The following is a 130,726-nucleotide window of genomic DNA, read 5'->3' as shown; positions in this document are numbered from 1 at the left end:
ATCTATCCAGGTAATTTGTTTTGATATTAGTCCACCTATCTTTTGTAAACTGCTTAAAATTGTATTAAGCAGTTTACAAAAATTAAAAAACTGTCTTAAATATATCAAATAGATTAATCACTCAAAATAAAGAACAGTTAATTAAAGGTGCTAAGAAATTATATTCTTGGTTTAATCCTTTATCCAAGTGTAAGCAAAGTTTGCCCATGAAGTATCTTCACAATTGGGCTATTTGTATATAGAGGCTAATGACTGACTTCACATCAATTGCCTTAGTATCACATAATGCAAAGCACACATCCTTTCCAAGTGAAAAACTTTCAAGAACAGTTAATATTTATTAAAGTAACAAATTTAATTAGTGCTTGCACAAATTAAATTTGTTGTTATATTATTAGGTAGCGATATTTTTCATATTTTGGACCCTTTTTGTAACAAGTACCATATATAAATGACTGTCAGCATATGATAAAATCCTTGGCTGCTACTTAAGCTTGGAAATTGATATAGAAGTTGATATAGATGTCATTTTGCAAAATAATCATTTTTGCAAAATGATTATTTTGCAAAATAAAATGGGCAAAAGAAAATGGATGTCAGTTCAATGTGGAAAAGTGTAAAGTCATGCATTTTGGGATTAAAAGATTACCAGCTGTGTACTACATCGATGGAAAGGTACTCCAAGAGATTGATGAGGCTAGGGACTTAGGGGTATTGGTAGATAGGGAGATGAAGTTCAGAGGACACATTGCTAAGGTGTCCAAGATTGCACATAGGATTACTTGGTTGTTGAGGAACACACTGACATCCAGAGATAGAGGTTATTATTCCCCTTTATAAAGCATTGATACTTCCACATTTGGATTACTGTGCTCAGGTCTGGTCACCTGGATTCCTTGGAGATGAGGAGGCTGTGGAGAGGGTTCAGAGAAGAGTGACCAAGTTGGTGAGTGATATAAAAAATGCTCCCTACATTGATAGATTGAGAGCTTGTGGATTGCAGAGATTGGTTGATAGGCGAAGAAGAGGGGATATGATAGAAACATTCAAATTACTAAAAGGTTTTTATAGGATTGATGCAGGGGAAATGTTTCAGCTGTGTGATAGTAATGGAAGAACAAGATGCCATCTCTGGAAATTAAAGAAGAGTGTGGTTAACAAAGGTGTCAGAACAAGGTTTTTTGCCTGGAGAGTGGTGAATGAGTGGAATTCATTGCCTGACTTAGTTGTGAGCTCTTTGTCTGTAAATGAATTCAAGAAGAGATATGACAGATATTGTTTTGCTAGTTTGGGTCTCCCGCGATGAGTCTACTGACTCCATGGAGATACCCGTAATAATAATAATATTAGTACAAAAGAATCCTTTCTTGCAGTTTCTGTACAATTTGTCAATGAAATTCAGCCAAAGCGTGTAAATTATCAAGCTTCCCAAAAATGAACTGTGCTGGTTTAGACAAAAATTTATGGGATTCTTTTGTGGCTTTTTTTGGATTAAACCATGGGAAATTTTTGAATTTCATTCTCAAATTTGAACTGAAACAGAATAAAAAAATTAGTTGCAACTAACTTCTTCAAAAACAGTTTTGTTTTTGAAGAAGTTAGTTGCTGTTATTGTATGTTTAAGTTATTGTAAAACATACATTTCATATTATGACCTGTTTCATTGCTGATTATTTGGAAGTTAATAATGCTCATCATAATATATAAATACAGGTATCCCTCGATTAATGCGGTTAATTAATCCCTCGATGTTAACTCGTATATCAAAATCGCATTAATCAAATCCAATAATCAATGGTAAAAAGTACAATTCGTCTCTAATCGATTACTGTACTGATAGTTCATTTTATATGGTACTCTTTTAGGAAAGATAAAAAAATGAATGTTTAATAAATACTTGTACCTACATTAGTTACTGCAATTTTTTTTAATCAAAAGAAGTTATAAAGAGTTGTTCGAACAGTTTTAGTTTTTTTTCTTATCGGCATAAATTCTACGATAACAAGCAAAATGACTCTCCAGACCTCGGCAAAGAAGCATTCTTCGATTAACATCTGGATCCACATCAATTACTTGCTGCTTAAGCGATTCTAAACTGCAAAATATTCCATCGAGTTCTTTGACTGTTATTTCCTTTGGAACCTCATCTTCACATTCCATTTGTCCATTGTCTTCGTATGTGCGTTGTGCAATTTCAAGAAGATCGTTGTCACTGAAATCTTTTGAATTTGAATCCAATAATTCTTTAACATCTTCTGCATCAACGCCATCAAAACCGAGGTCTTCACCAATTGACGATTTCTTTGACCACGTTCACAGGATTTTGAAAACAACCTAAGTCATTAACACATTCTGGCAGAAGGTTTTTCCAAACAGCTTTCATGCAACTAGAAGACACTTGTTGCCATGAGTCACGAATGTTCTCAATTGCGTGTTTAATGTTAAATTTTTTCTAAAATTCGTGGAGCATAATCGCATTTTCTCTCGTTGTTGTTTCTACTGCCTTTGAGAATGTGTTTTTAAGAAAATAGGCTTTGAAAGTTGCAATGACTCCCATGTCCATAGGTTGTAACAATGATGTTGTATTTGGTGGGAAAAATAAAACTTTCACATTCTCACACAGATCATTAAGAGAATTTGGATGACTACGAGGCTAGCAGCCTCGTGGCGTCAGCATGATTTTGCATGGTAAATTTAAATGCTCATTAATCAAAACTCTTCCCGCGTATGTCAAGGGATTGCTGCAATTAATTTTGCCGTGATAATCAAATTGGCTTTAAGGAAGGGATACCTGTATACAGATTCCTACTGTATTTTTCTCTCTAAAGACTTGAAGTTGACAAGTTAAAAGGCATGAAAATGAGATGAGGTAATAATTGAAATGCATGGCTAAAATAGGTTTTCAAACTTTTTTGTTTTCACTTACCAATATATAAAAACTAGATATGATTCAGATTTATTTCATCATCATCAAATTCCTGAAATGCATCCTCAAGGGATGCATTTCAGGAACTTTCAATATGCTTTCTTCTTTTCCTTCACTGCCTCTTTAACTTCATGTGTCCACCATGGAGAGTTCTGATTTTTCTATCCTTGTAGACAACCTCACCACATGCTTCTCAGGCTGAATCAATCAATCTTTTATTCAGGGCTTGCTACTGAATCTCCAAGGTTTGGTTCCTGTTCACAAACTCTTTCATTTTTTTCTTGGATAATGCCTGTGTATTTTAGTCTACAGTTTACATCTGAGAGCTGTCCAACTTTTATTCACTTTAAAACTTTGTTACATGTTCTTCTTTTCAGTATGAAATTCAATTTTATTCTGCTCAAGACTAAATGGTGATCACTTCCAATTTCAAATCCTCTGTACACTCTAGTGTCCTGCATCAAGGAGAAAACATCAATAACATAGTCCATGAGACTTTTCTTATTCCTTGTCTTTTCTCTCCATGGAAATTTGTGCACATTTTTATGTTGGAACATTGTGCTAGTAATAACCAGTCCATGTCCTGAGAAGAAATCCAACAGGTATTTGCCATTATTATTAGCTTTGCTCTTTTCTCCAAAACCTTATGTCTGACAATCATTTCCTACTCTGCTATTTAGATCCCTAACAAGGACCAGCTTTTCATTGTGTCAGTTGCTTTCTCTAAAGCCTTAAAAAATTCCTCCACTTCTACCTTAGTAGAACGTTCTGTGGGACTATAGGCACAAATAAGCCTTATTGTCCAGTTCCCCATTCTCATATTTGCCCATATCACTCTACTTGATATTGCTTGCCATTCAAGAAGATTAGTTTCATATTTAGTGTTGACTATTATTGCTTCTCCTTTTCCCTGATTGTTATTGCCTAAATATAACATTTCGTATTTATTGCTCAGAAAGATCTCACCAGTTTTTGTCTTTTTTGTTTCAGTCACCTCTATTATGTCAATCTGGTACTTATCTAATTCCTCAGCTAACTCCATTTCTTTGCCATTCAAACTTCTTATGTTGATAGTACCGATATTGAACTCTGCTGTCGAGTTGGGGTATGTTTTAGTATTTGTTCCAGTAGATGACTTTTTGCTGTTTGTCCTGGTTCCCTGGCTTAAAGATTTTTAAGTGAATCCCATCCATTAAAATGCTGTTAGCCTATAGTATGTTAGTTATTAGTACTGCAGGCATGGTAAGGAATTTTTTCTATAAGATTTTAATGAGTCTCTTTCTTTAACTAGATTTGAATATGTCAACAACAAATTAAATCTATTGCTTCAAGCCTTTATTCAGCTAACAGTTAGTTTACGTATGAAAAAGCCAATAAGCTAAAATATAAGTTTAATAAACAGATATATATTTACATGAGAGAGAATTAAAAGCATATACAGTAACTAGCATTCTTCAAAATTAAGGCAATGCAAAATGCACTTTTTTTCTTCACCTGCATCTTAAGTTAAACCAACTTTCATCAGCATTTTAATAAAACAAAGTCCATACATTTGTTACATGTAAAGAAAAAATGAGATTGTTCATGAGGCAGCTGAAGTTATAAAATGCCATTCAGAACGAAACCTGTATATTATATTCACTGGATGAGTAAAGCAGTTAATAAATAAATATGGGTATCCTATTGACCAACAAGCTGCAGATTCAAATCCTGCCATAGATGTTTATGATTGTCTTCAGGTGATAAATGAATTTCATTTCCTGGTGTGAGACTGCTGCCCTGCTTATTAGCAGTTTTAAGTGACTCAAAAAAAATTCCATATTTGGTCTTTATAGTATGGGTTCTGGAACTGTAAAAAAAAAATATATATATATATATAAAAAATATGTATCCTACTTATAGTACTGTTTACTATAAGGAATGATTAGTAACCTTTTCATGATTAGCCACATAAAAAAAAAGATGTATATATATCATCATCATCAAATTCCTGACATGTACCCTCAAGGGGTGTACAGGATATGATAGTACTACATGAAAAATTTACATCATTACTAACTTCTTATCTATAATTTTCCTCCAAATCAGTCTGTTACTTGTCAAGACTCCAACATTAACAGATCTTATATTTCTATCGTCTAAGGCCCTTTGTACTGTATCAATCCACCTATACCTTGGTCTTCCTCTGGGTTGTTTTCCTGCCAACCTGGCAGAGAAAACTTGTTTTGCAAATCTTTCCTAGCCCATTCTGTTTAAGTGACCATACCACCTGAGATTAGCTCTGCTAACACATTCCTGGATGCTGACAATGTCAAGTTCTTTTTTACTATCCTCATTTTTAATATGGTATTGCCATTGATGCCATCTGTTCATGCCTCTAATTTTTTTCTCAGTACTCTCATATCTGTGGTCTCTAGTCTTTGGTCATGTGTTTTACTTCTGACCCAGCTCTCAGATCCATAAGTTAAAACTGGTTTGAACACCACCATCTTGTATACAGTTAATTTAGTGTTCCAACTAATTTCTCTCTTATTCCACATGAATTTATTCAGTTGACTTCCTACCATAACAGCTTATTGATTCTGTTGTCTATTTCCATACTTAATTTACCATCTTCACTAAAAATCGTGCCTAAGTAGCTGAAATGTTTTACTTGTTGCACAGGTTCTGCATTCAAAACACAGTTGACATTTTCAGCGATTCTACTTATTTTCATTGTCTTTGTCTATTATAACAGTTATTCAATTTAGTCAGGGAATCTTGCAAACTTGTAGCAGATTTATTTAAAAGTATAACATCATCCGTATAAAGCAAAGAGCTGACATTAACATCTCCAATTCTATATAATGTTTAATACCACTTTCCTTCATAATGTGATCCATATAGTTAATGAATAACAGAGGGGATAATGTACATCTTTGTCTCACACCAGATTTAACATTAAACCATCTTCCTGTAGTTTCTTCAATTCTAACAGCTGACTTGGAACTCAAATAAAGATTAAGTATTGCTTGATATAATGCCCCATTGACACTATATAACTGTAGCGTATTGAATAGCTTCTCTCTTGGCACCTTGTCATATGCCTTTTCCAGATCAACAAAACTTAAATACAGATCTTTGCTATATTCCCATGCTTTCTCAACTATTTGTCGTAAAGTGAAGATCTGATCCTGACAGTCTCTATTTGGCTTGAATCCAGCTTGTTCTTCACCAAGCTTTTCTTCCACAATTCTTCTCAACTGTTTCTCAAGTATACTGGCATAAATCTTGCCTGGAACACTCAGTAGGGATATATCTCTCTAATTCTCACATTCAGTTTTATTTCCTTTCTTATATATGGATACTATTAGAGCTCTGCTCCAATCATCAGGAATTCATTCCTCTGTCCAGGCCTTCTGAACTATGCAGTGCAGACACTGTAAGACTTATACCACAGCATTTCTGGTTCAGTATCATCTACTCCTGCTGCCTTTCCAATTTCAAGCCTCTGATGGCTTTTTCTACTTCAAGTATGAATATGTATTCCTGATTATATGCCTGAATGTTTTTTACCACTGTGCTATCACTGCTTGTTTCATTTGGCAATTTTTCGAAGTAATTATTCCATACTTCAAGGATATCTTTTTTTCCTGTTTTTCATGTCACCTTTATCATTTCTAACTCCTTTTACAAGACACTTTCCTCCATTTTAAGCTTCTGCAACAACCTCCAGAATATCTTGCCACCTTCTTGATATTTATTTTCTATGTTCTTGCCAAGTTTTCCCATGACATTTGTTTAGCTAGTTTTACACACTGTTTAGCTTTCTTAAATTTTTCTCTGTATTCTCCAAGAGCACAAGCTGACTTATTTGCCAAGTACTTTTGATATGCTTTCTTAATTTTCCTTCACTGCCACTTTATCTTCCTGTGTCCAACACAGAGTTCTGATTTTTCTATCCTTGCAGACAACTTGACCACATGCCTCTGACTGAATCGATCAGGGTTTTCTTCAAGGTTTGCCACTGAATCTCCAAGGTTTGGTTCTTGTTCACAAACTCTCATTTTTTCTTCAATAATCTTTGTGTATTTTAGTCTACAGTTCACATTTGAGGGCTTCTCAACTTTTATGCGCTTTAAAACTTTCATACATATCATTCTTTTCAATATGAAATTCATTTTTATTCTGCTCAAGACTACATAGTGATCATTTCCAATTTCTAATCCTCTGTACACTCTGGTGTCCTGCACCAGGGAGAAAACATGGCTATCAACAATAATATAGTCAATGAGACTTTTCTTATTCCTTGCCTCTTCTCTCCATGTGAATTTGTTCACATTTTTATGTTGGAACATGGGTTAGTAATAACCAGTCCATGTCCTGAGCAGAAATCCAACAGGTATTTGCCATTATTATTAGCTTTGCTCTTTTCTCCAAATTTTTCCAAAACATTTTTGTATGTCTGACAATCACTTCCTACTCTGCTATTTAGATCCCCAAAAGGACCAACTTTTTCTTTTTCATTGTGTCAGTAGCTTTCTCTAGAGTCTAAAAAAATTCTCCACTTCTATCTTAGTAGATTCTTCTGTGGGACCATAGGCACAAATAAGTCTCATTGTCTAGTTCCCCATTCTGATATTTGCCCACATAACTCTACTTGAGACTGTCTGCCATTCAAGAAGATTAACCTCATATTTAATGTTGAATCCTATGGCTACTCCTTCTTTTCCTTGATTGTCATTGCCTGAATATAACATTTTGTATTTATTGCTCAGGAAGATCTCTTCAGTTTTTGCCTTTTTTGTTTCAGTCACCCCTATTATGTCAATCTGATGCTTATCTAATTCCTCAGTTAGCTCCATTTCTTTGCCATTCAGGCTTCTTATGTTGAGTAGCAATCTTTAACTCTGGTGATGTTGAGTTAGGGTGTGCTTTCATAAATACAATATAAAAACAAAGAAAAAATAAAAGCTGGCAGAGCTCCTTTAACTATTTGTTTTGAAGGTTGGTAAGTAACCAGTCTCCATCTTTTGGTTATCACTGATAGCTTTATGCTATCAGTGAATCAAGGTTTTCATGGTGAGCAACTACAGCCAACCGGTGCCACCATCACTTGGTCCTAAATCCTAACAAGTATATGTTATGTCTGAAATAGTGAGTTCTGCTATAGATTTTTTGAAACTGTTGGGATAAAAACCAGAATGTTCTAGGAGGGGAAACCTACTCATTTGTGCCAGTGATTGGCTAACTTGGGAACTAGCTAAAGGAAGACCTAGAAAACATTCTAGTTGGTGACTATATAGTGTAGTCTTTCTTTAGGTCATCTAGTGCTATGGAAGCAAATGTCAGAAGTTACAAAGGCAAGCTATTGTTCTCCTGCTTGGTTAAAACACAGCTGCCATCCAACTACCAACCAGTTGCTATCTCCTCAATCCAAAAATAATGGATAAAATTATCAATGTTCAACTTTTTTGCTATTTAGAATCTCATCAGTTAATCAGCAGCCATCAGCGTGGATTCCACTAATCCAGATCTATGGCTGATATCATTGCCTACATCACTCACAGCCAGATACTTGTCATGTAACGGTTTGGAGAAATGTGTGCTGTCACCCTTGACATTTCCAAAGCTTTTGATCATGTTTGGCATCAAGGCCTGCTTTGCAAACTGCCTACCTGCCACCCTCTGTAACTGGATAGCCGCTTTCTCTCTGGTCATTCACTGCATTTTATGAATGGCACCCTCTCTTTGAGTTTGCCCCAATGCAGGAGTTCTTAAGGGCTCTGTTTTCTCACCTACCCTCCTTCTCTTATACATAAATGACCTACTCTCTCAATTGCTGCAAATCTTATCCATAGCTTTGTTGATGATGGCATTCTCAGTTCATTCTACTCCTTTGACAAACTGTGTAATTCCCAGACATTGCTTACATCGAAGTCATCTGTAACCATGCCTAAAACACTGATCTCCATACCATCCTTTAGTGATAACCTTAAGTCACCTTCAGTGCTGTCAAAATGCAGTACTGCCTTTTCTCTTTTAAAAGGGATCTGCTCACCTTCCCTCATCCTCAGTAATACACACACACACACTCAGACAAGCCTCTCTCTCTCTCCTTGAATTGATATTTACCTCCAAGAATGTCTAAAAAACTAGCCATTCTTTTCTGCTCAAGATGGTGCTCATTCTAACCCTTTTATACCTTGATCCCTAACGGCACCTTCTTTAATTTCTTTTCTCCGTCCCTTACTTGATTCGACTTCACCGACCAATTAGGGTGGCGTTTTTCTGCCAAACATCCTTTAGTCGGCGAGCCCGTGACTCACACGTGATGATGTCTCAATTCAGGAATTGACCCTGAGCGATAGTCTGTTTTTCTTTTGCTAGCCTCTAATTTAATCCCTCTTCCAAAATTTTTCTATGAATTTACTTAATATTTTAATCTCTAGCCTCTCACATACAATTTCTTATGACTAATCCTTTTTCTGTCTTAGCTAAAATTTTTTTTTTATATCATATCACAACACTAATATATTCCTTCTTTTATTAGTTAGTTCAACAAACACTTTTTTTTTGTTATATATTTTACTTGGATGCAAGAATATTTTTCTTTCTTTTAAATAATTCATCTATTAGCTTTTATACAAGGGTTTTATTTTATTTTCTCTTCATGTTACACCATGATAACTGGGAATTCTTAAGGTATCAGGGGGTAACAATTGATCTGTAGTTGTGTTACAACTACAGAAAATATTTCAGGTGCAAACTAAGTTTCTTACACTTGGATAAAGGATTATACTAAAACTCTAAGTATCAATGCATTATCTGTTTTGTGGGAAGAAAACTGTTACCTCCATCTAAGATAGCCCCTGACTGAAGCATTCCAGAAAATGAATGTACTATGTGATAGAACTGAGGCGCCCTGCATTAGTGGCAAAACTTGAAGAGAGGTAGCCATCCACAAGGATATAGTGAATGAAAGAAAGCTGTATGCAATGAAAATGCCTAACTTGGATCTGCTGGTGTGTCTCCCCACTTCCCACAAAAAAAAAAAAAAAAAAAAAGAGAAACAACTCTTTACATATTCATTTATTTTAAAAAAATACAAGTCTAATCATGTGTAGTGTTATGCATTATATATTGAAATGTCAAATAATTACAAAAATGAAATACAAGTGCAACAAACTCAGACACATGTAAAATAATAATGAAAAATCAGTGATTTACAATAGAGAAACGATATGCACACTGATAATTGGGCTTAAAATAGTGCATTAGAAATTACCCTACTTTTAATAGTAATTTTGAATTGAAACTGGAAAAAAAAATGGAACACATTGCATTTGATTAGATTAACATCAATTAATGACTTTTTTGTTGCTAAGTCTTAATAGATAAATCTGAAATTGAAGGTAGGTACTTTGTGCACTTCAAGCCCAAGCAGGCAGCACTAACTTCATCTGTCAATCGGTTTCTTTTGTCTGTTTAATGTTATTTAAGGCCGAGAATAAGGTCTCGCAAGAGTATATGTAGAGGGAAAAATTATGAGTAAAGCAATTGATAGATTTTTAAGGTTGCTAAGTGGCACTCTTCATTTGAGACCCTCAGGCGATAAACACTTGAGTCCAGATGCTGAACTGGAACTCTGCTAATTGCTGTAATCCTTCAATTTGTAACCATTGGAAATCATTTAATTCCATAGTAGTGTTATACTGCTACATCCAGATATTTAATTATTTCAATTGTCTGTTCTAAATTGATTAAATCATCTGTCAAACTGATCATTTATTGAGTTTAAAATGTGTTGGTACTTTATATGCAAGAGCTCCATTTCATTTTACACATCCGAGCTGACCTTGAAATGTTTGTTTAGTTGAGGAAACTACTTATGAGTTTTAGTCCCCACATCTTGTTTGAAAATTTGAAGTTTAGTTTCAAAGGCTTTTATATGTATCCAAACACAATATGAATTCTTTTGCCAAAACCTTGTAACTTTAATTTCAGTTCATTCATATGAACCAAGAAGTCTGTTAAAAAAAACAAAAAAAAAAACAGTGTGCTAGCCCATGTACAATGAAACAACACAATAGCTTCCATAGTTTCACAAATTTGACCTTATTTTCCCACTATACTGAATGCCTCATCAGTCATCACAGACACAACTTTAGAATTAGAACACATTTTTAGAACAATATTTCATTCCCTGATGTACTTATTGGCACTGTTTCTAGCTTTGCCAGCTCTTCTCTCATTTCTGACCATTGAAAAATCTAGCAATGATGGCCAACCAAGTCGATGAGGTGACATTAGTAGTTTCATCAAGACAAATCAAAAAATAATTATAATTAAGTCACCTTTTAACTGATGTATGTCGGAGATCATTGTCATCACTGTCTTTAGTGATATTTCTGTTCACTAGTAAATCAAAAATATGCTTAATAATAGCATCTTTATTTTGCATGTCTTGAAACAAAAAAGGTGCACATTTCAGAAGCGTTTCTTTAATAAATTTTCCTTCACTCAGGGCCTTTTCATGCTGAGCAATGGAGTGGGTGATGCTGATATTAAATTCCTTTGGCATCTTAAGAATTTAAGGAAGTTATTGATCGACACTCTTTGCAGTGTAACTGCTGAAAACGAATTCCTTTCTTTCTTCCTTCCTCACTTTTTTTTCCAAAAGCCACTGATGATTTGTTTTTTGAAATGTCATTTTACATTCCACGTTCGTTCTGCTCACTATTTTATGGCACCATGATATGCCGTTTCTCTCAATAATGCTGTACTTCTCAGTCGATGCATCTTGAAAGCTTCGACCATTTCCTATATCACTCAGTTGGGATTTTTTAATTCGAAGTTCCTCCATAACAGGACTAGAATATTAAAGCAATAAAAACTTTGTATTACAAATGACGAATTTCACAAAAAAATGAGAAATATTTTAAGTAATAATTACACAACATCAAGTGAATATTTGATTATTATTTATTGTATTAACCAATTGCTTATTGATAACTGTTTTCTTACTTCTGCAGCAGTGTTGTTGAACTGGCACAAAATAATTCAACACACTTCTTGTTCACACAAATGCAAAAGCTAAACTTGAACTCAAACAGGGAGAATAGTTGTTGGTCAGGTGTTGGTGAATGCTGTTGTGTTACCCAAAACATCATAGCGTGTCACTTTTGACAATCATGTCATAGGCTTGCCATCACTGAGACAGACTGAAAGATTGCAATTTGCTTTTCAGGCCTCAGTGGCAAGTACAGAATAATAATAAATTCATAAGCCTAAGAAAAGAAAAAAAATCTGGCAGCTGGAGATTTTAATATTATGAGTAGTCATATCGAAGGGGTATTTATCATTGCAAGAAATAAGACTGCTAGTACCATTGAAGTTCACCAGGTTGTCCTTTCCCTATCAAAGAATAGCATGATCAAAGTTTTTGATTGATTTTTTTCATTGATTATTGAAGCTTGAGATCATTTGTGAACATTTAAAAAATTTGTTAAATAAAAGTGGAATGGCGCATGCCATCATCAGCAAAGCAATACACAGGAGCTATTGGCAGCACACTTGGTAAAAAGCACTGCTTATTTACTGAAAAGGCTGTAAGTTAAAATCCCTAATAATGCATGGCCATTGAAAGCTTGCACTGTACAAATCTCTTTATAAAGACAGTCCTGAGATATTCTGACACTGGTAGGGAAAGCTGAAGATGCCATTCTACTATGATGAAGTCATAGTAGAATGGCATCAGTATAATATTATGGTCTGACCATAAATGGTAGTTTGGTGAGATGGCATCTAACAGATCCAATCAAATGCCCTATAAATGTCAGAAGCACCCAAGAGTTTCTCCAATACACTTTGATGGCTTGTGTCCAAAGGTAGGTAGTGACTGCAGTGAGGAATGAATGTTAAATCCATATTGATCACTAGTTCATTGGTAGTACTCCAGGTAGGTGAAAAAAATCAGCTGTCAGTAAACTTCTCCTTAGGATACTGGTTCGATGGCTGACTTTATCCCTTTTTAGAGCCTCCAAGCTCAGTCAGTATAGACAAAGTCCTTTGGTTGGAAAGACCTGGGTTCAATTCCTGTCCATCACATGAGAAACCTTTATCTGGTGTCTTTTGACTAAAGGTGAGTTAGCTGGTCTGATATGGAGATAGATGGTTTTTCATCCCTCAAAACAGGCAAACCGGCCAGGAGAACACACACAACTGACAGACAGAAAATACATTATAACTAATATCCATATGGACTCACAGCCACTGTATCATCATACGATAATTAATTATCACTTGTTTTTGGACAAAATTGAACATAAGCTTGCTTCCATGAGGTAACAGATGCTACATGATAATCTAAAGACTTGTTTTATCCATGAAATTCAGTTCTAATTTCTTTCTCATGAAAGACCAGAGCAAGCTGTTCTTGATGGCAATGAAGGTAATTTGTTGCAGCCATCTATGCAGAATTGGGAAAATTATGGCAGGAGATCAGATTTAATGGAAAGCAACTTGCTAATCTTTTATCAAACTAAGAATTTGAAACAAAAATTTGATGTAGTTAATAATGACTTAGAAATGTAAGAGTTACATTTGAGAGTTATATGTAAGAGTTATATCTGAGATCTCATGAATAACCTCTATAAGAAAACTGATAAGAAATGGTGTAATCTTAATTGTGTTGATTTATCATAATATATACTGTATCCCTATTCAGTTTATGTATGTAACAAGGAAATGAATATTTATTTTTGTAGTTACACATCAATAAAAAGTTGTTAGTACTTCCATTAAAAATTAAACTATATACTTAAAAGGTACACATACTGGCCACTGAATTAAAAACCTTTATGCAAACATACATAAACATCACTTACACAGTGTATGTGTGTGTATGCAAAATACTTGGTCACATGTGTCACCACATGCTCTAGGCAACTATTTAAGAATGCTGCTGGTCAGTAATTGTTAGTGTTGATCACAATGGGATAAAGGATCTTTTAGTAGTTTGATAAAGAGCTTATTTGTGGGTGCCTATCTGGCTGGGGCCATTATTTTGAAAATAGCAGAGCTGACTGTTTTCTCAAAAGGTGAGATATCCTGGGTGTTGAACACAGAACTCCCTGTGTGTGCAGCAACTGACTGAAGCATTTAATGAAGGCTGTTCTTGACCCACATCTCATCTCACCTACCTATGCACAGGGAATTGAAGATCAGTATTGGCAGTTGAATGTCAATACAGAAACCACTGATTTCTGCAAAGAACCAGAAAGTTAGTCTACAGTGGTGTTAGGAATACTGGAAAAAAAGTCATGGTCTGACAAGTCACTGTACAACTAGTCCTAAACTGTGATGAACCACCCCACACCATGAGATGAGATGTTGTCATGATGTGAGGCATGTTCTGTTGGTACAGAATGTATCACCTGCTATTGCTGGAAGGTTGGATGTCCTCCAAGGAATATCTGAACATTTTGCCAATCAAGTCATCCTGCAAGAATTGGTCAGCAGTGGTTCAGTGAGCATGACAGTGACTTTCACCATTTTCCCTGGTAACCACAAAGCCTCATATCTGAACTACATTGAGAATGTATGGGAATTGTTAGCGAAACAGATCCAGGAATAAAGTCCTCTTTCATCAAATCTGAGCTGGTTAGAGGACTGTCTGGTATGTTGTAGATGCAATCCAGCACCTTGTGGAATCTATGCCAAATGTCATATATGTTGTAATTCAGGCTAAGGGAGGTCCAACACAGTATTAAATAAGTTTCCAATTCAGTGACTAATATGTATAGAGTAATTGTAAAATTTGTTTTAATGAATATGGCAAGCTTAATTAATCAGCCTGACACTGACAGACTAGCAGCTTTTACACAATGTTAGCTACTCATATAGATTAATTTTTTAGGTCTTTATTTAACCACTCTACCGGCCGAGACATCTATAGACGTCAAGGTTATCATGGATGTGAAGTGCATATTAAAATTGTAATATCATTGATATTACATTGAAATATATGTTGGGTATGGAGCATATAAGGCTGCATATTTGATCCATAATGGCTGGTAAGGGTGGTTAATACTGCACATCTGTTAGTTTTGTTGTGATGATGTCATTTATAAGCAGGACTTTGTGACAAGTATGTCACCCTTGGTGAGCAGCTGTAGACTGAACAAAATATATTTTTTTAATTAATTAATCTCTTAGAAAACACATAAGAATATGCACAATATAAAGGGCCATTCTACTAGCAAAAAAATAATGTTGATTTACTGTTCTTATTTATTGACTTCTCCTTCTTGGAATGGAATTGCTCTCCAAACAATGATATGGAACTCCCTATTGACTAATTAGGATATATCATTAAAAAAATAGTGTGTGTGAGAGGGGGGGGGGATTTCTGATTCTTTGAATACTCTTGAGAAAAAAGTAATTTATGTGGAGCATTTTTGCTTGTTGCAATAATACTTGATGTTTTGTTTCAGTCGTATGTACTACAAGTTCTGATTTGTCTTCTTTTGTTTTCTTGAAATGTTATGATCAGCATACCTGTCAATTGATCTTATAGGCATCTGGTTTTTAACTGGCAGATGTGGGTTTCAGGTAATTAGAGATCTTGTTCATTGGGTAGAAGGCGACCTTGCTATTTTTGTCTGTGACTGATTTGTGTGTGTGTGTATATATATGTATATATATATATATAACCACTTTAGAGAAGAGTGAGAGAATTAGGATGGTGAGTATTTTACTGCAGTATGACAGTGAAGTGTTTAGAAGGAGGGCCATAATTACCAATGATGTTATGTGTGGGTTATGCATGGAGAGTGGTGTGGAATTTGTGGATGTGTGGAATGAGTTCGATGGGCGAAAGGACTTATATAAGATGGATGGGTTACATTTGAATGGAGTTGGTGTACGGAGACTTGAAAAAGTGTTGATGAATGATGTGGAAGTGGATGCAGACTCAGGGAAACTAGATTTATTAAGGGGGGGGGAGTAGATATGCAGACTTTAGGGAGGCAGTTGAGTGTATGAATGAGTATATTATGCCCGAGCGAGTACGAAGGACAACAAATCAGAATGGGATAGTTAGTATAAGGCATCAAAGTAGGGATGGGACAAATGGGCTTCTGCAATTCATGTACACTAATGCCAGGAGTATTAGGAACAAGAAGGAAGAGTTTTTGGCCTTGGTTGGCACTTCCAGGCCACAGGTTGTTAGTATTAGTGAAACATGGCTGACAGAAGATGATAAAGCTAGTGGGATTGAATGCGACGGGTATAGCATGTTCAGGAGTGACAGGGTGAATAAAAAGGGGGAGAAGTGTTATTGATGATAGCTGATGAGTTGCAGCCAAGGAGTATAGAAGTTGAACTGCAGGATAGAGAAAAGAGCACATTTGAGGCTGTTTGGTGTGAGATAGAATCTAGCAGAACAAAATATACAATTGGGTGCTGCTATAGACCAGGTGATGGAATAGAATGTGGGGATAGCATGCATAGGCAAATAGAAGAAATCAGTGGAAGGAGGGTAATTATTATGGGTGATTTCAATTATGGTAACATTGACTGGAAAGAGGAGAGGGCACATGGGAGGAAGAAATTGGATTTTATGCGGTTATTAAGGGACAGCTATCTGCTGCAGCACTACATGCTGCCGCAGATAGTTGTCCCTTAATAACCTAGTAATTGCAACTGAGAATGTGGCTGTAACAAACATGACCATGTTGCCACCAATTGGTGAGAGTGACCATAAGGTCATGACTTGGGAGGTGGCTAAAGGAGTGGAATTTACAATTAAGACAGGGTACGTGTGGAATTACCGGGCTGGTAAGTATGACAAGCTTAGGTGTGTGCTTGGCTCAGTGCCATGGCATGTAAAACTGCAAGGGCTGGATGTTGATAGTGCATGGGAGGTGGTTAAGAAGTGTTTGCAGCAGGCAATGGTTGACTGTATACCAAGAGTCCGAATAATAAATCAAGTAGGGGTTAAATGGATGAATAACACTTAAGCTTGAGCTGCAAAAAAAGAAACAATTGTGGAGGGAATTTAAGGAGAAAGGTGACCAGCAGGCACAGGAACAGTATAAAGCTCAGGCCAGGATGGTAACAAGGGTGGTAAGAAAAGCAAAAGCGGATTACAAAAGAAAATTGGCCATGCAGGCTAAAGAGAATCCCAAACAGTTTTTCAATATATTGCAAGTAAAAGGAAAAATGTTCATAGCAGAATGATCTTAAAAAATGCTGAGGGTAGGGAGGTAACCGAATCAGTCGATATAGTGGAATTACTGAGCGAGCACTTTGCAAGAGTATATCATCCAGGTGGTGACATTGCAGGAATGGAAGAACCAACAGCTTATACTTCAATTGTGATGAATGAAGTAGAGGTAACTAGTCTAGTACAGAACCTCAATGTCAATACATCTGTTGGATTGGATGGTATACCAGCTCGTGTTGTGTGTGAAGTGGCTAAAGAATTGTCAGTGCCCTTGACTATCTTGTTTAATTTGAGCCTCGGGTCTGGGTCAGTCCCAAGGGGGTGGAAAGAGGGGAAAATAGTTCCGCTGCATAAAGGTGATTCCAAGGCTGCTGTTGAAAATTACCGGCCAATCAGCATAACAGGAATCATTATCAAGGTCTTGGAGAAAATAGGCAAGAGGAAAATACAAGATTGGATAGAAGAAAATGGATACTGTATCGGAGACAGCATGGTTTTGTGAAGGGTAAGTCATGCCTCAGTAACTTGCTCACGTATTATAACAGTGACGGCTGAACTGGATAAGGGTAATGGGTTTACAGTGATTCTACTGGACCTTGCTAAGGCCTTTGACAGGATACCACATGGAATTCTAATCAGTAAATTGCAGCATATGGGGATGGATATAGGGTTGGTGAGATGGATAGGAGGGTGGTTGACGGAGAGATATCAGAGAGTGGTTTATTCAGGAGTAGAGTCCACAAGATGGCCTGTAACTAGTGGTGTGCCATAAGGATCTGTTCTTGGACCACTGCTGTTTAATTTGTTCATTAATGATATAGGAAAGGATCTGAGAGGAACAGTTCATTTGTTTGCGGATGATGCAAAGTTGGGTAGGGCAATAGTGAATGCAGATGACGTCAAAATTTTGCAAGATGATTTGGATAGATTGGAGGTCTGGGCTAAGGTGAATGAATGTCAATTTAATGTGGCAAAATGTAAGGTTATACATTTTGGGGTGAAAAGATTAGCAGCAGTTTACTACATTGGTGGGACTGTACTCCAGGAAATTGATGAGGCACGAGATTTAGGAGTGTTGGTGGATAAGGAGTTGACGTTTAGGGAGCACATTGCAAAAGTGGCCAAATCAGCTCATCAAATCATTTGGTTGCTGAAGAATACCTTGACAAGCAGGTTATTGTTCCTCTGTATCGAGCCTTGATAAGACCCCATCTCGATTACTGTGTCCAGATTTGGTCACCTAGGTTTTTTTCTTGATGGGGAGGAGGTGTAGAGGATCCAGAGGCGAGTGACCAAGATGATAGCAGGTCTGTGGAACGAACCTTATGAGAAGAGGTTGAGAATTTGTAGGTTGCAAAAATTGGTTGATAGGCGGAGGAGGGGAGATATGATTGAGACATTCAAATTACTGAAGGGGTTTCTATAAAATTAATTCAGAAGATATTTTTGAGAACAGGGCTGGTTGTGGGAGGACTAGGGGACATATATGGAAACTGGGCAAAAGTGTGGTTAGTAAAGGTGTTAGAGCTTGGTTCTTTACTTTTAGAGTGGTGAATGAGTGGAATGCGCTCCCAGGGTCTGTGGTGGATGCTGTGACAGTGAATGAGTTTAAGGCGAGGTATGATAGATACTATGAATGTCGAATAATTGTGATGAATATGATTTGGGGCCTCCCTCGATGAGTCTAATAACTCCCTGGAGTCGCCCGTAATAATAATAATATATATATATATATGTAATAATAAATTTTTTAACTTGGGGATATTGTATATTAGGATAACCAAGTTATTTTATAAACTTGGTTATTTTATAAGGTGCAAACTTAATTGTTTGCATACTTGGGATTAGGAGTTAAAATAACCAAGTTTATAAAATAACTTGGTTATCCTAATATACACACACACACAAATGTATTATAAATGTATACATTCCAAATAAATCCTAATTTCAATAATATATATATATATATATATATATATATATATATAGGAGAATCACTGCTTCTCTCAAATCTTGGTTTTCTAGTTCATCTGGTTGTTTTGAAAGTGGAAGTAGAATATTTTTGATTAATGTTCATTTGTATCCATTTTTTGGTAGGATAAAACTTGTGAATTAAAAGAGGTATTATCTTTTTAATCATTCCTATCTCAGAAATGAAGGGCATTAGACAAATAAACTGCATATTGTTGGTATGCAGCTTTATAACAGTTTGGTTGTGTGGTTGCTACATTACATAGACCAGTGGTTCCCAAACTTTTTCGATTCTCAGCGCCCTTTTTGCTGAATCCAGTTTTCCCAAAGCACCCTATGCCAAATTCTAACAAGTACACTTTGCGAAATAGCAAATAATTTGTTTTAATTAAAGGGTTAGGTACAAATAAATAAAACACGTATTTAAGATCACTAAAAAAAAGTAATTGAGCAAATTCAACTAATTATCATTAGTGGGATGGATGGGCCTGTTGATCACTGCACATTTTCTCAAATCTTGGAATCAAACTGGACAATCAAACTCATTTCCTTCTCCACATTGATTTTCGCGCAATACTTAGTTTTTATCACAGCGACAGCAGAAAATCCAGCTTCGCATAAATAAGAAGTCGAAAATGGAATTAAAATTCTCTGAGATTTTTCACTCAGAAGGGGATATTCATCTTTTACCAATATCCAAAACTCAGTTAATTCCATGCTGCTAAATTTTCTTTTCAACGTATTGTCGCAAGACAACTCAATAAGATTCTCTTCTGCAGCAGTAAATTCAAATGGAGCACTGGCATTAAATGGATCTTGAATCCATGCAAATTTATCGATATTATCATTTTGAAAATATTTCTCAAACCAGGTGATAAGCTGTGATAAGTGTTCTTCAAAAATGGGTTTCATACCTTGAGAAATCAACTCCACTGAAGGTCAAAAACTGTTGCTACAAGGGGGAAACATTCTTTGCCTCCATCTTCGTTCATTTTTCTTTTCCATGGTTTTAGGTTTTTTATAAAAGCTGAAATTTTCTCAATCGACTTTAAAAGGTGCATGTTGCATCCTTGCAGGGAGAGATTCAGAGCATTCATCTTTTCAAAAATATCACATAAATATGCTAGTTTTACCAAAAAATCTTCATTCACAAAATTTTCGGTATACTTGTGGTCTTCCTCTTTAAGAAAAATATAAATTTCCTGTCGCAGTTCAAACATACGAGACAAAACATTACCACAAGAGAGCCATCGCGAAGTGCTGTAGTACAACAAAGACGTGTGCTCGGATCCCATATCCTCGCATAGTTTTTTGAAAAACCTTGTCGTCAACGGCCGAGTTTTTATAGTTTACTACATTCACTACATATTCTAAGACCTGGTTCAATGTAGGACTCAGATATTTTGACACAAGTGCTTCCCTGTGAATAACGCAATGGGTCCACAGTGCATCAGGGGCTTTGCTTCGAATAAGTGCCTGCAATCCTCCATAACAGCCGGACATAGAATGAGCACCATCAATTACCATCTATAAACCGTACATAGCAAATCAAGTGAGCATCATTATTATTATCTGTGGCCTCATCCAGCTGCAACCCAAATTCCTTCCCTTTAATTTTTTCACTTAATTGATCATTGAGGTCCTCTGCTATGTGCTGTATTCTGCGAATGATGGTGTTATTGGACAAAGGCACTTTTGAAAGCAGCTTCCCAGCAGACTCACCGATAATGTTCACCATATCTACAGCAGCCGGTAGAATGAGTTCTTCTGCGATGGTATGAGGCTTATATTTTGCGATTTTATGTGCCACCTTGTAAGATGCTAGCAAAGCATTGCTTAGCATTGATGCCTGCTTATAAAAACTACCTTTTTGTTGATTTAACTCTTTTAACTTTTTAGTAAAGTAGTCACGAGATGTACTAACCATGCTGGGATGATTGGTTTTTAAATGGTGTTTCAACTTACTTGGTAGCATGCACTCTGGTGGCAAAACTGTCATACACACTGCGGCCACCCTTCACTTCTGTTGACGTAAAACCAAAATCCAAGTAACTGTCATCATATTTTTGCGAAAATATGTGCTGTATTCTGCGAATGATGGTGTTATTGGACAAAGTGCCTTTGTCCAATATTTATGCTTCTTCACACTCTTGTTGATATTTACGCTTCTTCACACTCTTGTTGATATTTACGCTTCTTCACACTCTTGTTGATATTTACGCTTCTTCACACTCTTGCTACTATTTGACGGTGTTCCCTCTTTATTTTCTCTCTCACAATGCTTTTTACTGTTTAGTAAAAACCGATCCATTTTTAAAAATACATATGAGAAGAAATACTTCAAAAACTTCACTTGACTAAATCACAATTGATATAATCTCCGAAAACTAATTCAACACTAAGACCGCGCAAAACTGACAGCTATTTATATATGAATACAAAGTAACGAGAAAATTTGAGAAACTACTAAAACAATCGAGAAACTTAATTATTGTAGAGCGCCATCTAGTAACCATTTATAGAGGCTTCTGCAAACAGTTATTACTAAGTGAGTTACTTGTTTGCACCAGGTCTGCTAGTTATTGCGTCTTATCACATTGAATTGAAAATGGGAATAAAATTATGAAAATTTTGTAATCACGGCGCCTCTGAGAAAGCCGCGTTTCCTCAGGGTGCTGCAGCGCACACTTTGGGAACCACTGACTATCTGTAAAACAAAACATTTCCTCTTGAATACGAGTGAGCATCATGGCTACAGTGACAGCAATCTGTGCTTGATGTTTCATGAGAATTTGTGGTACAGTTCTCAATGTAAACCTAGAAGAAAGAAAAAATATAGGAGAGGGCAGAGAAGGCTGAGGAGATCAGATGAATCATTAAACACACACAGCATATTCACTTCCTGTGAAGCTAGCTAATGTTCTGCACAAATGTCATTGCAATATGCACAGCTAATAGAAGAACTTGTCTCAAAAACATCTATTACTTGCCCAAGAACAACAATTTATTTTGCATATCCACCTCTGTTCATTTCAGAAATATGAGTGTTTAGAATAGCCCTAGAACTTAAATCATATAACCTTATAATAAGATAACTTATTCGCTATAAGGATCACAAAAAAAGGAGTGGTGATTGCATTTGATAATAAACAGGAACATAAATTTCTTGAATGGGGAGGGAACAGTTTTAGGTAGAGTTGTGGTCAAATTTCAAAATAGTGTTTATTTTGCCACAGGCATAAATCATAATGTTCTAGAGGTAAAACTGTTCTGCTGGAAGTTTGGTGTAATTAATTTGAAAAATTGTTTAAATGAAATATCCAATTAAGGAGGAATATGAGTATTTAGCACTGGAGGAAGAAACATCATTAAAAACTTGAAAGAGAAGTCATGTGGAGGTATAAAAGTTTTATAGTGGCTACACTGAGCTAAGAAAGATTTATTGCATGCATGCTGGAAAAAAAAAAATTATTAAGAAAACTTAGTTATTTTTGCTTTATGAAAAATAATCAAGAAAATGTTGAAACGTGACAGGAATCTTCCGTTAAGTTTTGTTGATATCAAAAAAATGGTACTAAATTGCAATATACAAAGTTTTACATTGATAACATTCCTTATAATGAAGTTGTACCCTGACAGAAGTAAGGGATGCACATAAAAATTATAAATAATGCATACAGCAGGGTTGAGAGTACTACTGCTCATGAGTAATATTCAAGTTTTTTTTTATTTGTGAGGATAACATATCTGCAAAACTTGAAAGAGAAGTCATGTGAATGTATAAAAGTTTTATATTGGCTACACTGAGCCAAGAAAGATTTATTGCATGCATGCTGGAAAAAAAAAAAATTATTAAGAAAACTTAGTTATTTTTGCTTTATGAAAAATAATCAAGAAAATGTTGAAACATGACAGGAATCTTCTGTTAAGTTTTGTTGATATTAAAAAAAAAGAACACATGGTACTAATATACAAATATATATATACAAAGTCTTACATTGAGAGCCTATCATTGTTCTACTGGACACTTTCTAACACCACAACTTATGCAGCAGAGGATGATAAAATCAAGGGCACTTCACCAGTGGTAAGTGAACAACAAACGCAGAGATATCCTCTGCACAGATGAGAAGATTTTCACCACCAAAACGATTAGGTATATGCCCCAGATAGTCATACAGCACTCAGAGATGTCATCACCCTGTGTCAATGATGGTTTGGTGTGTGTGTGTGGGGGGAGATGTATCATGGTATCAAAGTTGCATTTCTGTGTGAAAGGGGTCAAAACCTCCTCCAAAGTGTATCAAAACACCATGTTGGAAACTGTGGTATGGTCCCCTGAACAACACGTTGTTTCATGGTAGGCAGTGGACCTTACAACAGGATTCAGCCCCTGTACATAAGGTGAGGACCAAACAACAGTGGTTGGAGGCAGATGTGCCCGACCACATATCACCATCTGGAAGACTCGATCTGAATTCATTGGACTTCAAATGGTGGTCGGAGCTTGAGAGGCCTGCAAGAAACAACACTTCACCAGCCTGAATGTAGATTTGGAGTGAGCAGTGGCAGTGTGTCTGTTGGATGTTGTGCATACTGCCATTGATATCTGGCCTCACAGACTTCAGGCATGTGTGAACAACAGAGGGACATTTTAAATATTGAATACTACCATATGCACATTATGCATGTGGGTGTGCTGAAAAGCTCTAAATGATTTACTGATAGACTAAAGGTTTGTGCTGTTCGAGTTATAACAATATTTATGGCTAGATTAGGTTTATGTTAATCTTATAAAAAAAAAAAAGTCACAAAACAAAACTCTTAGTTTGGTGGGTAGGCTAAGAACTAAATAATCCAGCAATTCAATTCTATAGACCAAAACATGAAACTCTTTTAAGCCATTTCTTGACTCCAGTAAGTATAATGGAAGTCTTTTAGAAAATGGAGACACTATCCATTTGGCAAACCACCTGGCAATCAATCAGAGGCCTGACAAAGAACAGGCTTATTAAAAAAAAATGTTGGTAGAAAACTGATAATGAAATAGTACTCATGTTGAACTTTGGTATGTGGGCACATATAAGAAAATTATAGCAACAAGTGTAGTTATATTATCTTTAGCTTACTTCCAACAGTGTTCTGGAAATAATCTCAAAAGTAAAACCAAAATTTCATCCAATTTTTTAAACACAGAGAACAGATGTAAGTTTGGAGAGTTCGTGTTATGACTATTCAGGGATGAGGAAACACCTGCTGTACTTTTTTTTAACACTGGTTTTATTAGCTCACTCCAATCCACATTCAAGCTGGTGAAGTGTTGTCACAATATTGAATTAAGATATGTAGAAAAAATATGTTGAATCAGTTATTGTCTTTAAAAACTGAATCTCACTTCTGAATATCAATTATACACGTACTGCTAAATAAATATTTGTCTTGAAAGTTTCAGAGAGGAAGGGAGATTTGCAATGCAGATCGATTTCCTTCTAACATATAGCAATTCCAGCTTAAGTTCTGTGCACTGTATTCCAAAATACTTTCTTTTAGTGTTGCACGGTGATCAGCAATCGTTTTAGAAATTATGGACTTTACAACCGTGTTATAAATAACTCTTTTAATTTCCTGATGTTTCGATCCTCATATTAAGATCATCATCTGGGGTATATACAAGTATAAGCTGAGTTACATTACTCATAGTAAGCTAAAGAAACAATGATTTGATCACTGGTTATTCTACTGACCTGACCTCTGGTGAAAAAAAAAATTATTACAAATTAATTATTTAGAAACTACATCAAAGCTAAATTCTATTTAAGATAACATGAGAAAAACATTCTTTCTTATAGTCTTCTTTCAGTAACAATGATGTCCTATTTTTAACATTACAATTGTTACTTTTGACTTAGGATTCTGATTCTACAGTCCAGTTTATAGTTAACTCTTAGAGAGAAAGGTTCCGTGGGTAGAATATGTGCCTTCCATATGCTTGGGATTTTTAGACCATCGTTATTTTTCTGATTGGGGTGGTTGATAAGAATCTCACAGGCTTCCTTAAATTTGCATTCATACGATGTTAGTGTTAAGTTCTGAATGAAACTAAAATTGGATTAATTTACATTTCCTTCAGACTTATCGTGGGGTTACATTTTGAATCAATTATTGATATATCAGAATATACTAAACTCTTGTAAATTACTAAAATATTACTAAACTGAGGATCTTTCATTTATTTTGTTATAATGTAAAGTATTATGAATTGCTAAATTGCTTAAATCTTACTGCTTAAGTGCAAGTACTTATAAATTGCTGGGAGAAAGAGATAATCCGATGAAATAAAATGTGGCTGGAATCGAAAACCCGTGCAACAAAGAATACAGCAGGTGCACCCTTTTCGTAAGCAAGTAGCCCCCTCCCCGCTCATGCATTCCGAGAATCACGCTAAGGATTCTGTGTGTGGCGCTCAGTACTAGGTGACGCTGAAAAATGGGAGGAGAAATCAATGACGTAGCGTTAAGGTGTGGTGCGCAATTTAAAAAGTCATGCATCGCCAGAAAAAATCTTCTTACTCTTAGGGTTGTGCTCTCTTACGCTCTGGGTCTTGCTGTGGTGTGTGGAGCCTCCCTCGTGGCATCCCCTCGTTCCCCACGGACTCGAGATAATAACTGAGGAACTTTGCAGTGGATTTCCCGAAAATTTACCAATCGGCGACCATCCCAGCAGAAGATATTCACCGATGCTTACGGAGATTTCATTATGATATCGAGCCAATTTACCAAAGAATAACGTCTACTTATTTTCGAAGGCAGAAATATGTGCAGATCGAACCCTTGAAGAATGCCTCGGCAAAAGCAGAAGGAACGTGGAGTCGAAAGTATTTGTCCTGACGAGATATGCGAGGTGGCCAAATAGTTTCCCCAGCAATTGGTAATGTACAGTCTAGTTTTTTTTATGTAAATGTGTACTAAAAGGATATCTGTAAATTTTAGGAAGGACTCAAGAGATTGTTTCTTTTAATGATAGAGTATATTATGAGTATTTAGTGAAAGAAATTGTACGAGAGCACATGGAGCCTAGGAATTGTGTCTTTTAATGATTGAATAAGTTGTGAGAGAAATTGTATGAGAGCACGTGGAGCTACATTAGTAATTCAGTTAACAAATGTCTTTAATATTGATGAATAAGTGTGATCTTTCAAATATAAGTCGTAAATCATAAATGAAGTTCTTTGTCATACATGCTAAGATAGATATAGAGAATCTGTGAAATTAGTGCTCATTCATTAGCAATTGCAGATTACTTAATCAGATTGTATTCATAATGTGTAATATGTATCAATTGAATTAAATGTTTTGTTCTTTTTGTTTAACTGATCACTTGCCTGATTTTCTTCCCTGTTGCACTTTGCTCATAAAATACGGACCACAGCAGGAGATTAATTTATGGTGAGGCTACGACTGCAAACGTAACCTATGGTAATATAAGATTGTAAGCTAGCTAAACTGTTTCTGGTTCCTTGATTCTACATTCTTTGTTAATCTAGGATTCAGAGTGGCGCAGTAAGAAAATAAATTTTCCCTGAATCCGAAAAAGGAATTAGAACCAGTGTAGAGACAAGGGAGTTGGCATTGACCATTTATATTCCCTTTGCCCCCCAAACCACCAGCATCATTCTTATATGTAAAGATCAGCCAAGAGAAATATAGAAGTTAAGAGAATAAAGTCTTACTAGAGAAGGATTTTACTAAGGGCACAAATACAAGTGCAATTACGATTTAAAGAGAACTATATGTAAGATAAATAAAGGAGAAATTAAATTTTACAATGGCGACATAGAAAAAGGATAAGACAATAGAAATAGACACAAAAGGAAATTAAAATTTGACATTATGGTGTGATGTAAACAACTGGTGATTTTCGAGTCAATTCTATGTAAAGTGTTCAAGGCATGATCAGAAAGGCCTGCTTCACCATAGTTATTATATTTAATGTGTCGTTTATGTTCCTTTTGTCTGACAGGAATTGTGCATCCTGTTTCCACTACATATGGTACATTGCAGGTGCAATAAATACAGTATACTCCAGGGTGGGCCAGTGGGTCTTTGGATGAGTTGAGTAAGCTTTTTAATTTTGCAGGAGGTTTAAAGGTGGCTTTGGTTGTATTTTTGTGGTATTCTGTTTATTTTATATGATGTCCCTTTAATATAAGCAATGGTTATAGTTTTATTGTAGTCTGGTTTATCTTTGTTTTTTTATTCAGGTCTTGTAGAGAATTTTGTTAATAGTGTTTTGGCTGTAACCATTTTTTAGAAAAGTATTGCTGATAACTTTAAATTCGTCTTTCAGCGCATGTTCAATGGAGCAGATCTTCAAAGCCCTTTTTTTTAGAGTATTAATGACACCTATTTTTTGTGTTGGGTGGTGGTAGGAGTTTATGTGTGTATACATATATATATATATATGCCAGTATGTGTTGGTTTCCAGTAAACGGTGAAGGAATGACTGCCAGAAGGAAGACATGTGACAAGTGTATCTAGAAATGGAAGTGTGTTCTGTTTTTCAATCTCAATTGCGAACTGCATATGCTTGTGTTATTTGTTTAGGTGGCTAAGGAAAGTGTCTAGTGTCTCGCGGCCATGTGACCAGATCACGAAAACATCGTCAACGTATCTACGCCAGACTTTGGGTTTTAAAGGAGAGGAGTCTATATAAAATTTAGCAATAGAGGGGTTTTCTTATTATTTATATTTAAAATGTTGGCAGTTTCTAAACGTATTTTGTCTGCTATGTTATTTGGGATGAATCTTAAGCCTCTTTCAATATTACATCAATCATACATCAATAATACATTATTCAATATTACAAAAGAGGCTTAAGATTCATCCCAAATAACATAGAAGACAAAGTACATTTAGAAACCGCCAACATTTTAAATATAAATAATAAGAAAACAATACCAAGCAACTTAACGAAACACGATTAACAGCGGTGAAATCATTAAAATCAAATCTGAACATCGTAATAACTAGAACTGATAAAGGAAGTGCCACCGTTATCCTAAACCAAACCACTTATTTAGAAAAATGAATCTGCTTGTCTCAGACTACATACCAACGTGTTAACTACGACCCAACCAACAGAATAAAAAAGAAAACAGAAAAACTACTTAAATCGATTACTACATGGCCTGAAGAGACAGTCAAAAAAATACTTCCGCACTACACTCGTTCCCCGAGAATTTACGGTCTACCAAAGATATACAAACAAAACACACCACTCCGGTAGATAGTCGAAGGTACAGATAGCCTGAATTATCACCTAGCCAAGAAATTAGCGGCAACACTCAAGGAGTTGGTAGGTTATTTCCCCCTCCTATATCAGAAATACAACACTTCATAAACATAATCAAAGACATTACATTAGAAAACGATGCAGGGGCGGCTTGTACATAGGTACTGCGGAACAGCAGCACCACCAATTTTTCTCGATATATATATAAATATATTAATTAATTTATATTTGCTTGTAATATTTAATTTTATCATCAAAAATCCTATACAATTCTTATTTTGTATAAAAAAATAATAAAAATCCACCTTGTAGCACTTAGGAGGGCGAAAGAAGCTAGCAGCACTGTGTTTACCTACCACAGTGTCATACTGCTACGCGTGCAAGCATATGCATGTCATAGTGAGATGCGAGCTATTAGCGTAATGCAGCAGTGTCCGTCACACAATTCCACTGTTGTTCATATGCAGCGCCAGTAGTAGAGTGTTCGTAGTGCTTATCGTGTTTACTCCGTCTCTTTAAATATTTGGACCTTACATTTAAAGACATAACATTTGTTATAGTTTTTATTTTGGAGCATTATTGGGGTTATGATAATGGATTTTATTTTTAAGTAATTTTGAATTATACTAAACTGTATAATTTTATCGATAATAAACAATATTTTTTTTTTCATGTTTAATTTTTACCATAATTTTGATATTTTATCCAAACACGTATACACTGTACTTACAGTGTGTATGTATATTTTGAAAGTTGCAGCACCTCCACGATTTCAAGCCACGAGCAAAAGATGATTTATTAGTCAGTTTGACATCTCTGTCCTCTTTGCGCATGTATTACGTTCTGCTTATTCTGTAAGGCAAAACGCTTTCTACCTACAAAAAGAAGGTACAGCCATGGGCTCGCCATTATCACCCCCCCCCACTCCATTGCTAACTTTTGTATGGAATATTTTGAGCAACATGCTCTAGATTCCTCTCCTTTAAAACTCAACGTCTGGCGTAGATACGTTGACAAACGTACACAGTTCACAACTGAGATTGAAAAACAGAACAGACTTCCATTTCTAGATACATTTGTCATACGTCTTCCTTCTGGCAGGCTTTCCTTCACCGGAAACCGACACATACTGGCCAATATATACACATAAACTCCTACCAACACAAAAACTAGGTGTCATTAATACTCTGAAACAGGGTTTCTCAAACTGTGTTCCACGGAAGGTGAATAGGTGTTCCGCGAGAAGCTCTGGAATTTGTCATTTTTAAATTAATTTGTCAGCACAAATTAATTTAATGATGATTTAATTTATTAATAAAAATCGGCTAAATTGTCAATTATTAATTAATAAATTATAAAATAACCAAGGTGTTACGTGAAAATTTCAGGATTTGTGAAGTGTTCCGTCGTAGAAAAAGTTTGAGAAACCCTGCTCTAAAAAACTGGGCTTTGAAGATCTGTTCCAATGAGCATGTGCTGAAAGACGAATTTAAAGCCCAGTTTTTTAGAGCAGGGTTTCTCAAACTTTTTCTACGATGGAACACTTCACAAATCCTGAAATTTTCATGAAATTCTAAAATTTAGAATTTCACTGAAATTCTAAAAATGGTTGCAGCCAAAACACTATTAACAAAATTCTCTACAAGACCTAATTAAAAAACAAAGATAAACCAGACTACAAAAAAACTATAATCATTCCTTACATTAAAGGGACGTCAGATAAAATAAACAGAATATTACAAAAATACAACCTCAAAGTCACCTTTAAACCTCCTGCAAAATTAAAAAGCTTACTCAACTAATCCAAAGACCTACTCTCTCCGCTGGCCAACCCTGGAGTTTCCATATTTATTGCACCTATAATGTACCATATATAGGAGAAACAGGATGCACAATTCCTATCAGACAAAGGAACATAAATGACACATTAAATATAATAACTATGGTGAAGCTAGCCTTTCTGATCATGCCCTGAAAACTTTACATAGAATTGACTGGAAAAGCACCAGTTGTTTACATCACACCAAAACATGGTATGAACGCAAATTTAAGGAAGCCTGCGAGATTCTTATCAACCACCCCAATCTGAAAAATAATGATGGTCTAAAAATCCCAAGCATATGGAAGGCACATATTCTACCCACGGAACCTTTCTCTGTAAGAGTTAACCATAAACAGGACTCTAGATAATCCAGAATCCCAAATCAAAAATAACAATTGTAATGTTAAAAATAGGACATCATTATTACTGAAAGAAGACTATCTATAAGAAAGAATGTTTTTCTCATGTTATCTTAGATAGAATTCAGCTTTGATGTATTTTCTAAATAATTAATTTGTAATAATTTTTTTTTTCACTAGAGGTCATGCCAGTAGAATAACCAGTGATCAAGTAGTTTCTAAATAATTAATTTGGAATAATTTTTTTTTTCACTAGAGGTCATGCCAGTAGAATAACAGTGATCAGCTTACTGTGTATAATGTAACTCAGATTGTCCTTGTATATTTGTATATAATCCAGATGAAGATCGAAATGTCGGGAAATTAAAAGAGTTATTTATAACACGGTTGTAAAGTCCATAATTTCTAAAATGTATTCCAAAATAATCTCCATTCTGCATTATCGCTACTTTTCAATCTTTAGAGTAATGAAGTAAGCCACAGAGTGGCTCTTTCAACCTAGAGAAGAGACAAATCTGGAGAGCTCGTATCATGACTATATGACTGTACAGGGATGAAGAAATTATGGAAAAGTATACCTGTGTTATTTTCCATAAGGTCAAATATTTCATGTGAAATGTGGCATGGTATGTGACTAAATTTGTATTCTTCCTCCATTTTGAAGTCTTACTGTGGAATAAGAATACCAAAAAAAAATGAACACATGATAAGTTTAGTTTAATCCTTTATCCAAGTGTGAGCAAACAAAGTTTGCAACTGAAAATATCTTATGAACACATGTTTTTAATTAGTCAGGCTAGCAACTAACATGAAGGAGACTACTGAATGTGCAACATGGAATACTTTCAAAATGATTAGTATCCCTCACCTACTTTTTCCATGTCTAATATTTCACATAACTCTGCACATTCATGTGTGTACTTACATTTTTAGCAATGAAAATCTTTGCCAAAACTAATGTCCTTAAGCTTTATTCTCATTGCCAGAAAACTAATACAGTTGATGATATTAGTTTGTGTGAACCAAACCAACACTCAAAAATGAACTACAATTTATAGACCCTAATGCTTAAGTATACAGGCAAAATAAATTATCTCACTGAAACATGAGGTAAGATTAAGTAATGAATAAATATTCTGGTCTGGGATTAAGCATTTAGAGTACTTTCCACATTTCCATTAGCATAAATGTATCTGGTTAGTGAAACATGCAATAACTGAGTTGGGAAAGATACATATTTATCTCTAGTTAAAAATTATGTTAACTGGATAACAATGTATAACATAACAGACCAGAATTAGTTTCTATATGTCAAATTTCAAATATTTTGAATTATGTAAACATGAAATTATCTCAGATAATTACTGCTGAAATCTCAATATCGCTCTCTATGAAAGAAAGTGACTCAAAAGTGAAGTTTTACTATATTTCAAATATCCTGAAAGGTAAAGTGGCTCCATTTTTTCATAAGGACTTAGTTTTTTGCCTTTGAATAACTCCCAGTTAAGGGAGTTATTCAAAGTCAGTTGTTAAGTTTGTTTATTTTCAATATCAGAATGGTGAAAATGTCTCAATAAAAGGTTTATTTGGTTAATTACTAAGTATTTCAGCCGTTCTGAATCATTTCTCCAGGTAATAATTCAATCTGTAAAGCTCTTTAATAATCTAGAAGAAATAAATAGCATTTGCAATATGCAAAATAGTGCTATTCAAAAGCTTTCCTCTGAGTTGTATAAATCTTATACAATCACATCTAAGTACATAACAAAAGTATTTGAACGATCACAGATGTTCCAATTTCCTTTGAAAAAAAAAATTGTGCTTAACAGCATCTGAAAATGCATAGTATAAGAAAATAACATTTACTTTATTTAGCACTAACAGCATAAATATATTAATGTACATGAAAACAATGCACAATAAATTACAAAGAGCATAAACTAATATTCATATTAGCATAGATTAATTTTACAGAAAACAGTGTGCTTTAGTTTTGCAAATAGTTTAACTTTTCATCAACATTTTCTATTTATATAAATGAAAAATTCTAACTAATATAACAAAAGTTTACTATGGGTAGCACTCATAAATAATAGCAACAAGAAGCCCCTTAAGTCATCTAGTTATTTTTTCTCTCTGTACAAAAACATGTCAAATAAATGATAAATTACGCCAAGACAACTTTCTAAAAAACAATCAGCAGCTTATAGCTGCTTGGCTGTGTTTTCTGAAAGGGGAAAAAAATTCAATAGTCTGGTGATTTCTATCACTTTAAAGGGATTAGATTAAGCAACCTGATTGGTGAAATGTGTTTCATGTCAGCTTAATGTAACCTGTTTTTATGTTAGTTTTTTAACTATGAACATAAATTCACCTTAGCAACTTTGTGACCATAGAAGAGAAACTCTGGGCTAATCATATTAGCTCAGTGTTTTTTATCATGCATTGGTATAACATTTTAGAAGTTTTCATATTTACAATAAAATCTGATATTATTTAATCAATGACTAAAGGAAGGAAAATTAATGGCAATAAGTTATGACTCATAACTTTATATCATCTACAATATTTCTCAGACTTTCTACTCAAAAATTATTCACCTATGAATGAGTAGATGAGATCACAGCAAATGAATCACATCAAAGTGCTTTCTACCAGACATCAGCAACTTCTAAAACATATTTTATATACATGCTAATTACTTTATAAGTATTACACATCTGTTATGAAACAAGCATTATCATACGCTTTAGAAATATCATTTCGAAAGGCATTTATAATGGGATTTTCTCTAATTCCATCAGGCACTGATGGTGTTGGATATGATGGTGGTTGGATATCATGAGTGGATGGTAGAGATGAAAATCTATCTGAAACATCTACTTGTGGCTGTAACTCACTGTGTGCGCTACTGGAAACAATGAGGGACTCTGAAACAGTAAAATGAACATCTACTGCTGTCTGCTGATCTCCAGCACAAGGAGTCTGAAGCGATAAGTTAGAAGCTTCGGTCACTGTATCTAATCCTGCAGTATACTGAGAAGTTGCAGATGGCATATTTCTTGCTTCACAATATTGTGGAGGTGGTGTACCAAAAAACTATGAAAAAATTAGTTTTAATTAATAAAAATTTTAACATGCTTAATTTTTAATACAAGTATAAAATTGCTCCATCCCCTTCCAATTTTTGCCATACTAATTGCATTTCATATAAATACAAATTTAATTACACTCCAAAATCTTTTGCTTATAATATAATGTTGATCAGTAACTTTTTTAATTAAGAATCAGAAGGAAGACAAGCACAGTAAAGTTTCTATTTGTCTGAGTACTGTTGTTCCATACATGAAACATCCTAATGAAGTCATTTGTATTCATTGTAGTTAATGTATTTAAGAAGGAAAAACATGTTTTATAAGATTCGTTCATATGAAGAGAGTGGATGTTTATTTCCAGAATGTAAAAAACATGGCTTTCGACAGTTTGATGCATCTTTAAGAACTCATGTAGATCGTATTTTAGTCCCAGCATTTTTCATGAATCGATTAACAGCAGTGCAAAACCTTGCAAGTCCAGATTATAAGGTTTCAGCTTTTTTTTTTTGCTTCAGATCTCTCTTGCAAGATCATTCAACTTTGCCTGAGTTATCAAATAAGTTACTCATATATAACTGGCATCTGGAATCTGGATCTAGTTCACGAGAACATGATACCTCACTTTCAGGTCTTTGTCTTAAGTGGTTCAAAAACCAGCAAACTACTGTCCAAGGGCGGCTGGTGTATAGGCACTGCGGAACTGCAGCACCACCAATTTTTCTCAATATATATAAATATATTTATTAATTTATTTATATTTGCTTGTAATATTTAATTTTATCATCAACAATCCTATACAATTCTCTTATTTTGTATAAAAAATAATAAAAATCCATCTTGTAGCACTTAGGAGGGCAAAGGACGCTAGCAGCACTGTGTTTACCACGGTGTCATATTGCTACACGCACAAGCATATGCATGTATTAGTGAGATGCGAGATATTAACGTAATGCAGCACTGTCCATCACGCAGTTCCACTGTTGTTTATATGCAGTTTGCACCAGTAGTAGGGTGTTCGTAGTGCTTATCATGTTTACTCTGTCTCTTTAAATATTTGGACATTACAATTAAAGGATTTAATTGTAATGTCCAAAAATTGTAAATCCATTCCTATAATTACAATTAAAGGAATGGATTTTATTTTTAAGTAATTTTGAATTATACTAAACTGTATAATTTTATCAATAAACAATATTTTTTCATGTTAATTTTTTTTAAATGTTTACATAATTTTAATATTTTATCCAAACACGTATACACTGTACTTACAGTGTGTATGTATATTTCGAAAGTTGCAGTCCCCCCCCGAGTTCAAGCCACTGCTCTCATCTAATGGCAAGTTTGAGTATTTTATTACATATGTCAACTTTTTTTATAAAAGTCAGATATTTCGTAACAAAGGAGCAATCATTTGCATAGTGTCCAGGCTCACTCCAGCCCACAGAATTATTTTTCAAATATCAATTCCACAAATAAGAGAAGAATCCTATAGCAGAATAGTCTCATGTGTATAGTGTAGGCAAGGGTTGGGTAAGAAAGACCACTTATTTGTACCCAAGATTCTAGGGAAAGTGGCAGAAATCAAAATGTATATGCATTTTAAATGCAGCAGAAGAAAGAGAAGGTTTAAAGAATTAATCCTTTATGATATTTAAACAATTCTTGGAAGGGAAAAAAGATTATTAAATCAACAATGAAAACAATGTAGAAATATGAATAGCAGAGTAGGAAATAAATCAGACTTATTGAAATGTTATGAGAAAATCTAATGGGGGACAAGAGGTAATAACAATAGATGGAAGGTTTGCTATAACAAACTTCCTTAGAAAAGCACTGGCACTATGGAGTTTTGATCTTGGTTATTTTATCTTGGTTCAGTATTTTATTATAGTTCACTATTTAATCATAACAAGTGAGTTCACTAAAATGATTTTTATTATAGTGAACTCACTTGTTATGATATAATTATGAAAGCCTGCCCAATTTATTCTCTCAACATAGAACTAGAATCTGCTGAGAGTCGTCATCTATATTGATCCAAAAGTGAAATCTAAACCTTATAAACTTTTTTTTTTTTTTTTTTCATAACAAATTCCTGTAAATACCACTCCTCACACTGGTGGTCCTATCCTAATTTACTCTCACGCGTAGACCTACATGTTTTACCATGTAGGTATTCGGAACCAAAATCCTACAGAATAGGTTAGTTACTCCTTATTCCTGGAGGTGTCCTATATCTGTAGAAGTGTGTGTTTACGGGGCTGGTTTGCCTGTTCTGGCAGATGAAAAACCTGAGTTGCTGGGTGAAAAAAAAAAAAAAAAAAAAAACCCTACTTCTGTATAAAACCAGCTGACTCACTTTTAGTCAAAAGAAACCAGATAAAGGTTCCTCCCGTCACTGATGGGAATCAAACCCAGGTCTTTCCCGGCTTTGTATATACTGACTGAGCTACGGAGGCACACTGGTGGTATATCATAAAACACCTGGATTTCTCATGATGCAGAGATAAAGAAAAAAAAAAGGATGTTTCATTTCAGAAGAATAAAAAAGGGTAAATCTATGTGAAATATATTTACAAAGTTTAAACTCCATTCAATTATCTACAATTATAAGGATATGCTTTTGTTGTAAAATAGTCAAATAACCAAGTAATTTCTTTATTCAAATCAATCAAGTCATGGTTGTCTGCATGGTAACGACAAAGTAGGCCAAATAATATACCTATTTAAATTAACAATAACAAATGTCATTCAAAACAGAAATAACAGCATTCTTGAGAAATAAAAACAGTTTAAGAAACTGGAATAAGATTTAAATATTGCCAACTCCATTTGGCAATAAGAGCTTCCCAACAAACTGCTATCTTATGGTCTACCTTCCACCCTTTGTAAACGGATTACCAGTTTTCTCTCAGATATTAACCGTGTGTTATGTTGGAGGAGATTCTCTCTTCAGATTTTTCTCTATTAATACAGATGGTTGGTTCTCAGGGCTCTGTTATGTTACCTATCCTATTCCTCATACACACAAACGGCCTTCTTTCAATGACCTCAAACCTTATTCACGACTTTTAATGGCAACAGCACTCTCCATTCCTCCTACTAATACCTTACATTACTCAAATATCTCAAACTTCAAGATCAGCTAAAAGAAGTGCACTAAGCATAGTACTCACAAGCATAGTACTTCACTTCTCTTTCTGTCTTGTGATTCTTTAGAGCATTTTTATGAAATCTACATCTGTAATTAGTTATAAAAAATGCAATTGTTTTTTTTATGTCACAAAAAACTTAGTTCTTTCCCTTTCCATCTTATGTTTGGTAATGCTCAACTTAACAGTAAAGAACGGATCTCACTTCTCAGACTGATACTTACTCCTGGCACAAACACATCACTTCTCTAGCATTCTCAGCCTTAAAAAAACTTATCTCACAATGATACTTTCATCCAGCTACTAAATCTCTACAAATCACAAACTTGTCTAATCTTGGGATACTGCTCTCTCAGAAGAGGACAGTTTTGCTGACAGCCCCCTCTCTCCAGTCACTGTTTTACAGACAGTTTCCACATCATATCTCTTCTACTAATATTTCCATGGCTGCTGTTCAGCAGAACTAGTATCCATAACACCCCCATTTCTTCTAAAGCCTACAATAATGTGAGCAATAGCTGCCTAACATTCTTTTACAGTTGAATTAGCAATTCACTGATCCTACTACTGCCATTCTTCTTTTATTTCATCCACCTATGTTCTATGGAACAGCCTTCCCATGAAATATTCCCCAAAGAATACAACTTTCAGCTCTTAAAAAAAAAAAAAAAAAAAATTATGTTGATCCTTGCTAGTATATTTGCTATAGGCTTTATGGCCTCTTGCTTGTGGGAGAAATATGAAAAAAAAAAAAAAAAAACACAACTATTCCTATTATCCCTGTAAATTACAGTATAATGAGAGCCAATGACCATTCATTTAAAAACCAAATACAAAGTTGCAATTATTATTGGTAATTTTAAAAATTATTAATTATAAAAAATATCAAGACTACTTTTCTCTTGATCTGTGCCTACACACACACACACACACACACACACACACACACACACACATACACACACACATTGATTTGCTATAGCTTTTGTGGCCTCTTGTGGGAGTGATATATAAAAAAACTATTCCTGCAATCTCTAGAGATTCAATGTAATGAGAGCCAACAATCAAACATTCATTTACAAACCAATTATAATCTCACAAGCATAGTACTTCACTTCTCTTTCTGTCTTGTGATTCTTTAGAGCATTTTTATGAAATCTACATCTCTAATTAGAAATCCTAAATTACATAAAAGTAATTTCAAACACACTTTAGGTCAATTCTCTACAAAGGGACCAAAGGAACGATATTGCATACTGTATAGTTTGCAACAGTGCATTTCATTTAATACAAAACAAACACTATGCAGCTTTATTTAGGACTTTTTTATTATAATAAAATAATTCACAATAGAGATTTGTTATTACAGTGAGAGTTGACTATATTTCTAATGGAAATATGTAGTTTTTGCTTACATTTCTTTCACTTCGAATGACATCTTCATATGATGGTGGCTTGTCTATTGCTCTCAGTGCTCCAAGTTCGTCTGATATTGTAAAAATATCATTTTCACGACTATGCCTGTTTCCCCGACTCGAATGATCATGTCTACAGAAGGACCTAAAGAATGCGAAATTATGATGTTCAAGTTTTCAATTTAATAAGAAAATATAAAAATAGTAATCTACAGCAAAGATGCATTCAGTTTTTTTTTATTGTTGTTTTGTTAATTCAAAGAAACATTTGAACAAACTATATTTTATTACCATTATATAATATGTACTATATCACTATTAGATTAATGTTTGACTCATTAGCTATCTTTCTAGACAGAATTTCTTAAAATGGGTTCTTCAAGCTCAGTTAGTTCTCCTTTGATATTATCGTTCCATGGATATGTGGGAATATATAAAAATGTTATATATATACTTAAATATAAAGAGCTAAAAAGCTCTTTATCTTTGAGTTTCTTATTCGGTTTTAAAACAATGTGGGATTTAATATCCCCTTAATTTAAATAATGTTATATATATATATTGAATCTATTCATGCTTAAAATAGACAATTAGTTGTAATCCTGTTGAATTATTTCACAAAAAATGTATACTATTAGGATTGCTACTCCATCTGCCTGTATGTACAGAAACAGTGGCATTAAAATCTAGTTATGCAATTTTGCATAACTAGATTTTAATGAATTTTGGTATTTGGAATATTCACTGAACTTAAGGAAATTCAATTTTAGTTTAAACTAAAAACGTTTAGCACCTAAATACAAAATGGCATAACCTGTTATTAGGTATCCACCTGGATACTAACCAAATAAGGGCTGACTGCAATTTGGGACTTAGCCAGCCAAACTGCATTGTTTAGCTTAAACCATACACATGATGAGCCACAATGAGCCTACTAACTCCATGAAGGTTATCAAATTAATATACATATATATATATATAATTTTAATAACAATATTTTCTTAAATTCCTATCCTATGTGTGCAATGCTTGCAGGGTTTTTTTTTTTGTTTTTTTTTAATAAAACAATCCTTATTAACTCAAGAGGCTATGCAGAACAAGCCATTACAGCTTCAAACCTACATCCTTTGCAAAAAATAACATTTATCAATTGAACTAATGACACTGGCATTTTATATTGGCAAACTTGGTTTAAACATTATTATTATTATTTATCATGACAACTAAAAATTCTTAGAAATTTTTCTTAAAGTTAAATTGATTATTGTACAGATTAACATGTCTCTATTTGAGATTTGGGATGACATTTTCAAAACCACAATAACAAATAATCATATTCAAGTCAGAACAGAAAGGGATTAAAAAAGGATTTTAAAGGATTATTTATATTTTGCTATGTTATTCATAAATTTCCCCCAAACATTCATAAAGTTATGAATGTTTGGGGGAAATTTATGAATTTATGAAGGTTATTCATAAAGTTTGTTATTCATAAATTTCCCCCAAACCTGTTATCTTTTCCTAATTTTGTGCATTTTGAAATCTATCACAACTCTAGTTCAGAAATTTCAAATTTGTAGCCATCAATAATTTTCGTATTCCCAATTACACTTTTTTGCTCTATTTGCTAAATGCCATCAACATGATGTGTGTGTACACTACCAAACAAATTAATCTGAATACTCACATTTTAAAGAAAAATTTTAATTTCACAAGAAAATAAGTACAAAAATTGAACCTAATAATATAAATCACCTAATATAAATTATTAGGAAAAGTTGGAGTCTAAGTGAATTAATAAGTTCATTAATTCGCTAAGACATGGACTCTACCAATGCAGACCACATTTTTCTTATTTCTGCATCTTGAAACCATTCTTTTATAATGGATTGTATTAAGTCATCTTTTATAACACAATTTAATTTTCCAAGTATCTCTTTCATTATGGCCCACACATTTTTTTATTGGGTCAGGAGAGTAACCCGGACACTGAAGCAATTGGATGCTGTGATTTTTGAGGAACTCTTTCACTTTTTTTCTGAAGTGTGGCATGGAGCAAGATCCTGTTCCAAGATGAGTTCTTTGTCTTTCTGGATCTGTGAGACCACTCTTTTCTCCAATATTATTATGTATTGGTCACTTTTCATCATACCATCAATAGGCACAAGTGATCCTGGACCATCACGTGTAAAACAACCCCAGAACATCTTTTTAGCAGGGTGTTTAGGACCTTGTTGAAGGTGGGCAGGAGGTCTTCTCTGCTGCAGATAGGGTACTAGCTCTCCTTGGACAAAGAAATGGCTCTCATCTGAGAATATGACATTCCACTTCTCAAGCAGTCCAAAGATTGGACTGTTGAGAAGTGGAGGGAGGCCACACTTTTGGCCACTACAACCTCGTTTTTTGTTCATAGTCTTCATCAACAGTTGTTTTTTCTTGGTCTGTGAGCAGTCCTCCCTGCTTCGAACAATGTTCAATGGACTGTCGCATCAGAAACATTAATCCCGCTAGCTGCAAAGTCTCTATTTAAGTCTACAGCAGACAATTCTTGGATTCATAACTAATAATTAATCTTGAGTAAATGTAACTTTCCTTGTTCGTCCACATTTTTCTTTTCTGTCAGGAGAAAAGGTACCTGTCTATCTAAACCTCTTTAAAATCACATTAACAGTACCCAAACCAACACCACATTCATTGGCAATTTGTTTTTGAGGCATGGACATGCGCTGAGAAAGAGTACATATTTTTGAACGTTTTCTTGGAGATGTATCCATTTTATAGCTACACAAAATGTGTAAAACACTATGAATGTCAACTTGTTTATACTATTAAAAATGCACAGCAATATTAATAAACATCGTAGAGACAGTTAAAACATGCAGCACTCAACCAAAATAGTGAACTAAAACCAAAATTGAAAATAGTAAACAAAAAAATACCAAAATTATTGTTAACTGAAACAAAAACCAAAAACTGAAATTTCTTCTCCCTTGGATTAATTTGTTTGCTATCGTAGATACCAAATTAGAAATATACATCGTGTATGTATGTATCTGAAAACACACCCCAACTCAACATCACCAGAGTTAAAGATCGGTACTATCAACATAAGAAGCCTGAATGGCGAAGAAATGGAGTTAGCTGAGGAATTAGATAAGTACCAGATCGACATGTTAGGGGTGACAGAAACAAAAAAGACAAAAACTGGTGGGATCTTTCTGAGCAATAAATACAAAATGTTATATTCAGGCAATGTCAATCAAGGAAAAAAGGGAGTGGCCATAGTATTCAACACAAAATATGAGGCTAATCTTCTTGAATGGCAGGCAATCTCAAGTAGAGTGATGCGGGCAAATATGAGAATGGGGAACTGGACAATGAGACATATTTATGCCTATGGTCCCACAGAATGTTCTACTAAAGTAGAAGTGCAGGAATTTTTTGAGGCTTTAGAAAAAGCAACTGACACAATGAAAAAGGAAAAGTTGGTCCTTGTTGGGGATCTAAATAGCAGAGTAGGAAATGACTGTCAGACATACAAAAATATTTTCGGAAAATTTGGAGAAAAGAGCAAAGCTAATAATAATGGCAAATACCTGTTCGATTTCTGCTCAGGACAAGGACTGGTTATTACTAACACCATGTTCCAATATGTGCTTAAGGGGTGCTTAAGGGTCAAAGCTGTATAACTGAGAGGAGACCTCCACATAGCCTTTAAAGGAATGCGGAGAACCGACCAGGGCTTTTGACCTAATGTCCAATCCTCACCTTCTCGTGGTGCACCCTGTTGGGTATCTACTTTGATACTGAACGAACGAGGATGGGCTGGCAATTTGGGATTTAGCCGACCAAATTGTATTCTTATTGGTTAAACCAAAATAAAAAATGATGGTACAACATGACAAAATTTCATGCCGGCTGGGGCGTCGCCCGGTTAAACAAGGCCCCCGTTGTTTTCGCCAGGGAACCACGGCGAACAGCGAAAAGTCAGCTACTGGAACAAATCTGAAAACAAATCCCAACTCAACATCACCAGAGTTAAAGATCGGTACTATCAACGTAAGAAGCCTGAATGGCAAAGAAATGGAGCTAGCTGAGGAATTAGATAAGTACCAGATCGACATAATAGGGGTGACTGAAACAAAAAAGACCAAAACTGGTGAGATCTTTCTGAGCAATAAATACAAAATGTTATATTCAGGCAATGACAATCAAGGAAAAGAAGGAGTAGCCATAGTATTCAACACAAAATACGAGGCTAATCTTCTTGAATGGCAGTCAGTCTCAAGTAGAGTAATGTGGGCAAATATGAGAATGGGGAACTGGACAATGAGACTTATTTGTGCCTATGGTCCCACAGAAGGTTCTACTAAGGTAGAAGTGGAGGAATTTTTTGAGGCTTTAGAAAAAGCAACTGACACAATGAAAAAGGAAAAGTTGGTCCTTGTTGGGGATCTAAATAGTAGAGTAGGAAATGATTGTGAGACATACAAAAATATTTTGGGAAAATTTGGAGAAAAGAGCAAAGCTAATAATAATGGCAAATATCTGTTGGATTTCTGCTCAGGACATGGGCTGGTTATTACTAACACCATGTTCCAACATAAAATTGTGCACAAATTCACATGGAGAGAAGAGGCTAGGAATAAGAAAAGTCTCATTGACTATGTTATTGTTGACAGTGATGTTTTCTCCCTGGTGCAGGACACCAGAGTGTACAGAGGATTTGAAATTGGAAGTGATCACTATTTAGTCTTGAGCAGGATAAAATTGAATTTCATATTGAAAAGAATAATATGTAAGAAAGTTTTAAAGCGAATAAAAGTTGAGCAGCTCTCAGATGTGAACTGTAGACTAAAATACAGAAATATTATTGAAAAGAAAATGAAAGAGTTTGAAACAGGAATCAAACCTTGGAGATTCAGTGGCAAACTCTGAAGGAAACATTGATTGATTCTGCCAGAGAGGCATGTGGTGAGGTTGTGTGCAAGGATAAAAAAATCAGAACTCCCTGGTGGACACAGGAAGTTAAAGAGGCAGTGAAGGAAAAGAAGAAAGCGTATCAAAAGTTCCTGGCAAATAAGTCAGCTTTTACTCTTACAGAATACAGAGACAAATGTAAGAAAGCTAAACAGTGTGTAAAACTAGCTAAACAAAAGTCATGGGAGGACTTTGGCAAGAATATAGAAAATAAATATCAAGAAGGTGGCAAAATATTCTGGAGGTTGTTGAAGAAGCTTAGGAATGGAGGAAAGAGTGCTGTAAAAGGAATTAGAGATGATAAAGGTGAAATGAAAACAGGAGAAAAAGATATCCTTGAAGTATGGAGTAATTACTTTGAAAAACTGCTAAATGAAACAAGCAGTGATGACAGCACAGTGATAAAAAACACTGACCAGGCATGCAGTCAGGAATACATATCCATACTTGAAGTAGAAAAAGCCATCAAAGGCTTGAAATGTGGAAAGGCAGCAGGAGTAGATGATATTCGACCAGAAATGCTGAAGTATGGTGGTATAAGAGTCTTACAGTGGCTGCACTGCATAGTTCAGAAAGCCTGGACAGAGGGACGAATTCCTGATGATTGGAGTAGAGCTCTCATAGTACCCATATATAAAAAGGGAAATAAAACTGAATGTGAGAATTACAGAGGTATTTCCCTACTGAGTGTTCCTGGCAAAATCTATGCAAGTATACTTGAGAAACGGTTGAGAAGAATTGTGGAAGAAAAGCTTGGTGAAGAACAAGCTGGATTCAGGCCAAATAGAGGCTGTCAGGATCAGATCTTCACTTTACGACAAATAGTCGAGAAAGCATGGGAATATAACAAAGATCTGTATTTAAGTTTTGTCGATTTGGAAAAGGCATATGACAAGGTGCTAAGAGAGAAGCTATTCATTATGCTAAGCAGTTATATGGTGTCAATGGGGCATTCATTGAATGCCCCATTGAATCAAGGAATAAGAAAAGTCTCATAGACTATGTTATTGTTGATAGTGATGTTTTCTCCCTGGTGCAGGACACAGGATTTGAAATTGGAAGTGATCATTATTTAGTCTTGAGCAGGATAAAATCGAATTTCATATTGAAAAGAATAACATGTAAGAAAGTTTTAAAGCGAATAAAAGTTGAGCAGCTCTCAGATGTGAACTGTAGACTAAAATACACAAAGATTATTGAAGAAAAAATGAGAGTTTGAGAACAGGAACCAAATCTTGGAGATTCAGTGGCAAGCCTTGAAGAAAACACTGCTTGATTCAGCGAGAGAGGCATGTGGTGAGGTTGCCTGCAAGGATAGAAAAATCAGAACTCCATGGTGGATACAGGAAGTTAAAGAAGCAGTGAAGGAAAAGAAGAAAGCATATCAAAAGTGCTTGGCAAATAAGTCAGCTTGTGCTCTTAGAGAATACAGAGACAAATGTAAGAAAGCTAAACACTGTGTAAAACTAGCTAAACAAAAGTCATGGGAGGACTTTGGCAAGAACATAGAAAATAAATATCAAGAAGGGGACAAAACATTCTGGAGGTTGTTGAAGAAGTTTAGGAATGGAGGAAAGAGTGCTGTAAAAGGAGTTAGAGATGATAAAGGTGACATGAAAATGGGAGAAAAATATATTCTTGAAGTATGGAGTAATTACTTCGAAAAATTGCTAATTGAAACAAGCAGTGAAAACACAGTGGTAAAAACAGGCATACAGTCAGGAATAAATATCCATGCTTGAAGTAGAAAAAGTCATCATAGGCGTGAAATGTGGAAAGCAGCAGGAGTAGATAATATTCAACCAGAAATGCTGAAGTATGGTGGTATAAAAGTCTTACAGTGGTTGCACTGCATAGTTCAGAATGCCTGGATAGAGGAACGAATTCCTGATGATTGGAGTAAAGCTCTCATAGTACCCATATATAAAAAGGGAAATAAAACGGAATGTGAGAATTAGAGGTATTTCCCTACTGAGTGTTCCTGGTAAGATTCATGCAAGTATACTTGAGAAATGTTTGAGAAGAATTGTGGAAGAAAAGCTCGGTGAAGAACAAGCTGGATTCAGGTCAAACAGAGGCTGTCAGGATCAGTTCTTCACTTTACGACAAATAGTGGAGAAATCATGGGAATTTAACAAAGATCTGTATTTAAGTTTTGTCGATTTGGAAAAGGCATATGACAAGGTGCCAAGAGAGAAGCTATTCATTATGCTAAGCAGTTATATGGTGTCAATGGGGCATTATATCAAGCAATACTTAGTCTTTATTTGAGTTGCAAGTCAGCAGTTAGAATTGAAGAAACTACAGGAAGATGGTTTAATGTTAAATATGGTGTGAGACAAAGATGTACATTATCCCCTCTGTTATTCATTATCTATATGGATCACATTATGAAGGAAAGTGGTATTAAACATGATATCAAAATTGGAGATGTTAATGTCAGCTCTTTGCTTTATACGGACGATGTTATACTTCTAAATAAATCTGCTACAAGTTTGCAAGATTCCCTGACTAAATTTAATAACTGTTGTAATAGATATTGGTATGAAGATTAGCAATAAAAAGACAAAGACAATGAAAATATTTAGAATCGCTTAAAATGTTAACTGCGTTTTGAACGGAGAACCTGTCTAACAAGTAAAACATTTCAGCTACTTAGGCACGATTTTTTAGTGATGATGGTATATTAAATATGGAAATAGACAAGAGAATCAACAAAGCAGGTATGGTAGGAAGTCAACTGAATAAATTTATATGGAATAAGAGAGAAATTAGCCAAAACCCTAAATTAGTTGTATACAAGACAGTATTCAAACCAATTGTAACTTATGGATGTGAGAGCTGGGTCAGAAGTAAAACATTTGACCAAAGACTAGAGACCGCAGATATGAGAGTCGTGAGAAAGATTATAGGCGTGAACAGATGGCATCAATGGCAATATCATATTAAAAATGAGGATATTAGGAAAGAACTTGATATTGTTAGCATCCAGGAATGCATTAACAGAGTTAATCTGAGGTGGTATGGTCCCTTAAACAGAATGAGCGAGGAAAGATTAGAAAACAAGTGTTCTCTGCCAGGTTGGCAGGAAAATGACCCAGAGGAAGACCAAGTTATAGGTGGATTAATACAATATAAAATGCTTTAGACGATAGAAAGATAAGATCTGATAATGTTGGAGTCCTGATAAGTAACAGACTGATTTGTAGGAAAATTGTAAATAGGAAGTTGGTAAAGATGTAAATTTTTCATGTAGTACTATCATATCCTGTACACCCCTTGAGGGTACATGGCAGGAATTTGACGACGATGATGATGTGTGTGTGTGTGTGTGTGTGTGGCCCCCTTGCTTTTAATGCATAGCATCATACATCTCCTCAAGGAGATGTGCTTTGCATTAAGGGTAAATATTAAGAATAGTGATTAGAGCTTATTCCACCTTTACCATGAGTTGCCTAAGACTTGCACTACTTGCAGGCACAAAATTGACTTTGTCTGTTTGCTTACTTGGGAAATGGATTAAAACAGCTTGGTATCTTCAACATATATATATATATATATATATATATATATATATATATATATATATATATATATATATATATGAAAAGCTTAGGTGCAGTACTTTATTACATTATTCATGGTGAATCAGTATTTCACAAGATCTGTAGCTTGTGCTGAAAAAAAAACAAAACAAGCAAATGCACAAAAATTCTTAGCAATGCCATATTTTCCTGATCATTGCTACATTATTCTGAGGAACAAGACCAGTTTCTGCCTCACACTGTAACAGGAGATGCAACTTATGTTTGGTATCATTCGCAACAGAAGACCAAACATGTGTCAATGAATGAAGCATACATATGCCGCAAGGTTCAGTGCTGGGACCATTGCTGTTTAATTTGTACATAAATGATATAGGAAATAACCTGGAAGAAAATACTCAGTTGTTTGCTGATGATGTGCAATTAGGAAGTTAAGCAGAGCAATAGTTAATCAAGGCGATGTGGAGAGCTTGAAGAACGATTTAAATAGGCTACCACAGTATGGGCAAAAGGTTAATGGGTGTCAGTTTAACATTGAGAAATGTAAAGTTAAGCATTTTGGGATAAATAGATTACAAAATGTATCACATTGTTGGTACTGTACTCCAGGAAATCTCTAATTTCATCTAAATCTCTAGATGAAACTAGAGATTTATAGGTGGTGGTGGTGGTAGACAGAAAGTTAAAGTTTAGAGGGCATATCACTAAGGTAGCCCATAAAATTACTTGGTTATTGAAGAACACATTAACAAGTAGAGATAAGGAAGTTGTTATTCCTCTTTATAAGGCCTTGATATGCCCACATCTGGATTACTGCACTCAAGTCTGGTCCCCTGGATTTCTTTGGAATGAAGAAGCAGTGAAGAAGATTCAGAGGTGAGTGGCCTGTGGAAATGTTCCCTATGAGGATAGATTGAAGGTGTGTGGATTGCAGAAATTGGTTGCTAGGAGAAAAAGAGGGGATATGATAGAAACATTTAAGTTGCTTAAAGAGTTTTATAGAATAGTTGCAGGAGAAATGTTTCAGCACCTGGATAGAGTGACCGAAACAAGTCTCCAGCAATGAGTCTTTAGACTCCATGGAGGTGCCTGTATAATAATAATATTAGCGTGTAAAACAAAGTTCAATACTTCTTCAGTATGTGAGCAATGGACACTGTTGTTCTGTATTGTAAATGTATTTTGCTTACTGATTTCATGGACATAAGGAACAAAACAATAATCAGTGCTAAGTAGTACATTCAAATATTGTTGAAAGTACATTCCAAGATTATGGATTTTAAAGCTGATAGGTTCTTTTGCACAATAAGTCATAACTAAACACAGCAGACTAAACATAGGACAGTGAAAATACAAACAGAAAATCCTCTGCATTATATTCAGTCCTGACTTAGTGCCCAATGAATTTTATATTTTTCCTGAATTGAATAATCAAACATGACATGACTAGACACAATCATAAGAAAAAAAGAAAAATAAAATAAATTTTAAAAAAGTTATTTCACAATATTTATTCTGAAATTGATTTAACAACATAGATTCCTTATCACAGCAACAGCATGTAAAGTCATTTTTCTCGTAGTTCAGTTGTAACATATATTTCATATTGGTTTGTCATTAAATGGTCGGATTTTAAAAAATTTTGATGGCTGAACAAATTTTAGTAAAGCTATTCAGGATCTTTACCAAAGATTCTGAATTTCATATTTCATTACATTCTATTCTGATAGAACAGTCAGGATTAATCTCTTGGCAAATTTTGCCTATTTCATATTTTTATTTTCTACGATTCAAAAAATTTGTGGCATGAGTTGGAATAAAATTCAGAGCATTTTTTTCTTTTATTTTTGCTAAGTTTAAGCAGAACATAAACTTTTTTTTGATTTTTTTATATTAACATTTCCCAAATTTGCAAATTAAAAACACTATTCAACAAAATCTAACCATTATGTTCAATGATATAATCTTGAACTACTAATGTCTGCAAGTAATTTGATCTCTATAATACAGCCCAGTTCTTGATAGCAAAAAAAAAAATTATACTTCCTAAACACCGACAAAGTGGTATCTGCACAGGAAGTCAGCCATCAACAAGAGTAAGTGTCATGAGATGATGCCAAGTTTGACCTATAGGTTGGGTGAAGGAGAAGTTCCATTTCCAGCTCCTTGATTTTTTTTTTCCCAAAAAATTTGAAATTGTATGAATAATCTAGAATTTTTTTAATAGAATGGGACACGCTTCTGACTGACCAGCGTGCAGAAGTACATACATGGACATGAACAGTATATTGTTGACTCTAGTTTTAGGGAACAAATATCAGAAGTAATGGTAACCATCCCAGAATCAAAGTGGGATGACTTTTTTAAACTCCAAACATACACCACAGCCTTACTTTTCAAACCAATCAGAACAAAAAAACATGATGCTTCATTCAGGATGATTTTTTTGTGTATTTTAGATGGTTGAAGTATACTTAAAGTATTGAAGTATACACTTTTCACTGTAGATAATTCATTAGAAGAAATGCTCAATCACAAGGACTGGTAAGAAATTCTCTACAGATATTGTCATGATGCTCAGCTTGCTCTGATGTTAATTTGTGCAAAACATTTCAACAGTTTTTGTTAACCTTCCCAAGCTGACAATAGTCTGCCCCCTCTCTCCCTATCTCCAGAGTGCTGTGATGGTCAACATGCTGTGGGTGCTTGTGGCACATACTGGCTTCAATGGTATAAAGCAATGTTTCGGGATCAACAGAGTCTGAATTTGAACATTTCGCATTAGTAAAATATGGTACTCTTTTTCATAGTCGCTGAGCCTTTCTGTTTTCAGATATTCTGGAATTTTCTGGATACTAAGTTCATCAAACTCAAAAGTTCTCAAACTGAATGATTTCAACTACTCATCCTAAATAATTAAAATATTCACTTAAGCATTGCTACAATGTGTCCGATGACAAAATCATAAATAAAAATTCTCATAGATGATTTTGGTCACTCAATTCTGCTCATAAGAGCAAGCTTCAAATTTGTATGCAGATGATGTTATAATAAACAGGTAACCCTCGTATAATGCGGATGTTAGGTTCCATAGAAATGCCGCATTATATAAATCACATTATGCGAGACACAGATCACATAGAAAAAGTAGGGTTAGGTTTCAAAATCGTTATTTTTTTTTAATTATATAAACAACAATGACATATCCAACAAAAATATATTTTTATTTAACTCAGGTAATTCATGTAAGTTAAGAAAACATATAAACCATGAAATAAATACATAGTATAAACTTATAAAAATTACAAATTGTATGTAAACTTCACTACATATAATGCATAAATGTTTTAGACAAAATAAAATAAAGTGCATATTTTAATCGTCATCACTGTCTTCACAACAGACATTTCGTAGGTGTTCTTTATTTACGATTGGCCAGGCATCGTCATCACTTGAAATCTCTTGGACATCATTTGCATAATTCTCATTGCCTACTTCAGCTGGTTCAAGAAGTCAGTAATAAGACCTTGCTTACCACTATGATGCAATTTTTTATTAAGTTCATAATATGGAACTAAACACATATCCAATTGTTTTGTCAATTTTCCGGAGCGTTCAATTGAGGAATTATTATCCATAAAATAACTTCCTAAATTTCTTGCCAAGTCAAATCCTTCTGATAATTTCTTTAAACTGAATTCTTTAACGGATTCATCACAATCAGAATCTTCGGCAGAACTTTCCCCACCATTTGGTTCGATGTCATCTATTAATTGTACCAGTTCTTCCTCATTTAAATCTTTCCCCATCAATTAATTCACTAATTTCATTTTCAACTATATTACAAAAGCCCTCTCCACCAAAAATGTGTGCGACGTTTATTATACGACTTAGCTCTTCATCCACTGGAGGTACGAAATTTTGTTCAGAATGACTTCAGGTCATCTTTTTTTCCAGCAAGCATTCAGTGTAGACGGTTGTAATCCCATAATGGACTGAGAAATAATTTTCACATACTTCAATATTGAAAACTCTTTCCACACTTGAGGCAGTGCCATGTTTGGATTAGATTCCATTTTTTCGAAATTAATTAGAATGTTCGACGAATATAATATGACTTAAATGTTGATATTATTCCTCCTTGGTTGAGTAGTTGAATACGTAAAGTAGTATTAGGCGGCAAAAACGTTATTTTAATATTCGGATGGCTTAAATTTGTTGGGTGGCCTGGTACGTTATCTAAAATTAGTACAATTTTGAAGTGGATATTCTTTTTCTTTGTGTAACTTTCTATACCAGGTACAAAACACTTGAAAAACCAATTTTCAAACATGCTAGCTGTAACCTGCTAAAGGGTATTTCCCCTAATATAAATTCGCTACTTATAACTACAATAAGTAGCAGTACTTATTGTAGTTATAAGTTATTTGTGTCTGCCCATATTGCGGGCAGACACAAATTTAAGAAGATAAAATTTGATTTTTAAGTCATGTGGTGAAAAATATATGAAAAGATAAAGGGTTACTACAATTTGTAGACTGTGTTATATTGAAAAATACCGTGTTGAACAAGGGTTATTACAATTTGTAGACTGCGTTATATCGAAGCTGCATTGTATAAGTACTGCGTTATATGAGGATTACCTGTATAACATAGATGTTATTTATTATAACACAATATAGGCAAATTCCAAATACTTTGAGGTTACCCTTGTAGTTCAGATAATTAAGGAAAGTGCTCAAACAGTTCCTTATATGATCGAGAAGGGAGGAAAAAAAAACACTAATTATAATCAATATGAATCACTAGTAAGGTAACACAATAAGAAAGATTTTTATGACAATAAAGTCACAAGTATACAAAACAATAACAGAATAAAATGGGCAGTAAAAAAAAAAAAGAGAGAGATGGGGGAAGGGATGCTAAGAAAAGACATGAAAATGAGAAGCAGCGATAGAAAGAGAGATCAATGAAAAGTAAAGAAAGGTTGTTTTAGATGGTACAACTTGAAATGAAAACAATCAGAGAAACTACAGAAATGAAGTAAAAGAAAAAATGCACTATGAGGAAGATTCCAATGATTAGGTACCAGTTCTGACAACAGATAGTGGAAAGTAATATTTTACTTACTTTCTTAAAATGCATGCCACAAAAATTCCTACAATAGCCACAATAAAACAAGCTGCTGCTACTAGTGCAGCTTTATATATTTCTTGTGCTTTAGCTTCACTTCCACCTGGAAAAAATTTTAAAAAATAAATAAATTATTACGATCCGTAATGCACTTATATCATAGTCAAAGTCCACTATAATAAGAATAAAAAGATAAATAAGTGAATCAGAATCAAACAGCGAATATGTTGATTTCATATCATTTCTACTGTAATCATTTCAGTTAATTGAATCATATTATTGACATTTTTTTCCCTTGTTTAAAGTGGTTTCCACTCATGAAATGTTGCAAATATATACTAGTACCATGGGTGATTTGCCCCCCCTTCCCCCATAATCTGAGAACCCTAGAGACCAAACATCACAAAGAACTATGTTAACTTTTTCAAGCAATTTCAGGGCTCCAATATGCAAGATGGTAACCTCACACTGGGAAATGAAATTCATGTCCCTCTTAAAGATATTCACAAAAATCCATGCACATGGGAGGAAAGAGAGGTGAGCGGAGAGCACACCTCTGGAAAGAGAGGTGTGCTCTCCGCTCAAACAAACAGGTCAGTAGCTAATCAGCTAATTCAGTAAAATGAAATTCATACTTTGAATGTGTCAATATGAACAAACATGCTGCATACACAATATGCAGTCAAAGGCTGAAAAATAAATAACAGCTTTTGTATATTATAGATTTACCTCTATCCCATTCAAGTACTCTTTTTTTAAAATCATTATTAAGCAACAAAAGTTGATTTTTTCAAAATACATCACATTCAGAAAGAATAGAAAATCAATCTAAGAAATTATTACTGGATATCAATTTGGTAACACAGGATTAATAAAAGCAACAAATTGAGTACAACTAAATTAAGAGCCGAAAAACAAACATGGTACTCATTTTGTCAGCTGAGCTAGCTGAGTGTATTAGCACCATTGCTCTCTGACAAACAGTAAGTTTGAATCTCATGGATGTAGACACAGATGTTTGTGATAAGCCATTTTCAATATTCACATGGAACTATGAATACAATTATAACAGTTATCCTATTTAATGAAGATGTGAAGTGTTACATTTATAAAGTACAGTAATCCCTCGATTGGTGCGCCTCTAAAATTCAATTAGTGCACCTATATACATCTTAAAAATAAATGTAACAGATTTTAAAAATTTTGTATCTATACATTTTAATGGCTGACTATTTTAAAAAATCACTCACCAGAATGAAATAATTTAGTTACCGATTTAAAAAATTTTATAAAGTTATTTTTAATGGCATACTACACTACTTCCATGTACACTATATTCCAAATTTTTACTGCCAAAATTTATGTCATCTGCTATAGTACGCTCACAGATTTGAGACCCTTCGACACCTCTGTGCATGTCACAAAAAGGAGAATCCATTCTGATAATAGGGTAATCAATCAGTCTTCTGGGATGAGTTTTTTATTATTACACATCGGAAAATTAACTTCTCTTTTATAATCATTGTAGTTTTTAAAGTGGTAACTATTTTGCTTGTATAACAATTGGAAAATTTTATCTATAAAGCACGTGATTTCGCATGTTGGCGACCAATGTGTACGTCCTTCATTGATTTCTCCTCTTCAATGATAACGTCCAAGAGTTAATTAAATCTCATTCTGAAGAATTGAGTGATTCCAACCTGCTAAATTTAGATGTGCAGCAGGAAGATCCCAAAGAATATGAAGCAAATTTAACCACTGATAGTCAGCCAAAAGAGATTTCACAGAAACAACTTGAAAATATTTTTGTACAATTGAAGTTTTTAAGGCAATAGGGCCATACTGTCAGTTGTCATATTATGAAAAAAAAGAAACAAAATGCCCGCTAAACTACGTTAGCTCAATTCTTTGTTAAGAAGTAGAATGATAAAATTTATATTCTGAATATGTTTTTATTGTCTTTCAGCTTCATGGTTTTCTTTTAACTAAGCTCTAAGATATACCTTAATTCTTTTATAAAAAAAAATTAAGGTTCAAAAAAGAAATTTGAGGAACAAATATAATTTTTTCCCATAAGTTATTATATTCGATTAGTGCGGTTTCGATTAATGCGCCTGTTTTAAAGAATGCATTAGGCTCACTAATCGAGGGATTGCTGTACCTTCAGAGGATGGGAAGCAGATTATCTAAAATAAACCAACTTTTGTAGATGGGAATTCACATTACAAAATAAGCTTAATATATGTGTGTGTGTAGACCTTGACAAATTATGTAGATATTATGTGTGTAGACTTCAACAAATTACGTAAAATCTTACTCACTATAAACAAAAAAAAAAAAAAAGTACTTCCCTAAGACTTTTTTTCCCAGTTTTTTTTAGTGATTGTGCCCACTAAGCCAACAGGAGTTCTATAAACGTATCAGCGGTATGCGAGCTTTTATAGACATGAATCTAGAATCTGAACTTTCTCATTCAAAGTGTCATTCCTTTCTTGGTCTTTTGCCCATCACTAGGTGCACTTTGTTTAGAAACTATGGGTATTCACATAAGCACAGTAATATTTTAAGCACAAAGTAGCCTAATGCAGACACACACAATACACAAAAATCACAAGTTACCCTATTCGGAGAATGCTCACTGTGAGACTGAAGATGCCATTTCATGAGCACCAACACGAAAACACAAATCCGTGAATACAGATCCTGCAAATATGCAGATCCGAATGCATGAATTTTTAGACTCCATGAAGATTCTTGAGTCCTTGGTATACAGCTTCTCCTTATGATAATTTAAAGCATCATAAGGGATAGTTCCCCCCTCCCCCCTTACATCTGTAGATCAAACTCTTACTATATACACACACACACACACACACACACACACACACACACACACACACACACACACACACACACACACACACACACACACTTGAAGACCTCAACCACTTAGTGAAATCTTCCATATTTCATCTAAATAATAACTCAAAACTAGTGTCAAGCATCCTCTGATCATGATATAAAACACCTTAATGTTAAAGGCTTGGACAGTTAATTTTGGCATCATTGAAAATTAGTGAAATTTGTCAAAACTTCACTAGTTTTTTTCCCTCTTTTTTTCTGGTGCTATTCATCAATCATAAACTGCAATCTGAGCAATTTCTTTTCAACCAGTCATTCAAGAATAAGTTTACTAAGCTTAATCCTCAATGGAATTAATAATAAGAATTGGATTATGCCTATTATATTAGAGATTATAGAAAGATTATATGCCTATTATAGAAAGTTTACTACAATAAATTTCCCTTAGAAGAGAACTGATGTTATCTGGCTTTGACTAGGACTTTTTTAGTGACTTGTTATAATAAGTGAATTCATTAAAATAGCATTTGGGTTTAAATAGACAGTTAATTAAATGATTAATAGCCAGTAGAATAGGAGGTGTGTGTGTGAATAAGAATTTAAACAAAGAATATTTGGTAGCAAATTTGAATTGAGAAAAATTATTATTATACCTCGAGGGAGTCAGGGACTCATTTAGGAAGGCCATACATCACCCACACCAGCTGTCATACTTTCTCTTAAACTCATTCACTACTTCAACAGGCAAACTGTTCCACTCACTAATGATTCTATGAGAGAAAAATATAGCTCTCATCCCTTTCTTAAATGCACACAGACTTAACTTCCACAGATCCCCCCCCCCTTGTCCTCTCCTCACCCTCCATATAACAAAAAAATATTAACAACCAATATCCTAAAATGTTCTCATAAACATTTACAGACCTCTATCACATCACTCCCTCTTCCTTCTGTCTACTGATGTCTGTAGTCCACATACTCTCAATTTATTCTTATAATCTACATTCCACAATCCCAATATCATCTTTGTAACTCTTCTTCGCAGCCTTTCCACAGCTTCTCTATCTCGGCGGAATCCAAGAGACCAAATCAGTGCACGGTAGTCCAGGTGGTTGTATGAATGCCTTACAAAAAGGCAAAATGCTTCCAAATACTTACATGTCAATATTCGTTTCCACATTGCAATTATCCTCCAAGTTGTATTTGCAATTTTTGTTATGTGACCTTTGATCTTTCTTTCTATCAACCATAACTTCCAAGATCTCTAGCTTCATTAGTTGTTCCAAGCATAATCTCATAAAATATCACATCACGACAAAGTGCATAACTTTACATTTACTAACAATTAATTGACAACCATTATCCTTTGCCCACACTTCAGGCTATTCAAATTACCCTGTGAATGATGTATATCAGTAGCATATCTGATTGTCCTGTCTATCTTTGCTGATGATGATGATGCAAAGATAGGCATTTTTTATTTTTAATGAAGAATTACAGAACCCCCTGACCCATCCCATACAAAAAAGTAAAAAAATAAAATCAACATTAATGTGTTTCTTTCATATCAATGCCATTCTTAAGGCAAGTCATCTAGTAAGATCAAACAATGAATGAAAATTATTACTTGCAAATTTTGAACTAGTTAGAGGATTCTGTACACTGCAATATCTATTCTCCCTATCATGAGAGAACAGTGTCTACAGTTGCCTGATGCTGCTGAGACAGTTCAGAACCTTTCATTTAGTACTAACTTCCTACTGACAATTTTCCTCAAAATTAATCTCCTATTTGTCAGAACTCCAATATTGTCAGATCGTATATTCTGTACTCTAAGACACCTTCTTACTGTATCAATCCACCTAAATTGATATAGTAAGTGGTTTACATAACCAAATTGCTGCAATCTGAACAAAAAGAACTTGTTTTGCTAACCTTTCTTTCCCCATTCTGATTGTACTTGAGATTAGCTCTGTTCACATATACCTGAATGCAAACAATGTTGAGTTCCTTCCTCATATCATCATTTTTAATTCTGCCACTGATGCCATCTAGTCACTTACTAATCTTTCTCAGAACTCTCATATCTGTGATCTCTAGTCTTTGATCAAGTGTTTCTAACCCAGCTCTCAGATCCATAAATTAAAATTGGTTTGAATATAGTCTTGTATACAGTTAGTTTAAGTGTTTTGACTAATTTCTCTTTTATTCCATATAAATTTATTTTGTTAACTTCCTACCATACCAGCTTTGCTCATTCCATTGTCTATTTCCATATTTAATTTGCCATCTTCACTAAAAATTGTGGTCCAAAAAACTGAAATCATCATCATTATCAAATTCCTGACATGTACCCTCAAGGGGTGTACAGGATATGATAGTACTACATGAAAAATTTACATAATTACTAACTTCCTATCTACAATTTTCCTCCAAATCAGTCTGTTACTTGTCAAGACTCCAATATTATCATTATCAGATCTTATATTTCTATCGTCTAAGGCACATTGTACTGTACCAATCTCATTGTCTTCCTCTGGGTCGTTTTCCTGCCAACCTAGCAGAGAACACTTGTTTTGCTAATCTTTCCTCGCCAATTCTGTTTAAGTGACCATACCACCTGAGATTAGCTCTGCTAACACACTCCTGGATGTAAACAATGTAGTTCTTTCCTAATATCCTCGTTTTTAATATGATATTGCCATTGATGCCATCTGCTCACGCCTCTAATCTTTCTCAGGACTATCATATCTGTGGTCTCCAGTCTGTGGTCAAGTGTTTTACTTCTGACCCTGCTCTCAGATCCATAAGTTAAAACTGGTTTGAATAGTCTTGTATAATTTAATTTAGTTACACTATAATTTAGTTTAGAACACTAAATTAGACAATTTAATTTAATTGTCTAATTTAGTGTTCCGACTAATTTCTCTTTTATTCCATATGAATTTATTCAATTGACTTCCTCACATACCAGCTTTGTTGATTCTGTTGTCTATTTCCATATTTAATTTACCATCTTCACTAAAAATTGTGCCTAAGTAGCTGAAATGTTTTACTTGTTCCACAGGTTCCCCGTTCACAACACAGTTGACATTTTCAACAATTGTACCTATTTTCATTGTCTTTGTCTTTTAATGCTGACCTTTATACCATATCTACTACAACAGTTATTCAATTTAGTCAGGGAATCTTGCAAACTTGTAGCAGATTTATTCAGAAGTATAACATCATCTGCATAAAGCAAAGAGCTGACATTAACATCTCCAATTCTGATATCATGTTTAATACCACTTTCCTTCATAATGTGATACATATAGATAATGAATAACAGAGGGGATAATGTACATCCTTATCTCACACCAGATTTAACATTAAACCATCTTCCTGTACATCCTTCAATTCTAACTGCCGACTTACAACTCAAATACAGACTAAGTATTGCTTGATATAATGCCCCATTGGCACCATATAACTGTAGGGTATTGAATAGCTTCTCTCTAGGCACCTTGTCATATGCTTTTTCCAGATCGACAAAACTTAAATACAGATCTTTGTTATATTCCCATGCTTTCTCGACTATTTGTCATAAAGTGAAGATCTGATCCTGACAGCCTCTATTTGGCCTGAATCAAGCTTGTTCTTCACCAAGCTTTTCTTCCACGATTCTTCTCAACCATTTCTCAAGCATACTAGTATAGATCTTGCCAGGCACACTCAGTAGGGAAATACCTCTGTAATTCTCAGTCAGTTATATTTCCCTTTTTATATATGTGCACTATTAGAGCTCTACTCCAATCATCGGGAATTCGCCTCTCTGTCCAGGCTTTCTGAACTATGCAGTGCAGCCACTGTAGGACTTTCATACCACCATACTTCAGCATTTCTGGTCGAATATCATCTACTCCTGCTGCCTTTCCACATTTCAAGCCTTTGATGGCTTTTTCTACTTCAAGGATCAATATGTATTCCTAACTGTATGCCTGTTGAGTGTTTTTTGCCACTGTGCTATCATTGCTTGTTTCATTTAGCAATTTTTCGAAGTAATTACTCCATACTTCAAGGATATCCTTTTCTCCTGTTTTCATGTCACCTTTATCATCTCTAATTACTTTTACAGCACTCTCTTTCCTCCATTTCTAAGCTTCTTCAACAACCTCCAGAATATCTTACCACCTTCTTGATATTTATTTTCTATGTTCTTGCCGAAGTCCTCCCATGACTGTTTGCCTAGTTTTACACAGTGTTTAGCTTTCTTACATTTGTCTCTGTATTCTCTGAGAGCAAAAGCCGACTTATTTGCCAGGAACTTTTGATATGATTTCTTCTTTTCCTTCACTGCCTCTTTAACTTCCTGTGTCCACCATGGAGTCCTGATTTTTTATCCTTGCAGGCAACCTCACCACATGCCTCTCTGGCTGAATCAAGCAGGGTGTTCTTCAAGGCTTGCCACTGAATCTCCAAGGTTTGGTTGATGTTCTCAAACTCTTTCAAATCCTCTGTACACTCTGGTGTCCTGCACCAGGGAGAAAACATCGCTATCAACAATAACAGTCAATGAGACTTTTCTTATTCCTTGCCTCTTCTCTCCATGTGAATTTGTGCACATTTTTATGTTGGAAAATGGTGTTAGTAATAACCAGTCCATGTCCTGAGCAGAAATCCAACAGGTATTTGCCATTATTATTGGCTTTGCTCTTTTCTCCAAATTTTTCCAATATATTTTTGTGTCTGACAATCATTTCCTACTCTGCTATTCAGATCCCCCAACAAGGACCAACTTTTCCTTTTTCATTGTGTCAGTTGCTTTTTCTAAAGTATCAAAAAATTCCTCCACTTCTACCTTAGTAGAACCTTCTATGGGACCATACGCACAAATAAGTCTCATTGTCCAGTTCCCCATTCTCATATTTGCCCACATCACTCTACTTGAGACTGCCTGCCATTCAAGAAGATTAGCCTCGCATTTTGTGTTGAATACTATGGCTGCTACTCCTTTTCCTTGATTGTCATTGCCTGAATATAATATTTTGCATTTATTGCTCAGAAAGATCTCACCAGTTTTTGTCTTTTTTGTTTCAGTCACCCCAATTATGTCGATCTGATACTTATCTAATTCCTCAGTTAGCTCCATTTCTTTGCCATTCAGGCTTCTTATGTTGATAGTACCGATCTTTAACTCTGTGATGTTGAGTTGGGGTGTGTTTTCAGATTTGTTCCAGTAACTGACTTTTCGCTGTTCGCCCTGGTTCCCTGGCGAAAACAACGGGGACCTTGTTTAACCGGGCGACGCCCCAGCCGACATTAAATTTTGTCATGTTGTACCATCATTTTTTATAACTGAGAGGAGACCTCCACATAGCCTTCAATGGAATGCGGAGAACCGACCAGTGCTTCTGACCTAATGTCCAATCCTCACCGTCTCATGGTGCACCCTGTTGGGCATCTACCTGGATACTGAACGAACGAGGATGGGCTGGCAATTTGGGATTTAGCCGACCAAATTGTATTCTTATTGGTTAAACCAAATTAAAGTGATAAATTTAAAAAAAATAAAATAAAATAAAAAAAAAACTGAAATCATATTTTCAAATATTCTAAGAATTATGTCAATCAGTACAATGAAAATAATTAATTTTTTTTATAATACTTATTGTATTTCTGATGGCATGTATTTCTAGAAGAAACTCTTATGATTACAGCATGTTAAGTGTCTTAAAACATAATGTGTACATAATTTCTTAACTTACTTCTTGAAATGCAGTCTTTGCCATTATAATAGTATCCCATTTTACATGAACAAATCCCAGCATTACAGTACGTATTCTGATTCATGCTATAGCACTGCTCCGAAACTAAGCACTGCTTGAAATAATCAGCTATGTATGAGAGAGAAAAAAAATCTTATAGAAACAAATATTTAACCATCAAATAAAATGATATGTTACATTTGATATACACTTGCATTTAATAGGATTTCTGCTTTAAATTCATTTATTCTTCACTGTTTTTATTTTCTCATTATTATTATGTGGTATTAATCCTAAGCAAGAAATTGTTTTCAATCTTAACCCAAGCATAAGCAAACAAAAGTTTGTGCATGATTTATCTTCACAACTAGGGGCTACTTGTATATGGGCTGTTGACTTGACATCAATTGACTTAATATCCCATAATGGACAGCATACTTCCTTTCGAATGTATATATTACTATGCATTATAGGAAGGGTTACTAGCCCAGAACACTTTTGACCTTTCTAACCAAGCAAAACATTTTTCTTCAATTACGTTATAATATAAAAATTATAACTAATATGGTATGATATAATTGCAACAAATTCTTTTGATAATGTTATGAAATGCAAGATACTTTCCCCTCTAGTAGGGGATATAAATTACAAACTAATTATAAAATGACATAATACTAATCTTATTAAGACCATATCCAATATGGTCAAATACCATCTTTTTTTCATATACCGTATCATATCAATTCTTTCTAACTGAATGGAGAAACCCACTGCCATCATCTTCTGAACTACCCAAAAACCTCTAAACTAATAAATGATCACCAGTACTAATTTTGTTACTGCTGTCAATCAACAAGTGATTTCCTTGCTATGTTAGTCACTTTTGGAAAAATATTACTGAAAAGGTTTGGAGAAACTCAATGATTACTCTTGATATCTCTAAGACATCCAGAGGCAAAAGGCTTATTATTATTGCATGGGCAATAATAATAATGAGGCCCAAACTATCAACACAATATCTATCATGGCTTTCCTTGACAACATTAACAGACAAACACTCAAACTCAGGCAACTCATTCCATTCATTCACCACTATCCAAGTAAAAAATCTAGTCCTTACAACCTTGCTAACCATGCTCTTAGTCAACTTCCAGGAATGACTTCTTGTTTTAACCCTCTACCCATGTGCTGAAACATTCCCCTGCATCAAGCTTATAAAATCCTTTAAGTAACTTAAACGTGTCTATCATATTGTCCCTTTTTTGCTTATCAACCAACCTGTGTAATCCACAAAGCCTCAATCTATCCTCGTAGGAAGCATTCCAAAGATTAAATTAATTACTGTATATGTGTTGGAAAATTGATAGTTGCTGCTGTCACGTTGCTTCTGTAGCATCCCATGTATCATATCCTAGGTCCATGGCAGTTAGATAGATTTTTAATGAAATCAGAGCAAACTTGGTGTAGGAGTAAGCCTTGTTTTTGTTATATTGTGTGGGGATCCACTGCATTTCAGAGGCATCCTTGAACTTTCTTATAAAAACAATTATGATTAATATAAGATATTTTTGTTTGTCACCAAACTGCTTGATGGCCTGTGATTGTATGGGATGCCAAAAATGATTTATGCTGTCTTCTTTTATTCAATGTCTCTTATGTGTTCAGACATGTAGATCTCCCTCAATCTTCTCATCTAACCTACATAGCAAATGCCACAAGAGCAATGCATCTCATAAATGCCTGGATTTTCATGGGATGATGCGAAGTAAGTCTAATAACTTATGAAACTTGTAGGATTATCTTTTATTAAACTCGTTATTTATCTTAAAACATGTGGTTTCAATACCAGAAGCTACAGAACTGCTAAACCACAGATACTTAGGTATTCATTAACTATTACTCTACCCAACTTTGCATCATCAGCAAACAATTGAATATTTCCCTTCAAACTATTTCCTGTATCATTTATGTACAAATTAAGCAGCAGTGTTCCAAGTTAGGGCTCTGTGACACGCCACTAATCACCTGCCTTCTTCTGGATTCAGCTCCATCACATACTACTGTTTGGCATTTGTCTATCACCCATCCTTTTATCCATATCACCAGTTCCATATCCAACCCAATTTGTTGGAGTTTGCATAAAAGAGTGGTATGGTATCCTGTCAAACACCTTTGCAAAATCTAGCAGTATAATCGCATAGCCATTCCCTTTATCCAACTCAATTGTCATTCTATTATAAAAAGTTAGAAGATTACTAAGGCATGACTGACCCCTCAGAGAGCATCATATTCTTATCCACTCATTCCCAAATTCTCTTTTTTACCAACTTTTCCAGTACCTTTACCACTATGCTTGAGAATATGCTTGAAAGCGCTAGAGGGTACAGAGTGGACGTTTGTTGATGAATTTGCTCCTGCGTTATACTTAAATGTAAGTAATTATATTGATATAATTACCTTTCAAATGTGCTCTAATGAATTATCTCAGTAATATGAAAAAGTAGAGTATCAGTAGAGAAACTGATAATTGGAAAATTGAATAAATTGAAGGAGAAGGAATTAACAAAAGACCCATCTTGGAAATATAATACAGTGAGAGTAAGGGAGTAAATATTTTTACAACAGCAACTGTACCAGATACCATTGTGAATACTGGAAAGTGTGAATGAATCTAAGATAGAATGACATTCAAGACCTTAGCAAGACCTATACACAGTGGGATTTCTTATGCAGTCCCACCATTATTTATTTTTACTATTAACAGATATTCTTCGAGCTCTTAATAGCAGTAATAATAATAATCAAATCATGGAACAAACACAGATTTTTCTTACTGAAATAATGATAGTTGTTCAAGTTTTCTCTGCATAAACACAGTGCGAGCCTCCATAGCTCAGTGGGTTTCAATGAAGCCACTTTGGTTGGAAAGCTCTGGGTGTGAATCAGGTCTATGACGTGAGGAATCTTTATCAGGACTTCTTAATTAGAGGTGAGTTAGCCAGTCTTATATGATGGTGGAGGGATTTTTTTCTTCCAGAACTTGGGTTTTCATCCCTCAAAACAGGCAAACCAGCCCCGTGAATTGAATTTATTCAATTTTCCAATTATCAGTTTCTCTACTGATACTCTACTTTTTCATATTACTGAGACAATTCATTAGAGCACATATCTACATACATAATTACTTACCCCTTAGAGGGATCTAGCAGAGGACTGGCAATCAGCTAAATTGCCTTAAACCTCAACTGTGTTTCCATCCATCCAATTCTCATCCCCACTCAAATAATAGCAAATAACACCTAATAATGAGCTTGTCGCTGTAAATGTCTCTGTGAATACAATATATTTATCATGTTTTGGTTATAAAGGAAAGTAATTTATTTTACTAGATTAAGATGAACTGGGTATGTATGTTCCTTCTATTACTTGTCATCTGAGGAGATAGGCTGAAAATTAGGTATTTTTCTCGAGTTTAGAGAGGTGTCTCCACTCATCAATCCATTAAATCTTTTGACTGTGTTCAACATACAGGAAGAATGGTTAATCTTTTGTGAGTGAGAATGATATCAGAAAATTAATTCTTGCTTAATACTCATTCAACTATTATGCATCAGATTCTTTTTCTACAGATATTTTTATATCTGCAGTGTTCAAAAGAAGTTAATTTTTCCACATGCTCTTCCTCTCTCAAATCTGTTAAAAAATAAATAAATAAATAAACAGCAACCATTAATTTTTCCTTCTCCATCATTATCTCTTTCAGTACAACTGCAGAGATTGTCATTTCCTAGAAATTACAATCTGCAGTTGTTTAAATCTGACTGCCAATGTATTTTTCCCATTCTGTTAAATAGACAGATAATCCCTGATTTATACAGATTTGTTATTATGTGTTTGTTTTTTTCCATCACTGTATACATATATGTGATGCCACTTTCTACACGTTACTACATGCATGTGCCCAGCACATCACCTCATATTCTAGTTCAAAATTTGTTGCTGATTTGAAGACAATTTGGTGCTACTGTTTTCACATGCACATAATTTGTTACAGGTTTCGTTTGCAGCCTGATTGAACATGTCAAATAAGATTGGTGAAGGAAAGTCACAACAATGAGGATATGCTGACACAAAAAGGGGTGCGCTGTTATCAATTTGGATACAAAGTTAAAAATCTTACATAAACTTGAATCTGGGCTTAAGATTGTTGATGTCACATGAATTTAAACTGCAAGTAAACAATAAGAATAATCTTTAAAGATAATGATGAAATTAAAGAAAAAGTGAAAGTGTTACTCCCTTTGCTGCAAAAATCAAAAGTTGATACCCATCAACACAAAAAAACGAATAAGACTCCCGGTATTAAAATAGTCAAAAAGATGGGGGAAAAAAGCTAGTACCTCCCATTTAATAAAAAAATTTGCTTCATGCAGATTTCTTGGAAAGTAACCCTTGTAAAATAGGGTTACCTGTATTATAGATTTTATAACTGGATGTACAATTCCTATTTGTTAAAAAGAACACAAATGACACATTAAATTTAATAAATTTGGTGAAGCAGGCCTCTCAGATCACAGGCTTAACAACCTACACCAAACTGATTGGAAAAGTATCTCTTCTTTACACATCATATAAAAACCTGGTATGAATGCAAATTTCAAGAAGCCTGTGAAATTTTTATCAACCATCCCAATCCTAACAATAATGGCTACATAAAAATCTCAAGAATTTGGATGGCACACATTCAACCTAATAAGTTCTTCAAGTTTTCCGTCATCCAAACTCTTACGTCAGCCAACCATCTAAATTGTTTTGTTCTAATCTATATGAGTAATTATATGAGAGCATGTTGCTCTCTAGTTTAATGATTTGTAACCAAATAAATAATAATAATAACAGGACTGTAGCTTTGATGTAGTAATTTTTTTTTTCCACCAGAGGTCAGGCCAGCAGTTTTAATGGTTGACCAAACTGCTGTCGCTTTGGCGTGCCATGTAGATTGTGATTTGGCTTGTTTCTTTGTACAGTGGAATCTCAGTTGTCGAATGCCTCGGTTCTCAAACATATTTTCCGAACAAATAACGACCCGGTTTCTGAACAGAATTTCGGTTCCCGAACAGACAAACGGCAACCACGTGCTGAGCTGTAAAGCGGGAAAACGTCAGTTACGCGGCAGCCTTCGTTCAGTGCAGATGCCTGCTCAAATTTGCAGTGAGTTTTCTTTCTGTTTTTTTTTTTTTTTTCATAAATTATTATTAATTAAGCCACCATGGGACTGCAGAAGAATAGGGATAGCAGCAAAGCAGAAAGAAAAGTTGTTAGAACCACGACAGAAATGAAAAAAGAAATCATATCCAAACATGAAAATGGCATTCATGTCTCGAATCTTGCTATGCAGTTTGCTATGGTGAAATCAACGATATGTACAATACTCAAAAATAAATAAAAAAATAAAAACTAAATAATGTTTTTATGGAAGGGGACTCCCCTTACTCACTTACGTCATCAACTTACGTCCTTCCACTTACGTCATCAACTCTCCTCCGTATGTATAGCTAAAGTGAAGTTAAATTTTCGTTTTTATTTTATCCATTTATTGTGTTTATTCTTTTTTCTTTTTGTGTAAGATTTTATGCATTTTCATTATGTTTGTATACGATCTTATGCATGAAGTACTGTTGTAAAGGTTTAAATAAACAATCGTCTGGGGTTTGGGAACGGATTAATCCATTTTACATTAATTGTTATGGGAAAATAGTTTCAATTTTTGAACAATTCAGTTTCTGAATAGCCTTCGGGAACGAATTGAGTTCGACAGCCGAGGTTCCATTGTATATGTATGTGTATACTCCAGATGATGACCCTCTGGGTCATCATCTACGAGGGTCAAAACACTGAGTGATTGTTTTGGTTTATATTAAACTATAGCACCTCCATAGCGCAATTAAAAAAATGACAGTATGTTGTGCCCTTCGATTAGAAAAGGTCTAAGTTTGATTCTCATCATGACAGGTGGAATCTTTATATGAGCTTCTTTCAATTGAAGGTGAGTTAGCCGATCTCATAGGTAACAGGGTTTCCCCCCCCTGGAAACGCGGGTTTTTTTCATCCTGCATACAGACAAATCGGCCTTCAAGACACACACAATTTACAGACACAAAATATTAGTGGTAATGGTGGGCAGTAGATGCCGGTGGTGTAGATGATGGTGACAGATGGAAGTGTTGTAGAGTAGGTGCCCTCCCTCGACGAGTCTTTGGACTCCTTGGAGGTGTCATGAAATAATAATAAAATAATAATAATAACCTTCCATGCATTCAATATCTCAGAATCCCCCCCCCAAAAAAAGCAGCTCTTCCTTATAAGGATTTGAGCTACTCCTGTTGTACAGTTAGCCATTCACTTTTGATACATGCAAAAAAAATATCTTATGGCATAATATAAAACTCATTACATTTCAAAATTAAACTAAGTTTTTTATGGTGTTCATTGACATGATAGTTTTTTTTTGACAGATCTCTCTCTCTCTCTACAATTAGCACACAGCAAACAACTAGTTTAACCACCTTACCAGCCATTATGGATCAAATAAGCATTCTCATACACTTCGTATCCATCATATATTTCAATGTAATATCAATGGCATTACAATTTTAATATGCACTTTGCATCCATGATAACCTTGATGTCTACAGACATCTTGGCCAATAGCATGGTTAATGAATTTGTATATTAATCTAACTGAAAGCTATAACTTTTGGATTTTGAGCACTCTTAACTTAATATTTGAAACCAAAGGAATAGTTAGAAGTTCCCATTAGAGATATTAGAAAATATTTCACTCACAGTAAATAATTTATTCAAAAACGATTAACAATGCTTACCTTTTATATAACATGTATTTGGTTTTGTCCATGTTTTTTCTATATAAATATATCCAGCTTCACACTTGCATTTCCCATTATAACAATACATGTGATCTCCATCCCTACAATCTGAATTCTCATTGCATCCTTCCATCCATCCACCTGACAATAAAAAAACAGAAGAAAGGATTATGTATGTTCATAACAAAAATAAATATTACTTTAACCAATATCCTTTTACCTTCAAAATGTATGTTCAAAACGATTATAGTAATTTATAACTTGTTTTTCCTTCCTTATAAGTAGATCAGATAACTAAAGAAGTTAGATATAATAATTATTCACTTAAAAGTGAATAATCAGAGGTGGTGATCTCAGTATTAATGAATGTTCACCAAAACTTAAAACCACAGTCACTTGATTTTAAAAAAAAACAAAACAAATAAAAACATTTCAATGGGGACGCCTGATGTTATTGGATTTTTTTTTTAATAGTAAACATATCTATGAAGATTGTTTGCCATGTCTTGCTTATAAAGAATCATAATTTACTAGATTGATTAGGATAATATGATGTACATTCCTTCCATTGTTTTTAGAGATTGTCCAAAAAATAAATAAATAAACAAACTATTATAGTTGTGTTTAGAGAAAATAAAGATTTCTATGTTCCAATTACTACGTTTTGCACAGAGGTAACCCATTTCTATATGATCCAAGAACGATGCAAAAAAAAAGTATATTATTATTATCATTCAAGCATCTCACAGCTGTTGATAAAAATGAAGGTCGAAATTGACCATTATTCACATATATTGCCTAACATGCCTCAATTTCAATTCATTCAAATCAAATCACTCGTATAATCAACTCCTGACAATATATTCCACTAATTCATCCCTTTCTATGCAAAATATATATATATTATTTGTCAGCCAGACTGGCCAAGTGGATAGCATCTGTACTCTCCTAAAATTACGGCTGCAAGGCTTGAATCTGACTTTGAACATGTCTTTAAGGTGGTCGAGTATTTTTCACTTCCATATGAGACCACCTAACTTACCAATGGCATGGCTTGGGGGTGGAATGAAAAAGTGCCATGGTTGGCCTATAAAGCAAGAATTCTTGAATTATTTAATCTTTAGTCAACCCATAAATATGCTATGGGTTTACAACCTTTTGTAAGTGAGACCGACAACAAATCAACAAACTTCTCATTTCCTATCAACCCAATTTGGCAACCCACAAACCTAAAAAAAAAAAAAAAAAAACTATTATAGTTGTGTTTAGTGAAAATAAAGGTAATTAAGAATATTTTGCATGTATGAGAAAATTAAATCACGAAAACAGACATATTGTTTTATTAGCAGTCAGACATAAAATGTGCTACTGATCATAAAGCAAGTGAAGTATGTTTGTTAATTATGTATGTTCTCTGGCCAATTTGTATATTTTGCACTGAATCAAAGGTCGCCATACTGCCTTTATCTCTTTTATCCACCCTATCTCTTTCTCATCATGAAACCCAGACAACCAAATATAAGCATAGTAGTCTGGATGTGATTACATCACAGTCTTATAACATAGACTCAATTTCCGAGATCAATTTCTTTTTTTTGTGTGCAATCCCATCAATGCAGCCTTCTCAATTCAAAATGAATAACCACTTTTGAAACACTAAACTGGTAATCATGTTCATATAATATTGCTCCATTCAAATTCTCCTACAAACTCTGAGGTCTACAAATCACCTTTATTTCTATTATCTACCCCAGTTTAGCAATAGAGAAACTAGACATTCTTCCCAACATCAGTACTGTGTAAATTAACCAGCAAGGTTAACCATCCATGAGTATGGATGTACATGATCATGTTTAGATGACGGATGAATTTCATCACCTGGTGTGAGAAACTCCCCCCCCCCTCCTTCCCAACACACACACACACACTGGAGTTCTGAAGTGGCTTGAAAAAAAATCAATAAAAATACAAAAAAAAAATTAAATAATAAAAACACAAGGGAAAAAAAATACTTTTTTTTTTTTTTTTTAATGTCGAGCCCATACACAACAAGAGGTTGGTTGATCAACCTATAGTACATTAGTACCATGTATAGGTGATGGGTTGGGAAAGAAGATACTTCTTGTTCACATTTGATTTGAATGATTGTATATTGTATCCCTTGGGAACACAACAAGGGGAAGACTGTTCCATAGTACAGCAGTTGCAGGGATGGAGGAGGAGGAGAAACTTGTTCTGTGGGTTTCGAGGTGCACCGTGAAGGGATGTTGAGCAGCAGCTGCACGTGTTCCAACGAGCTTAGTACAAAGGGGGGGGGATTATTCATGCTATTTCAGATGAACATTTTCCATGGAAATATTTGTAGAATACAACATAGTGCAAAGACCAATCGTTTGTGTGAAAGTGTGGGGAGTGAACTGGTAAGATGTGGGTCATTAATAAGTCTGATTGCTCTCCTCTGTATTGAGGCAAGCATTATGAGGGAGCTTTAGGGGGGGGGCCCTACCCCATATGTGAGAGCAGTATTCGATGGTTGGGCAGATTTGTGATTTGTATAAGGTTAACAATTGTTCAGGGGTAAAGTAACATCTTAAGCAAAAGAGAAATTCTAGTTTTTTAGAAGATGAGGATGCAATGGTTGTTGTGTTTATGCCAGGAGGGGCTTGATGTCAGGGTAATTCCAAGAAGAGAAATCTCAAATTGTCTGGAAATTTGGGTGTTGTCAAAAATAATACTGGGAGAAAATGGTTCTTTTTTATGATAAATAAGACAGTACTGGGTTTTATTAGCATTGAAATTGACTAGGTTATCTGAACCCCATTGGAGGATGGCGTGGAAGTCTGAATTCAGGACAGTGGTGCTTGCTGTTCTTTATTTTGAAGTGGGTTGTGTGGAGTAAGGTTTATCAAAAGAAAGGGAGGAGTGCAATGTGCTATCGTCTGCAAAACTGTGTACTGGGTTGGAGGTAAGCTGAAGTAGGTCATTGATATATAGTAGGAAGAGGGTTGGTGAGAGGACAGAACCTTGAGGAACCCCCAGCATTAGTTGAAAGGTGAGAGGATAAGGAGCCATCCACCACCACACACACAATGTGCGTCCAGACAGAAAGCTGGCAATCCAACTACAGAGATCTTGAGATAGAACAAACTATGGCAGCTTGCTTAGTACGCCCTTGTGCCAGACCTGTCAAATGCCTTGGAGATATCAAGTCCAACTGCTTGAGATTCGCCAAACTTCTCCATGGTATTTGTCCAGAGATAGGTGACATATGTCAGCAGATCTCCTGTTGATCAACAGCAAAGGAATCCATACTGCCAGTCGTTTATTAGATGGGTAGCTTCAAGGTAGTGCAGGAGTTTGGAATTGATGATTTTTTCCATTACTTTAGACAGGACTGAGGGGCAGTAGTTGGATGGCAGTGACTTGTCTCCCTTCATGGGAATGGGTTGAATATAGACCAATTTCCAGGATGTGGGATAGATACGAGTAAGACCGTATATATAAGTGACACAGGACAGAAGATAGTTCTGATGTGCAAACCTTCAGGACAATTGGAGGAATGCCATCAGGGCCAGGAGACTTTTTTGTGTCTCCTGGCCCTGTTTTTTTTTGTCTCCTTTGCCAGAAGAGATCAGCAGTTTACTGATCTCTTTCTGGCAAAGATATAATGGGCATTGTATGTTGGACATCTGGAATGGTTGGGGGGACATTTGCCATTGTCAATTATGCATGCATGCATGCATTGGAAGCAAAGTGTAAGGCCAGGAGATTTGCCTGTAGGTGATGTTGCAATGGAGCCATCTGGGAATGATAGAGGTGAGAATAGCGTTGGGCAGAAGTTACAATCAATTGCTTTGGCGAGAGACCAAAAGGCTCGGCTGCCGTTTGGACAGGCTGCTAATTTCCTGCTTTTTGCTCTTTCGAACTCTGTTTTGGAAGTACTGATTGTTTCTTTGCATTTATTTCGGGCTTAGATATAAGCTCTAAAGGAGGATGGAGTTCTTGATTTGAGCCAGTAATGGTATGTTTAGTTTTTCATTTGTACAACCTTGATGCATCTTTTGGAAAACCAGAGTTTAGTTAGGGAATGGCAGGTCAGAGTACTGTGGGGAATGTATGTTTCCATGCCAGTGTATGTATGTTTCATACTTAGCCCAATCATAGTAGCGATGCACAAAACCAGTAACTATAGTGCATCGCTACTATGATTGTAGTAGTAGTAGCGATGCACTACAGTAACTATAGTGCATCACTACTACTACTACAATCATAGTAACGATGCACTATAGTTACTGGTTTCATAAGTTGAAAGTCACACTAACCCTGCGGAGATCACGGTCGAAAAAATTGCAGCGTAGGTTGCGTGTATCTCAGAGATACATTCATTACTATTACGTGCTAAAATGCGATAAAACTTAAAAACAAAACACTGCAAATATAATGCATGATGGTTTATTTATTTTCAGTTACAATCTAGAAATTACTGAATAAAGAAACAAAGAAAAAAACAATAACTAAACCAATACTATACTGACATCAGAGTTTGTGGTATCTCTCAGATACCACGAACTCCGAATTACTATCAAATATCATTTCACTTTCGCAGTCGACTCTATCATTCTCATCATTGGACTCGAGTAACAAAATCACTGAATCTCTTCAACATCTGATGGATTATCCAATTGATATATTTTTCCAGCCATTTTCAACAGTAAATAAAAAAAAAAAACTAAACCAATATTATACTGACATCGGAGGTCGTGGTATCTCTCAGATACAATTTACTATGAAATATCACACACCTTTACATAACACATGTTAAACCAAAACTGACGGCATAAATAGTGTGGAATATCACTCATAATATATACATGTGCAGCTACTTATGACCTCCAAGCTATACACTGGATATGTGTAAGAATATTTATATTAAACAATTTGTTTGCATCTGTCAGATCAGCCGCGACCTCTGCAGGGTTAAAAAAAAGTAATCCAAGCAGAGAGCCCTCAGATGCACATTTTGCTCCATCATATGTAGCTCAGTGGAAGTGGTGTTGGCGCTAAAACACCCGAAGGTAAACTTGGAGTTCAAGTCTAGTTGCTGACTAGAGGAACTTTTTTTTAAGCTGGCCTGGTTGGCTGAGTGGTTAGCATATCTGCTCTCCAGCCAAAAGGCTGTGGGTTTGAATCCTGCTGTGGGCATGGATGTTTGTGATTGTTTGTGAAAATATTAGTGGTGGTCGGCGGTAGATGCCGTTGGTGATGGAGACGGAGAGTCGTGGAGTACATGCCCTCCCTCAATGAGTCTTCGGACTCCCTGGAGGTGTCACGTAGTAATAATAATAATAATAACAACAACAATAATATATTACCTCTGATGTCTATTTATCAGCCATCCTCTTCTCCAAATAACCAATTTCACATCCATTACCACATGCTCCAATTTACATAATAGATCTCTCTGCATTAACTTGTAAAATGCCTTCAAAAAAAAAAAGTCCAGAAATATATGCTATAACCATCCCTTTTCCAATTTGTCATTTTATTACAGAAAGTGAGTAAGTAAATTGCTAAGACAAGACCCTCTCCCTTCACGAAGCTCCCCTCTCCCCCCATCAAGCATCATATTCTTACCAATTTCCTGAATTTGGCCTTAACCACCACTTCAGACACTGACTACCATGCTACCCTCTGCCTTGGAGCCTCCTTTGTATACAGGATCACTGTATTCTCACAAGTATACCATGAAACTTTATTGCTGTATTCACATCAAAATCCTGCAATATCCTGAGCACTTCCAATTCATTTACCTCTTCTCTCACACACACTTCTTTGCATCACGTCAGCCACTGTATTATCTCCACCAGGATGATGCATACTGAAACAAATAAATCACTCAATAGTAAGTTAACTATTTTTCTAATGACACCACCTTCTTGTCATCTGCATTGATTAAAGTTATCCTTCAATAATCTATTCTTTTTCCTTTTACTCATTACATAAAAAATCACCCATTTGGCCTATTTCCTCTATAATCTGACTTTATCTTCCTTCCTTACTGTGTTAGTCGCCCTTTCTTCTAATGAAATTGCTCTTCGCTTTACATGCCTCCCACAACACTCTCTTTCTCGACCATTTCCAATGCATTACTAATGTCTTTCTCTTGAAGTTTTTGACTGGTGGGGATATTTCAAATGTTTTCCAAGTCTGTTGTAATTACCTGCTCTGTAGTTCCATATACACCCATTAACCAACCCTCCATATCCTTAATCACCTCTTAAATTGACTGTATTGAGAATATAGTGAGTCTTCCAGCTAGAGCAAAATGACTACCTCGGTTATGAGACAGTGCTGGAAGCAGTGGTGTTATTAACAATTCAAGCACTGTCCATGGTCCCCCCCAAACTCCAATCCACGTGGTAGTTTAGAAAATTATCTCTCGGGAGCTACATAATTCCATTCTCTTTAAATCTAAGTCTCTATAGTTAAAGTCTTCCGTAATGGTAAGATGTGAACCTTTATGAAGGCTTTTAAACTGAAGGCGAGTTACTGGTCTCATATGGAGTTGGAAGCATTTTTTCCTCCAGAAAATTCAGGTTTTTCATTGCACAAAACAGACAAACTGGCCAGAAGAACATATGCAAAAGAGACATAACACACTGGAATCACTGCCTGAGCTGCTTCGGGCCATATCTCTTCACCCTATACTCAAAATTTGCCAAAGTATTCCATATGCATTCTCAGGCCTGTAACAACAGCTGACTATATGTATATTTTGTTTCATACCAGAGAGCCTCAAATGTGGTACTGTATTCCTGAGCTTTTACTCTCACTGGTTGTAATGCTATCATCAGCAATATCCTCCTCCATCAAACAATCTTACAAATGCCTATAATTCAAGACCATTACCAGAGTCTCTTCCCCATTATTACTAATACTTCTAACTTTAATATACTTACATTGCAACATCCCCTTAGACCCATAGGTAGCCTCACATGCTTTAACGATCATCCCATTCTGATACGTGACCTGGGATATATTCAGTACTGTTTATTCGTTTCTGTATGCCCACCTTATAAGGAAGTCTATATATACTTTACTGAACATCATCACATGATGAATGGTCATTCAGTTGCTTGGTGATGTGGCACACCAGTCCTCACCAAGTAATCCTGTTGCTTTTCTAGAGGCTTATGTTCTCTGAAGATTAGTCCCTCCAGATCCATCCATCCCTTCCTCTTTTTCCAGGAACTTTACCTTTTATTAGTTTTGAGAAATCTTCCTTCCATCCTTTCAATGTGTCCAAAGTATTTAAACTTTTTTCTGTCAATATCCTTAAGGAATCTTAAAGATCTGCCAATCCTTTCTAGCACCCATCAGTTTGTCCACCTTTCAGTATACGATATCCTCACCAGCCTTCTGTAACAGCACATCTCAAAAGTAGTTATTCTTTTCCTATCAGACTTCTTTAGTTTCAAAGTCTCACATCCATAAATCACTGTTGAAAAAACAGCTACATTCAGAATCCACAATTTTTTCACGAGAAGATCCATTCTTCCAGTTAGACAAGTCTCTGACTGTTGTTTTAGCCATTCCTAATCTTAGATAAAAAGCCAAACGGCTATTTTTTTCTGGAGAAGTTAATTAAATTAAGGGGATAAAAATCCCTTATTATTTTACACCCAGTATGCGAAACTCTGAGATCGAAAACTACGATCTAAGAGTTTCATGCCAAGGAACTATCGGCGAATCCAAGCGTAAGTGAACACCTAGTAGTACAACACCAAGGCAACTCGAAGCAAAGGTGGAGCAAGCTCCCTCACTATCCTTGATATTTTCTCATAATATAAAACAGCTCCTAGGAGATGTAATACTGCCTTACATTATGAGGAGAGGTCACTACCCAGACCAGTTTCAACCTTTTTTGAGGTCTCATCAGTGAGTAGGTAGACCTGGATGATATCAAAGTTTAAGTGAAAAGAACTTACATACCTTCACTATACGAATGCCAGAAAGGTGTGGCCATATATTATAACTAAGATAAAAAGCCAAACGGCTATTTTTTCTGGCAAAGTTAATTAAGGGGATAAAAATCCCTTATTATTTTACAGCCAGTATGCGAAACTCTGAGATTGAAAACCACGATCTAAGAGTTTCATGCCAAAGAACTATCGGCGAATCCAAGCGTAAGTGAACACCTGGTAGTACAACACCAAGGCAACTTGAAACCGGTCTGGGTAGTGACCTCTCCTCATAACGTAAGGCAGTATTACATTTTCCTAGGAGCTGCGTTTTACATTATGAGAAAATATCAAGGATAGTGAGGGAACTTGCTCCACCTTTGCTTCAAGTTGCCTTGGTGTTGTACTACCAGGTGTTCACTTGCGTTTGGATTCGCCGACAGTTCTCCGACATGAAACTCTTAGATTGTAGTTTTCGATCTCAGAGTTTCGCATACTGGCTGTAAAATAATAAGGAATTTTTATCTCCTTAATTCATTCCTAATCTTCTTCTGAACAGCAATTCTTCACATTTTTTAATGGCTCCCAGGTACTTGAACTTGCTGACTTCCTCAATTCTTTCTCCATTAAAGTACACGTTTTTTTAGGAGCTTCCCTGTCTGTATTTCCTTTGAGAACTATAATTTTGTCTTGCTAGGATTAAGCTGAAATCACCTGTTCTTACTGATCTCATTAACTTAGTCAGGGATTCATCCTAGTTCTTCCTTGTCATTACAAAGGAGTACTATATCATCAGCATACCTCAGGTTATTGATCAATCCGCCACCTATCCTATCCTATTACACGTACGATGTCCTCAGTATAGATAGTAAGCAGGTGAGAAAAGAGTATGCATTCTTGCCTAACTCCCTTTCCAATCTAAAGCCAATCAGTTAATCCAACACCTGTTCTTACTGTGGCTTCTTGCTCACTGTACAAGTTAGCAATCAACCTTATGTGTTGAGGAAAACCCATTACAGTCATACCTTGGTTAATGAAGCCGCGATAAAACAAAGTCAGCAATTTCAAGCCCATTTTATACAAAAATATTAAAATTTTAAGGTCAATGCCCAGCAATCATCCGATTGGCAAACGATGGCAACTCATCGTGTACTCCCAAGCTGTGGGTGTGTCTGTTTTAGCAGTTTCGAACGTCACCCGCATAATTTAGTCATTGCTTACACTTTGTAGGGTGTGTTCCAGTGTGGTGCAATGCAAAAAATGATATGTTCTCTGATAGCATTATTGTAGATTTTGTAAATATTAATATTTAGTTAAATTTTTAAAATCAAGGAAAAGAAAAGCAATTTCTTTAGCAACAAAAATTAAATATCGTACATATTGAAAAGGGCAAAAGAAAATCCGATGTGGCACATTCTTTAGGAGTAGCTTTGTCAACTTTAACAACCATACTTAATCAGAAAAAATAAAACAGTCTGCTCAGAATTGTACAGATGTTACAACAGCAAAATTAATTTGCTCAAGGAGTTCAATTTTAGAACAAATGGAGAAAATGTTAAGTTTGTGGATAGATGATATGTCATAACGTCATATGCCTTTAACTGAAATCATGATTCAAGAAAAAGCATTATTTTTGTTTAATCACCTGAAATCTAAACAAACTGGCTTCTCGTGGTTGGTTTGAGAAACTTAAAACGGGCCAGAATTCATAGTATAAAATTATCAGAAGCTGCAAGTGCAGGCGTTGAAGCTGCGAATAAGTTTCCAGAAAAACTACAGGAAATAATTGAACATCAAAATTTTTCACGTTCAACATTGAACATCAAATTTGGTGTTCAATGTTGACAAAAGCAGTTTGTTCTGGAAATGGCTACCATCAAAAAGCTTCATTTTTATTGAAGAAAAATCAGCAGCTGTGTTCAAAGCAGCCAAAGACTGTTTAACATTACTCTTTTGGTCCAAACGCCTCTGGCAATTTTAAATTAAAATTGTTATTAGTTTACCATTCAGAAAATCCGAGGGCGTTAAAAGGTAACATAAAAATGAATTTACCTGTAATATGGAAAGCTAATAGAAATGCATGGATTACCAAGGAGTTATTTACTGATTGGTTTGTTAACCATTTTTGTCCAGAAGTGAAACACCATTGCCAAAGAAATAATTTTGAAGAAAAAGCTCTTTTGTTGTTGGACAAAGGGAGTAATAACAACATTTAAAGCTTATTATCTGCATGGTACATTAAGCAATTTAAATGAACTAGAATATAAAGAGCAAATGTCAATTAAAACTTTTTGGAAAAACTACACCATTAAAGATGTAACTGAAAACATGAATAGCTCTTGGAAAGAAGTCACTCAGAAATGCTTAAATGGAGTTTGGCACAAATTATGGCCTGAAGAAGAAAATAACATTCAAGAGATTAGAAATGAAGTTATCTAGATACTCAATCAATAGGTTCCAAAAATGAAGAGGATGTAAGAAATTTATTAAATGCAGAAGATGATGGTTTTTCAGTGGAAGATTTAGAAAAACTTGTTAGCAATGAAGCCAAAGAAAATAAACACGAAATTAAAGAAGTTCCTGAAAAAGTGTTAGCAACCAAAGATTTAAAAAGGTGCTTGAATGACACTGAAAACGTTTTAAATTATTTCAATCAAAATGATCCTGATTTAAGAAGTGTTATTGTTAAGCGATCAGTATTAAATGCAATAAATCCGTATAGGCAATTGTTAAATGAAAGAGAAAAAAAGCATAAACAATCAACTTTAGATTCGTATTTTAAAATGTCATGATTTTATCTTTGTTAGGTATGCAATATTGACTTTTTATTTAATAAAGCTTTTCTTTTTTCAAAAAAAAAAAAGTCTTTCATTTTCTTTACTTATGAACATATCCCTATTATGGCCATAGTATTTTTACCTCTGAGAACGAAGTTTCGCTTAAAAAAGTAATTTCGTGGAATGTATCCTCTTCGTTAATCGAGGTATGACTGTATTTTCATTACTTCCCACAGTTTGTTTCACATGCTGAACAGTCAAAAGCTTTAGAGTAATCTATGAAACACATTACCATAGGCAGTCTAAATTTGTTATACTTTTTGATGATTTGTCTAAGGTAAAGGATCTGATTTCTGGTACCCCTCACATTTTCAAAAACCTGCTTGTTCCTCAGGCATCTCTGCTTCAATCCTATTTAGAATGATCTTTAATAAAATTTTGCTTGCATGAGAGATTAAACTAATTGTTCTATAGTTCATGCAATCCTTCATATTTCCCTTCTTGTGCAGTGATATAAAAGCTGACTTCTTCCAGTCTAAGCCATGATCCTGTCTCCCATATCCTTGTAATCAAGCTATGAAACACTCTTATCCCTCCATCCCATGGCCTTAACTCTGCAAGGATTTCATCTGCACGTGTCTTATTAACTGCTCTTTCAATCTCGTGCCTAAGTGGATGTTCCAAGCTGAAATTATCCTAGTGCAAGGGCTCCTCCCAATTTTCCTTATCCTCTCTGCTGTAAAGTTCCTCACAGTATTCTTTCCATCTGTTTTTGATTTCAGGTTCTTCTCTTAATACTGCTCTATTCCTATCTTTGATGACATTCAATTTGGGCTTAAACTTGTGCTTTAGGTCAAACACTAAATGAAACATCTTTTCATAATTGTGCCTCCTCAACTAGCCTCATCCTATCTCTTCACATTTATTTTAGCATAAAAATTTTCCTTGTCCTGCCTGATGGCTATTCTGACTTCTCTATGTAATCTCTTATATTCTTCCATCCCTGTGTCTCTTTGTTTCTCCAATGCCTTCTTTTGATTAGATCATGACGAATCTTTTATCCATGAGCCTAGTAGATGTTATTAATTGGGCCTAGATATGTCTTTTCTGTATCCTGTATTATAACTTTGACTCCTTCCCAGAGCATTTTAGGTGAGTTCTCTTCACTATTCTCCAAAAGATCATCCAACTAAGATGATGCTTCTTCAGTGAAGCTACAAGAGATTACTGATATCCAGTCCATCTTGTCATTCCTCTGTGCAGAGAATGACTACGGCATTGTTTTTTATTTTTTTATTTATTTATTTATTTATTACTTGACACCTCCAGGGAGTCCAAAGACTCATCGAGGGAGGACATCTACTCTCAACTCTATCTCCACCACCCACAATCCACCAACTACAATGACCATATCTACACCAATGCCATCTACCACCCACCACTAGTATTTTCACAGACAATCACAAACATCCAAGCCTATGGCAGGATTCGAACCTGCAGCCTTTTGGCTGGAGAGTGGATACGCTAACCACTCGGCCAACCAGGCCGGCTTTTATCTGGCAGAATGATCATTATTTTTACTTATTTATTTTTAAGCTTATGGAATCTGTCCATCCCACACTTTATCTACCACTGTATAATCTATCAAGTTCATACACTGCTTGGAAAGAAGTGAAACCTCCTTACATTGTCATAACTGCAGCAATCCTACTGGGCATACTTTCCACAAGAGTACTATAGCAATCAATGGTAATTTTGGACCATTCTTCCTGTAGGCATATAATGAGGTCCTGGACTGTTGAGGGGAGGACATCCCTTGACCTCACCCGATGATCCAGTTCATCCCACAGATGTTCAATAGAGTTGAGATCAGGGCTCGAAGACATTTGTGTGATTGCAGCTTATAGATGTTCATGTCTACAGCAGCAGCATTATGACAGGTGCATTGTCTTGCTGAAAGAGACAATGATCAGTTCCATATAAATGCCACAAAGTAGGAAGCATTGCATTATCCAGAATGTTCAGATACCTCTTGAGTTCAACATCCGTGGCACCACAAACAGAGATCTGAGGCCAAACCAGGAAAAACAGGACCATCACACTGCCTCCTTGGAATTTCATAGCTGGAGTTATGCATTCTAGTAAGAGATGTTCACTGGGAAACTGCCACAACTCGTCCATCTGCTTGATAGAAGGTGTAGCAGAATTTGTCACTCCATAACACAGTTTTCCAACACACCAGTCCTACCGTGGAAACCATGTTGTGAGCCTTGGTTCTGAATGTTTTTGTGCAGATTCGTGTTCCAGTCAATGTCTGGATCTCGACATTCAATGTATCAGCCAACAAATGGCATTTTTTGCATATTATCCTTCGCAACAGCAGCGCTACCACACTCACGTTCGGTGAGTGTGGTAGTCGTCCACTGAAGGTAGCACTTACAGTTGACGCCTTGCACTTCTATCACAGTATGATATCACTGATTGTTGACCTGGGATGCTCAATTTGTCAACAGTTTGCCAAACAAATAGGCCAGCAACATGGCATCCTACACAATGCCTCGTTCGAACTCCATAATTTCCCTTCTGGAAACCATTTCACCCAAATGCAGTTGCAATGACTTGGGAGCACCATATTCCTCCAATTTATACTGGCTATACATACATGACTTGTTACATAGCTTAATGTGCCTTGCCTATGATTATGTCGCTTGACTTCTTTCCAAGCAGTATATCTAATTTGTTCATTTCTTATGAGTTTTGTCTATTGTGTTTTATTTTCCAGAGACCTTTCAAAGGACAGCAATTGTCTTTCAGCATCTTTTTTAATTGTGCAAGTCTCAGCTACATAAAGATTAATGGCACTAATTCATTACCACCATACAGAATTAATAATATATGAAATAGTTAAACATAAATACAATACATTTTAAGTGACTAGTTATCATAGTTTTATGCTGTCATGAGAAAGCCCTTCCTCTGAAAAGATGAACATAAGTTTTATTGGCTGTTTATTAGCAGTTTTTTTTTTTTTAATCTATCAGCTTTTTTAAACTTAATAATACATTTCAAATGTCATCATCATCATCATCAAATTCCTGCCATGTACCCTCAAGGGGTGTACAGGATATGATAGTACTACATGAAAAAAAAAATTACATCATTATTAATTTCCTATCTACAATTTTCCTCCAAATCAGCCTGTTACTTGTCATCACTCCAACATTATCAGATCTTATATTTCTATCGTCTAAGGCACTTTGTACCGTATCAATCCACCTATATCTTGGTCTTCCTCTGGGTCGTTTTGCTGCCAACCTGGCAGAGAAAACTTGTTTTGCTAATCTTTCCTCCCCCATTCTGTTTAAGTGACCATATCACCTGAGATTAGCTCTGCTAACGCATTCCTGGATGCTGACAATGCCAAGTTCTTTCCTAATATCCTCGTTTTTAATATGATACTGCCATTGATGCCATCTGTTCACGCCTATAATCTTTCTCAGGACTCTCATATCTGTGGTCTCTAGTCTTTGGTCAAGTGTTTTACTTCTGACCCAGCTCTCGGATCCATAAGTTAAAACTGGTTTGAACACTGTCTTGTATACAGCTAATTTAGTGTTCCGACTAATTTCTCTCTTATTCCATATGAATTTATTCAATTGACTTCCCACCATACCAGCTTTGCTGATTCTGTTGTCTATTTCTATATTTAATTTACCATCTTCACTAAAAATCGTGCCTAAATAGCTGAAATGTTTTACTTGTTCCACAGGTTCTCCATTCACAACACAGTTGACATTTTCAATGATTCTGCCTATTTTCATTGTCTTTGTCTTTTTATTGCTGACCTTCATACCATATCTATTACAACAGCTGTTCAATTTAGTCAGAGAATCTTGCAGACTTGTAGCGGATTTATTTAGAAGTATAACATCATCTGCATAAAGCAAAGAGCTGACATTAACATCTCCAATTTTGATATCATGTTTAATACCACTTTCCTTCATAATGTGATCCATATAGATAATGAATAACAGAGGGGATAATGTACATCCTTGTCTCACACCAGATTTAACATTAAAACATCTTCCTGTACTTCCGTCAATTCTAACTGCTGACTTACAACTCAAATAAAGACTAAGTATTGCTTGATATAATGCCCCATTGAAACCATATAACTGCAGCGTATTGAATAGCTTCTCTCTTGGCACCTTGTCATATGCCTTTTCCAGATCGACAAAACTTAAATACAGATCTTTGTTATATTCCCATGCTTTCTCGACTATTTGTCGTAAAGTGAAGATCTGGTCCTGACAGCCCCAATTTGGCCTGAATCCAGCTTGTTCTTCCACAATTCTTCTCACCCGTTTCTCAAGTATACTTGCATAGATCTTGCCAGGAACACTCAGTAGGGAAATACCTCTGTAATTCTCACATTCAGTTTTATTTCCCTTTTTATATATGGGTACTATGAGAGCTCTACTCCAATCATCGGGAATTCGTCCCTCTGTCCAGGCTTTCTGAACTATGCAGTGCAGCCACTGTAAGACTCTTATACCACCATACTTCAGCATTTCTGGTCGAATATCATCTACTCCTGCTGCCTTTCCACATTTCAAGCCTTTGATGGCTTTTTCTACTTCAAGTATGGATATGTATTCCTGACTGCATGCCTGGTCAATGTCTTTTACCACTGTGCTGACATCACTGCTTGTTTCATTTAGCAGTTTTTCAAAGTAATTACTCCATACTTCAAGGATATCTTTTTCTCCCGTTTTCATGTCACCTTTATCATCTCTAATTCCTTTTATAGCACTCTTTCCTCCATTCTTAAGCTTCTTCAACAACCTCCAGAATATTTTGGCACCTTCTTGATATTTATTTTCTATATTCTTGCCAAAGTCCTCCCATGACTTTTGTTTAGCTAGTTTTACACAATGTTTAGCATTCTTGCATTTGTCTCTATATTCTCTAAGAGCACAAGCTGACTTATTTGACAGGAACTTTTGGTATGCTTTCTTCTTTTCCTTCGCTGCCTCTTTAACTTCCTGTGTCCACCAGGGAGTTCTGATTTTTTTATCCTTACAGACAACTTCACCACATGCCTCTCTGGCTGAATCAATCAATGTTTTCTTCAGAGTTTGCCACTGAATCTCCAAGGTTTGATTCCTGTTCTCAAACTCTTTCATTTTTTCTTCAATAATCTTTGTGTATTTTAGTCTACAGCTCACATCTGAGAGCTGCTCAACTTTTATTTGCTTTAAAACTTTCTTACACGTTATTCATTTCAAATGTCTTAAGTAATTATTACCATTCAGAAATTTGCAACTGTGAAGACCAACACACCCATTATTATACACTATTTTGCTTTCTTTATATAGAAGTAAATTGCTTTCAGTATATATATAAAAAAAAAAAGTGTGCAAATATTTGTTTACTATGATAGAAAAATATATGGCTAGAAACAGGAATATAATATATGTATATCCATACTATTGTAAAGAACAATAAATAGTATGGAATAAACTTCACTTCAGACTTCAATGGACTGCATAAGTATGTTCTTAATAATGCCTGCTTAATGCTAGTACTGCAAATTTCATGATTTGTTATATTCTTTATTAAAACTTTGTAAAATGGAAAAAATATCCTCATTCCCAATTTTGATAACACTCTACTCACCAACTAAGATGAATTTGTTCTTCTCGGGCTGATTTTCATATCTAGCATATCTTGGTATAAGTACATCATGTCCACAGCCTCCAAAAAGTTTCATAATCTTTTTTTTTGTTCATTAGCTCATCTCCTAACAGTTTATAAATCCCAAATCTGCCTAACCTTAACATTTCAGAAATACTCCCCACCTGATGGTTGGATTGTTTTTATAGCTGCATAAGTTGACATTTGATGAAATAAATGACTAGTTTTGTGAATATTTTTAATGAAATGAAACAATAAGAACAGAATTTGTCTTTTTTTTTTTTGTCTCCAGTATCACAGGTTTAATGCATTTCACTTCATATCTATTTGTGTACATTCTGAGCAAATGTAATGGGCAGTTTGTCACTGTTGTATGGCACTGTTCTGTTTTGGAGGAAAGAATATTAACCCATGTATTGTTGCTAATATAATAAAACAGTAAAGTTTTTTTTTTCCCCCCTAATGCAAGAAGCTTGCTTATTGTCAGACAGACATGCTTTCAACAATTTTAAAGAGGGGTTAGTTTGTTGCCATATGATGAATAACACAACTCGGAAGATTTCTAAAAATGGAATACATTTTCAAATATATCTAAACCAGCATTCTTCAACCTTTTTACACCTGCGGACCAGGGAAAATAGGAGAAATATTTCGCAGACTGGCTGACGGCTAAGACAAAAACATAAACCAATGTAGATAGTATTTTATTTATTAAACTCAATGTTATGAAATTAGAATTTTTAGCTAGTACGACATCTGCTGCTTAGAAGTTAGAAAATTTGATATACGTGGCAGGAGCGTTGTTTCTGTGAGACAAAGAAATTTTTGGCAGACTGCCAGGAAATTTCTGCAGACCGGCACCGGTCTGCAGACCACAGGTTAAAGAACAAGGATCTAAACAACATGGTGATATCAGAAATATTTGAAAAATGAAAGAAAGACAAATTATTTTCATGCATAATTTCTTCAATAGTATGTACTGCAAATTATGTATTTTTTTCATCCATATTGAGTGTATCATTAGGCTCATCTTAAAGTACAAGCCTGTTCCGGCCTTAGAAGTCCTCTTAAACGATGACTTCTAAGGCCGGAACAGGCCATACTAGGCCTAAATCCTTGATACGTATGATGATGATGATGATTAGGCTCATCTTTTCATATGATGCAATAGAAAATGCTTTACCTGAGAGTATGCCATTAATTATCAAATTTAAAAATTATATTTATACATTTATATTTAAAAATGAATAAAACTTCTTTGTTCTGAATTTGTAAAGACTTACAAATATAGTAAACTAATCCAAAAAATTTTACAATTTTAACATTTTGATACTCATTAAAATTACAATTACTTGACAAAATACATGCCATTTTGACATTCTATGGTCTTTATCTATTCATGAATAGTTCAGTCAATAAAACACCAGGTCTGACCAGTAGAGACAAAAAAGGAAGTATGATGGATTGAATCAAGTGATAAGAAGATGGTACCTTGAGTGTATGCTAGGTTAGAAGTTCTATATCTATTGCCTTGATTGTTACCAAGACTGGAAACACTAGGTTGCAAAATTCATTGATTTTGTGTGTTCAGTACTATAAATTCTTTCCCAATAATATTCCATTCAATGAAATATTATCCCAAAGATTGGCAAGTAATTTTCAACATACAAGCATGATGCTAGCTGAGCTCAACATACAGAAAAATTTGACAATTTCTGACGACCATGCCAAAGCAATTAAATTGACAAGGTTCAGTTCTAGAAGTGAAGTGATGTACTCAACATCAAACTGCAAGCAAGATTAGTTTTGACAGCTTAAAACAGCATCCTAGGATTGACTGCAAACAATATGCCCAAATTGTGAATGAGTGAAATAAGCTGCCAGAGTTTGTTGTGGGTGCCATGACTGTAAATGAATTCGAAGCAAAGTATGATAGATACTGTGTGAATGCTGAATAGTTATTCTTGATATGATGTTTAGGGTCACCCTCGGTGAGTCTAAGGACTCCTTGGAGTTACCCGTAATAATAATAATAATAATATTCAAAAACCCATAATATAAACGTTTTCAAACAGATAGGCATCATCACTGAATCTAAAAAAAAAAAAAAAAAAAAATAAGTATGTAACTGATTCATATACATCATTTATGCAACTTTCTTTCAAGTGAAAGTCCTTAATTTGGTATACAAGTGATATGCATAATAATGATAATATTAATGTTACATGAACCTCTATTTAATACACAATAATGAATGAAAATAAAACATAAGGACAAATTCCAAAACTTTTCATTAGTACTTGGAAGGGAATCAATCGTTCAATGCTGTTGGCACACTCTCCCTCGATGAGTCTTTGGACTCCCTGGAGGTGTCACATAATAATACCCTTGTATTATAATCAAATGCAGATACTGACATTCTCGATATATATAGACCATTATATACATATAATTTTTCCCCACATATAATGGTATCTCTCTCTCTCTCTCTGTGTGTGTGTGTGTGTGTGTATATATATATATATATATATAGATAGATAGATAGATAGCTATATCGAGATATAGACAGATATATATATATATATATATATACACACACACACACACACAGAGAGAGAGAGAGAGATACCATTATATGTGGGGAAAAATTATATGTATATATAGACCATTATATATTTAAATATATATATATTGCTCATTGCTCCCATACTCTGGCTGCTACTGCCAAGTTGTTGTTTTTTTTCGAGAGGTTGGGGGGGGGGGAGAGATTCTATTTTTTCTCATAGTACAATAATTTGATGCTAGGCTTGTGTGTGGAGGGAAATGCTTACCTTCCAATCAATTATATTCCCATTCTAAGTTCTCTCTTTTTTTTTTTTTTAAGGCAGATAATTCTTCGTTTAACCTAAAAGCTACACATTGTTAATGTTAACTTAATGGATGGTGCGGATAATTTCATAACCACAAACAGATATTTATGGTCAAAATAAAATAAAATTGTTATTGAATTTAAAAAGATATGTATTATAGACCAACTGGTAACTCCTCACTATACATTACTGATACATGCATATCGAGTATACATCAGTAATTAAAAAAAAAAAAAAATAGGTAACTTACGGCTTTTGAACTGCGGGTAAGGAATATACTACAATAACTTCACTAAGCTTAAAATGTTCCAACGAAACTCATGTACAGAAGCGTTTGCATACAGATGTTGGATACGTTTTCTTTCTTTCTTTTACATTGTTATTAGTTCTATTATTCAGTAGTTACCTATTTTTGATTAAAAAAAGTGATAATAAAAATGGTATCGAATAGTGTCAACTGTGGTAGAAATGCACATTCCTGGTTTATTTTAATTTGAAGCTGATGAAATATATGGTAACAGAGATGCTAATCTAAGAGTATGCAACAGATACTATACAGAGATTTCAGAAAAGTATATTTATAAAAGCATGCATAATTTCCTAAATAAGGCATATGTATCTCTGATAAAGCAAGCATATTATTATAAAACATGAATAATCAGCATTTCGTACACAACTCAAAGCAAAATGTTAGTAAATATGAACGCTTTTAGCGCCACCGCCCATGCAAGGGTTTTGCAATGCTTCTCTTTAAAATGTATATTTGATTGATTATTACTGAATATAAAAATATAACTTGGAGTACTGTACAACTTGTAGATTATCAAATTATCAGTCCTGTAATTTGGCGCAGAGCACTGTTATTGTTTTATTCTTTTCGATCCTGATATTTAGATTTTTTTAGCAATAACGGAGAACGTTTAAAATATTAATACTGCGAAAATATTATTTACAAATATTATTTATTAAGATGCTATAAAATTTATTCACACTGAATACAATCATGATGATTTGGGAATGTTGATGGATAGGAAGTTGAGAGGGCATATGGCCAAAAAGCAGCTGATAGGATAACCTGGTTATTGAAGAACACCCTGAGGTAGAGATAAGCAAATTATTATTCCTCTTTATAAGGCTTTGATAAGGCCTCATCTGGATTATTTACAAATCTGTTCATCTGGATTTCTGGGAGTTGTGGACAAGGTGGATAGAATTCAGAGTTGAGCGAGCAAGATGGTGGCATGTGTAATGCTCTATATGAGGAGAGATTGAAGATTGGTGGGTTGTAGAACTGGTTGATCGGCGGATAAAGGCTGGGGAGAGATGATAGAGACATAAATTGCGTGGGGAGGTTTATAGGATTGATATGGAGGAAATATTTCAGCAGACGACTAATGTGAGTTAAACTAGAAGTCATCCATGGAAATTGAATATGGAAATTGGGTGGCGACAGAGTGAGGACTAAATATTTTGATTGGAGAGTGGTGAATGAGTAGAATAGATTACCAGAGTCAGTTATGTGCTCTGTCGGTGAATTAATTTTAATGCAAAATATTGTTGATTAATGTTTTGATATGGACCTCCCATGATGAGTCTACAGACTCATTGCAGGTGCCTATAGGTCATAACGATGATGATGATGATGATGATAATCATTTTTTTATGAATATATACGTCGTCAAGTGGAGGAGAATTAACGGGCAGTGAAGGTGAATAAAACCTTGTAGCACTCTGGCACTTTCTATGTGTCACTGTGGAAATTATTCAGAATACTTTAAGAGATCAAATATCTCGAAGTTTGGTTAATGAGTGCTCAATAACAATAACAACAACAACAATAATATATTTTTTCAATCAATCAAAATTTTTATTGTTCATACATAGTATTTAAAATGTATACATATGCACATAATACATGCATCATACTACATATTATTGATCATCATCATGCGTGTGGAGTAATGATATACAGTGCATATTTATATACAAACCATTAATTATTAAATTAAATTAAAAACTAGCTAACGCCTTTTATTCTCTTATTGGGAGTAGGCGAGGCCTCGTAACACAATCTACCTTTGGTAGACTGAGTGGGAAGTTCAATCTTCACTGGTAGCTGAGGACTGTCACACATTATAAGCAGCAACCGATGAAGAGATGGGCAAACAAGTGCTGCCATCTCTTGGTACCTTATCCTAACAAGATATGTTTTTGTCTAAAATAATGTGAGTCCTATGGTCAATTTTCTTGAGTTTACGGGACGAAAAACCCTAGTTAACGGGAGAAAAAACCTGCTTGCCCATGACAGAGATCGACTAACTCGGGAACCGGTCCAAGAAAGGCTTAGGATAAGTTCCTCCACTCAGCGACTAGATTTAAATTAAAGTCTATCTTCGTGTGATCTAGGGCAGAGGATGCAAGCGTCGCTTCCACTGAGCTACACAGGCCTTCTTAAATTAAACTTAAGAAGGCCCGTTTATTCACCAAAGGAATAGGGGCTCTTTCCCTAATATGCATTTGGAAATCAGCAGATATGAAATATGAACCAGAAATAATGTACCGGACATATGAAAGTCAAGTAATTTATGTAAAAAGTGACGTTGAGCCTAGTTATCGTATAAAATGAGTGGAACGATATTTGTTAATGAGTCTCGATATAAAAGTGGGCGTTTTAACGTAGTTTTTCCATTTCTTGTCTGAAGTGATAGCAATATAAAGTGATACCGATCGATATGGCCAAGACATCAGTTCACCGATGAATTCAGGTAGAAAGCCGTGATGCGCAGTTGCATATCAGTTGTTCCATGGCTCACAGACTGCAGAACCAATTCCAACAGGCACAAAAAAGCATCCCAGAGATACAGTAAAGGATAGCCACTAGCTACAAGCACAATGGGTGACCGATATCTCCGATTATCTGCTCACCGAAACAGGAGTTCTACCCCGATTCCCTACTATTTGACCTTTCGTCGGTTATGGGAACATTGGTATCTGCTTTCAATGTGGCTTCACAAAAGTGGCCTTTATGCTGGACGACCGGTAACTGTATACACCTATTCCAGGCTGCAGGCGAAAACGTTTGAAATGGGCCAGGCACCACGTCAACTTAGCCCAAGACCAATGGGAGTCGGTACTGTTTACAGACGAGTTCGAATTTGTTCTACAAAGCGACACCAGGCATGCTCTGATCTGGAGAGAACAAGTGATACGATATCATCCCTTTAATATCTGTGAAAGGAACATTTACCTATGAAGTTCACTCAACGGTAGGAGGGCTGTCATTTTACTTTCGATATACCACAGAACTCCCTTTTGTGCTATTAAATTCTTCAGAGAAGATACATTTTTCCGTTACCAAACCATAACTGGAAAATTGGATGATGAATTTTTATGCTATTCTTTGAAAAAGGTATGTGAGGTTTGTGGAGGCATCTCGGTGGGTGGATGCACCAACCTCTATATGCTTCCTAGCTGAACACCATGAATGTCGCAACTTATATAGAGACCAGGTTCTGTACCCATGTGTTCGGTCGTATGCGGATGCGATGGGCAAGACATTTATCTAACATGACGATAATGTTCGTCCTCCTCGTGCAAAGATCGTGGATAAATATCTTCAAGAGGAGACTTTCGCATGTATGGACTGGCCAGCATAGTCTCTTGACGATAATCTTATTGAGCATATCTGAGATGCTCTAGAAATATGTGTTGCTGCTCTCAACCCCACCTTCCCAAACTTAAGGGCTTAGGAGAACTTTGCAGGAGTAATGGTTATTATTGTTAACTTAGCTCCTGACACCATTACAAAAAATACAGCATGGAACACATTGTCAGCGCTGTCCTGCTGTGAGGAGGATTCACATTAAGGGTTTAGGAGAACTTTGAATGAGTAATGGTTATTATTTCTAACTTAGCTCTTGGACACCATTACAAAAAATACAGCACGAAACACATTGTCAGTGCTGTGAGGAGGAATCATATTCCTTATTAAGATATTTTAACTCTCATTTCACCTCTTGTTTTTGACTATTGTTTTCATGTACCAATTTGTCACTGAATTAAACTACTTATTTTATTAAGTTAAGGGAATAATAAATCCTTCATTATTTTAAAGCCGGATACGAAACTCGGAGATCGAAATCAAAGAATTTCATGCCGAAGAACTATCGGCAGGATACTATTTATTTATTTATTTACAATTTTTGTGGATCTTTCACATCTTATATCATACTGCTTTTCACAGAATAGCATAAACATTCATCCAATTTTCGAGTTATGGTTTGGTATTGGAAAAATGTATCTTCTCTGAAGAATTTAATAGCACAAAAGGGCATTTTGTGGTATATCGAAAGTAAAATGACAGCTATCCTACCATTGAGTGAACTTCATAGGTAAGAAATGAATTTCATCTACAAGTGTCATGTCTTTATTTCAGGGGAGGTAAAAGGCAGCGATGTAAGAGTATAAGTAAAATGGAGGGTTGAAGTGGCTTGAAAAATTCTACATTTTGTGTACAGACCAGGGTCTCTGGATTATGATAAAAATCAATTTTAAAAATATGAAAAAAAAAATCAGCTGATGCCTATTATTCCGATAAATGGAGTAAGTGAGGCCGTTTAGCCTTATCTAACTTTTGGAAATTGAATGAGCAGTTCGACCTCCACAGGTAGCAATCAGAGATTGCTTGTTGAAGACTATCACTAATTATAAGAAGCAACCGAAGAAGAGACGGGCAAACAAATGCTGTCATCCGCTCTCTCTAACCCTAACAGAATTTGTTGTTGTCGTTGTCTGAAATAGTGAGGGTTCTACCGTCAGTACTCTTAAGTTTACGGGACAAAAAAACAGATTTCCGAAAGAAAGGCCAGCCTGGCTGTGCCAGAGATCGAATTGCTCAGTAACCAAAGAAAGGCCTAAAAAAAGTTCCTCTAATCACTAAATAAAATCGAACCTAGAACAGTCTTCCTTCCGAAAGTCAAGCGCTATGGAAATAAGCACCATTTTTGGAAAGGTTACATGGGTACCTTAAAATAGGATGGGAAACTTTAAGAAGTTTCTCCTTGAATGTAACGCACTTTCTCTAACATTACTGTGGATTCGCTGCTGATTTTGTGCTACAGAAATCAAGCCATCTGCCGTGACGACTTGTGGCATACTTTTTACATTAACACAACGAATGCTTGATCTCAGGAAATCAAAGTGGTGATAAGATATAACGATGTTTGGAAGTTTAAAAGTAATAAGCATAGCTCATCAAAGTTTTTGTTTTGTTTTAGATTTTACTAGCAGACATTGACAAAGCGTTACAACAAGCAGTAATGCTTGGGGCTGGTATCAGATATGCGAACTGTTAGAGTCAACTATTAGTAGTGCATAAATCGTCATCATAAACAAATAATAAAAACATTGCTCATTATACTGGGACATATACATTGACATTCTACATTTGTTAAAGTAAACTGTGAGTTAAAAATTAAATACACTGTAAGATTATAATATTATTTCTAACAAAATACCACTTTACTTTTGTAATTTAAAGATTGTTAATAAATAATGGAGTATTATCTACCATTGGATTGTTACTTTAAATATTGTGTACATTTGAAGAGCTATTGGAAAAGATCTCTGTTGCACTTGAAATGCTGTTTTAATACTTTATTAATGTAGAATCATGTGTTATCGCTTTATCAGAAAGCGTATTTGTTCGTCATGGTAACGTGATAAGAAACGCTTATCACGTACCAGGTACATTTTGCTACCGATATACAATGATCAAATAAACAATTTAAGCTTTTAATTCAGCGCTAAGCTTCATACAGAAAGCAAGTTTTATCTAATGTTGCAGAGCAATTCCATTTATTAGTTATTGTTAGAATTGTTTATTTATTACTAACTGCAAAAGTAATGATTCCTAAAATTTGAATGCTCGAATTGCAAAATTTTGAATAATCAGATACTAATTCTGGATATCAACAGGCAGCTCGTGTGTGATGGGTGGGTGAATGAGAGAAAGAGTATGAGTGAAGAGTTATAACCGCTGCTAAATATGTAAAATACTGCGTAACTGCGTAAAATATTCATGAATAGGAGATAACATTACATACAAGGAATTGCACAATAACACAATAACTGCAATTCCTTATATGTAATTGCAATTCGTTGTAATTGCAATTCGTTGTAATTGCAATTCCTTGTATGTAATTGCAATTCCTTTTATGCAATTGCAATTCGTTGTAATTGCAATTCCTTGTATGTAATTGCAATTCCTTTTATGCAATTGCAATTCGTTGTAATTGCAATTCCTTGTAATTACAATTCCCTTTACGTAATTACGATTCTACCTGTCATGTAGAACCCAAACTTTTTTCCAACCATTCGTAGTTACCGTTCAACCAGAAAAGTTTGAAATCCATCATATATTTAGTTCTAGACGGGATAAGCATTAGATAATCAAGGATTCTTATTTCAGAAACCAAATGTAATTTTTAGTCACTTCAGAGCTCCAGTAAGAAGTTCATTTTCTCATACTGAAGACATTCACAAATTCCATGACCTTGGGCTATTGACTACTGCCTGGTGATTTGAATCAGACCGGCAATTTAATGTAAGATAAACATGCAATATGGTATCGTTTAAAACAGATAAATACTAAAGGCGTCGTTTTCAGGCAGCATTGGGGGTAAGGAGTACGAGATCGAGCCATTCTTTATCTATACTTTGCTTAAGATTGATTCAAATGATTCCATATCTCGTTTTTGTGCATTGCATTCAGTCTTTCGAAAACGTTTACCAGAGCTGTCATTCCAAATAATAATAATGATGATGATGATGACGATGAGGGTCTGTGTAGCTCAGTGGAAATGCTGCTAGACTACTAGAAGAAAGAACGTTGTAAGTTCAATTGCCAAATATAGGAACTTTCAGTAAGCCTTTTTTTTCGACTTTCCTGAGTTATTCGATCATTGACATGGGCAAGTGGGTTTTTTCTCCTGGAAACTCGGGTTTTTCGTCCTCCCGTAAACTCAAGAAAATCGACCGTCGAATCCACACTAGTTTCAGACAGTAAACATAGTATTAGGACCAAGGACCACAAGAGATCGTGGGACTTGTCAGCAGCCTCTCTTCACCAGGTGCCAAGTATAATTAGTCTTGGACCAGCTATCTCGGATTAGCTACTGATGTAGATCCCTTCAGTCTCCAAATGTCAGATAGGTCCAAAAACGGCCTTGCCTAATGACTATAGGGGAATAAAAGGTATTAGCTGATTTTTTATATAATAATAAAAAAAATCAGCTAACGCTTTTTTATTCCCGTATACGGGAGTAGGCGAGGCCATTTAGCCCTATCTAACTTTTGGAGACTGAGTGGGTAGTTCAATCTCCACTGGTACCCAATCAGAGACAGATGGCCCAAGGCTATCACTAATTAAGCAGTACACAATGAAGAGAGACGACTCAAATGTGCCGCCATCTCGTGGTCCCTAACCCTAACACAATATATTTAATGTCTGAAATAATGTGAATTCTACGGTCGATTTTCTTGAGTTTACAGGAAGAAAAACCCGAGTTTCCGGGAGGAAAAACCTGCTTGCCCGTGCCAGAGATCGACTAACTCTTAGAAAAATTTCCTCTAGTCGCCGACTAGACTCGAAACCAAGTCTTCCTTCGTGCGGCCAAGCGCGGCGGTGTGCAAACGCCACATCCGCTGAGCTACACAGGCTCCATTATAATAATAATAATAATTATTATTATTATTATCCAGGCCTCAATGGAGTCAAAAGACTCATCGTGGGAGGTCCTTCCTAAGAAACACAAAGTCTGTCATACCACTCCTTAAACTCATTGACAGTTCTCGCTCTCACCACTCCTCACCCTCTTGCTCACAGTTTCCTTTCGTAACTTCCAGGGATGGTCTCTTGTCATCACTCCTTCTCGCTGTTCAACCAAGCGAAAGAACTCCCCAGTGTCAACCTGTAACGACCTTTCAACAGTTTAAAAGTCTCAATCATATCACCTCCCCTTCTTCTATCCACCAAACTCTGCAGTCATTCCCTCAGCCGATCCTCATAACTATCATTGTACAGTCCTGAAACCATTAGAAGGGGATAAATTAACTGTGTTCCACAGTTAATTTATCCCCTTCTAATCCTGGAGACCAAATCTGAGAAAATAGTCTAAGTGTGGTCTGATCAGAGTCTTATACAATGGAATGAAAACCCTTTTATCCCTGCAGGTCAGGGTCCTTCTCATTATTGCAGCAATCCTCTGTGTTACCTTCACCATCTTTGCAATATGTCCCCTAAATTTCAGGTTTCTATTACTTATCAACCCCAAATCTCTTGTCTTCCCTACTTATTCGAGTATAACTCCTCCCATAGAGTATGCAGCTTGATGTTTCCCAAACCTCAAGACCTTACATTTTGCAGCATTAAAGTGACCCCCATTCATTTGCCCATCTATCTAGCTTATTCAAATCCTCTTGCAGGGCTACCACATCTGAAATATTACTAATAATTCTTCCCAGCTTCGCATCATCTGCAAACAATTGAATATCCCCCTTGCAATCCACTGATATAAAAGTTAAACAATATAGGTCTCAGTACTGAGCCCTGTGGGAACTCCACTTGTAACCCTCTGCCTCCTTGAAACTGCCCAACCATACACAACTCTTTGATACCTATCGGACAGCCAATCCTGAATCCAGTTGACCAATTTGACATCCAGCTGAAACTTAAATATCAGATTATCATGTGGTACCCTGTCAAATGCCTTCGCTAAGTCTAAGAAAATGGCAGTATATGCCTTTCCCTCATCTAATGCTCTTGTAACTTTATTATAAAAGGCTAGCATATTGCTAAAACAAGAGCGCCCCTTTACAAATCCATGTTGACTCTCACAGATAACATTACCCTCATCTGCCCAATGTTGTATACGGTACCTCACTACTTTCTCCAAGATCTTAACAACTACTGATGACACACATAAACTAGCCTATAATTAGCCACTTCCAGTCTGCTATCGCCCTTATGCAATGCCACAATCTTACCTTCCTTCCATTCCATAGGCACCTTTCCTGCAGCCAGAATTTCATTGAAAAGCCAGGTCAAAGGCACTGTCAGTTCCCTAGTACATTCTCTCAATGATGGTATTTCACCACAAAACACGTGGTGAAATATCATACAGGCCCCACAGCTTTACTGACATCCAGAGTACTCAGTATTTGAAACACACTCTCCTCCTGTACCTCTAAACCTCGAACCTGCTGTATCCCTCTAGTATTAAAACCGACTCCTCCAGGATGAAATACTCCAGTAAAGTGTTCATTGAACAATTCCACTATGTATTCTGCATCAGTCACTATTCCCATTTTTATCCCACAATATCATTCTTTCACAGTCATTTCTCCTCCTACTGACCACATAGCTAAAAACCTCCCTAGGATTTTCTTTAGATCTTAGGGCCAATCTCCTCTCATATTCCAGTTTCGCCTTCTTTACCATACTAGTCACTCTTCTGGTCTGTGTCTTGTATTCTTCATGCATCCTCTTTTTACCTGTCTCCCTGTATCTCTTCCATAGCCTCTTTTTACCTGTCTCCCTGTATCTCTTCCATAGCCTCTTTTTCGCTTGCAATTCCTGTTTAATATTGTCATCCACTTTACTCCAAATTATGTCCTCTTCTTCACTTATGTATACAACTTACCATTGCTGCTAACAAATATTATTTCACAATTTCCCACGCACTAATGATATCCCAGCCTTCCAATTCCTCCCTCCATGAAACTTCCCCAAGTTGACCTCTTAGACTATTAAAATCACCTGCCATATAATTCCACATACGTTTCCATCTCTTTGATACTCCTGCATGTCTATTCATCTTCCAAGTCAAAACCATATGGTCACTCTCTCCAACTGGTGAGAGAGATGTCATCTCAGTTATTATCAACTCTTCTGATGTTATAACCAAATCCAAAACTCTTCAACCTCCTGTTCCCTCTATTACATGTTGCCTAAGACATTTGTCCCTCAAGAATTCAAGAAATTCCATTCCCTTATTGCTACATGCATCTTCTTCTCCCCAATTTATACTACTGTAGTTAAATCTCCCATGACAATCATTCTTCTTGCACTTACCAAATTCAACTGTCTAAACATCTCCTGGTCCCCACCCTCTGTGCTCCTGAGTCTGTAGCAACACCTCACTAAATATCCTGTCTTCCCCATCTCTACCTCATACCATATGCTTCCAAAATCATTAGTGTCACTGCTTTCCAAAGCCTCCACTCTTAGAGGACATAGATTGTCACTTATCATAAGCAGTACTCCACCACCACGCTTTCCCTTCCTATCTTGGGTACTGGCGAAAAATGCTGTACCCAGCGACTTCTATTCCTGTTATTATATCCTCTTCTATCAACCACGTCTCAGTGATCTCAATAATATTTATTTTGTCAATACAACAGTGCAAAAATATGTAAATTGATTACATTATAGCTGATAGAGAATTCATGCAAGAAAAAATATTTATGTAAGCATTATTTAAATTAAGGGGACACTAAATCCCACATTGCTCCAAAACCGAACAAGAAACTCAAAGACTGGAATGAGTCTCATGCCGAACACAGTAAACCACAAAAGTATCGGCGACCACCAGCGTGAGCCAATGCAAGCAGTCCCAGCACGCAGCACAATCCCGGGCAACTCGCAGCAAAGGCGGTAAAGTTCTGATCGCTATTCCTGGCACTTTACACAATGTAAAAATAGTTTTTACATTATGGAAAATACCAAGAACAGCGATCAGAACCCCACCACCCCCGCTGCGAGCCGCCCGAGACTGCACCACGCACCAGGACCACCCGCACCAGCCCACGCCAGCAACCGCAGACACCTCCACAGTTCACTACATTCGGCATGAAACTCTCTGACTCCAATCCGAGGCCCCTACTCCGCTTCAAAACAATGTGGGACCCAACATCCCCTTAATTTAAATAATGTTTATATCGCCAAAATGAAGCCTATTGGCTCTTTATATTTAAGTAATTTATGTAAGAGTTCTAACATCAGCAGATATAATGACATTTTCTAGTATGAACGTGACATTACTGAAGTAGTTATACTTTGCTACATAATTGCAATGCTCAAATGAACGTTCACATGTAAACATAAGGATGTCATTTTGCCTTTTTACAAGACCTTGATAAGACCTCACTTGGACTATTGTGTGCAGTCCTGGTCTCCTGGCTTCCATTTCGATTCTGATATATTGGAGAGTGTGCAAAGGAGTGTGTTAGAAATGCTATAAGGATTGTGGAATACTGATTATGAAGACAGATTGAGAATTTGTAGACTGCAGACGCTAGCAAACATGAGAAAGAAGGTGATATGATTGAAATTTAGAAACTTCTGAAAGGGTCATACAGGAATTTTTCAATTTATGGATTGTGATGAAAGGAGAAGAGGGCACCCTTGGAAGCTGAGAATGAATACCACTAAGAAGGGGTGGGAGACTAGATTTTTCTCTCGTAGGGTGGGGTGAGTGAACGAAATGGATTGCCATTGAATGTTGTGAGTGCAAGCAGTGTGAATGAATTCAAGAATAAGTATGATAGCTGGTGCATGTATTATGTGACTTCCTCAATGGGTCCCTGACTCCCACTTAATAATAATATATTACAGTGATTTAAGCTGAATCACTCATAGCCTGTGCCTGCTAACCATGTCTGCTCATTTCATTACTGGTAAATATTACTTTCCAATGAAATTAAATGAAAAAATAATAATGGCAAGATTTGCAACAATTCACATCACAGTGGTCCAGGTCTATTCACTCAACTCAGAAAGTAGTGAAGAAGAAATAGTTATTGTATAGCACCTTGGAAGTAATATTGAAATAAGTACCAAAAAAAAAGAGATACACTCATTATTAAAGGAAACTGGAATGCTAAGATTGGAATGGACAATGAAGGATAGAAAAGAATAACGGGCAAATATGGATGTGGAAAAAGCAATGAAAGAGGAGACATAATGCTTGAGTGAACCTTGAAGATGACATGGTAATTTGCAACACAAAATTAAAGCAAAAAAACTGCAGAAAGTGGAAATGGCGATCACCTGATGGAAGGATGAAGAACATCCTTCCATCATTAGTTCAGCAGTGTCTAACATTTCATGGAACAGACATTGAATCAGATAATATCTTAGCGATTGCTAATGTCAAGTTGAAATTTAAATGATAAGTGAAGGTACAGTTTAAGAGTAAATATAAGGTCACTAAATGAGGAAATCACTGGGAAAATACAGGAAAGTGCTCAAGGAAGAACTGAAATCCATCACAGAAAAGGAGCTGGAAGATAGAAACAACAAAATTATGTCTGCAATCAAGACAGCAGTGAAACAGTCTCAGAGACAGAAAAGTTAAGGAAGTGGGTCTCACAAGAGACATCAAAATTAATCCTAGAAAAAAAGCACTAAACATTACGAGAGATATTTCTGTAGAAATGGAAGAAAAGTATAAAACATAATGCAGTGAGGAGAAGAAAGCAGTTAAAAGACAAATAAAAGTGGTTAAAGGAATTCGGTTCAAGAATATCAACAAATACTAGGGTGAATACAAAACAAGAAAAGTACACAAAATGATCAGAAACATCAAGAAATGGACCCCAAAGCAGAGAGCCATAAAAGATGAAAAGGCAAAATTTTGATGGATGCAGAAAAAATAAGAAAAAGATGGACAAGATACTATTACTGCTCAGGGTTAGATAAAACAGAGGGAGATGCTAAAGCCCAAACTAGGTTAATTAATGAACTGAGAGAAATATCACTACCAAGAACAGAGGGAGAAAGAGATATACTAAGAGATGAGTTTGTAATGACAGTAAAGCATCTGAAGAACCATAAAAGCCATGGGAATGATGAAATCACTAAGAAGATACTAAAATATGTTCGTGAGGTGATGATTGATGAACTATGCCAGTTATGTAACATTGTACTGCATAGGATGAAGGAAAAGCACCAAAAGAATGGACAAGTTCAATCCTAATTCAACCATTCATAAGAAAGAAATCAAAATTAACTGCAAAAATTATAGAACAGTTTCTTTAATGAGTCATGTGGAAAAGGTACTTATGGCGATATTAACAGAAAGGATAAGAAAACTAATGGGGAAATAAATATAGAAAATGAGCAAGCAGGATTCAGAAGACAGCAGTACTGTACTTAGGGTTATCAAATATTAATGTTGAGAATTGTGAAGAAAATGTTATGTAAGAATAAAAATATGCATGCCTGTTTTGTTGACTTTCAGAAACCAAAAGTGTCACAGGCTGGACTAAAATCTTATGGAGTTACTATAATAAGCCAAAAGGCTATTTTACCGGCGACATAAGTTAACAACAACAACAACAACAACAACAACAACAATAATAATAATAATAATAATAATAATAATAATAATAATAATAATAATAATAAACTATCAAGTGTAGCATACTATTCGTATAACTATGTACAGAACTTGCCAATACAAGGAACTCAGATGATCAAGTGAGAGAAATAGTTTAGAGGGTATATTTCGATAATTTATAATTACGTTATTTCAGGACTTAAGTTTATTCACGATTTATTATAAAAGCACATCCATCCTTTAATGTCTTATTCCTTACAAGGAGTAGGTGATGTGTTTAGCTCGAACTAACTGTTTTTTTTTTTTTTTTTTTTTGAAGATTAGTTTGTAACCATCTCTACTCTTATCCATTACTGATCAGTGGATCAAGACTATCAATGGTTTCGTGGGCTTCCGGGAAGAGGAGTACGGCAGAAAAATCTCCCATGTTGTTGTCCCTAAGCCTAAAACTACATATTATTGCTTTCAATAGTGTAATGTCCTTGAGTTGTGGGGTTAAAAATTTTTTTCCAGAGGGAAAACGCTACTAGTCTATGTGTACTAAGTCGGGAATCAGTTGAAATAATGCATAAAAATAGTTCCTTTAGTCAACGACTAGATTAAACTTTTAAAAAAAGACTTTATTTCGGTTATTATTGCTTCAAAATAAATGAAATAATAAATTTTTTTATATAAACAAGCATTTATTACATATAGTAATAAAAATATTACTATATGTATAGGAATTCTATAAAACAGAAATATTTTATGCTTTATCAGTATATGATGCAATAACGCCTACTGACTACTTTAGAGAGGAGCTCTAATTAAGAAATTCGAAAGCTCTTAAATATTACTTAGTATACATATATTGTACGTTATCTCCTTAATGGTATCTCTACCTTGACGCGGTAAGGAGACTTGTGCGGACCAATGATCTCAAGCACTATGTTAGTGGCAGCTAAGCTACTGCCGGGACCTCCTAGTTGGACAAGACGAGAAGTAGGTGCCAGACCAAGAGAGAAAGTTACCCTTGTCCTTCAGGTAACCGTAAGGTTACCTGAAGGACAAGGGTAACAAGGGACAAGGTTAACCGTAAGGTTACCTGAAGGACAAGGGTAACTTTGTTACCCTTGTCCTTCAAGGGTAACAAAGCCTTCCGCTACAAGTAAACTGAAAAATATTAAATGTGGAGTGGATCAACATATCAGAGCTTCAAGTGGAGTAGTCAGTTTAATCGATAATAAGTGGAAAAAAGAATACGAAAGTTACAATGAAGTAGCCAGTTTAATCGAAAATAGATAGCCAAATCTATTATCTAATAGATAATAAGGTAATAAGCCAAATCTATTAGATAGCCAAATTGCTATCTAATAGAAATTAGATAGCTATCTAATAGAAATCAAAGAATAGAAAATCAACCGAATTAGATGACATGAATGCAAAATTTTGCAAATGTGGTGGAGAGTGTTTACTTCGCAGATTCTTAAAATTAATAAATAACTATTGAAAGAAATATGAAGTTCCATCAGACTGATCAAAACTACGGTTATATCTAGGTGTATGTATAACAAAGGAGACGGAGATGATTATGGAAATTAAGATGAATAAGTTTATTAAATACAGGTTACAAAATTTACAGTAAAATTCTGAATAAAAAGCAGAAATATTGCAAACAAACAATCTACTCTCAACAAAATTGTTTCAGACATGGAAGATGGCGTATAGACAATATTTATGTGTTAAAATAAATTATTAAAAAAAGACGAAAATTTAATTTAGATATTCATCTAGCTTTTATAGATTATGGGAAATATTTTGGTAAAATACACAGAGAAAATTTATGCAGTATAATGAAAGGATATCCATTACATTTGGTACAAGCTATACGAAGTTTATATAAAAATACGAAATCAAGGTTACAGTTAGGTAATAAATTAACAGAAGAGAATGAAATTATTTAAGGTGTTAGACAGGCATTTAGCTTGTCTTCAACTCTATTCAATATAAATATAATTGGTAAAATTTTAAAATATGGAAATCAACAATAAAACGAGTTATCCAGTTAACCAGAAGAACTGATATCAATGCATTTCTGTATGCAGATGATCAGATTATATTACAAGGCAGTGGAGATGACCTTCAAACATCGGTTTATGAATTAGACAGAATAAGCCAACAATACAATTTAAAAAAAAAGTCATGGCATTTAAAAGTCGAAATCATTAGTCATAGAAAATTAAATAATAGAACAAGTCATGCAGTTCAATTATTTAGGATGCATGATAACATACGAAAAAGATAAAGATATAGATGAAAAAATAAAGACATTTCAGAAAATTTGTTGAACAATTAAAAGAACACTGAATAAAAATAAAAATAAAATAAAATGAGAAATCCAACTAAAATTTTAAAAAGTAATGGCCACTTTACTGCTGTTTGCACAGTTGCAAAACGAAAATGAACCCTCTAAATGGAATAGACTACAAGCAGCTATCATAACATCTGCTAAAAACCACATCAATAAACAAGAATAAAGAAAGAAAAAAATGGATAACTCAAGAGGTGATCAACCTTATTGATGAAAGAAGAACATGGAAAAGAGGAGCAAATGAAGAAGAAAGGTTACGATATAAAACTTTGAATAAAAGAATCGAACAGTTATGTAAAAGATTGAAAGAAAACTGGATAAATAGGCAGTTCACTGAGATAGAAGAATTACAAAATAGGAACAAAACCAGAGAAGCATTCCTGAAAGTGAAAGAACTTAATGGAAAAACAAAATGCACACAGTCAAATAACATCAAGGACAAAGATGGAAACATACTCATTGATAAGGAAAAGCTAAATGGAAGATGGGTGGAGTACTTATCAGATCTCTATGATGATGATAATGGTAACATATTTTATGATTCACGACACCTTAAGTTAAACCTAACAACAGATACCACTCTATCCACAAGAAAGGAGGTAGAAGACATATAATTAAGAATCTTCCTAATAATAAATCCCCTGGGTGTGATAATATTCCGGCTGAGCTGCTGAAAGCTTTGACTGGCAATAATAACAACTATTTAGTGGAATCCATTCAGGACATCTATAAAACAATACAATTACCTGAAGTTTTACAACATCTATCTGTATACCAATTCCAAAGAAACATAATGCATAAAATTGTGAGGGTTACAGAACTGTGAGCCTAATATCCCATGCATCTAAAATTATTTTAACCTTCGTTAACAAACAAATTGAAAGAGCCATAAGCAGTGAATTGAGTGAACAACAGAAATGCTTCAGAAGAAGAAGAATGGGAACCATTAATGCTATTCTGGAACTAAAAATACTAATAGAAAGATCACTTGAAAGAAATAGGAACATTTACATATGTTCATAGACTTTCAAAAGGCTTTTGACCGGATAAAACATAATAAAATGTTCAATATATTAGGTAAATTAGACATAGAAGATCGTGTACTTAAGATTATAAAAATGATTTACACCAAACAGAAAATGCAGCTGTTTAACTCTGAGACTTCTGAGGTGAAAATAAAAAGAGGAGTTAGACAAGTTAGAGGTTGTATCCTTTCACCAAATCTATTTATTATCTATAGTGAGACATGATGAAAAAGACTGAAAAACAAAAAACGGGAATTAGTATCAATGGTATAAAATACAATAATCTTAGATATGTTGATGATACCATTCTAATAGCAGAAAACAGAAACAAATGAATCAAATTACTGCAGCTACTAATTGAAGAAGGTAAAGAATTTGGATTAGATATTAATGCAAAAAAAAAAACTAAATTTATGAAAATCTCAAAAGAAAGCAGATCCGAGCCAGAAATATTCATAAACAATATGAAAATTGAACATACAACAGAATACAAATATTTAGGCACCTACTTTACTGCAGATGGAAGGCAAGATAAAGAAATAAAAATAAGGAAAGCCATAGCTAAAGATGCATTTTGGAAAAATAAAGATCTGCTCAGAAGTTCTGTGAGTATTGAGACAAAGAAAAGAATGATAAGAACATTAGTGTGGCCAATTTTCACATATGGAAGTGAGACCTGGATATTCAAGAAGAGAGTAAGGCGAGATAATGGCCTTTGAAATGTGGTGCTGTAGGAGAGCTCTGAAAATCCCATGAACAGAACATGTGACAAGTACAGATGTCTTACAGAGAATGAGAACACAGAGATCTCTATTACAGGAAATGAAAGCCACTAACAGAGAGAACTGGAAGGACATGGTGCTGCACCCTCTCACTGAGGAAGCTACACGAAGAAGAAGAAGAAGGAGAATGGCCACTTCCACCCTGTTATATGATTCAGAAATATGGACTGTTAAAAAGAAATTAGATGCAGAAATTAGGTTTTGAGAATAGTTAGCTATTGCATCATTTAACTATTTTTGACAATAGTTAAATGATGCACAAAATTTGATCATGTAAGAAATGAAGACTTCGGTAGAGAGCTAGATATTTACAACATAAATGAAAAGATCAAGGAATAAGGAATATATATATAGAGAGAGAGAAATCGAAAAGCATCTGTAGGATGGAAAGATCGGCTACTAAAAAAAAAGCGGATAAATATAGACCAGAGGATAGGGAAGGGAGAGAGAGAGAGAGAGAGAGAGAGAGACCAGATGCAAGATGGAAAGACCAGTGAAGTTGTTAAAGACAAATGCCTAATCCTTAAAGAGAAGAAGAAGAAGAAGAAGACATATATCTTATTTAATAGTTTACGGTTTATTTATAAATTCAAACTATATTTTTTGTAACTTCTAAATTAAACTCTATGTAAATTAAATAATCTATTGAAATTTTCAAATTTTGGGTTGCCACAAAAATTAGAAGACCCAGATGCTTCTAATGGGTTGCACTTTAGTCGGGTCATGTACCCATAGCATCAACATTTGGAAACAGAGACTGCTGATGGAAAGACAGTTTCCAAGTTGCAAACTCGAAATTGCCGGTTTGCAACGTCAAAGCTTGCATATGCATTGTATTGCAGGAACAAGCATAAAAATATGGCTTAAAATAAAAACAAAATAATATGTGGAAAGTGCGGAGGTCATCATTATCTTATGTCTCACATATTAAATAGATGCTCGTTAAACTGGAAATGATGGAGTTGAAAAAAAAACAGATTACTGCGTTGGATAGGAGACTGTAAGTCTGAAAGGCATCCGGCCGGCCTGGTTGGCCGAGTAGTTAGCGTATCCACTTTCTAATCAACAGGCTTCGGGTTCGAATCCCTCCATGAGCATGGATGTTTGTGAATGTCCTTAGGTGAGAGAAGGATTTTATCCCCCGGTGTAAGACCACCATCCCGCTTATTGGAAGTCTGAAATGGCTTGAAAAAGTTCCATGCTTGGTCTCTAGAGCATCGTTTCCGGATCTCATAAAAAATATAAAAAATAAACAAAATATATAAAATCAATAAAAAAAAGAAAAATCCTTAACGCATCTATGGTACGAATGTATCATAGGTTTACAGAAGCCTTTCGTAGGTAAGAGCCACATAAAAAAAAATAATAAAAGAACTGGCGAGTTGTGTCTAGGAGAGCAATATTCCGAATGAGGAAAATGATAAGTGGTGTGCTCCAAGGAATATGTTTTGGGACCATTGCTATTTAACCTGTATGTCGACAATACTGGGAGAATTTTAAATGGGTATATCCAGTAGTTTGCATATGAGAACTAGAGCCGATGCGATTTTAAAGGAGGACTTGGATAGACTGTGCAATTGGGCAAATGGCTGAAGCTACCAGCTCATGTTGCAAAGGGTAAGCTTTTAAAACTGAAAGCAAAGATCGGAAGTAGAGTATATAATTGGTGGGGATAGTAGGCAAAGCAGATTAAATATCTATGATAAGGACGGACAACTCTGGATAAAGACAAAATTTCCAGAACACATTTTCCAAATTGCAGGACTGGTTGGCCGAGTGGTTAGCGCATCCGCTCTCCAGCCAAAAGGCTGCATGCTCGACTCCCACCCTGCCCATGGGTGTTTGTGATTGTCTGTGAAAATACTAGTGGTGGGTGGTAGATGGCGTTGGTGTAGTTGTGGTTCACTGTAGTTGGTCGATTGTGGGGCGGTGGAGATAGAGAGTTGTAGAGTAGATGCCAACCCTCGATGAGTCTTTGGACTCCCTGGAGGTGTCAAGTATAGTAATAAATTATGAGGATAACACAAGGGATTATGACAACGATGCACAGGACATTGACATATACAAAGAAGGTTAAAGCTACTTTGTATAAGGTCTAATCAGGCTACATATGGATACTTGTGCACATATTTGGCCACCTGGTTTTCAAAAGAATGAGGATGTATAGGGTCCAGAGTCATTTAACTAAGGTTGATCCCAGTCCCTGAAATATTGCGTATGAAGAAAGATTGAGAGAACACAAAGTGCAGGGTCTTGTAGATAGGAAGGAGAAGAGGAGAGGAATATGATTGAGACATAAACTTATAAGGGATTGTTACTGGATTGATGTGGAAGGAACTGTTCAGAGAATGGAAGAGAAAGAAGTAGAAGTTGTATGAAAGGTTTGAACAGGGGGCGGGAGAATGAAGAACATTTTTTTTACAAGTATAATGGTTGTCAAGTAACTACTCAACAACCATTTCCTGAGAGTGTAATGAGAACAGCTTGTAATTTATAATTAATAATATCATTACTATTAATAAAATAATTAGTAATAATGATATGATATATAGAAGAAGATTTACTGATGAATTTTGATGTTTTTCTATATATTTAAATGCATCTTGTAATTCGTAAATAGCTGGGTTTTAATAAACAACAGTAGTCCACATTATTAATTATAATCATGAATTACAATATTAAAACACGTTTTGGCAAAAAAAAATCTCTAAATATTTGAAATCGAAGTGAGTAATGCTGGAAAGATCCAAATACATTTATATCGCATATTGCAGCGGAATTTTTAAAGGTATGCTGTAGGTCACCTTCACCTACATATTTTGGTATTTCCACGGAACACTAAGATTCCAAATGACGTGAATTCAGTTCCGATAAGATTTCGTTTCCCGGTTGTTATTGCATTATGGGTCGAAATTAGCCCGATGATGACTGATAAACAGAGTAAATATAGTGTTTATTTATATCACAAAATAAACAATCATAAATCAATCATAAAGTAATTAAATATCGAATGACGAACGAATGATAAAGCAAATATAATATAGATAACAGCACGTCTTATAATTTAGTAAAGTAAATTGTCGAATTTTATAATGGAGTCGCTTTTTAGGTATTATTTAACATAATAGCTTGAGCTCGCTATGAGTGAAGTGAAGGCTTGAAGGATGGAGACTGGCAGTCAGCGTGTCTTCAAACACGTAAGACTAAAGGTGCTCAGCCTTCGGGAAATAAAATGTGTTAATGGATTATTTATTTATTTCACTTATATATATATATATATATATATATATATATATATATATATATATATATATATATATATATATATATATATATATATATATATATATATATATATATATATATATATATATATATATATATATATATTAACAGTAGGAGGGGGCGAGGGGGAACCTTGTGGCAACATTTTTTAGGATAATACTAGACTAAAAAAAATTAATTCGCCGAATAGAACACCTTCCTTTTTTTTTTTTTTTTTTTTAAACCGGTTTCTGAGTTCGTCGATTTGTGTCATGGGTAACGGGGGTGGGGGGGGGGACTCCCTGAAACATGGTTTCAGCCATCACGCATCTCACAAGATTCGACCGTGGAACTCACTATTTCAGATAACAATACGAATTAGGAATTAGGATTCGGTTTGGAATTTGTGAGATAACAGCATTTTTATGCTATATTCTCTCCCATCCCTGAATTGTCAATAGCCATAGGCTCAGTTTGGAGATTGCCTGCCTACAGATTTTAAAAGTTACTAAAAGATATGAGTTCCCAGAGTTCTGCTTACGCCCTTTGTAGAATAAACAGGCGTTGAAATATTTGTTTCTTCTCCTTCTTCTTCTTATTATTATTATCTGATTACATCAGATACCCACGCTACTCAACAACCTACCAAGAAATTTAAACCACATAGATAACTACAGAACAATAAAACACGAACTCTGGGAAAAAATACCAACAAAGTTAATATACCATTAACACTAATATACACATCACAAGTCACCAGCATCCAATGCCTACATCCCACCCATAAACAGTAACAACAACATAAATAGCGAAGGCTAATCCCACTCTCTTCATAAAAGCTAACCCAAGCTTGAAAGTAGGTGGGATTAATCCGCCTCATAATCAAAGACTGCAGATTATGTAATAAAACAGTCGGTAAGGTGTATAACAATAATGAAGATACTGATAACATTATTCGGATAAGCTCTGCAAAGCTTCGAGGAAGAAACCACCCAAAGAAACAAGTAAATATTATAAACAATTTAATAAAAAAAATGACTCATTGTAAATTTAAATGAATCATTGTAAAACATGAATGTGAAAAAATGTAAAACACATCGTTAATATCATTATTTATGCAATTTAAATAAGATATTTTCCTAGCATGTTGTACTGAACATATGTATGTAATTTATCTGAGACATTATCGTATTATTATTATTATCCATTATTCAAAAATTCCATGCAGTCTTCATTGTTAACATTAGAAGAAGTGTTGTAAATATAGATGCAAAAAAGTATTATTATCAAATTTTAATTCAAATGTAATGTAGAAAAAAAATCAGATATGCAGCACTACGTGCTGAATTTTGTAAAAATTACAAGTTGGAATGTCACTAAAGATGATTATGGTAATTGTGTAAACATTTTAGAAATCAACACACTTACTCTAAAAACATTTCATTATTATAAAAAAAAATCTGTTTTATCTATTGTAAATATAGCATTGTAAATACATTAGTGAAATTGCAAGAAATGCAGCATCCTTATTATGATTTATATATGTTTATATATTTGTACTTAATCTTAATCTGAATTATATATTTGTAAATACTCTGTGTTATTATTAATAGAAACCTGTCGTTAAATTTCTGACGCATTCTATAATAATATTGCAGTCTTATTTCTGAGTTTTTATTTAACTCTATTCTATCATAGCTTATTCCACCACAGAAGAAAAGTTAAAGGCGCAAAAATTACTGTTTATATAGACAAGAGACATAAGTATCCTTAAAAAATAAATAAAAATAAAACAACACAGGTTGTACAACCTATTCAAATCAAATATTTAGAAGTTTTAAAATAGGTTTCCACATCAACAAGGAATGTTAATTATATCGAAAAAAGGGGAAAATGCATTAATTACAATAAATGCGATGAATATAATGCCGACCTGGCTGGCCGAGTGGTCAGCATATCTGCTCTCCAACCAAAAAGGCTGCGGGTTCGAATTCCGCCGTGGGCATGTATGTTTGTGATTGTCTGTGGAAAAATTAGTGGTGGTGGTCGGCGGTAGATGGCGCTGGTGGATTGAGTGGACAGAGCTGTAGAGCAGGTGCCCTCCCTCGATGAGTATTTGGACTCCCTGGAGATATCTAATAATAATAATATAAAGAAGAGCAAATCACTCCGGAATACGACAGCAGCAACATTCTAGACTCTATAACATCGTGGAAGCAGAAGACTAACTGAGAGAAGGGACCATCTATCCTCCAATTAATATCAAAAGTACTGGGAAACGTTGGCTTATCTGAAAGATGACACTAAATTATAAAATTGCACGAAGTTTCCACAACAAAGGATGATGCAACTAGTTATGAAATGCCAAACTTTCAATAACACAAAAATGACAAACAAAACAAGTCGGTAAAATTATAATCTGTAGTAAACAAAAATTTATTAATAAAGTAATTATATGATATTATAAAACAAGAAATACAAGATTCTGAATATTCATTATTTTAACATTAAACAAGTATAATGGTTGTCAAGTTACTACTCAACAACCATTTCCTGAGAGTGTAATGAGAACAGCTTGTAATTTATAATTAATAATATCATTATTATTAATAAAATAATTAGTAATAATGATATGATATATAGAAGAAGATTTACTGATGAATTTTGATGTTTTTCTATATATATAAATGCATCTTGTAATTCGTAAATAGCTGGGTTTTAATAAACAACAGTAGTCCACATTATTAATTATAATCATGAATTACAATATTAAAACGCGTTTTTAATATTAAAACACAATATTAAAACACGTTTTTAATATTAAAACACAATATTAAAACACGTAAATTTGTTATGGAAATGACTTCTATTGGAATTTATTGATCAAGTATTTTTTTAGAACAACTATGTTATACCAACTAGTTTCACCAACTGAGGCTGTTGGCATCTTCAGGGTACATAACTAATATAAGGCACTTAAAGCTAAAAACTGTTACAGACTATAAATCAACCGATTCCAATTATATTTGACAAAACAGAACGGGTACAATCAGGGCCGCCGAGAGATATTTTCGGGCCTGTGACAAGTCGATGGTCCAGGTCCCACTTAAAAAAAATTTGCATCACTTTTGTTTAATAAAAAAAAGTCATAAAAAACATGAAACATTTATTTAAAAAAAAGTGTACAATAAATTCAAAATTCGATACATTACATACCATACAAAATACAAACATTAAACAAAAAGAGAATTTTAAAATTTTTATTCTTATTGAAATTTTTATTTCACTTTATGGTCAGCGAAATCTTTAATCACCTCGCCATAATCAATTTTCATTGCCAGGTCATGTTCTATTGATAGTAAAGCTAAGCCGTTTAATCTTTCCTGGAGCATTGATGATCTATCGAAGCTCTTTATTGCTGAAAGTTTACTAAAACGCTCTTTCACCTTCGGCAACTGTTACTGATATTGTGCAAAAAAATTCTGATTGAAGTACATATTTCGGGAAAAACACCGTGAAGTTGAAATTTATAAATGGTATTTAATAAACCTACTCCTGGTATAACAGCTTTAAACGTGCAGTTATAAATCTTTTTTATGTGATAGGTTTCTTCTTTCAGAGGTGATGGTAAGTCTTTCGAATATTTCTTTCTTAAATTATTGCACGAATCAGAAATTTCTTGATGATTCATTGTTTGAAAATTTAATATTGGTGAAAATAAATTCTGAATGTTTTTTAAAGATGTGAAACGAATGTGAAGTTGGGAGATAATTGTATCCAGTATAACCAAATATACAGTTCTTTTAAATGTCCTTGTGTATCATCCCCATCTGCACTTTCTTCATCTGCTAGCTTTATTCTCTTCGCTTTCGACGGTTTTTCGACATTTGGGGTTAAACCCAATTCAACTGCAACAAGTGTAGCTTCAGAGAGAACATCTTGCCACTTATTTCTAAAATGTTCATGTTCTTTCAGAAGAGACCCAACATTTGCTGTTGCAAAAACAATCGATATGGTACTAGATTGCGCAGCCGACTGCAACAACCTTGCACGAACGCCTATTGACGTCATCACCCGCTATAACTACAGCGATCCGCGCCGAATTAGTGTCTTCGGGACACCAACGGCGAGCTAAAGAGCGTAGTATCATTCTCGATATGCCATTATCCTTTATCATTGTTGTATTATTAAGAGAATTAAAACCATGCATTATAAACACAGTTATGTGACACGTCGGGTCCTTTTCGATGCCGGGCCCGTGACAAAAGCCTCAGATGTCACCCCCTCTTGGCGGCCCTGCGTACAATACATGCATAGCGCGTGTATGATTTCACTTGTTGTTATTTAGGAACGTTCTATAATTGGCACTATAATTCAGTTCTTATATGTTTAGAGATCTAATGAGGATCTTCCAGATCTCGGACAAGATTAATCCTTGGTTCCTGTTAAGGTTTTGTACCGAACGGTCAACTGTTGCGTCTTCTTTAATAATTCGGGAGTGGAAATCCTCCTCTTTGTAAGGAATGGTGCTTTTATCCCACTCTATGATATGGTTAGTTCTTGAGGAATGAAAGGATAAACCCGATTTTTCTTCTCTGTTGTTATTAACGTCTCCAATGTGCTCCCTTTGTCTAATCTCAAGGCTTCTTGAAGTCTGACCGATGTAATTAAAACCGCACGAGCAGGGTATGTTGTAAACTCCAGCATATTTGAAGAAAGGATGGCTATCTTTTGGAGATCTTAAGAGTTGTCTAATCGTTTCTGTAGGTTTAAGAGTTACTCTTATTCTATGGGATTTGAGGAGTCTTGCAACCTTATTAGAAACTGTCCCCATGTATGGAATGACGATGATAGAAATATATGTGTGTCGTCCCGTTGTCTTTGTGGGGGGTCAGAGAAAAGTATCTTGTGGACGAGTCTCCGAGGGTAGCCATTCATGGTGAGGTTGTTAGATATCAGAGATAATTCATCCTGGAGATCTTGTTGATATGTTGTAATGCGGAAAGCTCGCTATTTTAGCATGTGTACAATGCTAAGTTTCTGAGAAATGTGGTGGGAGGAGCTAAAATGCAAATAACGTCCTGTATTTGTGGGTTTTTGGTAAACTGGCAAACTAAGAGGCTGAGACGACCATTCGCTTGCTTCTTAATTAGGGTGTCCAAAAATGATAATTGGTTATCTTTTTCAAGATCTAGAGTGAATTTGATTGTATGGTGTAATGAGTTGATCTTGTTTAGAAAATCAAACAGGTCCTTTTTTTTTGTGTGTGGTTCCAAACAATGAAAATATCGTCTATGTATTTCCATTGTCAAATTTCAAATGCCATTTGCGAATGCTTGTAGTTGTTGATATCAAGAAATAAGTGACCTTAAATTACAACTTAATGTTCATGCATTCCTGAATGCTAATAATGTCAATTTCCTTTCTAATATCTTCATTTTTGATATGATTCTGCAACTGATGCCATCTGTTGAGGCCGCTTATTTTTCTAAGAACTCGCATATCTGTTTTCTCTAATCTTTGAACAAGTGCTTTATTTCTAGTTCAACTCTCAGATCCATAACGTCAGACTAGTTTGAACTACATCTTATAACTGCTAGCTTAGTGTTTTGGCTCTATTTCCAAATTTAATTTGCCATTTCGTTAGCAAATTTATTACAACAGTTATTCAGCTAGGCAGGGAATCATACAGATTTGTACTGAAATTATTTATGAATATAGATCATCGGCATAAAGCAAAAAAATAAGTTTGATATCTCCAATTTTAATATCAGGTTTAATGCCACTTTCTTTCATAATGCGATCCATATAGATGATGAATAAGAACGGGGATAATGTATTCGCATGATTTCCTATTCGATAAGAGAAATCTAGGGATCGTCAATCAATCTATCAATCCCATCAATCTATGTGCAATCTACATTGCACACAGATTGATGAACACATCTGTGTGTTCATTCGTTCCTGCTGCATGCTAAAATTAAAACAGAAGTATATATTTAAACAACCTCCTAACGTGTTGGTGAATACCAATTTCAGCAGACTGTAATTTGGCTCTTTTAAATTAAATATGAATATAAGTATTTAACTAATGTGCTAATTTCTAAATCTTGCGTCTACAGATGTATTATGAGTATCAGTTCATTCACGCTCCCATAAATAAATTAAACTCTTGCAGCCTGAATTTTAGCCTAAAACGCTTGACACGTCCCGGTGTGACGTGACACTCATTATACCATCCTACATTAGCATGCTGTGCAATGAAAATAAGATATTAATGTTAAAATTAGAGTTCGTAATTTAATAAAATATTAAAGATATTAAAATTAAGCTATTCAGCTTTTTCATTTATTACATGTCGTGCTACACTGGCAGTTTCGTATTGACCTGAAGCACCGTGTTTGCTTATTCTTTGTACATTGTTGATAGCGACTGTCACAGCCACTTTATTTTCAGTGTGTCAGTGTTTCCTTTAATAAAATAAAATAAAATAAAATAAATCTTCTAACGCATTTTATTCCCAGAAGGAGTAGACAGCACTCCTTTAAATAACTTTTCGAGAAGATCGTTTGGTAGTCAAAAAACAATCACTGACAGCTGAGCTCAAGGCTATCAATGAATCGAGACTTTCAAGGGAGAAATTATGGTGATACCGGCTACCATCTCTTGGATCGATATATACTAGTATTTGGAAGGAAGGTAACAGAACAAAGAAATAGTTGAATTACTGAATGATTATTTTGTGAAGATTTATCATCAGAATGAAGGTACAGTAGTAGTTAATGAGGCAGTTGTGGCTTATGATCTTTGAAGTAGAAAAACTAGAGGTGCTTGAGATATTAAAAAATCTCATTGTGAATTCTTCCATAGGATTAGATGAGATTTCGGCGCGTTTGCTGCTTTAATGTGCAAGGGAACTGGCTTTGACACCGACTAGTCTTTTTAAATGAAGTCTCAGCTCAGGTGTAGTTTCCAAAGGCATGGAAGAAGGGGTAGGACAGTTATTGCATAAAGATGGGATAGAAAACTACAGACCAGTTACTATCTCGGGCAGTTGCTAAAGTTTTGGAAAAGTTGATTAAAACCAGAATTCAAGATTGGGTGGAAAATAATCTGATACTTTTTAGAGGTCAGCCTGATTTTGTTAAGGGGGAGGTCATGCGTTAGCAATTTACTTTGTTTCTATAGTAATAAAGTAATGGTACAGTTGGATAAAGGTAATGTCTGTACTATTATTTTGTTGGATTTCGCAAAAGCATTTGACAGAATAATGACAGGCGAATCTGTTAAGTAAAACAGCTAAAACAAATGGGAATGGATACAGAATTGGTGATAGTGTGGGCTTTATGGCCAATTCTTTGAGTTGCGGATTAAAAATTCGAGGACGGAAAACTTATTAGTCTATATAAGTGTTGTTGAATCAAATCCAATTATTTCACTATTAAATTCATCATTTTTATTATTTTCACACGTTCGTGCATCTATTCCAGAAATCGCAACATATGGATATTTTAAATACATATCTAACGGTACAACACAACCTTTGACAAACACAGCTGCAATATTTATTCCTTTTAAGGAATTATATTAGTAGTCTACTGTGTTAGCCAAAATCCCAAAAGTAAAAGATAAAATATAAAACAAATAAATAGATATTATTTATTTAATTACATATATGCATATATAATTAAATATATTATATATGAATATAATTACGCGTCGTTACCAAAGTTCTATGCGTACCGTATCTCAGGAAATTATAAACGTGAAAATATGTAGCAGCAGCAGTATACTCTATTTATAATATTATTTTATAAGAGTTTAATTTAATAAAAATACTACTTACCATTCTTTTTAGGAATGTCTATTAATAGCAGCCTGCGACTTCTATTAGTTAAGGATAAATTACCGCGATATTGAGAAAGTTCTTCCATAATTGTGTTGTTAACAGTGACATTCACAGTGAATATATTGCCAACATTCCTCTCATCTCCTCTTCGACTTTCAATGAAGAATACCTGTAGGACTAATATCACGAAGAAACACGAGATTCGTTTGAACGGTATAGAAATATTGAATAGTCCTATGTGAACCAATACGCAGAGATTTAGCTGTATCATTGCGTATAATATTTGTTCGCCGAAATTAGTTTTAAAACCTTATAAAGCGTTATAATTCTTGATCATCTGAATAAAATATGTGTTTTGAGAAGCGTATAGATGAAATGCCTTGTGAGTGCTGTTCATCTTAACACTTCTAATCATAACTGAAAGAGCCAAATAATGCTCTCAGGTAGAGATTGCTGATAATAACAGCCGTTTCTGATTTATAAAACGGAGTGCCTTTATTCGTTATCTTTGTCCTGTGCAGTCAGGTCTTATCAGTCGGGCTGATAAGCGACATGTTTGAAAGCTAGCAACAGAGAAAAGTATAAAAAATAAACCGTTTTGATTTCTGCAATGTGAATAATAATAATAATAATAATAATAATAATAATAATAATAATAATAATAATATAGAGCGTAGGAACGATAAATCATCCAGATTTTCTTACAAAAGTATTCGTATTACTAGTTATTATTCTTTTCCCAGAGAAAAAAAGAAGAAGAAAATATTTGCTTTAAATGCTATTAGAAAACTCATGAAATTTAAAGATATAAAAATATTTTTTGAGTTAATTTTAAAAATAAAAATACCAGAAAGACATACCTGCCTAGATATTCCCCGGCAATGCTGTTACTTTTACTATGCATACCTTGAAGCTGTGATTGTGATTTTAAAATGCCTTCAATCGAATTAGATTGGTCTGGAAGTGTGATCTTTATTGAGAGTGAAGTGGATCAAACTGGAGACAAGATCTGGATGAAAACAACAACAAAATAAAAATTATGACTACCTAGTGCACTGTTATCTAATGCAAGCTGCAAAACACTTTTTATAATAAATATTTACAAAAGTTTTTAATAAACAGAAAGCTACTTAGCATGATAGGATTGTAAACATGCAATATGGTACGTAAATACTTCTGAATGCCGCAAAAGGGTTATAAAAACAAATGTAACTTGTGTAAATCAATGGCTCGCAAAGATTGTTCCAAATAAGGTCTAATCGTCGAAACCAAATTAAAACAGTTAAAATAGCAGCACAAGTGCAAGGCATTGTATATTGATTATGATAATTCTGATACGATATCCAAAGCAAGTTTATAAACAATATACACCAGATGGTATCTAGAATCACTTCCTATTCTTCATTTCAACGAGACTACTCTAAAATTTGTCACTAAATTTTTTGAAGCAAATTTTATAGTCAAAAAATTTAGAGTAGAAAGAATCAATATAACAAATAGTATTATAAAATTTCAAATAGTATATCAAAATCAAAAATTAAATAAAAACATTGAAATATCTGTGAAGATTGTGTGTGTGTGTGTGTGTGTGTGTGTGTGTGTGTGTGTGTGTGTGTGTGTGTGTGTGTGTGTGTGTGTGTGTGTGTGTGTGTGTGTGTGTTGTGTGTGTGTGTGTGTGTGTTATTTAATTTGATTTGATTTGATTTGATTTGATTTTTGGCATAATATTTGGCAATTAATATTTGCTTTGTGGTCAGCTAAAGCCCCTTTCAATTCTTAGAGTGTAAACTCCTCTAAACATTTTAATGAGTAAAAAGATACGAAACACTAAGAAATTAGTCCACCGAATTATTAGACTGCAGCTGTTTTATGTTACTAGTAAACCATGCAGGCTTTCGAAACCAGATCGGACGGAACAGGGCGGTTAATCCTTATTCCCATAGTATCCTATGTCTGTAAATTTCATATATTGTAGACGGTTTGCCTATTTTGAAGGACGAAAAAACCTTCCACTTCCTTATGAGACCAGCTAACTCACCTTCAGTTGAAAAAACATCATAAAAGGTCTTCGGTGCGATACTGGATACGAACGCAGATCTTTCCACCCAAAAAGCATTGTTGAAACTGGCGGAACTACGGACACTTTTAGCTTTATGTCTGTGCTAATTAAATACATATCAAACTTGACATCGTATTACTTTAATCTGTTTATAAATATATAATATTTTATTATTTGAACATTAAACTGTCTTTATATAATAAGGATTTCGTTATTTTGGAGATCTGTTTTCGTTTTACAAAGTTTTCTGGAAAATTCGTTCCTCACCATTGAGTTCCTCAATGGTGAGCCAAAATGGTTCACCATTGAGTTCCTCTCCCACCTGCGGTGATTGTTTTTAAGAAAAGATGATAAAGAAATCATTCAGAAAGACAGATATAAAGACCCAAATATATCAAAAGTTATTCATAAACCTCACTGAAGTATAGCCATTACGCATCTCGTTAAGAACCCATGATCTGATATTTTCTAAGATTTTGTTCCGAATACCAAAAGGTCAGCAATTTTATCTATTTTTATTTTATTGATTATTTTATTGTTGAGTAAAATTCGCTTCCTCCTTCATAATGAGTATCGAACGAGAGAGAGAGAGAGAGAGAATAAGTGCATCTATGATTTGTGTATTTTTTTATTCGTACGGGGCTTTCCCCTTTCTTCCCCGTCCCTTTGGAAGGGCTGTTGAGCCCTTCTAATGAGGGATTGAGTATATATCAGGGGCGAATATTCCGGGTGCGCTAGGTGTGCGGTGCTCATCCACGAAATATCAGTATCACCGATATTATATTTTTATATTTATTCCCGTTAACACGTTCATTGCCAATCACGCGATATCGAGCGATGCGAGTTCTCACCAAACGGCCGATCACGCGTTATCTCGTAGACGTTGTTAACTAAATAAAAAAATAAAAAAAAGTTGGCCACCACACGAAATTTCAATTTTCAGGTTGGCAATGAACGATATCGCGCGATCACGCGATGCGAGTTCTCACCAAACGGCCGATCACGCGTTATCGCGTGGATGTCGCTAACTAAATAAAAAAAAAATAAAATAAAATTGGCCACCACACGAAATTCCAATTTTCAGCTTGGCAATGAAAGTGTTAAAGTCTCCCCTACTTGTTTGCAGACTTTGCGTGATTCCTAAAATTAAACACAGTATACTAATGCTTCATTGCTCTATTCATGAGGATAATAAAGTATTAGTGTTTGATGAAAAGGGCACTTTTCGACGCGTAAACATTGCGTCACATTCGCTTTAATAGCCCGGGTGTGCTTTCAAAATACGTATACACCTTTCAGCCCTTTGAAAGGATGTAAAGAAGGCACAGCGGATCAAATTCTTAGCGTTCTAGTATTTTAAAATCCCTTAGAAGGCGAGACTTGGTGAGCTAACATTTTGAGCTCACCCAGCACCTAGCGGCTGGGGTTGGTTATTGTGTCAACCAATCCAATTGAACGTTGTCACTTGTCACTTGTCACGAGTTGAGCACTTTCTGTAATCGATGGCCGCATTACAAACAGCTGTTACACATGTTTTTTGGAACTGAAAATTTGAAAGTGGATGTTAGGAGAAAAAACCTATATGTTTCTCTTGCTTGTGCAGTATAGTATCTGTTGAGGTTGCAGAGTTTTTTAACAGTATGGAGACATTTTTATTCTAGTGTTCGGAAACAATAGACAGCAAAAAATATCTATTCCTGAATAAAAATGAATATTCTGTGTATTATAAGACGTTGTTGATCTACAAAAAAAAAAAAAAAAAAAATACCAGCATATGTGAGATTGATAAGACAGACGAACTGCTGATACTTAAAAAAAAAAAAAAAAAAAAAAAAAAAAAAAAAACTAATGAATGTAGGATTCCCGAAAGTGTGGATAATGCCGATAATGATCGGTTGTTATGTATACTCTGAGTCTCAGTAAACAAAAGAAAATTCTTGGAAAACGGAGCGAAATATACACAAACCAGAGAAATACACATAACATGGGCAACAAATTTCACGAAATGATGTGCTGCTCCATCAAACTATATTTATTCCTGCCATAATCTCTGTCTCCTCGTAAGTTTTTTATTTTTTTTATTATGCCATCATAAATTCAATTATTCATGTCTAGACTTGATAGGATCATGTTATTTGCTCTACCCAGCAACTTATAGGACGCGCACATATCGCAAATGTCAGTTATTAATAATTCGTTTACCATTAATGAAAGTACTTCTTTACTCACACATTCTTTCCTTTCATTTCCTATTCTCGCATATCTTATAAAATGATGGTTCACATATTTCATTCTTTGAGTATTTCAAATATTTTTGGTTGCTACATTCTCCATAATTGTTGTTTTCTAATAAATCCTAAAACAAACAGATTGTTCCCCCACTCTACGCAGAAGTATTCAAAGTTATCCTGCAATTAATTGCATTGGACCAATTAAGATGAGCGCTGATAAGCTATGCACTCTCAAAACTTTCATACATCGATAAAAATGCAATCATACAGTTGCGTGCATCCGCAGAGGGGCAAACGGGGCACTCCCACCGGGATCGAGTAAAAAATTCCACAAATTATAATCGTAGAAGTGATTGAAATATGTAACCTTACACCCGCGATCATGGGACGCTTTTTCTGTCTTAAAATTTTATTAACGGTTGGCCTGTTTTGGCCCACGGCTGGGTAGAACACGTGTTTTATTGAGGCAGTAAAGCACGTGTTCCTGTTTTTGGTTCATCTTTTTCTGATTTGTGAAAAAAAAAAAAAATTCATTACTGTTTTCAATATCAACAGCGACCACTTCGTTAGCCCTCTGTGTCTAATCAGTCACTGAGTGAAGTGTGAATTGTAAATTTATAGTGAAACAAATGTAAACAGAAAAATACATTTTTGAAAGGTAAGTGTATGTAATTTAATATTATTTTACTTGTTAGTTTTATAATTTTTTTTTGCTTTTAAAACTGAAATAATTTAATTTAGGATTTTGGGATTAATTAATTAGTTGAGTTTTAAAAAAATATGCCAGTCAATTTTTTTTATATATATGAAATTTTGCTAAAAACTGTATTAATTCCGAATACTTTTTTCAAGAATTAAAGATCATTAAAATCGATGTAAAATTAAAAGAATGTATTTATAGTTTATATCGACAAAAAATTACATAAAAATGCTGAAAGACGTTTATTGATGTAATTATTTATGTAATTGATGTGATATTATTGATGTAATTATTTATGTAATTGATGTGATATTATTGATGTAATTATTTAATTACATCAATAATTATAAAAATTTATTGATGTAATTATTTGTCTCCAAACTTTGCCCCCCCCCCCCCCCTGGAAGATTTTCTGCAGACGCTCATGCATACGGTCAAATTAACATGAAATTTGTAGCGCGGGTTGCATAATCCACACGACAGCACAACCAACCGAAATGGGCATGCGACGCCACTGGTGTGTGTGTATATATATATACATATATATTCACTGGGCCGGTTTTCCTGTTCTGAGGGACGAAAAACCCGAATATTTTATCACCCGAGTTTCCGGTAATAAAACCCTCTACCTCTGTATTAGACCGGATAACGCACCTTTATTCGAAAGGTTCCTCACATCATAGATGGGAATCGAACCCAGGTTTTTCCGACCAAACGGCTTCATCCATACCGACTGACCTAAGGAGGCTAATGTGCGCATTTATTAAAGACTATTCAAGTCGGAGAAGGTATTTAATTTTACGAGGAGCTTTTTTTATTATTATTTTATAGAATAGAACGTTAACAGGTGTATGTAAGTGCTGATAATTTTCTTTAGGCTTAAAGTTTAATTTTTTAAACGTTTTAAAGTTTACGAAAATAAAATATAGTTTTTAATACAACAAGGTAAAAAAAAAAAAGAGTAAAACCAGCGAAATAAAATTTATAACTGCAAAATATATGCTATTCTACTATCAAAGTAAAGGAGATATACTGTATTAGAGGAATTAAAAATAAAAAATAGGAGATAAAATACTAAAAATAGTCTACTAAAATTAGATAAAAATATTCAGAGACAGAATAGCTTCTTGAACACTATCTTTTCGTCTTCACGAAGCTATTCTAATTTAGTTTAGAATCTAATTCTAAATTAGTAACAGTATGATGATAATGAAGTATAATGTCAACTAATTTTGACATTATACTTCATTATCAAAAATATAAAAAAATATATTTTTTATAAGCTATTTAGAGCTAAAATATATCGAAGACTGTAAATTATTACTACATGGAAATATATCAGAAAATATCAAACAACACAGTTTTAAGAAAATTACAAGAAGTTACGAATATTAGTCACATAGTAGTAGTAGTAGTAGGCATACTAGAGCTACCTCGTGCTTACACCAATCTATTAAGCGATTTTTTTACATACAATGCCACCTATAACATAATTTTCGATCAAAACTGTAGCTGTCTCTTTTTTCTTTTAATTTCTTTTTCTTTCTTTCTTTCTTTTTTTTTTTTTCATTTTTTTTTCACCAATGTCTTCAATTGTGAAATTACGCTGAATTCTTGGAAAAAAAATTCTGAAATCGTATTTAAAATATTAAAAATAATAAAACTAACTGACACATACACTAGCATATTTAATAATTTAATAAAATGTTTAACTTGTTAATATGTCATGGTGTAATAAATAATCATATTTAAAAATATATAAGAAAAAAATTCTTTGCCAAGAAATGGATTAAACGGAAGTATGCGGATCACGGATTGTTAATTGCTGCTGTAAATTATTTTCTAACCAAGTTACAAAAAACACGAGAAATTAATAATCACATTTCGTAATTTGAAATTTATTTCTTTCATATATGTGATACTAGATGGCGCTGTACAATCTCAATAATTAAGATATTTCGATTTTAAACATTTCGCTATTTACATAATTTATATGTAATTTGAAAATGCTAAGTGCTCCACAAATTAATAAAACAAAAGCTAAAACATTTTTAGCTGAAAAACTTAAATACAGTAAATAAACACTGTTTTACAATCTGGCTACTTTTTGCGTACGGATTCTGAAAATAAAATTAGCTCTGATTTTATGGGATTACCCCAGTCCTGAAGATACTTTCAGGCGCAAACTTTGTTTGCACACAATTGGATAAAGGATTAAACTAAATTTATTATGGGATATAAGATAGGATTGATGAAGATGCCACTGTAAATAAAATATTTGATTTCAGTTTCTATTATTAATATTAGTTAAGAGCTTTATTTCTTTGTAAATAATGGCGAATAAATATTTATAACAAAAAAGATAAATTCTTTATAACAAAAGGAATATTTGATTTATTGTGTGTTGATTAGTAAAGTGATTTATTTCTTTGTAAACAATGCTGAATAAAATTTTTGGAACAAAAAAGGTCAAATTATTTGTAACAAAGATATTTGATTTATCTGTATTGTTTTGTGCTTTTAACAACAACAAAATGATACGATTGATAAGAATTTTTGTACTGATAAGAGTATTGCAAAACCATAACGTATTGAGTTGAAGAAGTTACATTCAAAATAGAGAATTTATGGGCAGGGAGAAATACTTCAGAGCAGCAAATCATTAAGGCAAAATGCAAAAGATTACATAACAGCTATTATTCACTGTTATAATATGCAAACATACAAAAACAAATAAAGTAATTCTATCCGAACATTTTACGCATGAAAGTCAAATACCCTAAGAATATTAAGGTTTGTAGTCATAAATATTTTCCAAATGAAAACATAGTTTACATGCTGTAAATGGTGTTTATGAGTTGCATCGCTTCTGAGCATTCTTTGAAAAATACATCAATACGTCTTCTCGTGTAGTTTTTTTTTTTTTTTTAATATGAAAATTCTTTTTGCAAAGAGAAAAAGAAAAACTGATTAATGCAAAAATGTGTATGAACATTCAGTAACCAAATGTTGTTCGTTATGCAGTTCTCATATATCAAAAATGTGCCATTTTTTAGAAATTCTAAAAAAAAATCCATTGTTGATAAATAGATGACTCTTGTACCACGAAACCTCGCAATAAGGATCCGAAAAACTTGCTATGCCCAACGAATGCTCAGAGCGATCCAAATATTCCTAAGATTAAAGGGCAAATCCTCTTATGGGGACAAAAACTATAGTTATGACACTGAATTAATAAAATCTTAAAGACCTTCAGAATAATATAATCCCCAAGAAAAATATGTATTCACCCAAGACCAATCTTCCTGTTTTTTTTTTTTTTTTAATATGTCCCATTAACAAGAGTTCCATCAAGTAATAGTGGTGGCTTTAACTTTTTAAACAAAAATAATATTTTAAACAAAATCAAGTGTGTTTCCTTAGAGTTTTCTTATTTTTTCATAAATAAAAATTAATTTACGTGAGAATAGGTAAGCGTGTGTGTGTGTGTGTGTCTGAGAGAGAGAGAGAGAGAGAGGGGGGGGGATGAAAAATTAAATTTTGTTAAACTAAATAGCGCATGAAATAATAAATAATATATTTAACAATCAGTGGTTAAAAAAAAAAAACCTATACTCAGACTATATTGTACACTAACTCAGACTATACTGTCCTGTCCAGGCTAACTTTATTACATAAAAGAGTAACATGGACAACATTAAAGAAAGATTAAACGAATTCAAAGTGTAGAAAAGAATCTGTGTACATATATTGACAATATAACTTACCGACAAAAAATACTAGTTGTGGGTAGTGGTGGAGGTGGGCGGTAGATGGCATTGATGGAGATGATTCGTAGTAGAGGTTCGGTGTAGTGGTTGAGACAGTTGTAGGTGTCCTCCCGCGATGAGTCTTCGGACTCCTTGGAGGTGTCATGAATAATAATAATAATAATAATAATAATAATATATTCTCGGATGAACATCTGAATAAGACCTCAACAAATGATGGCAGTTTACAATCTCCATATAAAGACAATAAATACTACATAAGCAAATAAATAGACAGAACATTTAAACCGAATGGGCAATAACAGATGCGACAATTATTTTATCAATACAAAATACACTGGAAAACAATTGTTGGAAAATGGCATGAGATCAGAACAGCCTGCTTGGCCTAAATCCATGCTAGGAAGAAGAATAAGACCTTATTAACGTAAATTGTGTGTGTGTGTGTGTGTGTGTGTGTGTGCGCGCGCGTTCCGTTTTCCAAGACATCCTGAACTGCTGAGTCAACAAAACGCGGCATATTCCTTTCAGTGTAGAGGAAAGTAATATAAGAATAAGCATACTTCGCCAACTGCAAGAAATTTCGTCATAAGAGTAATACAATTCTTGTAGATTATAAAATTTATTTTGCAAATAGATTTTTCGTGATTTCTCTTCTGGATATTTGATAAACAGTTCTATGGAATAATAAGGCAACTGATGTGAAGTCATCGGCTTCTATATACAAGTAGCCTAGTCGTGAAGATATTTCATGCACATTGTTTGCTTACACTTGGATAAAGGTTTAAACCAAGAACATAATTTCTTACAAGTATAATTTGAATTCTAAATAAAATGCAAATAGATTTTACATTACAGCAATGCAACTAAAGTCCATTTTGCTATTTAGGTCTCTGTGAAATTTAATGTGTTCATTTATTATTATTTTTTTCATGGGGTTGCAGCACCACATTTTCACACTTTAACTTAATCATCTGGATATTTACGTTTAATAGATTTGAACTGCATTATTGAGTAATGCAGCAAGAATAATGCGTGCATTATTCTAGCTGCTGAGACTTAAAAAAAAAACGTTTTTTTTTTCAAGCCACTTCAGGCCCTCAATAAGCAAAGTGGTAGTCATACGTGGCATATTAAATCGTGACACTTTCCACTCGGCAAAACAGGCCTGTATGTGCTAACCGTTATTTACACTTTAGTTCTTAGAGTGTTAACCTTGGAGCCGAAGATAATTTTCATCGCCGGGTAAAAAACTGATATTGAGATATTAAGGAATAAAATAGTTACAAAAGTTCTATGAAGATTATTACAAATTAAAAAAGTTACTTGTTCGGTCTTATAGAAGAGTTCCCAATTATCTAACTGTTAGACCATCCACAGTATCTTAGTTATAATATAGGATTACAAGCTTTTTGTGGGTGGTATTCACAGAAAAAAACACACAAACTTATTTCTTAGAACATCTTTCATTAGTGAGTTATGAGTTGCGGAAATGGTGTTCGAAAACTAAACCTATTTTATACTGAAAACGACACTTCCACGCATGCTCAACAAGGAACTATTCAGCTTAATAAGTACTTGTCACGCGTAGTTATGTTATTATTATTATTATGATTATTATTACGTGACACCTCCAGGGGGTCCAAGGACTCATCGTAAGAGGGCACCGACATTACTTTACTTCGCTAAATACATCTCATCCTCTCTACTACTTAATTCTCCATTACGACATTACTACCCTCAACGCCATCTGTCGCCCATCATCACCAACAATAGTATTTTTTGTCTGTAAATTGTGTGTGTTCTGAAGGCGATTTGTTTGTACGTGATGAAAAACCCGAGTTTCCGGGAGAAAATCCTGCTTCCACCATATGGAGATATGAAGTATAAATTGGTCTTACCTAAAATCAACTCCAAATCGAAACTGGAGTAGAAACATCGGTATCTACATCAACAACCCACTCATACAAGTGGATATCTAGTATAATAATCCATTATCATCTTTCTTAAAAAGGTCAATCATAAAAAAGATAAAAACCGATAGTGAGATTTTAAAGAATAAAATAGTTACAAACGTTCCATGAAGATTATTACAAGTAAGAAAAAATAACATTAGTTAATATTAGTAGTACATTTTAAGTATTTGAAAGCTTTAATATTCTAGAATATGTGCAGTTAGCCAAAGCCGTCATATGATACGTAAAATATGAATAAAATCTTTGAAAGGAGTCTGTATATTTTTTATCAGCTGCTTTGATTTATCGATTTACTGAACTGACAACTATCCAACTGTTGGTTGTCATCAGATATCAGGAAGAAATCCATGAAATGAACTTTTCGATGTGTGACGGATGAAGAAAAAACAAAAAGGGGACAATTTTTAGAAACTCTTTGGGACCTTGGGCAGAGTTTGCTTTTTTTGAGTAGTGCAATACTAAAGTAACTCATTGCTAAAAGTTTGTAATTTTATAAGTTATCGATCACATCCAAACTTTTAAACTTTCAATGAAAAAATTACATGTTGAAGGCAATTCAGGCTATTTTATTCACTAATACTATGATTTTGAAAGAAAGAATTCTTTTGTCTAAAGCAGGTTGGGAAAATTATTGATGTATATGAATACAGTGGATGATCCTTGAACTGTTTCTTTCTTAACCGGCTCTTCGGCTTAAATACCTGTATGAGGAAATTCCCAAGATATGATAATCTCCGGCCTTACATCAAATAAGCCACCTGGCTGCTTGTGTATGCAATGGTTGTAATTTAGTACCATTTTAGACAAACCAGTACGCATGATTCATAGCTTTTTTTATATAGTTATTGTTGATTAAATGTGTATATAGCTTTTTTTTTTAATTATTATTCTTTTTTAAATGAGTAAGGACAGAAAGAAATTATGTTGTCGTTTTCAAGTGATCCCACCCCAGAAAGGTTTTAAATCTATTTTAAATCTTTAAATAAGGAAATTTGTCCGGGCTTGCAATAGGCAGCATAGTGGTCTCACGTCAAGAAATGAAAATTATCCACCAAAAGACTTTCAGCAATTTAATGCCACAGTGCAATTTGAACATAGCGTTTTGATCTCAGAGCGAAAATGACACCCATCTTGCCAACCAGCTGGGCACTTCAGTTTAGTGAATTTAATAGATATGCTAAATTGAAATGAGCGAATTTAATAGATATAGTAAACAGAACCGAGTGAATTTAATAGGAAATGCATACTGGAAGCCTATGAAGGATAGCCAGTGAAAATAGTCACTCATGATTTAACAATAGGCGAGAGTTCAGTAAAACATCAAAAATCGTAAAGATACAAAGGCCTTTTTGTATTTATAGGAGATGAAAGAGGTGAAAAGAGAAATTTTCTATGAAATTTCATAGAAACATTTAAAGACTATGATAAGTTTCAAAGTCTTTAAATTATGAGTTCTAACCCATGGATTATGTAAGCAGTTAGAGCTGCTAGTACCCATATTTCTTATATTGTACTGGTAAAAATCTACATCATATTATACATTCAAACATTCTCACGCAAAGTAGTTTTCATATAAAAGTCGTATCATTATGATTAAGTGTACTTCTTAAAATTGCCATATCATTCAATAATCAAATTCAATTATCTCTTTTAACGAATTAATCTAATTCATTAAAAGTGATCGTTATGAAAAACTTGTTCGTCTTTTATGAAGTCACAAGAGAAATAAAAGAAGGTAATGGCTATGGTGTGGTTTATTTTGATTTAAACAACATTTTTGGTAATGTTCCACATAAGAAACTGCTGCTACCAAATAGGTATTGATGATTATCTAGGGAAAATGTAGTAAACCCACTGAAAAATAGACGGTGGTAACTAGAGTTTTAGGCAGAGAGAATGCCAGAGTGTATTTAGGAGGTTTCATTTCGTGTGAGGGGGCCCATGTTGGTTAATATAAGCATAAATGAGTATCCAGATCACCTCAAGAGTGGGATTTAAAGGAAATGCGAACAAAAGTAATATAAGCGATTTTATAAGAAGGTAGATTTATATGGATATAAACTGAATGAGTGAAATTTAGAAACATTAACGAATACAAGGATTTGGGTATTTTGGTTGATAGGACATTTTAATTCAGGAATCGTATTAATAAGACAACTAGCAACGCTCAGTAAACTATACGACTTAATTAAACAGGTGTGTTACGCTAGAAGGAGAAAGGAAGTTATGATACCGATACAAGTCTCTAATCAAGCTAATATTGGATAATGGCTTACAGCTTTAATCACCCTTTTCCAAATTATTAATGAATGACAAGAAAATCACATGGGGAAGTTAGAGAAGATAGAGAACGATTGTTTCATGAAAGTAATGACTTGGTTAGTTGTTTGTTGAATTTATGTAGCAAGAGACGGAGAGAAGACTTAATTGAGGTCTATAAGTTGGTTTAGAGTATATATATATATAAGATAATAGGAATTTGTTGCACTTATTTATTTGTTTTATTTTATGATATTATTATTTAAAAATTAACAGTTAGGATTAAAAATATGTCGAATGGCCATCAGCAACAGTTTGCACAGTGTTTGCATACACATGTGTAGTTAAAACGAAAAGAGGAAAGGGATAAGCTATGATTGCGAATCTGCATAATCCAGCCTATATATGAATGATAAATCGCAAATTATGTTTATCAATTAATCATGACCGTGCAAATTAATTTGCGTGGTCATGATTGGAAACCAAAACATACAAAAAGAGGAGTTTATTGATCATATTTATTTGTTGATTCAGAATCTTTAGATCATTTTAGGATGCAAGAGAATATACACGCTTTGAATTAGGATGAGAAAAATTTAATTTTGAGCAGAATAAAAATGAGCATCACAATGAAAGGGAAGCATATATTGAATGAAAATTTTAAAAAGAATCAATCTGGATCGTACAGATGTAAATTGTATGTAAAATATTATTGGAAAAAGTGAAATATAAAAAAAGCAAGAACTTAACGTTAGAGACTTATTGGCAAAATCTGAAGAAAACTTTAAGTAATTAATTCATGGACGCATTGACTGATGTTATCAACAATGATGCTGTCTACAAGATAGAGGAACTTTTTTTAACACGTTCATTGCCAATCACGCGATGCGAATTCTCATCAAACGGCCGACCACGCGTTATCGCGTGGACGTCGCTAACTAAATAAAAATAAAATAAAAAAAATTTGATGTATCTTTACGATTTTTGATGTTTCGATTTTCAGCTTGGCAATGAAAGTGTTAAACAATATAATGAATTTTCTTGCAGTTCGTTTTTATTTAAACAATGAACGGTCTCTAACTGTAGCTAGGGAAATGACTCCCTTTTGGTACTTTTGTTTTTCCTCAACTTAAAGCGATCTCACATTCGGTTTTACATGTACCGTAAACCTATTAAGCATGAATCTGGGTAATTAATTACCGAGCTTATGCCTTTGAATCTTAATAATAATAATAAGATTCTTATTATTCATAAGAGAGACCTTCAGGGAGTCAGGAACTCATCGAGGGAGGCCATACTATTCCCACCTGCTAGCTACCTGTTCTTGAATTCATCCACGCTACTTACACACACAACATCCAAAGATAATCCATTCCAAGCATGTGCTACTAATGAGAGAAAAATACAGCCCTGAGAAAAATGAATGCTGCCACAGTCTTCGTGGCAGCATTCATTCTCAACTTCCATGGATGTCCTCGAGCCTTTCCCCACCCTTCATAAAATGAAACCTTCAATCAATAGAAATTCTATGACCCCTTTCAGAAATTTGTAAGTCTCAATCATATCAGTTCTCTTTTCCTGTTTGCTAGCATCCATCTGCAGTCAACAAATTCTCAATCTGTCTTCATAATCAGTATTCCAGAATCCTGATATAATTTTTGACACTCTCCTTTCCACTCTCTCCACTATCAGAATCAGCACGGAAACCAGGAGACTATATCTACGTGCAATAGTCCAAGTGAGTTCTTATCAAGGCCTAGTAAAGAGGCAAAATGACTTCCTTATCTTTACATGTCAAAGTTCTTTTCAGCATTGCCATTATTCTCTGAGATGTATTTACAATTTGTGCAATATGACCCTTGAACTTCATCTTCCTGTCTACAAAAACTCCAATATCTCTAGCCTCATCAGTTTCTTCAAGCATAATCCCACCAATATAACACGATACTGGATATCTAATCACACTGGATATCTAAACATTGACATGCCCACAATTTCAGCTTATTCAAATTATTCTGCAAGTACTGCATATCGACAGCACTCCTGATTCTGCCTATCTTTGCTTTGAATCATGCAGATTCACATCCCCCTATATACGACTTTTTGATATCTCTCCGTCACCCATCCTCTTATCGATGCCAATAGTTTATAATTCACGGTCCAATATTCTCCAATTTATGGAACAGTCTCTCATGCTGTATTTTGTCAAAAGGCATTAGCAAAATCCAAAAGTATAATGGTGTATCCATTCCCCTTGTCTAGTTCAATGGTAACATTATCATAAAATGTGAGCAACTTCCTCACATTTTATGATAATGTCACATTAAAACATGACCTTACTTTGGTAAACCCATGCTGTTCA

The 130,726-nt window shown here is 34.7% G+C and overlaps 2 protein-coding genes across 4 annotated transcripts; both read right to left on the bottom strand.

Annotated features, from left to right (window-relative positions):
• Positions 1–20,622: 20,622 nt before the first annotated feature.
• On the bottom strand, positions 20,623–21,033 carry LOC150106542 (protein ZBED8L-like). The gene has a single exon (XM_090393429.1). The coding sequence runs from the start codon at positions 21,031–21,033 to the stop codon at positions 20,623–20,625; it is 411 nt and encodes a 136-aa protein (XP_090249555.1).
• A 10,500-nt stretch (positions 21,034–31,533) lies between these two features.
• On the bottom strand, positions 31,534–116,395 carry LOC150106541 (uncharacterized). Of its 3 annotated transcripts, none has more exons than XM_090393188.1 (6): positions 116,230–116,395; positions 67,392–67,535; positions 60,508–60,636; positions 51,896–52,001; positions 38,241–38,385; positions 31,534–33,677 (listed from the first exon to the last, which is right to left on the bottom strand). In XM_090393188.1, the coding sequence occupies exons 2-6, from the start codon at positions 67,525–67,527 to the stop codon at positions 33,291–33,293; spliced, it is 903 nt and encodes a 300-aa protein (XP_090249314.1). In that variant the 5' UTR covers positions 67,528–67,535; positions 116,230–116,395; the 3' UTR covers positions 31,534–33,290. The 3 variants fall into 3 exon arrangements, with proteins under 3 accessions (XP_090249314.1, XP_090249313.1, XP_090249315.1); XM_090393187.1 differs by lacking the exon at positions 116,230–116,395 and adding an exon at positions 115,367–115,775; XM_090393189.1 differs by lacking the exon at positions 116,230–116,395 and adding an exon at positions 86,950–87,252.
• Between the last annotated feature and the right edge of the window lie 14,331 nt (positions 116,396–130,726).

This window comes from Typopeltis vanoorti, chromosome 5 (genome assembly GCF_054136105.1).
Source record: "Typopeltis vanoorti isolate ZY-2024b chromosome 5, IOZ_Tvanoo_1.0, whole genome shotgun sequence".
Classification (NCBI taxonomy): domain Eukaryota; kingdom Metazoa; phylum Arthropoda; class Arachnida; order Uropygi; family Thelyphonidae; genus Typopeltis; species Typopeltis vanoorti.
Note: the sequence above shows the minus strand (reverse complement) of the source record. Positions and strands in the feature narration are given on the sequence as shown.

Excerpts from the sequence above, each read along its gene's own strand:
- LOC150106542 (XM_090393429.1), bottom strand. The coding sequence starts at position 21,033 with ATGGTTAGTACATCTCGTGACTACTTTACTAAAAAGTTAAAAGAGTTA.
- LOC150106541 (XM_090393187.1), bottom strand. The coding sequence starts at position 115,640 with ATGATACAGCTAAATCTCTGCGTATTGGTTCACATAGGACTATTCAAT. Across the intron at positions 38,386-51,895 it reads GTGGCATGCATTTTAAGAAA|GTCCTTCTGTAGACATGATC; the intron begins GTAAGTAAAATA and ends CGCATTCTTTAG. Across the intron at positions 33,678-38,240 it reads TCATTCGAAGTGAAAGAAAT|TTTTTTGGTACACCACCTCC; the intron begins GTAAGCAAAAAC and ends ATTTTTTCATAG.